At 43.7% G+C, this 144,179-nt stretch overlaps 2 protein-coding genes across 19 annotated transcripts; one reads left to right on the top strand and one right to left on the bottom strand.

Moving 5' to 3' along the window:
- Nucleotides 1-23,487: 23,487 nt before the first annotated feature.
- DCAF5 (DDB1 and CUL4 associated factor 5) lies at nucleotides 23,488-100,214 on the bottom strand. Of its 3 annotated transcripts, none has more exons than XM_087746479.1 (9): nucleotides 99,949-100,214; nucleotides 88,408-88,551; nucleotides 84,123-84,159; nucleotides 81,530-81,669; nucleotides 77,012-77,141; nucleotides 57,922-58,135; nucleotides 43,332-43,398; nucleotides 31,985-32,112; nucleotides 23,488-25,397 (listed from the first exon to the last, which is right to left on the bottom strand). In XM_087746479.1, the coding sequence occupies exons 1-9, from the start codon at nucleotides 100,160-100,162 to the stop codon at nucleotides 23,589-23,591; spliced, it is 2,883 nt and encodes a 960-aa protein (XP_087602605.1). In that variant the 5' UTR covers nucleotides 100,163-100,214; the 3' UTR covers nucleotides 23,488-23,588. The 3 variants fall into 3 exon arrangements, with proteins under 3 accessions (XP_087602605.1, XP_087602607.1, XP_087602606.1); XM_087746481.1 differs by lacking the exon at nucleotides 99,949-100,214 and adding an exon at nucleotides 99,759-99,854; XM_087746480.1 differs by lacking the exon at nucleotides 99,949-100,214 and adding an exon at nucleotides 96,852-96,875.
- Nucleotides 99,938-129,934, top strand: EXD2 (exonuclease 3'-5' domain containing 2). Of its 16 annotated transcripts, none has more exons than XR_015701996.1 (15): nucleotides 100,784-101,037; nucleotides 101,124-101,260; nucleotides 108,588-108,703; nucleotides 108,856-109,037; nucleotides 112,045-112,186; nucleotides 113,118-113,374; nucleotides 114,427-114,553; nucleotides 115,351-115,676; nucleotides 117,998-118,104; nucleotides 118,321-118,456; nucleotides 119,244-119,600; nucleotides 120,761-121,028; nucleotides 125,233-125,294; nucleotides 127,369-127,447; nucleotides 128,193-129,934. XR_015701996.1 is itself a non-coding variant. In XM_087746482.1 (12 exons), the coding sequence occupies exons 3-12, from the start codon at nucleotides 108,590-108,592 to the stop codon at nucleotides 120,975-120,977; spliced, it is 1,965 nt and encodes a 654-aa protein (XP_087602608.1). In that variant the 5' UTR covers nucleotides 100,785-101,037; nucleotides 101,124-101,260; nucleotides 108,588-108,589; the 3' UTR covers nucleotides 120,978-122,085. The 16 variants fall into 16 exon arrangements, 1 of the variants encoding a protein (XP_087602608.1); XR_015701995.1 differs by lacking the exon at nucleotides 127,369-127,447 and adding an exon at nucleotides 122,851-122,964; XR_015701993.1 differs by lacking the exons at nucleotides 100,784-101,037; nucleotides 127,369-127,447 and adding an exon at nucleotides 99,938-100,073.
- The last annotated feature ends 14,245 nt before the right edge of the window (nucleotides 129,935-144,179 follow it).

Raw genomic sequence — 144,179 nt, 5'->3', positions numbered from 1 at the left:
TGAGAATGAGCCACAAGGTCAGCGTGCTGAGCTCTTTCTCCTAATCACTCATCTCTAGCTTTTAAGAAAAAAATGACCTCATCTCATGGGGTATTTTTACTGCAGTAATTCCTGTGATAACTGAGCTTGCGGGTATTTGGAAACAAAGTTATAGTTGGGGCCAGCAGAAAGTCTCTCATGGTCGATGGCAGTGCACAGACCCAGGAGCAGCGCGGATTTTTCTTTTGCAGTAATCGTTGCGCAGGTTATGTACGTTGTACCCGAATGGTTACGGCCGGAGAAGCTGAGCTAACGAAGCACAAGCCTCAGAAAGGTTCCTTGTACTGTTGTGGTAAAGAGCCACAGGCACTCTCTACCCTCCCTCATAAAGTTGAGCTAAAAAGAGCATCTTTCAGGTACCGCATCAGCCAGGATTTTGAAAAGTAGTGATGAAAATAGAAGCCTGGGAAGAAAAAGAAAGTGAGCTGGTCTTACTGTAAGACTCAGCAGCTCTGGGGCCGAGTTTGTGGCACTATCGTGTTCTTCTGAACGCCCCTCTGACACCCTGTGTGTCTGAGACACACTGTTCACAGTGCTGCAGTCTGCCAGAGGGGAACTGGAAATGCCAAGATACTGAGATTTTGTAAAGTATCCTGATTTTTTCTTATGAGGTCCCATTCCAGGTCCTCCACTGTCATAGATGAACTTAGATGGTTCTCGAGACATCCCATGGGTCACAGCTCTGGATTATAATCTCTCTTTCTCTATAGCAACACCCACATAAAAGAAAAACCCTTGTGGCATAGACTGCCTGTCTGTTTATAAAGGCAGTTTGTTCCTTATTGAACAGTAAGTAGTTTCTGAAGGGGAAAATGTGAAAAAATTAAGAGGGCTGCCAATTGTGTAAAATGAATTGACAATATTTGTTTGCGAAATACAGCAAAATATATTATTTTCTACTGCAAATCATTACGACTACTAATATGCACAGTTCTGTGTTTCCTAATGCTCATGGCCATCTCATGTCCAGAGCCAGAAATATGGTCTCAGAGAAACAATTCTAGTTCTCTGCTGATAGACTTCCACCCACAGCCGATGAAGCCTATTTTAACCCCTCTCTCTGTTTCTTTCAGATCCAAGTGTACCTAAGTGCACCTGAAATACCTCAAGTACCTGGTACTCTAAAGAATAATGGAAATCAAAACCAAAAAAGTGTGAATATTTGACTAAGAACATAAGGGAACTTACATGCAAATTATTCATTTGCAAACTGCTGCCAGGGCAGTGCCAAATTCCGCCCCAGCACTACACAAATACAAACTTGGTTGATGAAGGGGTTTTGCTGGGAAGTTCTGGTTAAGTTCTGTTCTGACAGCACCTCGTTGGGGTGCCCTGTGATTCTTGGCAGACAAAACTGGGAAACAATTTCCATCATAGGTCTCTGCATGGACTCTGTTTCACATACTCATAATTTCTGAAACATACATCTTTGGGATTAATCATGTTTCCAGGCTCTTTATTCAAGGATGGTTTTCTGCTAAGGCAAAAAAGTAACCAAATACCCCTCTCCATCCCCCTGGATTCCTAAGTCGCCATTCTTTGAATGACAGGCAATGCAAAAAGTACACAATTGCCATAGTAGACAATAAATATAAATACTTCTCTATCACTTGACTCAAGCAAGGCTCCATTTTGGATTTTGAAAGGTACCCAGGTCTCCCTTGTGCTGAGTTCAGTTTAGCACCATTGCTTGACTTGAGTGAGAGGAAAGCGGAGAATACATGAGCTTAAGGTTATTGGAATATCGCTTTATAACATGCTCAAATAGTGTCTGCAATAGTAGAGCTGAGTGCAGCTCCCGGCGTGGTGGCATCTACATGCACATCCCCTCCGCTCAGGGGCTTAGGCTGGGGCTGTAGAGCTGCTGGAACAGGCTGTGTGGGTCTTGCTGAAACACATAAATAACCTCACTCCTCTCTGATTCTGTTTTCTTAAACCAGCAAATTAGCCACAAGTTACATTGCTTTAGCTAAAAATAAAATGTAAATGTCATGGGGCTGTCTGCAGACGTCTGGTCTCTTTGTGCATGACACCTGAGATCCCTAGAAGTGAAAAACAAAGCGGAGGGCACAAGGCTCCCCATTTTCTCCATGCTTTTGTGGTTTGTTGTCTCTGGACATTTGTCAGCACCGTGCAATTGCTGAGTTTCCTCTCCAGGGCCAGTTTCCTTGTTTGCCCAGACCGTTCAAATAGCTCCGGGGAGAGAAAGCCCAGCCCCTCCTGTACGACCACCACAGAGGAGAGGTGAGACCCAGCCCAACTATGCCGGTTCTGCTGGGGCATCACCAAGGCTGACGACGCTTGCACTTCTTTGGCAGTGCAGCGGTGGCACAACATCTTCACCGATGCTGGCTGGTCTGAAACGAGTCTCCTGACCCTTCTCATTTTGCAGTACAATCCATCTCAGCGCAGTTGCACCCCAGCCCTTGGGCAGTCTCTGGGAGCGACTCCCATTTGCATCATAGCCTTTGCGTTCAAGTAATGAAAACTTTCACAAGGGAAAAAAAAATACACACAACAATAGTGGTAATTATGGAAAGAGCAATTAAAAAAAGAGAGACGGAGAAAGAGGGTCTGGGCCTAGTCCAAACTGTGCGTGCCCAATAGCAAAACTACCATTACCTTGAACAGGACTGAGTGCTGGCATCTTCCTGATTCCCAAATAAAGGTACAGAAGAGGCACACCTTGGATTTACAGTAGCGTTTTCTCTGGTACCTGCTTATCTTCTTTGTTCATTTATCTGTGACTTAGCATTTATATTTACAAAATGCAGCCCATCCAACAGGTTTCTGGGAGCATAGTCACAGTGTATTGCATACATCTAGAACACCCTGAGAGAAGAAACCAGCTCCAAGAGCTTCTTAAACATCAAGAGACTTCATCTCTGCCAGAGCGTTGGTGGGAGAAAATTAGAGATGGGTGCGAACGGCTGAAAAATTCCCGCCACTGTTCCCCAGCCTGGTTCAGGAGAAGTACCAGCCTCCTTGCAGCAAACTCGTCCCTCCTGACAGCAGGTCTGTTCCCCTCCGTGCTCTGCCCACACAATCAGCCCAGAGATCCCCAGCTCTCCATGGCCACCGTTGATGCGGATGTTTCACAGCAAGGACCACTGTATCCCCTGAGCGCAGCCCCATGCTGCATGTGCTAGCACATTTGCACCATCCCCTTTTATTAGGCACAAGATGACATCCAGACCAGCTTGGAACCAGCGTGGGTCTCTATTTTCAGATAAGCCTGGGATGGATGCCCTGAAGAAGGAACAGGGCCAGTCTCTGCCTTCCACCTCCCCTGGAAGAGCAGAAGCAGCATTTGCTCAACACTCAGCCCTGCTGAGAAAAATTCAGGTTTCGCATTTTACTTGCTAGCTACAGACATGTCTCTTGCTCCTTCCAGCTCCCACGGGGAGGCTTGGAAAGAGCTGCCGCTGCAGGGTGTTGCCCTCAGGGAGGACATGCACATGCATGGGCTGCCGGGTGGGAGGAACTGGCTGAGCCGCAGGGCCGGGGGCGTTGGCTGCTGGGGAGCTCCGCACCAGGGGAGGCCCTGGGTTTGGTTGTTCCACATGGTTTGCTTAAAAACAAAACCAGAAAAATCACATCGAGTCCCAGGTTTATCATGTAAAAAGGCATTAGGAGCTTGAATCTCATTCTGTTTTAATGTCTGTGGAAGTTCAGGACAGATTTTTCTGTAGGCCAGAAGAAGTCTGTCATTCTTGAGTAGCATCGGATAATTCAGCTTGGAAAGGACCCCCGGAGGACATCTGGTCTAACTGCCGGCTCAGAGCAGGGCCAGTTTTGATCAGGTTACTCAGGCCAAAAAAGCATGATTCCGCTAACACTTTCTTATTCATCCTATCTGCTAGCTTGAGAGACTGGATTGTGTTCTTACCACATTTTAGTCACCCTAGCAATGCAGAAACCACTGCAGCTCTGCCCAGCTAAGGAGTCAGGTTCTGTTTTATTTTTTCCCCTTGTTTATATAAAAATGGCCATTGGTAAGAGCCCAAACTGTCCTCAGCTCCACCAGAACAATGGCCATTTTTCTGAAAAAAAGCAAGTCACGCCGAGTCCCATTATGCTACTTCTAGTGGCCACATTGTCCTTGATAAAAATAACATAGGGCTATTCTTTAAAAAACATGCTCTGAGCTCCTCATGAAGGACAAGGTCTTTTGATAAAAAAACATGTCTGAAAGACAGTATCTGCCGTAGCATGGCCTCGTAGCACCACAACTGAAATAACACTGGTGACTTCTTCTTGTGGTACCTGGGTTTTGCCTTGGAGATCTCCTGGCCAGAGAGTGCGCTGGGTTTGCGCTGCCCGGAGAGCAGGTGAGCTTGTGGTCCTTCCCTCGCAGCCCTCTGGTTTTACCAGGAGTCCTGTGCCTTGTAACCGCTTTTGCTGGAGTCCATGGACCGGGCAAGGGAAGATGTGTCGGGCTCTCCATCATGCAGTGCTGCATGGGGTAAGCAGCGTTTCAGCCAAGCACTGAGACCAGGTGAAAGGAGACATGTGGAGAAGGAGAGGGTGTAAAGAGCCAGAGAAAGGGAAGGAGGAAGGACATATTGGGGCCATCAGGTCATGTGCTCCCCATGGCAAACTTAGCAGTGTTTGGGTCTGTCTGGTATTAGGAATCAAGTCCTGCCTCCTCCATGGAAACTTATGACTGTGTGGAAAACCTCTGCTCTCTTCAAAAGGAAGTTTCTTGCCCTCAGTGTCATAAGTAGGACCTGTGTCTCGCCCCTGAATGCCCAACAGGTGGACAACATCTCCCACCAGACTGGTGGCGGACTGGGCAGGGCAAGGGGCTGGCGGCAGCTGGGGCTGCCCACTGGCCTTGCCTCACACCACAGTAGAGAGGTAAACCAGGAAATATGCAGAAGCAGTGGCACGAGGGATGGAAGCAGGAGGGTTTTGATGGGAGGATTAACCAGGGAGCACACAGAGAGACACTGTCTAAAGTGACGAGTTGAGAGAAGCTGAGGACCACACAGGCTTCTTGTAACTGCATAAGAAGTTTCTAGCCAGGCTTTGAAAAGGGTACGGAGGCAATAGCTGGAATTTAACACTTGACATGCCTGTGTTTTATACCAAGAGGTATAATTATCCTTTTTGTTTATAAAGGAAACAAGACATCTTAAAACAAAGGTTTAAATGATTGAAAAAAATCTCTTCTGGGCTAACTTTGTGGGTGTCTGCTAAGAGGCAAATGAATCGTTTTGATATCACAGCATCTTCCCCCGCTGTATTTTAAGAGGCACAGAGGCTGCTACTTTCAGGAAAAATTGCCTGAAGGAAATGACAAATAACTGATAGATTGAAAGGCTTATGTCAAAATCCTCCCTCACTTTCTCCCAATTCAATGTCAAAGAGAGGTCAAAACTAGGGCTGGCACAATTTGAGGGTCCCTATAGACTTTGGATTTTGTCACTTTGCCCTACAGTCAGCAGATTCAAGCTTCCAGTCAAGTGTTTCTAAAATTGATGTTGTATTGATGTCAATACAATCCTCCAAAGCACAAAATAGGACACACTCAAGCAAGCAGGCAGATTTCCAAACCGTCTGGCCCCTTTACGTGATTTCCTCCTTATAACTCATCCTGCGTGTCATACCTCTGACTTGCACATCTCCAGCTTCCTTAAGATAAGGGAGAAATTCTTCTTGTGCCATGTGAACTTCTTCAGTTTTATCGCCACTCTCTGAGATAAGGGGCTCACGTGAAGCAGTCCTTGCCGTGCTCGCATTCCAGTCTTCTAACGGCAGAACATGGAGCTTTTCCACCTTATAAGGACGAGTTTCACTGCTCATTCGAAAGGTGCTGCAACTGCTTTAAAAGATTTCTCAGCCCGGGTATTGAAGAAGGAAATGAACCTGGTACCCGCCCCTCTGGATTAGCAACCTGGCACTCCTGGGATGCTGCTTTGTGCGCCTGAGCAAAAAACGTTTGGGAGGTTATATCATATACTTTTACTTTTTGTAAATAGATTTTTGTCCCTCTCCCCGCCTAAGCCAGTGCTGGATGCAGTTAATGCAGTGAGTCAGAAAATTTCTGCAGCGAATCAGAAATTTGTTTCATAGGTGGGAATTCACTTTTCCCAAAGTCAGCTCTCCTCGCTGATGGTTGAACTCCAGGCTCTTGGCGCATGTCTGCTACTGCTGCCTGGAAAACAACCAAGCTAATGTGCTTGTATCTAGAAGAACCCTAAAGCGTTCCTTTTTTGCTACGTGTAAGGAAAACTGGAATGTAAATTTATTAACAAAATAAGCATTGGCGTTTAAAATGAAGCAGAGAAACCAGATGCTCTGTCTCCTTCTTTATGCAAAGCAAGAAGTAAGTGTCCCAAGAAACACTGAATAGTCCCTGTTGTATGGAGACCAGGCTGCCTGTTCAGACTTTTATGCAATAAAATGGACACTTTAAAAGATACCAAATATGCAGTTCCGCCTTTTAATTTCTTTCTTTTTTGTTTTGTTTCCAGTTTTCAGCCTAGAAGTCCTTACTCCACTTGTAGAAAAAAATATCTGTTTTGGAAACCAAGGACTGGAGAGGATGGGAAAGGCTCCCTTCTGGCAGCTTATGTGAACATCCGGGCTGCAGTGATGAGTGATGCGCTGTGGACTGTTTCATCACAGGCCATGCTGTTCTCACGAGGCTTCCTATTTCTCACAAGCCTTCCCGCTCACGGCAAGGAAAACTCAAGAGCAGAGCCGCAGAGGGCGTCAGGCTCCTCTTCCAGTGCTGGATGGACGTCGGGCTGCGCGGTGCTGTCCTGCGAGAGCTCAGCTCGTTCCTCCTTTCCTCCTCTCTGCGTTTTCCTTCCAGACCCGCCTGCCTGAGGTTTCTCCATAGGACAGGTCAGGAACGGCCAAGGACAGACCTGAGGCGTTACACCGAGCGGTGGAGAGGCAGAAGGGTTGTCTCTGGGTGGGAGCGAGGGCGGATCGGAGAGGCTAGCGTCCAACTCCAACTGCTTCAGCCAAGACGGACGCCAGGAGAAGAGTAGGTTATTTTTAATTAAACCAACAACAGAGAAGGACCCATGATATTGTTCTTGAATGAGAACTATTTAAAGGAATAAATCATCGCCATGGAAACAGAGAGCTTTGCCAGAGCGAGGCAGGAAATGAAGTTCGATGAGATACCCGAGGAATTTTCAGCCATGATAACAGCAGTAACTGCTCCTGTCGGGGTTGGGCCTTTGGGCCAGGGGACCCCAAGTTGCCTTCCTGAGCCCATGGAGCACAGTGGAGCTGATGGACCCAGGCACTTGTGGTGGGATGCAGCGCCTCTGCAAGGTTACCTACCAGCACCGCGTACGCCTGAGGTGGGACACGAGTAAGAACAGAGCCTGTGACAGAGCCTGCAAAAGGGCTTTGGGAAGTAAAATCAACTATGCAGGGATTAGACCAAAATGAATCCAGAGGGCTTGAAAGCCTTGAAACGTGTTATCAGCCTGGCTGCTTCTCTAAGTCCTGATTAGATCCAAAGGCCTGCTCTTTATCCTGAAGCCCTAAGAGGCAAGGACAAGAGCTTAGCTGAAAGGCAACAATCCCTTCACCCCATTTAGCAGTTCCTTACGTCCCCCACGCTCATCCTACCGCTCTAGGGAAGTTATGGACTCTGATGCTTATCCTAATATTTCATTTTGTGACAAGAAACTCCACCACTCCTGCATGAGAGCCAGTCTGCGGCCAGGGCGCTGGTGACCTCAGAAGTGATCTCTCAGTAAGTAGCAGTCATCTGCCTGCAAGTCAGCCTGGAGGCTTGCTGTCATCAAAGTGTGTCTGTAGGCACTTTGAAATCCATCAGGAGCCGCAGCTCTTGGGTGTGATGGAAAATGTTCTCTGTGGTCAACACTTTCATGGGATCTAATGCCAGTCGCAGATCCCAGGATTAGTCCTCAGTAGATCAGTCCTCCAGGTAGATTGAAGAGGAGCTGGGGAACCTGCTGCGTCTGAGAAGCAGCCCGTTTGTTAGGTGCCTCGATGCAGGGGGCGAGGTCCTCGACTTCAGCGATCTCACGGTGCGTCTCCTCTCCTTTTGTGGGAGCGGCGGCCCCACAGGCACCCTGGAGACACACCGCTCCGCAGCGCCCGCGCCGGCCCTCGGGGCAGCTGGGCCGCAGTCGCCAGACCCAAGCCAAGAAGGCAGCAGACCAGACGGAGGCTAATATTACTCTTCCCAGAGGTTCAGTAGGTCACTGCTTCATCCTGTGAGCAACTCCAAATTTCAGGGCAGTGAGAGAATTGTTTATATTGGCTACTTGTATGAATGCTGAAAAAAAAGGGTATTATGGGACTTCTGTTCTTTAATTCCAAAAAGAAATCAAACATGTCTAGACTGTTGCACGCATGTGGCTTTCTTCCAGGCTTCTCCCACCTGGAGCAATAAGCAGGCTGGAAATTCTCCACAAAAGAGTTTTCAACACCCGTTTAAAAATGCTCTCACCCCATACACACTAGCCAGTATCAACCAGCCAAATCCTATTAGGAGGCGATGTCAGATAGGGAAAGAGCTTTCAGGCGCAGGTCGCAGAAAGCCTCTGTGGTTTCCTCGCTGCCTTTCCACAGAGGGAGACTGAGGAGCTGGCTGGCAGCTCGCCCAGGGCCGGGCACAGGCAGCGCAGGGGGACGCGGCCGCCTGCCCTCCTGCAGGGAGGCTGTGGGAGTCGCGGCCACGCACCCGCCCCGCGGGGCGCAGGCTGCCCTCCTCCAGCCGCAGGTCCCTCCCCAGGGACTCGCCCCTGCATCAGGCCGCATGAAAGAGGGCTGCAGTGCAGGCGTGGGTTTCGTTTTTGTTGTTATCTGGTGAACGTGAAATTGCTGCTGACAAGAGATGTCAGAGCTGGTTGCGGGGAAAGACGTTTTCCCTTTAGCTAGGCCCGAGCTCAGACTTCATTCACGTCAGCTCACCAAGGAGCCGTGACGGCGGAGGTGGGGGAGGACCAGCGGCCAGGGAATGGGTGCTCTGCCCTCGCAGCCTGTCCAGCCTGTCCTCTTTGATAAGGCTGACAGCAGCCGGGGAGGTAGCAGGGTTGTGGGAAACAATTAGCGGAAGGGACAAGGGAATTGCCATGCTGACTGAAGCCTGAGGTCTACCTCGCCTGGCACCAGCCCCAGCGAGGCAGTTCAGAGGGAAGTGGAGAACCGTGTGGTCAGGCAGATGTGAGACTGTCGCGTACCTTAAGTCAGTCTTGGCCTTTTGTGAGGTTTCCTGAATCTCATAAACACTGAAGCTCGAGCTACCGTGGCCTATGTTGTGTTCAATCTTCTTCCAAGGTTACCAGTCCCAGACTTTTCATTCTTTCCCCCCGTAAAGAAAGGAAGATCCTTCTTAACCCACCACTATAGACATTTGTCCAGCAGAGGCTGAGGTGAGACACCAAAGTACCTGCAAAACCAGTTAGAGATGGGAACAACCATAGGAGCTGGCTCCTGAAAGTCCCAGAGCCCCATTCCCTCCCTTTTCTTAGCAGATCTACGGAGCTACCTCTAACTGGTTTCCCTGCTGCATGTCCTCACTCACAAACCCTCAACACTTTGCCATCGCTACCATCACCAAACCTTTCCAGAGCTGCCAGTGACATGGGTAGAGGGTTTAGCCCCATGTGGAGAAGAGGGCCAGGGAGACGGGCAGTGGCCTTCACACTTCTCTAGTACAAAAAAGTCCAGATTATGTAATTTTCTGGACACGATGCAAAAGACAAATATTTGAGAGAGGTTTTGAGAGATCTGCTCCCAAAACGGTGAAGAGCTTCTAAACTCAGACAGCAAGTTTGGTCCTTGTTTGAAATATTGCTTAGCGCTGGTGGAATTTTACTACACAGCAGTGGGGTGTAAGTAGGTCGAGATCATCAGATAGGAATCTTCCTAAAGCCATAAAACTTGAAATAAACAGAGAGCTGGGGTCAGAGTGGGTCAGTTCCCTGGGGCTGAGGACTACGAAAGAAGAGCCCCCTGCTCGGGAAGGGGGTGCTGAGCCCGTCTGCTGGCGGTGTGCCCTGCCTGATCCCACGTGGAGCTGGGGTCGGTCTGCATGGCGGAGGGCACTGGCCCCGCAGGTAGATCGGGCAGCCCTAGTCCTGCATGTACACTTTACGGACCTGCTAGCAGCTTTTCAGAAGGAATGAAGGTAGAGGAGATGTCTATTTGCTGGTTTTTGGAACTCTATTCTTGACTGCATCCTCTGCAGGCAGGTGAGGAGAGGGGCTTGGACTGTGCCTATATTCTGTGCCCAGGGTCCACCTCCATGAGACGAGGGCTGCCCCTGCCTTGCTTCACCACAAACTCACTTTTAAAGTCCCCAGGCTCAACCTTTGGCCAGCGATGTTTTATTTCCCGAGAGAGTCTGTGTGCTCTGACCTGAGCACAGAGCCCTCCACCCCTCAGTTGGCTGCGGCGGATGGTGCCCTGGGACGCAGGCTGCAAAGTGCCTGGGGTGAAAGGGGCTGCCTACGCACGGGGCAACACCTGCCCCAATGCCGACGCAGTTGTCGGGGGAGAAGAGCCCCCATCCACTGCCCGCCTGCCCAAGGGAAGGAGAGGACCGACACCGTTCACCCAGCATTGCACATGGGCTGGCGTGGCACGCGCTGGCTCTACACACCCTGCCACCGATCTGCCACTCTGGTGGTCCACATCTCCCCCCCTATAACTACCGGTGCTGCATAAAAGCGCAAGCAGCAGCCTCTCAGCAGGCCCCAGCCAGGCCCCTGTGATGGAGAGAGCCAGGAGGCATCCTCCTCAGCTACCTGTGACCGCAGTGGCCCAAGACCCACCATGCCGCAGCTGCCTGCCGCTCTGGGGGTGCCGCCTGCCCCCAGGGCCAGCATGTTACTAAACACTGGGGGAGGCTGGCCAGGGAAGTGACGGGAGCCCTTTCTCGCCCGTGGGACGCTCATACCTGAGCTTTTCCTCCTCCTATAGCAGGGTCAGCTCCTGGCACGGAGGCCACACCAGTTTGGCGGTAACTGGGATCTCTGACATAGGAGGAAGACACAGACCGCAGATGGGCTGTGCGGGAGCAGACATATCCCATCTGCTGGAGCCGACAGCTCTTAGGCGGATGGATAACACTGTGATTACACAGATACCCTATGTCCAATCAGCTATTCATATATAATTCAAGATGTATGTGATGACATGCTTTAAGCCCTATAGAAGAACCCGAGGTACGTATGAGATTCCCAAGTACTTCCTTTGACGGGTTATCCCAGCCCACTGCCTCAGTGGCATCCTTGTGCTCAGCACCAGCCATGTCTCCCCGTCCAGCATCGCTCCTCTGCCACTGTGATTTTCCATGGCTAGGAGCAACCTGGACAGAACAAGGCAAGGAGCGAGTAATTATCATCATCATCTGAAAATGATTTCTTTGGGAAGCTGAGTAATTTGATCAGATACTTCCACCTTCTTCTACCAACAGCCCAGGGCCAAGCACACTGCTTTCTTCACCAGTAGGACATTGTCTTGTTAATATTACATGAGTTATAAAAGGACGAATAAGTGATACCTATAATTTGATTCCATTTCCTGCATGGAAAAAAAAATAATTAGATTTATTTAAGAAAAGAAGAACAACTGAGTTATTATTCATCACGGAGCGCTCCACTGGGAAATGTTAGAGAGCCAGGCCCCAGAGTCAGCTCGTTGAGTTTAAAGTAATAAAATTTCTCCAGGAACATTCATAGATCTCTCACTAACACTAATTCAGCCTCTTCCTCTGTTTATGCAATGATGAATTCTCTGACTGATTAAATCAGCTCCCCCATCATACTTTTCATGAGAAGGGAACTTAAATCAGCTTAGTTTGTTGAAGGTAGTCAAGTACGACCTTAAACAAAATCCAAGTTTTTGGAGAAAGATCCTCAAGCTGCTACTTTTTAGAGACTAACCGATAACAAAATGTATAATAAACTTCGCAAACACCACCAGGACTGTTCAGTGAATTAGTTTACTATGTCTCGGAGTTTGAATACTACTGTGCAAGTATAACACAGATGAGATTCTATAGTCAAGATATCTGCATGTGCCGTCTTTCCTCCATCTGTCCCCATATAGAACCAGGCACCCCATGGGTTATTCTCCAGAGAGCTGTCCACGTTCATAGATTTGAAAACATCAGAGACTGGAGTAACAAGAAAGGGCATGGCCTGAGTGCAGTGCTACGAGGGGCCCCCCAGAGATGATAGGTTTCAATGATGTTATGATCAAATTTGCACTATTATCTGTCTCTTTCCCATCTCCTCATCTGGTCGTCATTTAGCACCGGTGAAACTCCTGTTGCATCTGGCAGGGTGCTGCCGGCATGGCTGGCTCCAGCTGCCCGCTTGGCACAGCACCGGCTGAGCAGCACAAGGGGTGGGGGGACAGTGGAAAGAAACTGCAAAAGAGAAGAATCACAACCTGCCTTAGTAAGAAAATGGGCTGAAAGGGGCTTTTGTCTTTGTACACAAGACAAACGTGGCTTTTACATTCACCGAAAAAGCAGCCGACTGGACCAGCCAGCTGCAGTACCTTAGGAATGGCTCACATGGGCTGAACGTAGCTTCTGATGGATGCACACAGCTCCCTTACCTGAAATGACATTTGAAATGCTTTTTCAGAAGTTCCTCCCTCTGCTTGCCTCTCCAGTCCATCAGGCAGGTGAAGGTTCACTTCTGCACAGCATTATGCATCGCACCATTAACTTCCAGCAGGAAACTGGGCTGTTTAATACAAGATTTACAGGGACTCGTATCTGTACTGCTAACATCTCCGTGGTACAGCTGCAGAAGATGCAGGAGAGTCAGCATCTCGCAGCCACCCAGCCACAGCGCTGCATGCAAACTTTTCTCTTTGTCAGAAACCCCTGGGTTTGACTTGCACTGCAACAGCCAAGGCGATCAACAGCATGGCAATTAAACGCATGAATCATTGAAACTGCTTGCAGTCTGGTTTCATTTAATTTTCCTAAAAGATGTTAGGAAAAGGTAACATTGAGTTGCCTGTTTTATACCCCTCCTCCATACAAATTCCTGCTTTTCTGGCTCTGTCCCTCCCATACCCAAGCCCCCCAGGTCTGTTTCCCTTTCCCATACTTATTCCAGCCACGACACAAGATCCATGTCTTATGTCTCCTCTTACTCGCCGGCTTCCCGCACCAGCTCATCCCCAGCCCTGCACCGCTTTGCTAAGGGGAGGGACACCCGTGGCCTGTCCGCCGGTGAGGCGGGTGCACCTTTCCCCCCCAGAGTCAGAAGACGGGGTGAAGTGAGGCATAGCGTTCCCATAACCAGCTCCCAGAAGCCGGGGCTGTCTCAAGACTTACACCTTTCCTCTTGCAGAAGCCTGTTAAGAAGCCGGCGCAAGCCATAGGCGAGTGCAAAGAGAAAAGGCCTTGTGTTTTATCTTTTGTCTAACAGCTATTCTTTTTCTTGAGAAATAGGCCCAGGTTTGGCCTAAATGAGCACTTACTTGGTCCCTGGTGACAAGCAACACCCAGGTTCTTCAGCATCAAAGATGCTTTCCTTTGCTGGCATCAGCCCTATTTTCCCTTCGTTGGTCCTGCCTGACCCACCACGAGGCTGCTCCGAATGAAGCTGCCTCGAGTCTCACTGCTCTGTTTTACAAACCAGCTATTTAATCTTTGACAGGCCAACCCTTCCAAATAATGGATCCTTTTATTGCGTCTAGGATATAAAAGATAGGGGTTCCTGCACCCCGCAAGATAGTCTGCAAGCGCAGTAGTAAAGCTTTTCCATGCGCTTTGGTTCAGCGCGTGAGGACGGCTCTGCTCTCGTCCCTGTAAGCAGGCAGCGGCTTCGGGGTTTAACCGATGCTGCCACAGCAACCCTGTTTAAACAGTGGTACGTGCGTGTGTAAACGTATAGCTATACGTTTTCATAGAATATAAACATATGCAGGCAAATGAAAACAACCCGAATCAGCTGAATACGTAAAACGTTTTTTCCACTTTTGCCTCCTCTCTGGAGGGCTGACGGCTGTGCTGCGTTCAGTTCCCTCACAGTAGGCACGGTCCCGGGGGGCCTCGGCAAGGACCGCAACCCCCGGCGCAACGCCTCAAGCGCAGTCAGTCCTTCCACTCTGCTCTTGGCCTCCAGCCCCACGCCCCGGCAGTGACCTGAAACCCAGCCTGGCCGGGAGGGCAATGGCTGGAGGAGCCACCCGGGCAGCCTCGTGAGATACCATGAGATCTACGTGCAGTGGTGGCCATCACTTGCGGGTCAGGAATAATGAGACCAGACCTTTGCAAGGCTGAGCCTGCCTGATGATGGCACCTCTGGGCGTTCAGCACTGGTTCACCACCCCAGTGCTGTTTTCTCAGGTGATGATGTTGGGTCATTAAACATCCGTGTCTAAGCGCCACATAGAAATGCCCAAGTCTTTTGCTCAGTTCTCATATGGACCCACGGGTGCCGAGATGGTCCGGGGTGCCTGACCCAGGGCAGGCTGCTGAGCATGACAGGCTGAAGAGCCCTGCCTTTCTCACCGCATACCTTTCCTCCTTGTAACACAGGCTGCAAAGGACATAGTTACATTTGTGTGTGTTGCCCAATTATTAAAAAATATATTAATAAAGATATTGGTAATAAAGATATCAGAACCCATTTCAGGCCCTGCTGTCAACTAGAAGTGTCTCTAATGATTCCTTGCTCGGGGTTAACGTTAGCAACCTACCACTGAGCCAACGCCGAACACACTGAACATATGTTGTTCCAGTTTAACAGACAACGCTTGGTCCTTTCAGCACTAAAAACACCTCTCCAGGAGCCCAAGCATTATTGCAACTTCTACATTTATCAGCTGAACCTGAAGGCTCGCGAAATATACTTAGCACAGGCCATTTTCTATGCCATTCCCTATCAGTTTGCACTATTAATTAGCCACGATGATATTTTCTTGCGTCTTTTTTAGCTCTTGTCCCATATCAAGCTTTCCATCATTCTGCTGGCGTTGCAAGGAAGCCAATGGGACTGGAATTAGGTCATCCCGTTTCCACGGCTGCTTCCCAGTCCCCCAGAGCTCCAAGGCTTATTAATAACCCCCCAGCTGTATTAGCAGTTCAGAGACCTTTCCGCATGGTTAGTGGAAAACTCCTGAGTGCAAATTATCTGCTCCTGGTGATCTGAAGATACCCCGCGAGAGCAGCAGCTGCTGAGCTGCTCTCCTGCGGCGGGGGCATCGCAGCCAGGGATCCTGCCCACCCGCTGCGCGCTGCTGCCCACCCTGTGCTCCTGCAGGCAAGCTGCACTTTCAGCTAATCCTGGGCAAACAACAGGCTCCTTCTGATCCGGATTTAATTTAACACTCCTTCTTGCCCTTTATTCCTTTTTTTTTTTTTTTCTCCTTAGGACCTTTGTTTCTCTCATTACTTGCCCACATTTCCTCATTTCTAATTCATATTTATTGCAGTGAACTTCCCCTTTTCACTGTTTGCTAATTACAAATACATATTTTATTACTGCAATTACTGTCCCTGAACCCAAGCTCATTTGCAAACCGCCAGTACCCAGCTCTCTCGGCGCGACTCTCTAGGAAAACGTCCTAAAACCGTTTTAAGTCAGGGCTGGAAGGAAATGAAAACGCATCCTGAAACAAAACCCAAGAGTGTCCTATCGAGTGGTACCAGTGAGGGAGGGAAATGGAGTCCTAGTGACTCCCCTCCTCTCCCTGCCCAGTAAATCCCTTCTCAACAGAGCAACACCCCAGTTCCCACTGGTGACGGGAGGCAGAGCACCCCTCTTCCAGCCTGGCTCCCACCAAACGCTCCTGCTGCTCCTTCTGGGCTTTTCCTTGAGGGTGAACAAACACGCTAACGCAGGAGAAACCTATCAGCTTTCCACCAGCTTCGGAGGTTGAAGCGGTTCCCACGGGAAGGCCAAGAGTGCAGGACTGCGTGGCTCCAGCCCGGGGAAGAGGATTCCCTTCTGCAGCAGTTTCATCCTAACAGACCTCAGCTGCTCATGAAACCATCAGTCTCCTCCTCACTCAGAGTTTGCAGTTCAAACATTGGGTTTTTTTTTTTTCCCCCCAGCTGTACACAGATTAAATCCTTTCTTTTAGGCAGTATAATTGTTGTATAGTATGATCAGCTAAGGAGTTCATTTGGTTTAAACTTCATAAATGTAATCAGCTAAGCAATACACTCACTTTAAGTTCTGTAATAATTTTCATCTGGCAAGAGTTAAGACTAAAGTAGACGCCCTTGGGCTAGAAACAAACACTGACTTTGGAAACTACAGGATAAAATTGTAGAAACAGCAAAGGTATTTCAGGCCCGGCAGCAGGAGACCTCAAGACGTGTCACTCAGACTGAAACCTTCCGACGTTTGTGCAGATTCTCAACTTAAGAGCATAGCAAAGTGATTAATGAGCCATTACTCCTGCTGGCTGCTGCAATTTGTGCGTCTCTAGCAAGGTGATCCACTGTCCCAACATGTTCATTAACTGCTGGGAAGTTGGGCCACAAAAAATCTGTATCTTTTTGCATCTATATCATTAGTGGAGGGAATGAGAAAATACGCCCTTCCTGGCCACATACATGGGAGATGAAAGGTGAAGAGCCCTCGTGGTGAGTGACAAACTGCAAAAGTTTTGACTTTGGAAGTATGCGTAAGTAAATAAAAATCTCCATCTAAGGCTGTACATTGCTTCCACTGTTGCTCAGACAGATTATCCTAGTCGGTCAGCCGTTCAGGAATTCAAAATATTGCTACAGACTTTCCCAGCTTAAAAATAAGTCTTCCACATCATCAGAAACATGTATGAGCTAAAAAAAGCTTCTTTATGGAAAGCCTAGAGATCTGCCCCATAGGACGTGCAGAATCAAATCCCAGTTCTCATGCTGCATTAAAAGGAGATACAGGAGTGCTGCGGCTGTCCTCCCTGCATGCAGGTAAGGGCATCGACGGCAGAGCCGGCCTGTGGGGAAGGCAAACCTTGGGAATACAGTTGAGAGAGGGCTTGTGAACAGCTCGAAGCACGTACCTCCTTTCACTCCCAAGCCTGTGAAAACCTAGATCATCTTTCCTTTCTCTCCCTCCAAAGCTTAGATAGGTGGGAAGCAGACTTTTCTCGTGCTTTGGAGAAAATTGTATTTGAGGATATAATCCAAGCCAGGAAATGCCAGATCTGGCCGTAATATACTGGAAATGTCATTGAAGCGAAGAGCATTGTGACATCCTGAACTGGGGACAGTTTCATTTTTCCTTTCTAGGCACCCAACCCTGCAAGTCTCTCTAGATCCTAGAGAGAAGAAAAATGGACGGGGCTTCTCGAGGAGACTTAGAAATCTTGGGAAGGGGAAGAGCAAGTTAGAGGAGGCTCCTGCCTTGGGCTTCCCTGTTCCTCCTGCAAGGGGGCATTCGTTTTCTTTCCTTATTTTAATAGGCTGCATAAAGATCACCCTGAAACGTAGCCCCAAAACTTCCCTCCAAGGTCCAAAGGCAAGCGAACTAACACCAAAGTGCTTTCCTTGAGGGATCTTCCCTCAGCACGTCCCAGGCACCATGAAGCTAAACCAGAGCGCTGCACAGAAGAGACAGACGCAGCCCGTCCGAGTCCGGGGCAGCCTTGCTGCTACAACCCTTCGTGTCCTTCCCCGCAGGCTGCGGGCGGCGGGCGCGATCCCTGCTGGGTCACACACCCGCCGTCGGCCCCTTGCTGGCGTGCTGCGAGGCACCGCCGTGGCCTCTCGGCTTCTACACATCAGCGATCTTCGGCTGCCCCAGCTCCAGCGTGAGAAGTTGCTTCTGTTAACACACTGCTTAGGCTTTTTAGGAGCCAGATTTAGAAACAGGTGATGAACTTTTATTCAGAACCTAATTAGTATTTAGGGTGTGGAGGGTTTTTTTGTTTGCTTGTTTTTAAATACATTTCAACTCCTTTCCCCTTCCCTGACAGAATTCAGTTCTGAAGCTCGTGCTGTTTCTCTTCCTGCTGTACATCCACATTTTAAAGAGTTCAAAATGTATCTCATGAGTATCCAACCTTAAATGCTGAGCTAAAGTCAAAGCACTTTAAAAAGATGCATCAGGATTTCCTTGAAGCAAGTTTTGTTTCAGAAAAGCAGAACTTGACCGTTTTAGTCTTTGTTCTAGAAGCAGGACACCTAGCCACAAGACTTTCCCAAAGAGAATATGGTTTGACCATTTCAAAGTGACCAGAATGACCTGTAAGTACGTAGGAGCTGGTGGTTTCAGCTGTTCATGCTGCTATAAGCAGCTGTGGTTTGTGAAGCAAAATGCTGCAGGCCACTGGCTCATAGTAATGTGGTCCCAGGGGCAGATTCTACCTAGAAACAAGCAGCTCCCATAGCATCTGACCACGCAAGTGCTAGATGTATAGCCGGAGGCATCGTCTGGCCGTGAAGGACCTCATCCCCCATCAAAAGTTCAAATTCAGGCAGTTTTTGCCTATTTATAGGAACATACAGAATGTTTTTACTCATTTGCAGCACCTACTTCCAAACAGCCAGTGGGCAGCTTCAGCAAAGGGGCAACTCCGGTTGGCTCTGAAAGCAGCAGTGCCAACCTACAGCGGTGCAGCAGCTCCTGCGCTGCGTAGGTGTTGGCCGACGCTCGAATATTTTTCTGTTCATTTCCAGTCTCATGAGACAGAAAAGCTGAGCCTGCCAGCCCTGTCCCAGAACAAACAGCTCACTGGCTTGGGCACTGCTTTAGGAGGTTGGTGTTACATGTCTACAGGAAAATAATAAAAAAAAATAATCATACACACTGCCCAATTTGAAAAGGACAGTTCTCCCATGCTCAAGACAAATGGGATGCATACAAGGCTGGGTCAGCATCTCCCTCTTGCTCTCTGGACCAAAGATCACACGAGGTGGAGAAGGGAGAAAGAATCCTCTAGCATTTTCTCAGCAAACTGTAAATGGACAGAGCTGGGCTCAAGGCCCTGCTCCAGTATTTGCGGAACCATTTCCATTTCCTTTCCCCTTTGCATTTCAGACAAAAGAAGAACAGAGCCCACTCCTGAATAATGCAGTAGGCTGATGCTTAGGATGCTTGGGACACTCAAGTGAAAGGCAGGAGACCCAAGTTCAAGTCCTTGACTTGAATCAGGCAGAGTACAAACATCAAATTCAGATTCCTTCTTTCCTAACACAACACACCGACATGTCTTTTGAGATTTCACTGCTTTGACCTGCACGACCACTGAAGAAAACTTTTGCAAACCTAGCACCTGTCCTAACCAGTGGGGTTTTTGGTATTTCCCCCCCCCCCCCGAATTGCCATTTTCTCAGTAGGTGTTTGAAACAGAGTTCTTGTTCATACTGGTATAGCATTAGCTGGGCTAATTGGTGCACCCCGACACAGCTGCATCAGCGCACTGATGTGTTTTATAAATTATGTATGTGCCAGAATTAGCGTATTAAAGAATTCCTGAACAACTATGTGCAATTCAGTTGTTCAGCTGTTGCAGCTATTTGCATTACTCCTTGGTACTCTGCTGACCCTGCGGCAGAGCACTGAGCTCCCCAGGTCCGGCAAAGACATCCGGAGAATCCGAGTGCATGAAAATGAGAGAAAGCATCAGGTGTAAAGGGTACCTCTCTCAATAGTGCTATCTGTAAAAAGAGATGAAAACTCACTAACGTGGAGCATTTTGACTCAATGAAGTAATAACAACAATCCCGTCTTGCTTTTGTCCACGAACAGCAAAACAAATTAAAACTGCAAATGAAAGCATCCCCAGACCTTATCAAGCCACATCAAGCTTCTGATGGCCCCAGTGAGCAAGAGACCTCTAGGTCTAGGTTCACTAGGATGAACCTAGGTTCGCTAGGATGTGACAATGCAGGAAGGTACAAGACTTCAGAAGCAGACCAAACTGCATTTATCTTCTTTAAATATTTGAGGAAGAGTGCTTTTCTAGCTACCAAGTGACAAGGCTTGTGAACAGAGATTAGGACTGGGTTTCAATCACTTATTCTATTATGAAACTTAGGAGAAAAAAAACCCACTGCAATTTTTGGAGAAGAAAAGGTTCTGAAATAAGCTGTCCTTCCCAATTATTACTCCAGCTGAGACAGGCTGGATTTCAGAACATACTGCAATCAACAGGTATGCCCGTGGTTCGGACCCTGCGCTCCTCCCTTCTCAAGGCAGCTGTATCTTTCTGTACGTGCTTTGTCTGCGAGAGCGAGCTGCTCCTCAACAGCAAAGCGTCCTCTCCATTGAGCCGCTCACCTTGGAGAAGACTCGCCAGCTTTGGAAAGAGGATCACTTGAGAGCTGGAAAAACCCCAGCAGAACTTTGGTTGATAGATCTCTCATCCTTCTGCACCTTTGAAAGCGGTTAATGCCCCAGCCCAGAAGAGCCTCATGCTTGCCTGCTTCAGAGAAGAGTCAGCTTTGACTCTCTCACAAACAGGCTGGTTTCACATGAATGCTCTGAACAGAGAAAGCTGAAATAAGCAAATACATAGCTTGTGAGCTTGCAGGAATATCAAAAAGGATTTCTTTAAAGATCAATCTTTCTCTGTCCAAAGTGTTGCGAAGAGACCTAAGGTAGAGTTTTTCTTTCCCACTGGTAAGGTTTTCTGGAGATGAACTGTACGACCCGGCCTAGCAAATTTCCTGCCATAACACATCGCATGATAAGTAAATAGTGGCTAACCGACAAAGTAGTTCAATATTTACACAACCTTTTCGTTTTTAATTACATGGCACGGATTATTAGAAAAGGTGAAATCTCTTCAGATAAACTTGTAGGATTTTCCACTGAACAGCTTACTCTCCCCAGAAACGGGGAACGACAATCCCAGGCACACAGCAACACTCCGATCCGGCAGCCCGGGAAACCGCCGGCACATAGCACGGTTAGCAACCCAGCGTAGCGGGGAGAGCAGATCCAGGGGATCAACGAGAAAGCAAAGCGACCTGCCAAGAGCAGCTCTTTTCGTTGCTGGCTACCTGCAGCAGACATGCTGCTGCTTGCTCGCTTGGTTTTGGTCTTTTCCAGATAATGAAGCTGCCTAGTGCTGATAACATTTATTTATGTGAGAAGGTGAACCCACTGATTCGGAAGCTACAGTTCTTGTGCGCACTGAAATTTCCTGTGAACAAAAGGTTAAGATCGCAGCCTACCTTCCTCCTCCTGCTTGACAGAAACTAGAAATAAAAAGCATGCAGACAGCATGGGAGGCCGTCTTTGGGGAAACCACAGCAAACCTTTATGCCCAGAGCCTGTAGAGGAACATTAACACCACACCTGGGAGCTTTTATTCTGCTTTTGAAAACAAACAAAAGAACCAGAAAGTGAGACCACAAGGCATTTGAGAAAACACTGAGAAAAGATGACCATGTCAAAGGAGAGCGGAGATGCTCATTCACCAGCAATCTGGGCATTCTTCAGAGGAGGGCAGAAGAAGTGACAGCTGAGAAAAATTTTCCAATGTAAAGAACTTTTAAAAAATAAAATAATAACAAACAAGTTTTGACTCAGTGACCTCAAGATTTAGGCTAAAAATCAGCATTTACAGTAAGGTGTTTATACAACCAAGGAGAACACTCCTATATGGATCTTGATTGCAGTGATCTAAAATACAATCAGTACAGGGCCATTTTTTCTATAAGGTAACAATGTATCAGCGTGTTCTTATTGCCACTTTCACTCGTGTTTGAAAACATCCCTTTCCCTTTCAGCCGTATTACGTGCTTCTTAAATACTACATCATATGCTTATTCCAAGTTCTCACTTAGCAAAGCTGACCGAGCGTGGGCAAACAGCCTATGGCACACAGTAGCTGTAAAAGTTTTTCAGCTCCTGTTTTTCACTCTCCCTCCCATACCTTTCCCTGCTAGCATCCCTTCTGAAGCACTCCTTTACTTTCACCATGTTTTAACAGAGCGTCTTCCCTCTTTCCCAGCTACCAGGTAGCTGTGCATATGAAATAATTGTTCTGAGACCAGTGCTCTACAGCAGCGTACTGCTAGAGTTGTTTGAAAGCAAAAATCTCCTCTTCCTTAAAATAACGTAGCCCTTCCTCAGCACTGGGCTTGAAAGCCTGTGACAATCACTGGGGTCAACAGAAGCCTCTTTTTCTGTTGTCAGCACTGCAAGGCACAAACACATAGTTTTCGTGTCCTTTGTAGGTGGTTTCTTTTCCCTTCACACACTGACCCCTCTTACCTTGTGGCTGGGGAAGCAAGTGCAATTCCGCCCATTCCAGCATGCCGGAACTGAGAGGACTCACCAGATACTCCATTAAAAACAGAGCCTAGGCAAGGAAGGACTCCGTCCGCCTGAACAGTACGCCAGTTCGTGGCAGCCGGCAGCCAGAGCTACGCTCTTGCTCAAGTTCTGATTGCCAGACTTGGAGTGCCAGCAGCCTCACACACGGGGACGTTTCTCTGAAGCTCTCCCATACGCACACGACTCTGTTGAATCCATCTACCCATCTGCAGTTTTAAATATTTGCAGCACAGAGGTGGAAAACCAAGCCTGATCTCCAATGCCAACCAATTGTGAGCTTTGGGCTAAGAAAACTGCTAAAAAAGCAGTTTTCAGACTTTATCAAGTGTTGCTGTTAACATGCATCAGTTACACTATTCGTCCTTCTGCTATTTTCTCTTTGGCCTACTGCTTCCCAAAAGCAAGCACATGGGGGAAGGGGGGCCACAGTCAAGATACATCCCAACACTCAGAGCCATATTCTTAATAAATAATAATAATGATGATAATAATGAATCTCTATGTGTTAAGCTCACAGAAAGGTATGTTTCAATGCCTGACTTTTAAGAGCCCTTAGTTAGAGTGAGGCCTACAGCACAATACCTTCCTCTTGCCAAACAACCACATTTTAGTATAGTGATGACACTGTGTTATTCAGTTCTTTTCTTTAAAAAACCCCACAAAATTCAACGTCACCATGGGAACACTCTAAAGTTGATTTTGGAAAGAGACTCATTTTCTATAGCTTTTCTGTTGGCATAAAAATAATGTCACTGAACTGTATCAGAAGCAAGTGCTTTATGACGTATCATCTCTAAAGATACCATTCAGTTCTGAAAATATCCTCCCTAATGGTTGCATTTCTTTAGTTTCCGAAGCAGAATAAAGGGCCCTGAAAGGTTTCTTCCCTGTTTTTCTCAACAAGAAACACATCCCAAGCTACCATCAGCATGATCTAATTCAATCATTCTTCAGCCTGTAATGTGCAGTAAGTGTCAGTATGGAAAAATTCCTTCTTAGAAGAACAATTAAAACTTAAAGGAGTCATCCTGGTTGGCTGGCTGAACAAATGACACATGTTCACACAAGAATAATTCAGTCAACCGTCTTAATAAGGATTTACTTTAAACAGAACCTTGTATGGGTACACTAGACTCAGTCTCATTAAGGAGTAAGTTGGACTTTTATACAGCGTGAACCATTGGTAATCTAAAACAGACCCACTGAAGAATGGAATGGAGAATCAAACGCAACGTTTCAGACCCAAGCTCTATGTGCCTTTAATACTTTCTTTTTTCTTTTCTTTTTTTTTTTTTTTTTTGAGAGAGTGCACGCTACGACAGACATTTGCATTTATCATGTTTTTAACTTCTTTTCTAAGGATGAACTCTCTGAATCTGCATCTTCCAACTCCGCTCTGTGTCTTTTCAGTCCTCCAAGAGATTGAGTACTCTCACTGCCCGCAGGATGCAAGTCAGCAGTATCCTCTCTCGTGCTCACATTGTAGCTGTTGGAGTCCATTTCAGACAGGCAGCAGTCTTTGTGCAAGGTCACACCCATCTGTCCAAGGTTGCCGTTATCAGCATTTGAGTGCACCTGTAGTCCTTGTGTCACAGCCTCCTGCTCTCCAAAACTCTGTCCATTGTTGAAGCACGAGGGACGAAGATGCAAGTGGCCGTTATTGTGGTTAACGCAGGAGATGTCGAGGCTCCTCTCCTCACTGTCATCAGTCTGGTTTCTGGAGCAGTGACCCGACATGCTACAGATGGCAACAGTGGAGAACGGAGGGACCAGTGAGTGATGGCTTGATGCTGGTTGACAGTTCTGACTATTTTTCTGTTCCACAAGTCCTGCAGTCTGAACGCATGGTTCTTCAGTACAACTATTTAGCCCTTTGCAGTTAGCTTTTCCATTGAGCTTTTTAGTCTCAAAAGAATGCTCTATACCTCCACTGCTAGTGTCTTCAGGTGTGTTTTCTTGACCCTCCATCCGCCGCTGATTGTCACGTTCATGAGCTTGACCATTACTAGAATTTTCTATCAAGCCACATTCTTTTAAAGTTTCTTTGTTGTAGCTTTCAGTAGGAAGAGCTGGGGAACCTTGAGGAACTACTGAACTCAAGTTCCTAGCATCTTCCTTATTTAGCGAGTGTGCTGTACTGTGCCTTCCACTAGTTCCTGGTTTCCCTTCATCATTCTCCCCATCTCCTCTGGAGGACTCACCATCTTTACTAGCTGAATATGATATGTAAGAATAATGAAGCCATTTGTAAGCTTTGTAAATCTTTCTCTCCACTGATTCACTGTCTGAACAAGGAGAGGTCCTTTCTTTGAGAACTTCTTTGTTGGCTGAACTCCTTTCTGGTGAAGAAGCTGGAGAAGACGACAGATCATCTACTTTGATCTGGGGGTAATCATAGATATCCTCACCTATGTAGGGGGTCACATTCTCCGTGTTCGTACTAGTCCTTTCGTCCTTTTGCACCTTCTGTCGGCGCCTCAGTGCATTGCGTTGCCTCATAGATGTGCGTCGTTCATTCAGTTCTTCTTCATCTTCTGTACTGCTGCTGCTGCTGGAACTGCTGGATTCGTTCTCCTCAGGACTCGGGGACCGTGGCCTTGGGAAAAGGTCTGTATCTAGTTCTGCCTCACAGGTGTTGTCATCAGAATCAGACTCATTGGAAAGGGCCAAGAGACGTTTATCCTGATACTTTCTCAGTGCAGAGAGCCTCTGCTGACGGGAAGCCACGTCTTCTCTGGCTGAGGGGGATTCAGTTGATCTTAAGGCCCTTAAGTTATAGGCAGTTTCATCAGACTCTTCAGCCACATGTGGTGGGGAGTGATGCAAAGAGGCGGAGGACTCCGACTCACTGTAAGCGGAGCGTTCACTTACTCCCGCATGGAGCTGCAGGATCGTGCTCTCGCTGAGGTCGCTGTCCGAGTCAGAACTCCAGCCCTCGATCTCCCGGCGCACCAGGGAGTCAAAGAACGCCATCATCCGTGGATCCTCCTGGACTGACTGGTTGGCATAATCATGGGACAAACCACTACCACTGTTCAACACAAGACTGATGTACTCTTCATGAGTGTAGAGGCAACGCGAATCATCCTCAATTCTACCATCCAGATCCCCTGTGCAGTCAGGCTGTTTGTAAGGACTCCAGATCTGTAACAGAAAACAAACAAAAAAATACATATATCTTTGGATTCATAAACTGTTACAAGCATTTGAAATAGAACAGTAGCGCAAATACCCAGAACAATTGCAAGTTGCAGATTGTTTTCACCCCTCAGACCCATATTCACAAGTATTCCAGAGATGTGGGTTTTTTTCCTCTCCCTTTAAAAATGTGTTTTTCCTGCATCTACTTCACCCATCCAGAACTTAAAAGCTCTCACACTGCAGATTATCCATCATTTCAATATTTCAGTGTGTAATAATTTCTCCCAAATTGCAGGGCTCTATTTTTATGTTATAGGGGATGCTTACTCACTAACGGTAAGAATAGTTTGTTGCCTACAATACAGTCTTAGCACTAATGAAGGCACTTGTTTCCCAGGAAACTAGAGTTGCTTGTGCCAGTGATGTAGAGTGACATTTCATCCAGCTGCACAGTCAGTCACACCTGATCAGCAGGCAAGGAGGTGAAAAGCAGGCCTGCACTACTCCCTTTGGGGAACAGTTGTGAAGGAAAGAAAGCATCCAACACCCTCTCAAGACACAGCAGCAATTTTAGTTAGCGGGGAAAGGTGAAGGAGAAGAGTTTTACTGAAAGCTACTTTTGAAGTGGAGAGCGGTAGTTAACATGGCAAAGCGTAATGATTTAACCAACAGCAACAGCCTTGACTGTGCTGTCCATCTAGCCTTCCCTCAGTTTTCCTGGGAGGTGGGGGGAAGGTCTGAAGAAGATCCACCAATATCCCTAAGAAACTGGTAATCCATAGCAAACATAATAGTTGGATCTCCACACCTTTCTCAGTTTTACTCACAGGTTCGGGGGCAATATGACTAAGGCACTCATTGGACAGCCACTATCACTTTATTCTAGATCGATGGTTAACGTGATGCACAACACTTACTGTAAGCAGAGCTAGTATGCAGCCTATCCACAACACTGCCTTAATGTTCTGCTTATAAAATACCTGATTTCAGTCATGCTTTGGTTTTACCACGCTAACAAGCTCAGGGGAAAAAATTCTATGCCAGCTGTCTATACCAGGTTGGCCTTTTGGGATAGACTTTGGCAAAAACATCTGACTCTTTTCCCAATAGAAATTAGTCGAGTTTTGTTCCAAGCAGATAAAACCGCTAACAAAAAGAGTGTTTTGCCTGTGTAAATGGGATAATCGGCACTCATCCCACAGATGCATAGTAACACATGCAACATGATCTGATACTACCATGACAAGCGCTATTAAAAAGCCCACGAGAATGCCAGTAATTCTGTATTCACAGAGATTTTCAACAGTGTACAGTAAGACCTTACACCTTTAATACTGGAAGTAAAAGAAAATAAATTATTATTGGAAGTAAAACAAAATAAATTAATTACTATTACTTGTTCCGCACAGCCGAATTTAAGATGTACAGGTAACCTTTACTCTGGAATTCTCCCAAACTTGAATGCCTTTACTTTGCATCCTCTGGAATTCATGGTTAACAGAGCTTCCACATATGATCTGGCTATGTAGATAAAAGAGACACTATTCCAAAATTAAAGTGGGCTGCAGATATACCTTTTTCTGTATGGCAATCATCCAGCTGCCTTTCAGAGCAAAGGCAAAGGAATTTTACATTGCATTACATTAGCCTGTCCCTAGGAACATGTCTCAATATCAAGGTGTATTCGCTATTTGTACCTAGTTGCTGTTTTTATTATTTGCAGTACTTAAGCAAATTCTCCTCCAGTACAGTTCATTAATATAATACTTGAAACAAGAATGAAGACAGTCTCCATTGCTTGGTTCAAGCACTGCACTTACTAGATATATAGCTCAAGGGACAAGCATCAGGTTTGGATAAAGATAGCAAAACCCAACCTAAGCCCACTATGTATAGACTTCAATCAACCATTCTTAACCTTTCGAATTATTGAAGAGAACAGAAAGAATCTCTCTTCATCCTCTAATTATTTCCCATGCTCCACTTCCTAAAGACAAGGTAGGAAAGAGTCTTCTCTCAGTGGATGCGTGAGAGAGATTGTTGATTTGGGGATACACCAAGTTTTTGAATAGAAAAATAAAACGCTACTTGCTCAAAGGACTGTTCTGAGTTGCTGCCTTCTTAATGATTTAACTAGCACATGCTCAGTACGTTCTCTCACAATTCATCAGATCTTTTCCCCTCTGTTCCACTACTGAGCATTTCAGCAAGTAGATCAGATCTTTTTGTATTTAAGAAGCATATACCTTCTTGTAAATGCTTCATACTGTATCACTGGACAAAGCAGGCTGCCATGTCCCTTCCTCAGAGAGTCTCAGCAGTGTTAAATTGATCACTAGGTTTTATAAAACTTTTTTTTAAGCAAGAGAATTAGAAAACTCTTAGATCCCGTATGAACCAATATAAATGAAGGAGAGGTAGTCTGCTCTGAAGTCCCTCTGGGAAAGGTCTGTTTTATAATGAAAAATCATCTAAAAAGGTACAAGTGTGCACAGAGAGATTCCACATCCTTGTTAGTGCTACCAGATCTTTCTGCTCACTCTGCAACCATCAGAGAAAATATAGCAGTGTTAAATATTGAAAAGATAGCTACAAAGAGTCCAAAGTGAGGCTTTTCCCTTCTGAGACAGATTTGTTCACAGAGAAGGAGTAAATAATAAAGAGAAGCCAAGGAAATTCAGGATGAATACCTGTTTGTGCAGGATCAGGTGTCTCTGGAGATTGATATCCCTACATTTTAGACATTTTGCCATGAGGGAGTGCCTGCCAGAGTCCCAGAAAGAAATCAGACTAAGAATCTAACCTTGGCAGAACCAGGAAGTCTTTAAACTGGCAGCAACTGGTCCAGTGCTCTCTGTGGAATCTGAAATGGGCTGCTTTGTAAATGGAATGCCTTTGCCTTTTTCTCATCCTCTGACTGATGCCATGTCGAGGAAGAATGTGAGCAAATTGGAGAAAATAAGTTGGCAAATCATCCCACTGAAGCAACAATCTATCAAGAAGTTCTTTCTCTGTCAGAGGATTAAGGAGCTGAATATTACTCACTGGTGCCCCGAGTACAGATATAAAAATAGGAACAATAACAGAAAAGGGGAGTACAAAACCGGTTCTCTACTTCAGCAGAGATGCTTCAGAGAGCATCTTTGAATTGCTTGTATTCCATGGTGGCAAACCCCCATATTTTAAAACAAAAAAGTAGTTATGCCCATAGCGTGAGAATAATTAAAACCAGCTACATTAGATTATCTGATTAGGCAGAGGCAGCTAGCCACAATGACATTAATCTGTCACCATAGCAACATGGGCAAATAGACTTTGCTATCTTTGATATACTGATGATTTTTAAACAAACGGGCCCTACAACAGTTGTGCTCAGAACTACAGTTACAGAGTATTCCATTTCCAATACAAAACGGTATTTCTTTCTGAAAATCCTTACACAGTTTATCTATTTTGCCTTTTCTGGAACTGTCTTCTAACTGCATAATTCTCCGTGGCCCTCCTCGAAGCCCCACACATCAGAGGGAATGTCTCATTTATTTCTCCTGCAATGCAACTCGTTTTCCTGCCAGCACATCCCAGTGTCTCACACACTTAACTGGGGAGAAACTGGTATTTTTCTGTTTTCTATTGCTTTAGCCCTTGTGGCGAATGCTTTCTGCAAATGATAGTTTTGGTTCACAGCTGTGCTTTTCCATACAATTTTACCGAGGTTCAGATTTCTGAAATGGAGGGCAACGAGCAATTCATCTGGGTTGACGTGTCCAGCACACACTGTCTGGAGCCAAAACTTCTAGTATCCTTTATTAATGAGATTGTTGAGTCTTATTTTAGGTTTCTGAAACCTCCTCACTTGAATATTCACACACCACACCCCCCCCCATCTTACCCACTGCATTCTCAGTTCTAGCAGAAATCAAACCCTGAGTAACCACTGAGTTACTGAATTATATTCTTGCAGGTGCTTTACAACAAAATAAAACTAAAGCAAAAAAACCCATAACCACAAAGGTCAAAATCATTCTCGTGAAGACTATTCATTTCAGCAGGGCTAGGCCTGACAGGAATTTGTATCTTATTTGCAATCAGCATTAAAATAGCAAGTGTGTTGGCAGAAGCACGTGGAATTACTGAATGGCTTGTCTGTATCACGCCTTGATGCTGGTGCTATCAGTTCCTCACTTCCAGAACTACTAAATTTAGGCCAGCTAGTCTAAAAATTAAGGGCTCAGACAAACAACTACTTGCATCCACGTTTTTAATTCATCACAGAGTTTCTGCAATTGAGGGAATGGAATACCAGCCAACCACAGTGAAGTTATCTTCTGTGACTTAATTCCAGAAAGATTTTTAGAAGACACTTGAATGACAGTAAAAGGAAGGATGCCTCTTAAGGAACTGATTAAAACCAAACAAAACCCAACAAAACAAGAAAACAAAAAACCTAACTACAATTTTTATTTATGGTTCTTCCTCTTGTCATCTCAACTTCTCTGAGCTAGCACATCAAGCATTTATATGGGGGAAAAGATAGCCATGCAAGGGAAGGACTTGTGTTCCCAGCTCTTTTTCATGCAGTAAATAGCCCCTCAGAACTGCTGGTATTGCTTTTCCTATCTTGTCCTTCTGCTAGTGGCAGCTACTAGCCTCCAGTCTATCTGCAGAAGTAGCTGGAACGAAGAAGAAACCACCATTGTACGGTCACCCGCAAACCACTGTTCACTAAGACAGTACCTTTAAAGAGTGAAGTCATGCAGATCAGACAAGATATGAGCCTTAAAACAACCTGATCCCCAAACAAGGCACATTACAATCTGAGATAAAATGACATACAACAAAAGGGTAAGAAGTTCTGCCTCGCTAATAAACTTAATACATTAAACACCTTTCCCTTAATTTGTTTCTAGTTTGCAATGTTTGGGGAATTCAGTTCCTTCAAAGCAGCTACACAAGTTTCATGGCACATACTGCGACACAACAGGCGTTCTCTTCTAAGGAAGCATTCAAGCAGAGGTGTCTTTGAAAGAATTACACAACCTGTGTCTGGGGCCTTAATCAAACTAACCTTTTAATCACTAGGCAAAACCCCCCCCCGCCAAAACCCTACCAGAAGTACACAAAAGCAACACAGGGGTTGTTTATACCCATGCTAATCCAACAGTCTAAGCACACTCATGCAGGAAGGATTCACAGGGTGAAGGGTCAGCAGATCTAAAATCCAAAAGGGAGAATTCAGGCTGCATGAATCAAGTTCCCAAAGCAAAAAAAATGCCTCTGGCAAAACTGTTGTTAAACAGTAGCAGTTTGACTGCTTGGAAATTGAAAAATTGGTGAGAAGCTAAGGCTGTTCAATGCACTTTTGTTCAAAGCCTGTATTTGACAGATTTGTGATCAAACCCGTCAGAGGGACACAGATGAAGAAAAAAGCAGAAAAGCAAACTAAAGTAGCAGTGGAAGATAGAAGAGAAGGAAAGCTGAACTACAATCAGAACCCAAATGCTGATAGCAGCTGTAATGCAAATGATGCAGCTGGGCATTCGGCCACAGTCCCAAGGATTTGGGCCAGTTCTGGTCTGTAAGTTGCAGACCACTAAAACATTCCTTTGCAGGACAAGTTCATTCAGTTAACTTGTAGCTGACTAAAGCATTTACTAATACTCAAACGACCTCATAGCCACATGCAGGTAAGACTTTTACGAAGCCATTCAACAAATAGTTAGAAGCAGCATCAGTTCTCATTATCCTACTTAAAAATTAAATTGTTCTGGTTTCTTTCATCTTGTTGATAGACCTAAATTATATATAATTTATATATATATAAATTATGGCAAAATTTCTACGGCAGCAGAATGCAAAGTGCATTAGTGTAGCATAACCTCCGCCTCCCCACCCTCAACCTCTGCTATTAGAAAGGACAAAAAAGTTTCTGCCTTGGTCCCACAATATTGGCTGTCTTGCCTTAAAGAAAGAAAGTTTCAGAACCTAACAAAGTTTGTTTAGAATCTCTTTACATTCCACATAAAAAGGCACAAAATACTGTACATTGTTAGAGGATTCACAAAAGACATATTGTGGAAGGTATTAAGAGTCCTGTTTCCTCTGGAAGCCACAGAAAGGTATGTTGAACTGATTCAATGCAGAAGCGCGTACAAAAATTACAGAAGGGCTCCTGAGGCAGTATTTGGGCCAAATTCAGCTAGGTCACGCTAGGCTAAGGCTCAACGATACTCTTTGGAGAGATTTTTATTAAATTTTAGCCCAAAGTATCAGAAGTCTTAGGAGATCACATGTTACAGCTGTGACCAAACTCTCCTGAGAAAGACTGTTTGCATGATACTTCAGTTATGTATGGAATGATACTGGAAAAACATTCCTTTTTCAAGGTACAAATCCAGGAAATTCTGATCTTATCCCTTACTTCTAAAACCTTTAAAACTGAACTGGAGTTGAAAGTTGATATGCCCAATTAAAAATTTGCATCAGTTTAGCCAGCAAATGAGACATACCACTTGGAAAAGAACAATGTTGAGCAAACAAAGCATTTCTTCCTGAAATACTGAAAAAACACATTTCCTGATAATTAATCTTACCTTTATAATCTTTTCAACGCCAGAAGAACAGATCATGTAAGTGTGAGGATTAAACCGGACTTGGTTTACAATTGACCGATGACCTTTCAATACCATAAAAGCACCATTGACGACCCTGCCAATGCCACCTAGGGGAAAAACAAGCACATGCTGAAATGAATATTTAAATCTTCATATTGCTTTCGTTCACAATCATTTAAAGTTGTATTATATTTGACAATGTGCTTCAGCTTTATTTTGCAATATTTTAAGGCCTGTGTTCGCTGCAGAATTCCAATTTTATGAGGAGTGCCCCTATGAAAAACTTGCATCAAACTATGCAAGTTTGATGAAAAGCATCCTTCCTGCAAATTAGGACTTGGAAGCTAGCTTTAGTTCGACTATCTAAACAAACAATGAAGGTTTTTGACCTAATATGACAAGTATGTGAATAAGAACAACATACATACTTAATGAAATCACCAGTGAAACCACAGTGCCTAAGGCATGACACTACCCACAGTTTGTAAATTTGAAGCAGAGACTAATAAAGAGGTTGACTTTTTTAATAGCTATACGCTGACTCTAGTTTGATGGGTAGGAAACTAAAGGAGGCAATCTTCAAGGCTACTAACCTGAGTTACTACATTACAGCTGGACTTAGTATAGCCTTCCCTAGGCCGGGATCTGTAACAACTCGTATTTCTGTGAATCAAGCTTAAAGGGGGACCTGAAATAACACATCTGACCAGTGGGTTATATCATCCTTTGTCACAAGGCAGGGAATTAGCTGAAGTGGAATGCTTTTGTGCTAATGGTAAAATTCAAAACAGGTGCCAAACAACTTTTCTGCTTGGTCATCGACGCTTACTAGGTCTATACGCCAAAGCAAGAAACTGTCACACAGTAATTTTTTATATTTATAGATTAACACAATTAAAACCATAAATTTGTTAGAAAGCACACCTGTGTATCTGAATAAACAAGTGTCAATCAACATGCTAAGATTAACATCTTCAGTGAAACAAACCGAAACTTTTAAAAGAGGGGAAGTAAAACCTGACCACCACTTCAGAGGAAAGCAATCTTGCTATTTACAACTTCAAAGGTCATAAGCACACCTTACAGAAAGTTCAAATAATTTCATTAGCTTCTGTGCTACTTATAGTTGTCTTAACAATAAACAAGTAAACTTTATGTTCTTCTTGCTGAAGATGTTTGCTATCCTCCTTTGTCCTCATCAGGAGCTCTTTCAGCTGAAGTAGCTGCTGGTTTAAGCCCTAAGCCCAATGTTGAACAACTTGTCTTCTAAAACAGAGTCAGAGTTCTCCTGAAATACACATTTCCTAAAGAAAAACTTGCATTAACACTGAAGAGTAGCAAGATAGAAGGGTCCAAAAAAAAAAGAAGAAGAAGAAAAAAAGGCATTCCTGTACCACCTTCCATTTGTTAGGTTACATAAATGATAAAGAACTGCAGCTAGTGAGCTAGTTCAGCCCATCTCCTCTTAGTACTCTATCCCTTCCACTCATTGTAACTACACTCTGAAGATCAGACTGATGTGTACATGTTGTACAAACCAGGATAAGGATTCAGAGATGAGGAGTCATCCAACCCTAAAAATCTGCAGACAGATCTTTTTACTGCTTCTGCAAAGTGTTCTGTTTGCACAAATCAATTTTTGCAGACCAAACTGCAGTCTCATGGCACTTTGGGATAGAAAGATAACATACCTGAAGAAGGGAAAAGAGATGACAAGTAACCACAAGGACCAAAAGGCATGGCCATTTTAAAGACTTTGTATATAAAATAGAGGCTCATTTAAAATTAAAATAAAAAAACCAACAACTTGAAAGAGACACTATCACTCCAGTTAACTTCCACATATATTCACTGAAACTGCACTGAGACTGAGCTACCTGGAACAGGTCCTTTATTTGGGAACACTTATATTTTCTGTACAGCTTCGGAGAGAAGTTCTGCCTTCAGCCACTGCAGCAAGATTTCACCAGCATAAGCAAAGTTGACTGAGAAGCAATTGATTGGAGCACAAGTTCATTAAATGCCAAATTGGGCTCTTTTGATTTTCTTTTCTATTTTATGAGATTCCTCACGTCCTTTCATTCTGCTCACCCTGCTAGACATTCATGACCACATTTATGGCTGATGGCAAGTTGCCCTACTCCCACAGCATTCCTTCCAGCCAAATCACAGCTGTCAATCCAATTGCATCTATCAAGCCAACAGTAGATGGTTACATCAAGTCCAGTTCTCAACGCATTTATCTTGACCTAGCAGACAAATGTTCCAGGAAAGAGGGCCTTGGGAATGAAGAGACAATTTGCTTAGGAAATGTTTCCAAGTCTGTAAGTAATGCCTATTACAAGTTTTAACTATCCATGGACTCTAAGCTGCCTGGATTTAGTACAAAACAAGAAATATGCCCTACGAACCACTTACAAAAGAGTCAGAAGTTAGATAAGACAATGAGGAAAGAAAGAATTATAATGGAGATGAAATACAAATTTAGGGCACCAGTATCTTGGGCTGCATTTCCAAGTCAGTCATTGGCTTCTTGTGGGACTGTCAACAGTGTGAATTAACCCATGATTATTTTCCTAGTAAAAGAGTGATAACAGTTATTTAATGCCAGAACTGTCTTCTGGCATTAAACTTAAAATGTGTATCAATACGCTAAGAGTGCTGGCTGACAAGCACACAGCATGCCATGTCTAGAACACAGCTCTCCCTAGCCTGTAGTCAAATTCAGACAGTGTCTGAAGCCCAGAAAGCCAACCGTATCCTGGGCTGCATAAAAAGCAGCATGGCCAGCAGGTTGAGGGAGATGATTCTCCCTCTCTGCTCTGCTCTCAGGAGGCCCCACCAGGAGTACTGGGTCCACCTCTGGGGTCTCCAGCACAAGAAGGACGTGGACCTGTTGGAGCGGTTCCAGAGGAGGGCCACAAAAATGATCAGAGGGATGGAGCACCTCTGCTATGAGGAAAGGCTGAGAGAGCTGGGGCTGTTCAGCCTGGAGAAGAGAAGGCTCCTGGGAGACCTTATTGCAGCCTTTCAGTACTTAAAGGGGGCTTATAAGAAAGACAGAGAGAGAATTTTTACCAAGGCCTGTAGTGACAGGAGAAGGGACAACAGTTTTAAGCTGAAAGAACATAGATTTAGACTGGATATAAGGAAGACATTTTTTACAATGAGGGTGGCGAGACACAGAAACAGGTTACCCAAAGAAGTTGTGGATGCCCCCCCCCCCCCGAAGTGTTCAAGGCCAGGTTGGATGGGGCTTTGAGTAACCTGATCTAGTGAAAGGTGTCCCTGCCCTTGGCGGGGGGGTGGAACTAGATGATCTTTAAAGGTCCTTTCCAACCCAAACCACTTCTATGATTCTATGAAGGAACTCCAAAGCTTTCTGCTTTAATATTGAAGTTCCTTGAAATCCTTTTAAGCTATTAATAGTAAAATCAGAGGAAGCAGAGTACTAGAACATACTTCACTTCTCTTAGAGTGAAGGTGAACTTCCCTACAAAGCCCCTTAAAACAACTAACTGCCCAATTACAGGAGAAGTCTTCTAGGAGCAGATTACCACAATCACAAAGCTTAGCAGTCAGCTTTTTCCCGTAGTATGAGAGGTTTTAATCATTTAACCCAAAAAGTATTGACTCCAGCAATACTCTGATAATCTTTGTGTCAAATATAATAGACTGCCCCAGAACATCATTTTTGGACAACCCCTTGCCTGGTGCAATTCTAGTCTACCACCTCCTATGCACTTAAGCGATGTCTGTAATTAAGTGCTTAATGCAGAGCCGCCTTCTCCATCCTTATCCTGACAGTGGTTCCTTCACTTTATAGTAGCCCAGCAAAGTTGGTATTGTGTTACATGAGTATCCATGTGGCAGACATTTGCTCGTGTCCAGACTTGTCTGGAATCCCCCTGGTCTCTCAGCAGAGGCTTAGCTGCAGCCATACAGCTTCTAGCCATCTCACAGTGTGAGTTACGTTTGCTCACGTCTGCTGGCAAAAAAAAAAGTGCATCTGTACATTAAGTGGAGGTTGGCCATAAACTGCTCAAATTCCTGAGGCCACCTTCCTTTTTTGCATGTAATAATTTCTATTTCTTTTTGCTGTCTTCACTTGAACTGGTATTTTTATTTGTATTGTTTCACCAGAATTGACCTCTGCTAACCCAACAAAATCAAATTTTGCTTTTGAGGTCTGGGGTTTTTTTTAGGGGATGGGGGTGTTGTTAGCTTGCTTTTGAATTTAGTGGCACGCACAGGTCCTGCAACTGGTTTAGCATGGCAGCTTTTATATTCTTAGACAGTTACCACGTGCATAAGCAGTGTTTATACAGAAGCCATTATCTTACATATATGTTATTAATAATAATAATAAAAAAAAAGGTCTTAAAATCTTCGGAGGTTGATTATGCCAATTTTAGAAGGTTTCTAACTTTCTAACCTCTAAGGACTAGAGGGAGGGGATGGAGATATACTAGCTGGTTTTGCAATACTTCCCCAAAATTGCTATGCTTAAAGACAGTTCTGAGTAGTGGTTTAGTGTTCTGGCTCTGCTGGTTGATGTTTTTTTGGTCTGCTTTTATTTGATACACAAAGCAAAATGTCAAGAAAATCCCTTTTCCTCTACACCCTGCAAATAAGTGCAATGCAAAGTCTTAAAAAATTCTTTAAATAATATCCTACTATGATATCTGACCAGCTGGAAGAAATAACTTATAAAAGGCTAAATCTGAAGTGTACATTTTAAAACAGATTTCCTCTACACACGTTTGACAAGAATACCATGGCAACATAGGCTCTGATACAGACAGAAGGAATAATACAATGCTTTGAAGTAGTAGATGTCTACTAAGTTGCCAAAGTGATTACTTCTCGGTTTGCTTTATTATCATATGTTTTAAATATTATGCTAATGAAATCCTTGTTAATTATGCAGTTTCATAAATATTTATGCAAATGAGTTGACATTTCACATATTGAGAACATGCTGGATGGTACACACCAACACATTTTAAAAACCGCTAGTAAATCATAATGAAGGAGAGTGAGGTATTTGGACAGCAATCTGACTTCCCATGCATAAATTTCACAATGCGTAGCAGAGTTTAAAAAAACCCAAACCAAACCAACAGAAGAATGAATTATTTGCAGGATAAGGAAAAAAGGGAAGTGATAGATTATCAGGAAAAGTGCCCTAGCACAGAAATCCTGTAAGAATGTAGAACAGTCTCTAAACTAATGGAAGCTGTGTTGTTCCAAACATTTAGAAAACTGTCAAAGCACTGGAGAACTTGCTGGGATAAGGAACAATCTTCCACTGGCTCTGTAACAGAGGAATTAAATGACCTCATTAAGAAGTCCTTTCTATCTAGGACACTGAAAAAGAAGGCCCACTGGTTGTTCATATAAGGTAGAAAGACGTTCCACAGACCAAAGCATAACTTCATACAAGCCTTGTGAATTATTCAAAGTGCTGAAAACTCCTGAGAAGAACCAGATATTTGCAGCTGCTGCCAGTGTGCCATAGCATACCATTCCACTGTAGTACTTGGCACTACAGTAGAAAGCTCATTTAAAATTAATTTAGTTTTCATTAATAATAATCCGGGACACATTTAGATCGTAGGCCACTGCCCTGCATTTGAATCCTATGAGGTCATGATGTGCTAACGGAAGAGAGATACCATAGTTTGGAAAGCAAATGCACAGCACAATGCAAGCAAATATGCATAGCATACAGGGCCTCTGCCTTCAGTGCAGCAGATCATGCTTAGACTCCTTAAAAAATCCCTCTCTGGTCACTCACACACCTGTATTTGTTTCGTACAATGCATGCCAGCAGACGGCTTTGCTCCTCAGAGATCTGTCTGTAGAGAAGCTAGATTTAAACACAAGCACTCTTGCCCTGAGAGCACAGGGCCCTGCAGCATCCCTTCTAGTGGGATCAGGAACCCGATTCCAGCTCTGGCAGCAGCCAGAGCAACTTCAAGGTTTCTCAGCAGCACAGGCAAAATTGACTTTGGTCACATCAAAGATGGGGTGAGAACAGCAAGGGCTGGCCAAGATCCTTTCTTCTCCCAGCATGGTAAGAGGAGATAATTTGGAGGAGGCACCAGGGAACTCTGTCTTAGTACTTCTGCTACTACAAGAGAAAGCAAAAGGAAGTGTCTCCCCATAAGAAAGCAGCTCCAACTCCATCTGCAGACTGCTTCCTTTGTCACCTTTGAACCCACCCTCCATCTCCCAGGCCAGGTGAAAGGATCAGCGTGGCCTTGCAGAGCTTTAGTGTAAGCACAGGGAGCAGTAGACTGGCATCAGCACCTGCCTCAGGCAACCTGCTCCTCCAGGCAACCACCCACTCTGCCCAGCCCATGCCTAGAACCAGCCCCACGGTGGTCTTATACCTCTGCAGAGGTTCCAAAAGCCAAAGAAAAAATCCATATTTAAACATCTAATGAATATGCAGAAAGCTGTAGTGGTAGTGGCTATTTTTGGATGTATATTTTCTCCCTTCTTTTGTTGCTGCTACATATCTGCCATATCTATCTACGCCTTATCTATACCAACCCTCCCACCGTTGTTATCACCAGTAGAGCTGAACAACAATATGAAAGCTAAGACAAAATTACTATAGAAATAAACTTTGGCACACCCTTTCCACTCTGTCCCCTCTCCTGGTCTGAGAGAGATTGCTCTTTGGTGTGTTTAACTGCATAGGTTGCAATGGTTTTTACAATGTTATTGGAACCATACAAATTAGCACCAACAACTATACTTTCTGAACATAATGGGATTAAAATAAGTGAAATTATCACACAACCGATATCTGGGTTTTTTTGAAAATGGAGGTGTGAAAACTGCTTGCCTGTGTATTTATTTTGTACTGGTAGCTGCAAACACATTCAATACAATAAAGAGAAAGGAGCTTTGGTACAATCAGATGGCTAGTTGCTGGGGATTAAGGCTTCTCCAGCCTCTCCCAGTGCTCAGTGTTATCTTCAGCTTTCTAGTGCTAAATTAGATATTAAACATGCTAAGGCCGGTGAGAGAAAACACTCATGGATGCTGAATCTTCCTCTGCTTGGCTACAGCACTACAAAGCACCCAGCACTGCCTTGTTTTCTGACAGATGCCATCTAGCCAGGACTACGCTTCCATAGGTTTCTGGTATTACCATCCACGTGACATGGCAACCAGTCTAAATTCCACTGAATACAAGAACCTCTTCTACTCTGCCCCACCACTTACTTGCTGTGATAATCAAACAACTGTTCCATAGTACACTATGGTCAACACTGACCTGAAGGAAGAGACAAACTACAGTCCTAAAAATAAAACAGTTTAGATCCCAAGACCATGCCTCAGAAAAATCAATTTTTTAAAAAATACAAACCTTCCAGAGCATGCTCCCCATTGGGCCAGATGGCACCCCAACCCAGCTGGTATGTATATGTGCATGTGTGCACATATATAAAAATCTCAAAAATAGCTAAAGACATTAAGAAACACTTAATCATCTCTTATTCATCTTCACTTATCAGCCTGGAACTTCGAGAACTTAAACCACAAGCTGTCTCCAATGAGATAACCCTGTTCAAATGTTGTGAAAAGATCTGTTGCTGAATTTTTCAAGCCTGAAGAGGTGTCTGCATTTACAATGACCAACGAGGAGAAAAAAAGGGAAGAAAAATTGCATCAGTTCTGCTGAAGATTGGTGCAATTACTTTAGTAACTGGACCACAATGACAGGCCCTTTCTTGCTAGCAGTTACAGTCAAAGGCAGAATTTAAAAGAGGTTTTGAAACACAGTTTGCTGTTCTGATTTAGTGAAGTTTTTCAGAAGTTTGGTGACAGCCTGCTCACGTAAACTGAAGGATCCCCAACCGTCTTCTCAATTGCAAATAAATATCATATCCCTCACAGAGCATCTTTGAGCAATATTTCAAAAGCAAGAGACAAGCTCTGAGTTGCAAAGATGATTCAGAGTAGTGGGTGAGGAATGTAAATTCCATTTTGCAAAACATTTCGTCTACTAAGCCCTCTATTACTCCACAAGACATGTCAGGTTCTGTCTTGAACAAGGATTCTTTACCAGCTAAGAGACCACGTTTATAGGAGTTAGGTTTAAATACTGCCTGAAGTGCTTATACATTAACAGTCTTGCTGGGCAGGTCATGTAGGGCTGATGTCTCTTCTCACTTCTAGCTTGCCTTGGAGTCAAGTAAAAGCTGTGGAAACTCAGGAGTGCTTTTCTTCTGCCAGACTAACGTATTAATTTTGCTAGAAACTCTGCCTCTGAAGAAAACTGGGATATATACTTTAAAGAGGAAACTGGCTAACAAAATTCACCAAACAATTGGCAATTACTTCTGAAGCACAGTGGAAACCTGGGTAGCACTTGGATGGAGAAGAAAGTGGAAAAATAAGCAAACTATTCCATCTTCAAGAAAGGACAAAAGGTGGTAAAAAAGCAATCAACCTTCTGGCATAGGAAATCCTGGCCTATTCAGAATAATCTAAGATTGTGGAAGGAGACAGCCAACAAAACTCATCAACAGAATAGCTTCCTAAGCAGTTTAGGAAATACCTTTTTTCACAGACCTCCCACCCCGAAATAAATCCTGTCTAATAACTGGACCAGACAAAACCGCTGGCAGAGTTTCCAGCTGAGGAGGAATGACTCAATGCAACCTACTGGGAGGACACCTCAAAATTATGATTATTTCCAAAAAAACAGCAGAATTTGTTCCATTTTCCTGGCAAAATACCAACACAGGTAACTGCATTCCTCCAACTTGAAATAAGTTTGCAATTGTCTGACTGGTGTGTTCCTTCCCACTTTTCTTCACCTTTTGTCTAGTAATGTTTCTAACCATTAGATAGCTTGTACTTGCTGCGCCTGTACTTAAGCAAAATAATCTATGTCAGAGTTGTTGTTAAGAATGCAGCTCTGTAAAAAGATTTACACTTGCAAAAAAGTTGCTATTTACAAATAGCTGATACAATTTAAGGGAGTTGTACCATAAATATTTATAGCAACACAATATCTGAATTCACCCGGAAGGCAGAAACCAGTTAGAGAGGTATTTGTATTTAAAATACCAACCAACAGTACAGGACATTACATCATCCTGTCTAGTTTGTACAATATTTTAAATGAAAGACCACATTCCACCCCCTCAGATCACAGACCCAAAGACACTCCTATTTTAAGCTAGAACATGAGAACAAGGAGTTTTCCGTTGAAGCAGAAGCTTTCCAAGGTCTCCACATCCCTACAGCAAGACTCTTTCTCCAAGAAGGAAGCACAGCAACCTCGCTAGCTGAACAATTATTCTGAACCACAGGATGAGATTTAAGAAAGGATGTTTCATCACATTCAAAACAGGCACAACCCTTCAAGAAGAGTTGAATGAAGAAACGAAAAGCTTCAATAAGCCTATCACAGGCGATTTGAATGGCCAATGAGTTATTTGCCACAGAAGCCAAATCTCCAGGTCTAACAAAACAAAGCTCATGAGGTTCGCTAAAATGTTTCAATAACAGAACTGCTCAAGTTACAAGAGACGAAAGACATACACGTTCCTACTACAGGATCTTCTGATCCCATTAAGCAACCACTGACGGCAATTGACATTAAGTAATTAATTTTGTAACTGAAATGTTGCAAGTTTACTGACACCCTTCCTCAAGTTACAAGAACCAGAAACAAGAAAGCTGACCAAAACACATATGACATTGTTTGTGGTAATTCTAGCTATCACTCTTTGTGCAAAGGTCCCAGATGAAAAGTGCCATCTGCAGCTGCCTGGGGAAAAAAAAAAAGTTTTCAAGAGCATCACAGCCAGATAAACACAAAACCCCAAATCGAGAATTTACAAATGCAGTCAGGACAAGTATAGTAACATGCATAAATTCTAGAGTTCACACATAAAAACTTACAGATAAATAACTAATTTAAATGTATGTAACCTTCGTTTTAACTAAGAGGAAATTCCGTAAGTAGTAGTAAAACAGTGTCCAATGTAAAAGGAAATCACACAAATTAAAAGAAAAGCAGGGAGAAGTCTCTATAAACCCTACACAAAGATAGAAGGCCAAGGTACTGGTGTATTTAGCCAGACCATCTTCAGGACCTCTGGACTGCAACATCAAATGTTGGTTAAATAAGCAATCCAAAATTAGAATGGCATTTTCCTCAAAACCCTGCCATTAACCAAACCTCTTAGAGGCTAGTCATCCTCTCAGCTGTGGATTACAGTTGTGATTAACAGCCTTTGAAAATGAAACAAAATATTTTCATTTTACCTCTAACAGAGTTTGTAATTTGCTCTCACTATTGCTAAAGCACCTGAGACCACAGGACAGCACTCAGTTGTGCTTAATACCACCAAAATGTACAGTTTAAACTGCCAGAGCCATTAAAAATAGAAACAGTAGTACATTTTCTAAAGTCTTGGGTCTTTCAATCAAGATTCAACACCCTTCTAAAAGAGCACAGTGATTCGTTTCAACAGAAGAGATATGCTGATGCCGTATGGCTTAGAGTGTCGTATTGCCAAACCCTGCACAATACTAGACGATATCAAATTAGGCACTGACCAACTGTGGTGCCTACAACACTACTGTTACATCCCCCACACATTACTGCTTTTCTTTACTCTAATGCCCCTCTCCTATACTTTCACACAGAGTTGAGCTAGTGCTATTTGCTTAGCATGTCTGCCCCAGCATGGGAAAGGGTCAGAAATGAGTCAAAAGCGGTCATTTCCACCAGCTGATAGTGCTCCTCCACCCAGAAAGTAAAAGAGCATAACTGCTCTGGATTAGGAATCAGTAGGAGGGGTTTGGCGTAAGAGGAAAGAAAGAGGGGAAGAGAGGCCAATACACTGGAGGTGTAAGGAGCAGCCTGTGAACCCAGCACCATTTTATGCTGCAAGCTTCATCATGGGATGAAATTTCTTAGTAACAGATCCTAAGTTCTTCAGTGAACTCAGATCAGCTTAGAAGCAGCAGGGCTGGTAAACAAGAGGGAGGAAAGACACACCCTGCCCCAGCCACAGCTCTCTCTCTTCATCAGCTCATCTAGAAAATTTAAATGATCATTATATGAGAAGTGAAACAAAAAGAAAATCAGTACGATAAAAGATTCAAATGGCACTGCCCATTGTTATCCAGAGACTGGATTAGGCATTTGTAAATTCTCCCCATCCAGCTTTCATCAGAATTACTCTAGATTCAGAGGCGGAGAACAGCAATTTTTCAAAAAACCAAACTAGTATTCCTCAGACACCTGCCCCCCTCCCCCAAATTCCAAAACAACAAAACTTACCTGCTTCTGGATCTGGAGGAATCCTCCACATATACAAATTGAAGTCATCAGAGCCCGAAAGAATGTACTGTTAGGAATAAAAATAAAAGTAGTTTACCACAAAGTATCACCTGAATGATGTTATTTTATTGTTGATCTAGTTTCTCCAAACCAAAAATGAGGAAAAAAAAAGATAATTTATATCATTTTTGCACCTTGCTGATCAGCTTACCCTTAAATGGGGGTGAGGTACCAGCACAAAAATGTTGTATGCGTAAAAGTGGACCAAAATTCAAAATCATGCTTCATGTATCTAATGCCTACTGCCCAAAGTTTTCTTTGCTAAATAAGGCTATGGATTTTGGTTGGCTTTAATACAAACATGTCTAGATCAAACTCTCACACCTTGCAGCCTGCAACTCTGGTCCTTTTTAATGTCAAGGTCTTTCATCCTTTTTGCTCATCTCCTGAGCTACCTAGGAAAAACTCCATCAAACACTTACCTAAGAAGAGAGCTAGCATGTCCATTACACACAAGAACAACATGTCTGGCTCATCATAGTCTACTGAAGACCATCAAAAGTCAGCCACTGAGGATAATCTTGAACACTGAACAAAACCAAAGCTAAACATTCACTGTCAGCAAGCCTCAAGCGGTTTAAAAAAAACCACATTTATCATACCGTTCATTTTTTTCCTGGTTATAGTTACTCTGAAGAGATGGAAGGCTGCCCTTTTTCAAAAGTGCATGAATGACAAGCAATCTCTTTATTGTACAGAAGTTTAGGCAATATGCAATTTGAAGTAGCTTAATATACTACAAATATGCACTGGAATGACAGGTGACATTTGACATGGTAAAAAGCTTACGCCTCTCAGTTACGAGAGGCCACAAGCTGTGCCTTGCCTCCAAATAAACCGTAATCCATGTCATTTATTTCTCTCCTGAATTAGAGATGAGATGACATGTAGTGGAACCAAGGGCAGATTCCAGTTCCAGTTAGACTGGTATAGACAGGGTAAATCTCTAGCCCTCAACTGACTTAAGGCTTCTGCTTAATCAATATAGTCAAGAAGTTGGGTTTTTCATTTTATAATTAGGGTACAGGGAAGGGAGAAAAAGAAAGACATGGAGCAAGTTTGTCCCTTTTCTAACCTTTGATAGGAGACAAATTCTGTTTTGTTTGGCTCAAATATAACTGGTTTCTGTCTTTCATTCTCCACGGATACATAAACTCATCAGACAAAGTAACATCAAGCAGTGAGGAGACAAGTCCTAGAATAACACAGGACTGAGAAGCAAAAGCAAATAAACAAAAAAAACACACTAACATAGAGAAAACTGCTATAAATTTGCATATATTCTGTTTGCAATGCTAATTACATTCATGCAGTGTCTGGATGCTTCCAGCCACAAAAATGCAATAACCAACCACTAAAAATCCCTTCTCTGGTTTCCTACTATCACAATACAACCATTCTTTTTTCTCCTATTTTTAAGGATGTAGGATGTGAGTAAGCACTTATGAATGCAATTCTGCTCATTTTCTGACAGATAAGAAACACTGATCAAACAAAAGTTCCCTTAAAAACTTGTGCACACTAGTTCTGCATCACCCATCCTTTCCAAGCCAGAGTTATTTCTACAAGCCAACATGTTCAAGCACTTAGGCAGCTTACCTCTGCCAAACTGACCTGACAGTGCCAGGAATATGTGCTTCCCTTTCATTTGACTGCTCATAAATGTTAGCCCACAGCAGGCTGAGCCACTGTGCCAAAACTACACAGATTATGGCTCATATAAGCAACCTCCCAGCAATCAGAAAGAAAGCACCTCTAATATGTTTTGTTACACAAGAAATGCTTCATGGGAAAAAAAAGTCTTGTTTAAAGTTATAAAGATGTTAGTATTTATTACCAAATTGTGTGGTTGAAGCAGCAACTGGTTTGCCTAGGACATGTGGGGAAAAAATGGAGACTTCTAAAACAGCTAGAAAGTTCAGTATCTTGAATTTATGACCATTACATTTTTTTTTTTAACCAAACAAGTTCTAACAACTCCTCAATATGAGAGTCATTCAGCACTTTATGTCATAAATCAAACAAACCTACCAACGACAGGCCCCAAAGTGACAGATTTCAGGTATCCCGCACCAAGCACACAACACAGAAAAAACACGTTACGTATGTGCAAGGAACGAAGTGTCTGTGAGACTCTTCAAATCAGCTTCCAAACTGATTTTCAGAGGAGCACACTGTGTGTCCTGTAAGACTCAATGGCCAATTGTCTAGGAAATCTGGCGTATCATTGCCCACTGAACAAGAACATACTACCTGCAAAGACCGCTGATCCAAGTATACTCTGTCTTGCTCTGGAGATAGCAACATTTAGAGCGCCCTTGCAGTGATGTGGACTAACAGCAATTTGACTGCACTATCAAAAGCATAACCAGGAGGTCAACACAAGTGATTATTCCCCTCACCTGGCACTTTTGAGGCCACACCTGGAGTGTTGTGTCCAGTTTGGATCCCCTGATACAAGAGCAACACTAATGAATCAGACAGAGTGGAGGAGGGCCTCTGGGGCTGAAGGCACACGACCTGTGAGGAAAGGCTAAGGGAATTGGCCTTATTTAGCCAGAAGAAGAGAAACTGAAGGGACAGAGTGGGCCTCAACAGTCTCCTACTGTCTGAAGGAATACAGAGCAGCTGAGGACAGACTCTTCTCAGAGGCATGCAGTGGACTCTCAGGAAGCAACAGTCACAAGTCACAGCAAGGGAAATTCCAGCTGAGCACAAAGGAACAGCACGTTCAGGAGGAGTGTAACAAACACTGCAACTCGGCCCCAGAAAGGCGCTGGAATCTCTGCCCTTGCAAATCTGAAATTTACCTGGACAATTCCCTGAGCAACCTGATCTGACTTTGAACATGCTCTGCTCTGATAAGCAACTTAAGTCAGATGACCTCCGGAGCTCTCTTCTGATTCAATTTTTTCAAAGATTACCAAAGTAAAAAGGGAAATAATTGTCTTGGTGCACTGGGGTTGATTTTGGGTTGGGGGGCAGGAAGGAGGGAGAGAAGGGAGAGGTGGGTAGTGTCAGGAATAATGCCCACCTGAAACCTTTACACTCCATCACACATAGCTTCATGAAAACTCCAATGGGGAGACAAACTTAGGCATAAGCTGCAGTTCAGCACATGGACTTGCATAAATTCAGGTGGTCACAATTTGGGGAATTTAAAGAAAGAAATTGGCAAAGTTATCTTAAAGTAGTTCACAGAATCATAGAATGGCTGAGGCTGGAAGGGATCCCAGAGGTTATCTGGTCCAACCACCCTGCGCAAGCAGGGTCACCTAGAGCCGACGGCCCAGGACAACGTCCAGATGGCTTTTTAATATCTCCAATGATTAAAATAGTCAATCCAACTATTTCCAATTGAGATAGTTTCTACCTACTTAAAAGCACCATGAAGTCCTTTGCTTCGTTTCCATTTTCTAGCCTGATGACATTTGCACCAGTCAAATACACTTGGCCAAAGTATTCTGGAGTGAATTAAGAGAAAATAAGTAGGAATGAATAAAGCATCTGCATTGCAATTTATGTCTAGTCACAGAACAAAGCTCAGCTCAAGACCTGAGCTGTTCTGAAGAAGTGCTTACGGGTTTAATCTTGCAATTGAGACAGCCATCAGTAAGTGCCAAAAGCATTAATTGATAAAGTCATCTATAAAAGTCTGATGTTGTAAGCAATGGGCTGCGAGTTGTGAACTTTCTATATAAATTTAAATTTTATTTTGATAGTTAACTCTGCCAATAATTATCAGAAATAGATCATATTCCACAAAATATCCAACTATTTGGTATCTCTGCCATTCCGCCTCTGCCATGGTAGCAGCCAGCATTGTCTTCCACTCTCTTTCCCTGTTAGGATACCTCTGGGGTACATGTTTTCCTGCTGTTCTCACAATATAGAATTGAATCCCCAAATGCATTCCTTTTGTCCTTTTCTTTAAGACCAGGTGATAGAGGTCTGAGAAGTAGAACGCAGCTTTTCAGACAGACCAAGAGACTGCCAGAAGCACAACTTCATGACTGCAGCTATTGCAAGAAAGATGTGCCAGCTGAAGCTTCAAGAGCAGACACCCAAGTTGCTAAAGCCAGAAACACACCTCTTCCATGACATTTTAAAAAGAAACTCCATTCCAGTTAGCAGTCTCTGCACAAGACAATGGGAACCCAAGGCCTCTGGAGAGCACAGCTGGACTGACGTTACTAGGACATTTACACGATCATCTGTGAAAAATTTTCTTTGATGTATTCATTATTGGTATAACAACAAGCCAATAGTTTTCCACACTAGTTGAAAGTTGGAGAATAAGGATTGAGAAAACGCAAAAGTCAGTCCATATTACTAGAAAATTCAAATAAATAATTGCTATGAAGCCCTAGTTAATAAGGCTGAAATCCTGAGGGAATGGAGTAGACTTTTTAAAAGGAAGGAACAGAAAAAGGAAGGGGTTGGGGTGGGGTAGATGAAAGAGCATCATGCTGCATATGCTTAGACTCAATTTTAATTGTGGCCAACAACTTTTGGTCCTGAGGGGATGTGCAAAACCTAATTCCTAGCAGAGCACCTTCTACTCACTCACTTTAAGAACAAAAGCCCAGATAATCAAATCACAGAGACTAGCCAGTGAGAGGCAAAAACACGCACGTGCACAGGGACAAGTAAATGGCTAAGACAGTGTGCACTTCCCCCCACAAAAGACAAACAGAACATAACCCCAAGAACCAGTGCAGTGCTGAATTCTGAATCAGACCAGACACTGTGCGAGGAGCTCAGATGCTCAGATGTCTGGGAGGAGAAACCAATATTAAAACCACCTGTTTCATTGTCTGCATTTTTGCTGCTGTATGTGACCAGGACTTCGGAAATCAACATTCACAATATTCACATGAACAGGAGATTAGACAGAAAAACAGTTGCTAATAATTAATATTGGAGTTTTTTTAGAAGGGAAGAATCAGCTTCTACGTCTAGCTGTTAGCAACAATGACAGGAAAAGGCTTCCAGATGACTACAAGCTGCTGATTCAGAAGTTTGCCTTAGAAGGAAGAAAACTCTCAGGCGTGGTTAGAGTCTGCTGCTGAAGAAAACACAAATTCAGTCTGAGCTTCAAGTACGCATAAAATGCTTATAACAAACTACCATCAGAAATCTGGCAGAATTACTTCGGACTAGTGCTCCCCACTCATTCCACTGTAACTCTTCTCATTTTCTCTCTCCCCAAGGAAATTACAGCAGTTGATATAAATAAATGGAGATCTAATCTGCTGCTGCTATAGTCTCGTAACAGTAGCATTAGCATTGCATTTTGCAGAGTACTACCACTCTGGGGAATTTATTTTTGTTCTTACCACTGCCAGTTTGAAAGCTTTCAAAATCCCACAAGCTACATTTCCTCAGGTGCTACTGAATATGGAGTACGTCAATAAAATTGTATCTAAATCAAACCTTATTTTACAGTTTCCAACATCCACATTTCCTGTTTCCCTAAAATTTCCTCTTACTTATGACCTGTATCAGAGACATTTGTAAGCTTTTGGCTCTAGACAAGGGACAAGCAGACATGGATTGTTTTTCCGAAAGTATCGGCAAGTCTTTTGAATGGCCCTACTAATGTAGGGGAGAACAAGAAGAATGTAGGAGAATTTGTCTTAAAAGCACGAACCAAAAAGCACCACCACCATCATATAATTATAAATTCATGAATGAGACCACGGGTAACAGTACAGAGATGATAACCATTTGAAAAGTGATTGCTACTAAGTCACTTACAGAAAAATGCTTGTTAGAGAGACTCAAATTCCATGCTGCTGCTTACAGCTTTACTAACATGTCAGCTCTGAAAGAGACTAAACTTCTTAAATCTCAGTTCCCACTCACTTGAGCGTGCCTATCCTTTCCTCAGAGGGGCCAACGAAACTTGGGGCAGAAAAGATCAGAGTAGACAAAATTTTTCTTGGGCTTTTAGCAAGCTGTCCCTTAGCCTCTTGAAGTAATGCAAAATCCACATGCTGCAGAAGAAGCACAGAAGCATCCGCATTTGAAACAGTTCTGCTGGTGCTTTGCACAGCTCCTTTAAGAGGCGGGATGTACAGTCCCTCCATATATTGCCTGTAAAATAATATAACTCATGGGTGGGGTGTAGGCTTTTGATTTTTCTTCCTATGGCAACAGATAAAGAATCTGGATTGGTGGCAGTCTGCTAGGCTGAAGTCTTAACTCCTCTTGAGCATATGAGAAGAGCTGCCTTGCACATCTTCTCTGCAGTAGGGTATGCACTGAGGAAACCACAGTTTGACATGAAGCATCACTGAAGTTTGAAAAAACATGGATTATTTGTCCAAAAGAGATTGAAATCAGCACTTTGAGAAGGAATCCATTTACAGGAAGAACATAAAAACTGTGTATTTTAACAAGGAGGAAAGGTTTCCTAAGGAAACAGGGCTCATGCTATTTTGTTCTTTGTGGCATCTCTCAGTCTCCAAGAACTCTTAAGCCTAATGGCCCATTTCAAATTTGATAGAGGACCTAAGGGTTTCAGAATTATGGACTGTCTAGAAATATTCTTTTACAAACGGCAGTCACACAGAGGACAGAGAGAGATCCTGTAAGTAGCCACTGAAAGCAAAGCAGTACCATAATTACACCCCCCCTACTAAACATCAGGAAACCCAAATGGGAACTCATCCTTGAGCCTAACAAAATCCCAATGATATCACTGTGATCTGCTTCTCATGGAACTATTTGAAAGGGGATAAGAAAGCAAGCTATAAATAAATAAAAGCAAAAAGTAAGAAAGGTCACCTTATAGATACACATATATATTTGCGTGTGTGCTTGTATGTATGTATATATAAAATATCGCAACCATGAACATAGGTCTTGCTATACATTGCATATTTTGCATGAAAAATGTTTGACAGAACACAATCAAATTTTTTTTTTAATAGCTGCTTCTGGGCCTTTTGTGATGCCAAGACTGCTTTACACATCTTCCTTATAAATGAGACTTCCCCTGCTATTTTCTCCATTTTTAAAAAATGACTGATACTTAATTTACCATTTGATCAGAATTTAGTGTTAAGTCTGCATTTCCTGCAGGTAGAAAAGCCACAGATTTGTTTTCAAATCATCTCTCTGTTGTTAGAGTACCCGCTGACCAGAGGGGAAACAAGTTAAGGACACATCTATGGAAGAAGAAAAGACTCTTTCCTATTCAAAAAGCAACAAGAAGCAAACAAACAAGGAATGAGCAAGATAATACAGCTTGTTTGAGATGGGCAACACCAAAGGAATAAAAGAAAAAATGCCAGGATCTCCCACAGAGCAAAGCACTCCTTTCCTTTCCATAAACAATTAAGAAATAAACAACAGCCAATTGGTCAAGTATTTCCATCTCTCTGCGATTCCTGATCTTTCTGTTGGGCTGTGACCTTTACACTGATGAATCTAGGCTTTTGGTATAGAGTTCCCACTGAGCACAGCTTGAAAGGCTGCTCTAATGATTATCTGCTGACCTCCTCCATAGGTATGTTCCCACCTACATCCCTTGTGCCAGCATCAGCCCTTGTGACACAGCAGTGGTCTGGTTCAGTAGCTAGAACAGTAAAATCCCATACAAATTGCAATCAGCCATTCAATGTATTTCTTTTCATTTATGTATTTCAACCAGCTTCTATAGGGGTCAGGTGGGTGCCAGTACAGCCCAAGTAAAGTACAGGACCTCCCCTCTCAATGGCATACTGCCTTGTTTGCACGCTCAGACTGCAACCCCAGCGGAGTGGCTGCCTCTTCTCGTTTTAGAAGCTCTCACTGTTACCAACTAAGAAGTTCCTCTCCCCAAGGCAGTTAACCAGGGTGTAGGGTTGGGAAGACATAAAGGGCAGTCACCTGCGCAGGCTATTAACCTCTTGTTGCTGCCTCTCAATGACAAAACCTAAAGTAAAAAGAGACATAACTGGGAAAGCTATTTCTGAAATGTGTTTTGGAAAATTTATGGTTAAGAAAATAATTTACCAACACAAAAGGATACCTATACATTCTTTCATCTTCTGCTTTGTAATAAACTCGGGGGCACAAATCATATCTTTTGTGCAACATTTAACAAATTTAAAGAGTAATCTACAACTAGGCCTCAGAGCATTGTGGTATTAAGGAACACGTCTGCTTGGAAAACAGCTGTCTTTCTTCATACTAGCCAGGACAGCAGCTTGTAACCTGTACTGTTTGAGACTGGCTGAAACTGGCACAAAAAAAGAGCTTAAATGTTTTCCATCTGGGTCTGAGAGTCAAGCAGGTATGTCCAAAGGCTTTTTACAACAGAAACTTTGTTCCTCAGTAAGAAGCATGCCTATCTCATGAACTGGAAAAAGAAAAGCTGTGATACAGCAGACTGGAGAAACACAAATTGCTTCTAGTACATAAAATTCAAAGCCAAAAATTTGTATTCCCACTCCCTAAATCCCTAATCTTATAAGCAGCCAACTCTGTGTGGGGCAGTTTTAAATGCTTACAGAAGCATCATCGGGAACAATCCATCAACATTTTTACAGCTGCCTTTTTGTCATGCGGAAGGGTCATAACAGTAATTTTATTTGTGAACAAAAGCAACTTAGAAACCCTTATTGTGGATTTCTATGGCAGGGAAAATATTCCTTTTGCGTTCCAAAGAAAGCAACAACAAGTTTATCTGAGCGTATGAAGGGGACTCTTCTGTACGTGGCTGAAACTGAATATACCCACCCCAATTGCTCTCTTTTGTCTTCTTCAGCCATCTGTTACTTTACTTTTTCAAATACACATTAAATCAAATATTCTGTTAGTCAAAATCCTCCAGAATTCATAGTCGCTTTTTCAGTATCTAGACAAGGCCTAGTTTTAACAGCTCAACAAGAAACACTGTCAGTGCAGCACCCATTGTGCGTCATTTTTAGCAGTGCATTCCTGTTCACTCTCCCTTCCCTCCCCTCTCCCCAGTCGTGCAAGGGATGCTACTAAAGTGCAGATCTCCTGCGATGCACTATGAGGAACATGAAGCCTGCAAACCTCAACGTCTCCCGAGTTGGGGTTCCGCTCCAGCAGAATTTAGCTTCAGTACAGGTCCCTTTGGGCTAATGCATTACTGTCCAGTGGTCTAAAAACCTCCCCCAAGGGCTTAGGGGAATGCAGACGAGAAGGGAGACAGGAACTGGGGCTGGCAGGGTGCCTCAGGGAACCGAGGAAGAGGTGATCCGAATAAGAAGGGTTAAAGAAAACTCCCTGCCCCTTCTGTCAAGACCCTGACTCTGAAAAGACATTTTCAGTATGATCCTCCCATCTCAACTACCAGAAGTGACGGGGAAGAAATAAATAATTTCATAGCCAGATAAATTACTCATGTATATATTTTATAGGTATGTAATGTTATGCATATAGCTGGGATTTAAACTGCCATTTAGATAAAGTAAAAAACAAAATACAACCTCATTGGTAATTCTTGGAAGAAGCCAATTTAAGACAGAGCGAGACATTGATCTTCTTTTTATCCAAGCACAGCAACATATTTGCACATTGAGTGCTTTCCATATATTAAGAAATGCTGACTGCAATAAGCTACTATTCTTTAAGAAGTCTTCTGTGCACAGGAAACTCCCAATACATTCTTTAGAAGAATAATTCCCTTTCTTCTTTTTAGTTTTTAAAGCTAGACATTGATAAGTACTACTTCCTGAGAGAAATTGCCTTTAAGTTAGATGACACAAAGAAGAAGAGTTCTATTTCTTTACAAAGGCAATGCACAACCATGTAAGACCCCTGGCACCTATACAGCTAATCCTGTTCTTGGAAGGGCTACATTCATGTAATAATTCTGTCCTGCTAAAAAGTGGGTTGTCCCAAACCCGGGCTGTTTAGCACGCAGACTTCAACATAATGAAGGCTGTAACTTTATAGGGAGTTGGAGCAGCCTGCAGTACCGTGAGCGGTGCATTCCTGAAACTCTCCTATACCAGTGTAATGTCAACAGAAAAGGCTGAGTGGTGATGTAATGTCTGAGGGCATGCCAGAGTCAAGACACTTTTTGTTTGATTCACAGGGTACAAGTTATTTCTCCCCACCCCCACCTTTTTTAAAGTGGGCAATAGGCAGTTGATTTTACAGCTACAAGCGTTATAGAGCCTCGCATTATCTGCACAGTGAAAAAAAGGAATGAGCTGATAGCATTCATCATTGTGACACATGCAACAATTCTTGAGCAAGAAAAGCTTTTGGTCTATTTTAGTTTGGGGGGGGGTTGTGTTTTGTGGGTTTTTTTTGTGGGTCTTTTTTTGCTGCTGCCCATCACCATGGCCTCTGAGGCTCCTACACTTAAAAATGCATTTGGGTACCTGAAGCCCTTCAATACTTCTTGTATCCTCAGATCCAAGAAAATACTTTCCATACCAGTCTAGCAACTAAAAATCGTTAGTATTTAAACAACATTTCCCAAATTCTAAAGCTGACAAGAATGGAAACTCCCCCAGTACCCTGACACAACTTGAGATTCTCACACATTTTACGATTTGTATGTAAACAAACACTTGTGCACACTAGGGTAAAGTCAGTGGGTGTTAGGTGCATAAATAAACTGCCTTTAAAATTCTGGGCCTGAATGCCTGTACCAGAAGGATAGATAAATTATGCTCTCACATAAATCTCTATAGCCAACAGAGGGAGTGGGCAGCTGAGAGTCATGCTTGATCCATCTAGCCTATCTTATCCTTCCTCCCTTCCACAGCTGCATGACTCCAGTGAGCTCCTGGATAACGCAAATGGCATACAATTTTGAACGCGTTTATCTACCAACATCAGAGCTCTCCTACAAAGAAAAGAAAAATCAGTGCCATGTGAATGAGGTCATTACACGCCATGACATGGATAAAAGAGAGTTCTGAGAGGAGCAAATGAAGGCAATTATAAATGGGTGCAAATAAAACACCAGCTAAACATTGCCTCTCAAACTTTGGTAGTTGTAAGAAACAAGAAAAGTCAGACTGTGGCACTTCTAGGAAAAATGCTTGCATATACTGTTTGCTGATTTTAAAATCAGGTTCACAAGGACTAGGGCAATAATGCTTTTGGAGGGAAACAACAGTTTGCAAGGACACAAAAAGAAGCAAAGCTGTTCATCCTCCAAGATCCCTGTCACTTAGCTTGTGCTACAACCCACACACCCAAAATACCTGCAACAACTCAAAACCATCTAAGCATTTCAAAATGTGTTCTTTTAAACTTAAAAAAAAACTAACAAAAAAACTCATTGGGGTTAACAGGTGAATCTTTCTGAGTTTTGTTCCTTAAAGCATTAATGATATTTCATACTTTGTTAAGAGGTTTCAATCTACTTGCATCACAGATGCTCCAATAAAACAAGCTGGCATGCAGATCCCTGCACACCTGCTGGTAGCAGGCTCCTCTCTAGAGTGACAAGTCAGGAGTTCTGGATCCAGGTCCTGTTGAGTACCTGTCACAATCTGTAGGCACTAAAAAGACAATACTGAGAAGAGATTAGTGTACAGAGCCTAGCTGCCATCAACAGACAAATCAATCAAACTGTTCCCCAACTAGTAGTCTGTGTTTTATTTGTGCAAAGAAATTGTATTAATTTAACACACATACCTTGTCAAAGTAAGAATAACACATCTGGTCATTATCGGAACTCAAGTATTTAACTTCTTAAAATATAAAGGTGATCTCTAAGAGAACTCCTAAGTTGTGTGCTTGCAGCTCAGAATCTGTTCATTTTTGCCATACTAGAATCCAACAGCTCTGTATGGAACATGGTGTTATATTTACCTTCTCTGTAGATTTGCACCGTTGTGTTACAGCAAGCTTCCAAAGGCAAGTATTAAGATACTAACAGGTGTGGGTTTTTTAAACCCCGATGGTCATGATTTACAGGAAAACTTCCTGTGAGTAGACTATTTTCCATGTACAAACTTCATACATTAGCAAAGGCTGCAGTTCTGCAAGGAGCCGAGTCTCACAGCACTGAAAGGCCATCTCTCCCCCGCCCTCTGATCCCTTCCCTATATCGCATTCAAATGCTTGCCAGAACCCTCTGAGTGTCAATGTAAGTCATTAATCCAGAAAAAGAAGTAAATGCTTCTCCCAGGTTAGGAAGTTGAATCAGTCTGGCATCACCTCGGCTGGATAAGAAAGCCCCCCCGCTTTCAGCAGTTCACTTTTTTCGAATGCAACTGCATTCTAAGCACTGATGAGTTAAGGATATCCCTTTCTTGTTAGGGTTAAAATATAGAATGTAAATGCAACTTTAACAGATGAACTAACTGTGCAGACAACACATAATAGTTTTTGAACACAGGAGAGGCACAATTTTAAATTACTAGGCTCTTACTTCATACTTACTATGAAGTATTAAAACCTAACTATTTAAGACAGCTTAAAAGAGGAAAAAAAGATTGAGTCATCAGTTTAACAAAGATGAAAAAAAAAAAAAATCGAAGACAGAGAAAATCAGAGGTGCAATGAGAGAAAACGTCTGAAGAAGGCTTTCTACCACAAGTGCCACTCATAATTTGAACACAACTTTCTTATCCTTAGATCCCTTCAAATGAGCCTTAGCCCACACAAAGTTTTGATCCTACAAGGAAATACAAGCAAGGAATTCTATGAAGCTCACTTTGCACGGATCTCGAATGAAAGACACTCTTTATTAAGGCAAAGGACAGCAATATTAAATGGGAGAGGGGGCTGGAACCAGATTAAATTGGAAACAGATTTATTTCTTTTTTTGGTGAATTCTCATTTGCGGGGGGGAGTCTTGTATACATTATTTCATACTCACAAAACTCACCAAAAAGCAAAAGCATATTAGTTGTATAGAATGGCAAAACTCAAAAAACATTGTAAATTTTTTTTATTCACCTCGTGTATCTTACAGTAGGTTCCAACTCTAACCTTCTTTTCTAGATACACCTGGAATTGGAATTGGGTTCTTTGTAAAAGGCAGTCCCTAAGGACTATCCATAGTGTTGACAATGGTAGCCAGCTGAATTTGAGCATTACTGGACAGTTTCAGACATATACAGTTGGACCACATGTTGGCATTTTCTGTGACTTCATTTTTTTTTTCCTTCCAGTTAGAGGATGGGTACGAGCAGGTATCTAAATGTCAAATTCCACATCTCTCTAATATTCCATATTAAACTTCATCTTGCCTATAAGCTTCTTACAGCATTTATATGGGAACATAAATGTCTTTTGCTCTGATTTCCAACTGGTTAGTAGCATTATGTGCTGCTGCTTATCTGGACAGGAAGTCCATCAAGCCAAAAGAATATCAAGTTTTTAAAAAATGCAGGCTTCTGAAGTACCACATCAACCTGATAAAGAACAGCCATATTCTTCCCATTAAAATAACACCATACCCATAAGAAAATGGCTTTTTTTATCTAGATCTTCAGTAGCAGAAGGGAAGCTAACTATATGTCAGAGTGTACACAGCTCTACTCTGACTTCCAGAGGAGAAAAAAGTGTCATCTTAGGCTGACTAAATAATGGATCAAAATCATTGGCAGTTTTCTTCTTAAACAATATATGTGTTTTCCCATTCTCTATAGTAAACCACTCTATTTTTTTAAGATGGTTTCATTACTGCATTTTCACACTCCTTCTGCCGAAAACTATGCAAAACTCAGAAACATTGCTCAGGTTCAGTGACGTAAATATATTTCCTACCTGCAGTCTGAAAGAAGCTCAACTCTGCCTCCTGCAGCATCAGCAATAGAATTAATGATCAAATTCTGACTGCAGGAATTTTACTGATGACAGCAAATAAATTTTCAGATCTTAGTTCTATACTATCGTGGCTTGAAAATACATTTTTTGTCCTAAAACAGTGTTAGTGGTTATTAAATACAGCTGTCCAAAGAAAATATCCAGCTCCAGAATCATACAAACTGCTGTTAGCCACTTTATATGCGACCTATTTCTTTGTGATTAGTAGTAGGGACAGAGTCCTGCCTCAGTGAAGTAACAAACTATTCCTTCCTAACTACCCACCATCACCACGTACAGAACACTGAACCATAAAGACCTATGATCTGATCCAGTAGTATAATATTAAAGGAGAAACATTATAAATTGAAATAAGAATCAATAACTCCATCCGCAATATTTATGTTTTGTGGTGTTGCCTCTACTGCACTCAGTAGCAATATTGAAATGAAAGGAAGACGCTTCCTTAACCTATGTAGATAATATTGTCTGCTCATGGTTCTAAAATCATATTCATTAGGCCTAAAAAGTCTCTGCAAATATTTTTCTTGTGAATATCACCTTCCAAGTAAGTATTAGATCACATCAAACAAGAGGTAAAATCTATCATGTGCTTTGGTATAGGTTTTTCTTCTTTCAGAGCCTACGCTGCAAACCAGTTCTCGGGTAAGCCTACACGTGTTCTCTCTCTTGTTTTATCTCCTGAATCAGAAAAAAACCTTACAGAGGTGTTTTCAAACACTCATGGCAACTCTGGAGACTCGGGACAGCATTACTTGCTTATTACCTGATCACGATCACCTGCAAAACAGCAGCTCTTCATAGTACATGAGTTGAAGTACCCTTGGTTGTCAAACTGGAAGACAGGCAGCCGGCAGTGGATGTCGTAGAGGACCGGGGGAAGGCGCCGACGCAGTGCCAGCAGCTGGGTTCCATTGCTGTTGAACCGGACACTCATGGCACTCTGAAGGGAGAGGTTTCCACCATAGCGGAGCAGCGAACTAGGAAAAGACAGAGGAAACAAGTGAGGTGGGCCGTGCGTATGAACTGAACTACTTAAAGACAGAACTCTCTCTTTAACCTTACTGAGCCATTTCAAATAAACAAGCCCAGTAAACTATAATCTTACATAGTTTCTGCTTTAAAGCATCAATTCCTGAACAAACTTGATTCAAAACCTGAATGACAAACTATCAAAATGCTAAGACTATAAAGTCTTCAGCAGAGTAAAGTTAAAGACTGTGAGTAGTTTTGTTAATAACAAATACATTTTCTGCATAGGAGCAAAGTCTCACCGAGTAGCCTTAGCCTTAAATAGGCTGTTATTATACATCTGGGATGTCTGCATTTGAGACCATACCAGCACTCAGCTCTTTTTGTTCAGCTGGTACCTGAATCCAGCCAGCCCAAACTTTTTTTTCCCCTCTGCTCTGGCACCGGATGGCATTTTCTCCAATTGTAGATACTCTGACCATTATCTCACTTCTGCTTCTATTTACATTTCTACAGGGCATTGGAGGATGTTTGAACTCTACAATCAGTTTCAGCTGTCTTAAATAGAAGGCCACCTTACTAACAAGTTATTGCAAGAAATGCTAAAATAAGTCACTTGGCTAATCTCAAACTTGCTTCATCTAAAAATATTGCCAAGTAGGCAAGGCAATTATGCTACCACATGACACTATTACCTAAAACTCTCACATGGTTGAATTAGCTAGTTTCCTCGTCCCATATAAGGCTGTATGATCAGAGATGGAGTATTTGTATCAGTTCTTATTGACATATACAAGACAAAAACAAAGGGTCACAGGTTTCCAGACTCTCTCTTTACAACAATAACAGAATGTGAAATTTGTTCCATCCAGGAACCTAAAGATAATCAAAGCATATCTGAAATTCAGCTTGCATTGTACGGGCTTTCTGTTTTTTTCAAAGACTTAATTCAATCCCTGTACTTGAAATGATTGTGTGTATGAAAAGGGAGACAAAGAAGGAAGACGTTTTATCCCTTTTTTGTTCAGTGATCACTGAAACCTCCTTAAGCAGTACCAGAGCTCAACCTTTTGTTAACAGGTTTTGAGCAATCCCCATCAAATCTTGTTAAGAGCTGTGACTTCTATGCACCTTCTGGACCAAACAAGGCATGCCAGCACAGAATGTGCAGATTCTAGAGAGAAGTTTATTCATAGATTTTAATGCATTGTACTTTCTGATGTAGCGCTCTGCCCCAGCATTTGTGAAAAATGAGTCACTCCACATGGATGGGAAGCCACATTCCATGCAGGCTGAAGCATGCATCATTATATGCTTACTGTTAAGTTGAAAAACTGTTGTTCCTAAGCCAGAGTCAAACAAAACCAAAAACAAAGTAGAAGACTCCGCATAATGAATGCACTAGAAATACACTGCTCTCGCACACAGGCACTTCGTGAACTGAACAGTCAAAGCCAGGGTGCCACAAAGGAACCAGAAGTCACATTTTCAAAGCCAACTAGTAAGAGCTTCAAGCTGGGCACCAAAATTTCTGAATGCCTGTATCAGCATGAAGAGTCCTCCTGCTCTCTCACATGTCTGTGCGTTCATCTCCTCCTATGCAAAGTTGCTGAGCTTCTCTTAATAGGGTTTATGGTTTTTAATAAAAACATGAGAAAATTTAATACTAGAAATTGTAACCTTAGAGACAAGGATTTAAGATCCCCCTCATCAGCCTTAGTTTCTGTTCATCAAGATCAATAAAGTACTCAGCCAGCTCAAAATACTCAGTCAGGCATTAAAAAACAAAACGCCAAAAAAACCCCCAAACACACGACTCACCCCCGTGATAGGTTTGTGTAAGCCAAAAGTTTTTTCTATGGAAGTTTCCACTTCCTTAAAAAAAACCCAACCAAACAAAAAAAAACCCAACAAACAAACACACACCACAAAAATTAAACAACAACAACCACCACCCAACCAAAATCTCAATCCAAAAAACACGCAGAAGAAATAAACCCAGATGGTTTTGGCTAAGAAAAGTCAATTTTTCTACAAAAATCTACGAGTTCTCCACCATAGATAACAACACCTTAACATATACGCACCAACCAGACTTAATGTTAAAGTGCAGCCACCTCTGCACCAAGACTAAGCCCCTCTCCTCACTCCCTGTTCTCCTCCTCAGTCTAAACCGCAACCTAGAATTCTCTCCTGCCCACAAGTGAGCGAGCCTACCAGATGCCCCATCCTTTCAAATCTTCAAGTAAAGTTTCCATGGTTACTATTATTATGCCCTGCCTGAAATATTTTGAGATTATATTTTATAGTAATAGTAGTGTAATATTAAACTAGCTTCCATTCTGCTTACAGATGTTTTCCTCAAGCTCCTATAGCAGTCAAAGCTATCAAAGAAAACACCTCTTGGAGTTGAATTCTGAATTGTGTTTCAGTAACTTCAGTATAACAAAGCCCTAAAAGGATATTTTACTTCAGAAATTAAATGAAGTAAGAAAGGCTAGAACTTCAGAAATTATGATCATATACACACATATGAAGTCTAGAATTAAAGAGCTGCGTAGTTAAGACTCCTCAAAAGATCCACAGCTTTGCCTATCTCATACCCTCATTCCACACAATTCAGTGTAATGGAAATACAGTTTGTCCTGCAGTTCCTTGAACATTTGGCTCAAAGGAAAAAGAAAACAAAAACAAAACCCCAAAATCAAAACCACCTCCAAAACCCCAAACTCCACACTAATAAAACAGGCAGCAGGCTAAGTTTGGCTGATAGAGAAAGAAATGCTAAAATAGCCATTTGCCATTCATATATGAGAGCAACATGTCAATGACTTTCCCCACTTGCCTCAATTCTGCCCCCAAAAATCAGACTCTATAGCTCTAAGTGCAGCATTTTGCTGCACTAACCACAAGACAATGGTTTTCTGTTTTCCCCACCCTGCTGTGTCCTGCTTGCTTCCTCTCTGCCTCTTTGAAAGGGTCTGTTAAATGAACTGCACAGTGTGTTCCCTTAACAAGCTATGAAAAGAGGCAGCAGGTAGGTAGGTGGGGATGAAGAGAGACAGACTGACACCAAACCCCCCGAAACATCCATTTCCTCACCCAAATAGAGGAGAAATATTTGCTCGCTCTCTCCTCCTATGGAAGAACGCCTGAGAGATATGTTCAGAAACACTGGGGGGGGGTGACAGGACGGGACGGGAAAGCAGTATGGAGGGAGTGCGGCTCATGGCTCCATCTTGGTGAAAAAGCTAGGAACCTAGCTCACAAATAGAGGACAAAGGATTTGAGAAGCCTCTCTTCCTCTGCCTCCTAATGCAGGCAGTGCACATCGTAGCAGTATTTAGAACTGAGGAACCCCAAGACTTCAGTATCTTTCATTATAAAATTTAGCTGATTATAGAACAACCACACTGGCTTTAGGGAAAAAATAATAATTGCCCAACATGTCTTCTAGACTATTCCACCTCCATCAAAATTCCAGGAAAAAAAAAAAAGGCAGTCAGCCATCTCCAAGAAAGAAGCTGGGGGAAGTTATCTTATTTTTTACAGTATGAAAGCAATACTAATACTCATTAGTACTAAGAAGGATACCTGAATCGGGAAGCTCTAAAGATCTTCAAACTAATCAGAATGAGAGCTTTTGCTCTTTTTCTTCTTTTGGGGTGGGGAGGGAAGAGGAAGGGGAGAGCTGTGTTTGAGCACGTTCAGTGTTCAAATGCCTGTCTCTGCTTCCCTGGTTGCATCATGGTGCTGCTCTGTACCTTTAGTCAGTGCCACTTCTGGATTTTTTCACACAGGATTACGTGGGGCAGTATAGACATGCTTGGATACGTTGCTCATGTTAGAACTGCCACTTCTGCCTGCTCCTTATTGCATGCTCCAGCAAAGGAATTTCAGAGGCAACACCTTCTTGCAGTTACTAAAAAGTTTACTGATGCATCAGACTAAAAGCAATACTCTCCTCTCGAAGATACAGACCATGACAGCTAATGAGAAATCTGAAGACAATCCTAAAAGGGCACCCCTGAACAAGATGAGCGCCCTTCCTGCCAGAGGCATTATCTTTATGAATCTAGACCCAGACTACTCTGGGATTTAGTCTGCTTCCAAATTTGGCTCAGCCAGCCAGCCGTGGAATGCTGATGTTGCCTACCAGCTCTGGAAGCAATATAAAGACACATGCACTTCTGAGTTTTTAAGAAAGTCATCTTGTATGATTAAGAGAAATATTTAGTCCACAGATGGAACATTACAATCCAAACACACATGCTGGAGCTGGAGGGAGGCTGAGGAGGGAGAGAACGGACAGTTATGTGCAATATGGTCATTTCTGCAGTTGGATATGCTGAACACAGGCAGCACTCAAGTGTTAACTAAATACCAGCTCAGCCAAACAATGGAAGGCTTTCAATCCAAGAGTAGCACCACTAATGTAAATAAATCCATTTCTACTGGCAGCTAGCGGGGTGAGGGAAGAAGTAGTCTCGCTGCACTCAGAATTTGCAGGAAAAGTCTATACCTGAAACAAGCGTTCCCCTCTCCTCCTCTCTCCCCTTTTCTAAACAAAGAAGTTGTTTCATCCTTTTTTGAAAAGGCAACTGCCTGAGTGGTAACATAAACTTAACCCAGGCTATTCAAAAGTTAGCTTGGCAACAGACAGTGGCCATTAAAACTGAGAGAAGATCAGTGTCTTGGTAGAAATAAAACAAAAGCAGCATGCATGACAGCATTAAATAGAACCATTAAACAAAACCATTGAATAGCTTCTCTTGATAAGTTACAAATCTGACAATGAACTGCAGTACAGACACTGTCCTAGGGAAATTAGCGTCATTTAAGAGGGAGAAGGAAGGAAGGAAGGGAGAAAGTGTTGATATCATGAACAGCAGTGTGTGAAACTAACTTAATGAAAGAATGACCTTAAAAGGAAAAAATGAATGCTTGTAACTAATACACACCATTGCATACAACTGTGTTTGTCAGCATTTCTGTAACCACAAAAAATTGAGGAACTTCTAACTGTGCAAAAAGAACTGGAATGAAACCTGGCAAACAGAATCTTGGCCTGGAAAACTGCAGAAAGGTTTGGGTTTTTATTTGGAAGTAAGTTATTCTGTGTGTGTAAAAACACACACAATTCTTATTTAGTCTGAAGTAAACACTTATAAAGAGCCAAATTAATCGATAATAGAAAAGCAAGCACAAGATCAATTAACATGCATACTTTTTATTTTAAAGTAGATTACAAGTCTCACAGAAATCTCAAGATAGTTTCTTTGAAAGGCAGGTAAGTTGTGTCGAAGTATATGGAGTTTCTCTGTATGTATTCAGAAGTGTTAAGAAATGTGGAGGAAGTCCATCAGTGTCTTAAGATTAAAAAGGTACACAAGCCATACTCAGGATTGTACTATTTCTCAGGAACATGCTCAGTTCTCTAAATTCTGTCATCACTATTTCCGATTATCTCATTACCTTTACAAGAAGTCTCTTCAAGAACTACATCCCCCAGAATCCTTAACAGGAAGTAAGGGGTATTTGCTTGGACTTTAAAGAATAACCAAATAAAATAAAGGCTGTGTATTGTTAGCAAAAATAAACACCTTTGCTTTCCTTCAAAAATAACACACAAGTAAAATCAACTGCATCCACCAAGACTGGAAAAGTAGGGAATTTAGGGTGAAGATTCTGCATGTTCAAGAACGTGTCATTCCTTCTGCTCCTTACTGTTAGGGTCAGGAACATGTAAATTAGTATAAAAAGAAATTCCCCGTCATTAATAAACTTTCATGCATGGCAAGCTCTAAGGTGAGCAGAAGTTTCATCCTTCCTTCCAAACTGGGAGGGCAATTTTTTTTTTTTTTTTTTTTAATAAGAGAGATTCTTATCCTGATAACTGACTTCAGAATCTGGAACTTTATGAATGTCAGTCGTCACCAGATTTACGTACCCAGAGCAGCCAGACCTCGTAACAGCAAAGGCTTGCATGGTTTGGCCCTTATGATCTAACTGAGTCACCGAATGCTAATGTTGTTTCACCAGTGATCTCGGGCAGTTCTCCAGAAAGCATTATGGTTTCCTTTCTACTGCCTTCATTCACACGAAAAAAAACCTATAGAATTTCAGTATTTTGAGGAAAATGACAAGAGCAGAGGCTTAAAGTATACTAAACTCTCCCCCTCATCTGTATTACTTTTATCCTTTTAGGACTTTAGGCTTACCTCTGCAATTACAACAATTAAACAGTAGCAAATGACAACAACAAACAAAAAAACCCCATTTGTCTGAGTGTTTCACATTCTCCTCCAGCTCTATCCAAGGTTTGTTTTGGTCTTGACCTGTTCCCAAACATTCTCACTGTCCTAGGCTTGCCCTCACTACAGATCTGAGAGTCAGCAGGCACAACAGTGTCCTATTCTCACTCTCTGCTTGAATCACCTAGGTGTTACTGTACTATGAGTAATAAATGAGACCTAGTAGACAGTAAAATAGTTTTGCAGTAAAAGAAAAAAAAACATTTAGCCAGATTAAAAAAGAAAAGAAAGTAGAGAATACAAAGTAAAGAGCAACTGTCCAACAACCACAAGGAAATGCTAAATCACCTGATCATTTTCCTCCTTTTCTAATCCCTAAATTCTACAGTCGGAGTCCATTATTCAGCCTGTTCAGAAATAGCACCTTGTAGGATGGAGTACAGACTGTGAGAGAGAACACTGCTCAGCTGAATCCAGCAAAACACAAAGGAGTAGGTTCCATCAGATAACCAGACAGAGAAGATGCAAATACAGCCAGGCATGGCATGGGAAGATGACCTTTAGGCCAAATGAAGGAACAGGAGCTGCGTCCAAAGCAAAGCACACACCAAAGTCAGTATAACACAAACAACACAGATACCAGAGAATGTTACCTCAGAAAAATAATCTGAGTGTAAAAGTCGGTAATTCCTCCTGAAGAGTAAATCCATTTTCACACCTTCATGTCTATGCAAAAGCAGTCACGTATCAATACTGCAGTTCTACGAAGCATGTTTTCCTATACACGTTTCTGTGCTGCGATTCTTGTATTGCTTTAGGAAAGCTGCGTAACATCAGCCACAGATTTGTTCTCTCATCCAATAATATATATACACTTACCCCCCTTCTTTTCTCTAGCAAAGCTGCATGAATTTTTAATTTACCAAAGCTACAAAAGCTGAATTAAAGAAAAGAGCAGCAACAAGAAAGCAGGCCTTTCTTTTGACAGGAAAAGTGGCAAGTTCCAAGATGCTCCTGCAGAAGCACAGTCCAGTATTGAATCAGTAAAGCTTCTGCCTCTAATAGGTACAAGATGAATAGAAATTATCATGTAAAGCTAACTGAATGCAACTGCACACACAACTTTGGTCTCATCAAGTTGGTTCCACCACAGTTTCCCATGGACTAATGTTTCAAAGACTAATTCCCTTGTCTTACAATAGCGTTGAACTAGCACTTCAGATGTTCTCCCAGTAAATGCACTAAGAGGATCTCTCCCTCTTATTGTCACCTTTTTTTAAACTTTATTTTCTTTTTTAAACAAAAAATAGTATCTCTTCCAATTCCTTTCCTCATTTTAATTCCCTCCTCATTGAAATGAGGCATAAAGGTGATTAGGGCAAGGCTTATATGATCACAGACCTATTTCCTTAAGAAAGCAGGCTACAAAAACCCATTAAATCAGAGCTTCTTTTGAACAACAGATTACTATTCTATACTTTTTGAATTTGCATTGCATGGACAACACTTTGCACTTTAAATTCTTGCTTTAGAAAGACCTGCGCATCAGAGAATTTCAAAGCTAACAAAAAGATTAAGCATCATGAGGCTTTTGAAGTGGGCAGTATTCCCATTCCTTGATACAGGAAAAACTGAGGGCAAGAAAGGTCAATCAACAGACCTACCCAACACTGTGAAACAAAACCACATTTCCTGACTTCTTGTTTACTGCATGAAGCTACTTATATTCTTGAAAATTATAAACCTGAATACCACCGCTGCTTCTGGGAGCAAGCTGGATTCCACAGAGCAAAGGGACAGTACCTAGCTTAAAGTGCCTGGCCAGAACTAAACCAGGACTAGTATGGGGATGCTGGTAGGCGTGAAGAAGTTTAATCTTTAAATCAGAAAATCCCCATGCATGTGATGGAGGGCTAACTATCTGCAATGGATATTGTGATTTTAACTAATGAAGGTTTGAGGAAACTACTAAACCAAGACATGAAAAGCTGAACAGAAGAAGAGTCACCATAGCCCTATCTGAGAACAACAAAGAATTAAAAGCTGAACTACTAACAATACACATTTTTATTATACAATTTGAACCTCAGTACTCCAAAACTCAGTTGTGTGTCTGATCAACAAACCTGGGGATGCTAGAGAAAAGTCAAAAATCTTTCATTCTGTCATTAAAAAAAAACTTCAAAGATCTTCAGTTTGCACATCAGTGGACTAACCTGAATACACTCCACTACAGGAAGGATACCAGCCTAAACATAGAAAAAGCTAAGCTAAACTCTCTATCCCAAGAGGGGCTGACAATGTCAGGCATAAAGCAGGACTGCAGATGAGATAAGGAATGTGTACATCTAAAACAGAAGCTAAGTGAGAGGGCCCTTCCTATGGTACCGTCCTAGTTAATTCCACAAAAAGGACAAGACATAAACGTGGGGAAAAAGAGACTACAGCACCTGCTTCACACACTCAAATACCAGGCAGCATTCAGCAGACTTGCACACTTACTTAAGTATTTCTAGGCTATCTATTAGTTGGTGCTCACACCAGCAACAGAAAAGATCACTTACTTCAGAGTAAAAAATATCTAGCAATAAATTCACTGATTCACATCTTTTGCAACTTTAGCATGTCAATGCAGCACGTCTGTCTTTAAAACGGAAAAAGAAAAGAAAGAAAAAAGAAGAAAAAAAAAAAAGCATCAACTGGCTGAAAGTGGCAACCACAAAAAAGGAGTCCACATGCAGGAAAGTGCTCTTCCCAGCAGAAATACCACTTAAGCCATCACCATGACTAAAGCCTTAATGATTGTCACCAGCTCTCTTTGCCCAAAGTCAAAACGGCTTCTTTGCAAGTACTCCCTTTTTTCTTCAGTGGCCCCCTACTAGAAAGGCAGAGGAGACTACCCTAAATGTTTCTAACACTAAAGTAATTTGATTTTGGCTAAACCTGTGGCAAACAGTTTGGAGATTTATTTATGGTTACAATTAGGAAAACAAAGCTAAAAACCATCCCAAAAATACTGCTCCCCCTAGATGCCGTTACCATTCAAAAGTTCCTTCAACACATTCCAAAGATTTCCAGAAAAGAGTAATTCAATCCCTATGAACTTAAGCAACAATCAGCTCACTTTCTATAACATTAAAGGGAACTTTTAAGAAATAACGGAAAACAAATAGGGGAAAAAATACCTAAGTTTAAGTTCGGTGTTATTTGGGGCAAATAGGCCAAGCTGGACCTAGTCAAGAGAGCTTCAAATTCTAGGTTGAGACACAGATCAGCTGAGCTGCCTCAGTAGCACAGAAGCAAAACAGATGAGGATGGTACATGTGTGGGATGAGTTGTATTTCCTGAACAGCGAGAGAAGACAAATAGTTATTTGAACTATTTGAGGTGGTGTGTTTGACCCATACTGGTGAGTGTCCAAATAGCACTTAAAATTTGTTATAGGGTAACCTAGTTAAATGAATTACTTTAAGCAGCATAAAGTTAGTCAAAATTCACAACAAATGGTTCAACTGGGAAGGGAAAAAAATTAACTGATAAGCTTGACGATGAAAAAGCAGTTGCCAAGATACACGCTTTTTTCCTGCGCTCATTAATACAGCGCTCTCAGAGCAGGACTGACAAAGGTCTCCAAACAGAAACATGCAGCACGCTTCTATTGCACTGAAATAATTTAAACAGGTAGTTGCTGATTCAATGATGTAGAGGGCTCCTCCATCTGCAGGAGCTTTGGCAATGCCAAAGCACACGCATTAGAAGTGATTAGAATCACAAGCTTCTTTCCTCTACATGCAATGTCAAAACGCAACACAGTCGAAGAAAAACCTTAAATCTCCACATAATATTCCTGCCATCCCCTCCTGTAGCCATCATGTAACATCTTACTAAAACCTGTAAGGAAAAAACAATTACAACCAAAGATGCTACTTTGAGAAAATTCCAAATCCACCAGTTCTAGCCTCTAAAGAGCCCTGAACCTCACTAAGCTCATTGTCAGAAGCAAACCCTGTGGTTACCTCCCGGATTAACATCCCCTGCAACACAATCATCAACAATACTGGGTCCCACACTTACTTACACTTCCAGAAGCTCAGCATTTCAGCCAACATATCAGACATCTTGGTAACACACAGATAAAACTAGGCAACAGCTACTTTTTAGAGTGAGCTCAGGAAGGTAAGCTAGAAAGGGTAAAACTCAGCATGTGCATGAGCATTTATCAGAAAATAACTTCTGTCTCTGTTCTTCTGGTATGATCTTTAAGGATCAAACACCTTGAAGGTATGAGCCTAGAAACTAAAATTGGCAGCCGCTGCAGACCTAAATCTATGGACTTGGACTCAGTTACGATGCTGGTTTTATGACCTAGAATACCTTCTGCATCACCACACAGGTTTTCTAAAGTCCTCTCTATGCAACAGGCTACAAATATCACCTGTGGTACAGACAGAGCTGCAAATACTCATCTCCCTTTCCTCCCTTTCCCTTGCACTCCCACACATCAACAAAAAAAAACCCCAACAAAATAAACCCTGCCTCTGTCCAGAGGTAATATTTAGCCCTCTCTTGCAAAGATGGTCTATTTGACACACATCTAACTAAACTCTGAAGAACTGTTCTCAAATTGCCTGTAGTTCTGGCAGCTACCACTTCTATTTCAAAACCGACAAGGACTTGTGAAGCTGAAACCTAGCTTTTCCAACTACACGTCAGCATGTCAATCTAACAGAAACCACCTGCAAGACTTCTACTTCCTTAGATTGTCATGAGTACAGAAATATTCCATACCCCTCCACAGAAAGAAGTCATGTAGTACATACAGTGTTTTCCTCTTGCCATCAGAAACAATTACAGTGATCCAGAAACAAGAAGGTAATACTCATCAGGTCTTTAAAAGGCTGTGAACTAAATGAAACAAGTGAAACTACAAGGCAAAGCAACCAGGAACCAAGAACTAGATTTTCAGAAGTTCTGATCACCTGTGACTTCCAATAGATTTTGACCAGAAGTTATGCATTCAGTACCTTGTTTTAAGAGTTGGATTGTGCTTTCTTGCAGCACAATGACTACGCTGAACACCTACTAATTAGCACTTGGCAGAAAACACTCTGTTCAAGACAAAGACTTTAGAGAACACACTGTCAGTTGGAGACCAGCAGCACAGTACAGCCACATCCTTCAAAGTCCTCCACATGTTGGCAAGATCAACATACCCCAACATGCATAAACATGCTAAGAAGAGTCCCCCTGAATCTAATTAGTCCAGTACAGGGAAGAAATTTCCATGTCTATATTTTGCTTACTATTTAATGAGCTAACCACTAGGTGATTCAGTGATATCTAATGACAGGTATTCCTCATCCACAGCTTGAGAGTTTGCTTCCTCTGAATTCTCAGTGCAGGAGGCAAATTTGACATTAGTTAGAAGTCCATTAAGACAGCCTTCTTGACTAGTGTTTTTTTGCAACACAAATATTCATTTAATGTGAGCTAAAAAAGTTTGCTTAAAAAGGCTCTGAACGGCAGTTGCTCCTCAGCCAAGACAAAGAAAGAAATCAAAGTTGAATTAATGTTCCTGTTTGGCTTTGTCTGTAAAGCGCTGATGGAAAACACCGAAATTGACACTCCTTTAACTTGGGCTTATTATGACTTGTACAATCAAGTTAGCTTTTAAAATATGCCATAAGGTTTACAGTCACCAAGGGATACCAGGTTTGCCCTGGTGGATTTTAACTCATCATTGGGCTTTTTGAGTACATTGACTTGTAATACACAGACAGCACTGGCCTCCTGAACTTTCAGAAGAATCTTAAAAAGGTCTATTGCATGTAAGCATTTCTACCTCACTCAGAGCTTGAATCCAGTACTTGAGTTCTGGGGACAAAAGTGTTCCCAGAACTTGACACTCAAGACCGGTGTCCTGGAACACTATGTTGTATTGCAGGAATGTAAAAAGTCAAGTGTCAAGCAGAAACACTCTCTGCTTATAGTTTATTCTTATGAAACAGGCAGCCTTGGAAGGTAAATCGCCCCCAACTTTGGTTATGTTTCACCTCTTCTGCTTTGTAAAAAGCCACCAGCAATGCTTGTAAGGAACATGCTGACGAGACAAAAAAGGGGAAGGTTAGTTTTCTAACTTCTGAGCATGATGAGTTGGCCCAGACAACAGGTCAGCCACAGAATTAGTGCAATGGACGTAGCAGAAATGAGGGCCTGGGAGCTTTTAGATAAGCCCTCCCAGGCTCATAAAAATGCCCTGAGATATGTATTTCTGATACTGACCCAGGACTTAGCATTTTAACCCTTGAACTAGACACAAAAATAGATCCCACTGTGTAAAAACACAGGCTCAACACTCCATCACAAGCAGAAAACACTTCTGTGAAGAGCCTTTTTGTAGTATGAAAACCAGTTTAAAAGTATGTGATGGTCATTAATAGGGCAGGCCAATAATCATTTTGATCTCAAAAACTTCCAGATTAGTTGATGTAAGGCAGGGGGAAACACAGGAAAAGAAAGAATTAAGGGGGTAATTACTATATTTTCTTAGGGAAAAAAGCAGCCTTTTGATTCCAGTAAAAAGAAGGAGATGGGCATGGGGCTGGATCGAAAAGAGGAAGGGAGAACATGAGGACCTAAAAATAGCTAGAGTGACATAGTCGTTGCTTGACATATATATGTAAACTGACTTGCTGAGATGCCCCCAGCAATTCTGTAACAATACATATTTGCAATACATATTTTATTGTAAACAGTTTAAGATGCACAGACTTGCCTTTTCTGATTTTCTTAAAAAAGGCACAGCTTCCAGACCCCATCTAGTGGTGTGAGTGCCCTACAACAGCCTCATTAATCAAGAGCACATTTAAGCTTTTCAATGCACTGTTTTTAAAAAAGAAACAATACAGTTGGTTTCAGTTTAATGTCCACCTGAAAGAATGGCAATACTCACACATTCTAAAAATAGGAAAATAAGATTTCCAGAATCACTAGTCAACTTGTAATCATGCTGGACTTATATTAGTTCTATTTTAACAGTGCTTCACATGCTATTTTTGAGGAGCCAGCCCACCACATTCAGATCTTATTAGTATACTGGGGGAGAAGGAGGGAATCTCAATTGCTGCACTAAATCTGAGACAGAAGAGATATCAAGCTGTGAATGAACTTTGGGAAAAAACAAAATGAATCCGCCTCTGTATCCTGACTCAGTCAGCAAGACTAATCAAATTATGACTATTTGAAGCGAGCTAAACTTTTCACAATTCAGAGCTGTGCAACTGTCTCTAAATTTCCCTGTGCATGCCAAGAAATGCTGGCTTTTCAATTACCTTCTTCACTGTAGTAGCCAAGCATAAAAGCACTCTCAGCTTCCCATCAGAAAGTTAACCAATTTCACAGTATATGAATAAAACCTACTCATAATCAGGACTTTTTTTCTAACCCTAAAAATATTTTATTTTTAATTTGTAGAGGTGTTTAGTGTTGCCTGTCTAAAGAAGCAGATAAAACCAACTCTCCTAGCTGGAGGCATGTAACAGCAAGCTAGAAGACAAACTCTCCTGTAACCCAACTGGAGAAGAGCCGTGTATTCTGGACAAAAATACTCCGGTGTAAAAATCCTCAGATTTTCTGGATAAATAAGTAGATGCAGCTCGTTTGTTTCTGACAAGCAGTGGAATCTATATCTGAATTCTCTAACCTACTAGGATATCACGACTCCATTCAAGATTTTGAAAATTTAGAGTATTAGTTTAAAACTGTACAATTAGCCATATTCCACTGACTGACATACAAGTTTAGAAGTTAACAGCAAATCACCCCTTTTCTGAAAGTGCATCATCAAGCTGAACGAAGTTGAAGGAAAACTATACCTCACCTGAGGAGCCTCTGCTGATTAAAACCAGAAATTCAGCAGTAAGCCTGATCCCCTTCAACTGAGTGAAGGCCAGCTGAATCCTGTGGGCTTATCAAACCTCACCTGTATCTGTAAAGAGTATTACCGCACCAGTGCTGCTAGCTACAGTACTGCTATTGGCCACAAATGGCTAGTCTTCAGAATTCCAAGCTTTTGATTTGCCTTCTGGATTTTGCAGGGGAGCAGCAGCAGGATTCCCCAGAACAGTCTCCAGTTATGAAGCAAACCAAGTAGTGGCTGAGTCGGTTTAACTCTGCTTCCATCTGAGAACTGACCGAGAACAGGACAGTAGTTGGGGTAAATGAAGTGTTATACTAGCAGCAGATTATTAACTACATATAACCATTTCACCTTTCCCGTACCGGAGGAGTGCTGCAGCCCTGCTTAACCCGCTGCAAGTTGCTATTTTGGCAATCCACAGCAAACATCTGAAAGTATCTACACTTCTTCCCTTCTTTCTACCCATTCGACCCCTAATCAAAACCCCACTACCACACGTTGTGACAAAACAGCTAAAGTTTACCTGATCTAGTCATTTCTGCTGGCACCACAGGTGGAACGATAGGACTGAAAAACTCCCATGATGGCCACAGTATTATGAAGGATTACATCAATACTGAAGGAAAGGAAGACTTTCCCTTGACAGCTTACAGCATAAAGTCCCTCACAAGTGAACTTCATGCACAGCAATGGAAATAAAAAGGTAGGCTAGGGAAGGAATAGACAGATCTAGCAATTTTGTACTGTAATTTCATATTATGCTATTCAGCAATCCCAGCAAGTTAATATTTCCACATTGTGTCCCCCCACAAAAGCCTCTATTCCCTCATCCTTCCTATACCTCAGGCAGTGTTACATTTTCTTGGATACTGATGACAGTATAAAAGAGAGCTACAAATCCGGAGAGAAGCAAGAATTTCCACCATTAGCAGAATTTTTTGACAATGAGAAAAGCAGCAGATGCAGTAGCCCTTCTTTGCTCTGCTAGTGTTCTGGCACGCAAGTTACACAGGCAGCTTCCTGTTTATCCCTAGATTATGGACAACTTCAGGGCTGTTTAACCCATTCTGCGTATAAAATTCATCAGCCAAAATGCTTTTGGCACACATCTTGCCTGAAACTACACTTTGTGTCCTTTGTTATTAATAAGAATACGGAAAATATACACAAACTCCCTCACGTAACAATTTCAGTTCTATGTAAAGTCTATCACAAGTACTTACAGCATTATGTGGATTACTTCATCCTTAACAAAAAACTTTTTTTTTTTCCTAATAATTAAGTTCACAGTGTATTTTCCCCAGAAGAGACTGTAACAAACTAAAACCACAGATGAAAATCTAAATTCTGGCTTCCACCTCCTCACTGGAGTGAGTGTTATATCTTAACTAATCTACAAATCAATAAAATTGTTTCCTCATAAGACAAAGTGAATTGGCCCCAAATACGTTAAAAATCAAGTTCCATATTTCTAGATTAGCAAACTAGATCTGCAGAGACCAGTGGGAGTTTTGGCAAATGCTCTGTTACTTTAATAAAGACTAAAAATCCAGTCTAATTTATTTAAATATGAGAGACTCTGGCTTTGGCAGCCCACTAGCAGGACACAGCTCACTCTGAAGAGTCCTCTTCTCCGAGAGTTTCCTGGGAAAAAACTGCAGTGGCAGAAGAGTGCTTTAGGCCATTTTCTTTCCCTCCAAGCATACCCTTCTCACCATGTTTTGGGTGCATCTCTGATCAAGCAGAGGAGGAAAGCTGATGACCGTCCCAGAAAAATGGCAGCTGAAAGCAGACTTATCACCTGCATTCATTTAAGTTACAGCTTGCTCAGCCCAAGTCTGAGGCTCTAAATACCAGTCAACAGCATTTACGCTGTGAGGAGCAGCCTGTCTCTTACCTTCCCCTTTCAGAGTCCTCTGGGAGGAGCGGGCTGCAGGCAGGAAGCATGTGCCTATTTTACAAAATGCACCACACCTAGTAGGTGCAAATGCTTTAAATTCAGTGCTTAAGGGAACAACTGCATGGTATACGTGGTGTATGTCCAGCTGTACAATAAGGGTGTTGCACACGTTCCCCTATGCATGGAAAAAGTGGTCTGACCTATTGATCTGAGAATTTCAGCACTGTAGTTGCAAGATATGATGTTTAACCATCACCATTCAGCTTTTTAATTGGAAAGATTTACTTTAATCAGATTAGGACCAGAAAAAGGTAGCTCTTGTCCATCAGATGTAAGCGTACAAGCTTCCACCAATTCATGTGAGGCCTTCAAGACGACCCAGAGGTTATACCATAAGGCACCCTTTCCCCTCCCCTTTCATCATTCAAAAAAAGACTGTAGAATTCTGATTTGTCAAAGGTTATTAAGTCTTTCACACTGGTGCTACACCTGGAGAAATACAAATTACTTGCCAAGAAGCATTACCAATTAAATTCTGCTATAGCTATTTCATATTTGGCATTAGAAAGAACAATGCCGCAACACAGCTAAAAATGTGTGTCCTTAAATGTGTGAACTACAGACTATTATCCCATACACACACAGTAGCCCCCAACAAGCTCACAGCAAGCACTTTGCCTTGTGGTTAAGAGTTAGGAAGAAGGCAGGATAGCATCTAGACTGGAGATCACCTGAGTTTCCATGACCTGATAGCTGCTACCACCCCAAGCAATAGCTCATCAACACTTTTATACATAAGCTGAGAAAATTCGGAGATCAAAGTCTTAATGAGAATAGCTAAAAATAAGAAAAAGGCACTATTTCTGCTATTAGAAAGCAGCTGTTAAAATTTATAAGAGGAAAATTCCTTACTCAAGTCATGTGCTCCTGCATTTATCAGGGTCAATGCTTGTATCCTTAGTGATATTTACTTCCTCTCTCTACTCCTGTCAGCCTTGTACAACCTTTCCAGGCATGATCCTATTTCACTTTTCTACCCAAGTGAAAGACTTCACCTAAATTGTGCATCCATATAGAATTTTTATTGATACAAGCTATACCACTCTACCAACATCATTCCTTTTATATTCACACTCTGAGAATAAATGTCTGTAGAGAGAAATGTTTTGATGTAACTCCCTTTCGAAAACAAGACCAACTCAACCTGCAGAAGTTCTTAAACCACAAAATTGAGGTAGAAGCTGAAAGACAAAGAATCCTGCAAAACCAGTATGAGGACAGCTGCTTGGCGAGGGAAGCCAACTTTGTCCATATTAGTTCACAATGAAAAAAAAAGGCATGAACTGAAGTTAAAATGACAGAAATTTTATGGCAAAAAAAAAACAAGAAACATGTTTTGTAAGAGCAAAATAACTGTTAATGTCTTGTATTTCTTTTCCTCTATCCAGTAAATGCTGAAGTTAGTAAGTAACTTTCTAGCATCAAACTAAGACCTAGACATAAAGAGTTTGACAAGGATAAGAGAAGATAGTTTAGGCAACTTCCTAACTCCCTTCCAGTTAAAGTTTATCAAACCTAAATTTAATAGCAGACTGTACAACAGCTGCCAACAAGGGCTCTGGCAAACTTTACAAATGTGAGCGAGCTCTAGAGCCACCAGCATCAGCATGCAAATTCTGATTCAAGCTTAAAAATAAAAATCAATTCAAACCATTAATGTTTACAATTTAAGAATAATAAACCCCCCTGAAACCATACTTTGGTTACTATTGTAATGGATGTCTAAACATTTTAGAATTTTTTTAAGCCAGTTATAATTAGCTGCAAATGAGATTGCTTTTTCTCTCTACAGTACAAACCCGAGGAGAATTTTTAGTGATATGCACTTCAAGATATTCCAAGAAATTCACCAGTAAGGGAAGAGTCAAGTGTATTTTAAATAGCTGAGGCTACTGCACTGTAAAACAAGTACCACCTGTTTTCCCTTCTTTTCACTTTTTTTGAAATTATCCTTTCTACGCTTACACTTTTAACTGGAAACACGTAAACATAAAAGTGGGAGGGGGAAGGGAGAAACATTTACTTGAGGTGCTCAAATTTTTTTTTCTGATTATTATGATAAAAAAGAAAATTACTTTCAAAATCTGAAAGATTGAAAAAGACTTCAACAGAAGCTTAATCTCTCATGCATGTGAAACTCTGGTATCAGACAGTGAGAATGTCCACTTTAGAACCCAGTCTAACCACATGTCATACTGCAAACTTATTCTCTTCTTTTCATTTGTTTAAAATCCTGTGCAAATCTGGAAGCACATTATGCAGCCAAACTGATTATCCAGGTGTCTAAGAAGTCATATAAAACTCTTAAGCATTGAGAAAAAAAGCTGCCTTGACCACAATCTCTAGTCAGCCACTGAAAACTGAGATGGGTAGAAAAAACCAAACTGTAAACCAGGCAGTGCCCACCATGGCTTCTTCCAGTATTAGCAAGCCAGTGCTAAATATAATGATGTGAACTTGACACAACAATCCGAGTTAATCTGTAGTGGTGAGGCCAGGCAGGCTTCCAAAAAATCACTTACCTTAACACTGAAGATTTAGCCCCTTTTTAAATCACATTAGATTGTACGTATGAAGAAGAATGTTAATTATGCAAAATAATTTAATTCAGCTTTACTAACATTGCTGTTAACTTTGTTCTGCATCTTTTCTTACCATCGTATGTTCTGACTATTAAAAAAAAGAGTGGCATGCCATCACCTCTCAAGGGAAAGAAATAGCACAACATAAGACAAGGACAGCCCGATCTTACCTCTGAGGTTTACGAATATCCCAGAGTCCCACACCTTCCTTAGAGTTGGCAGTAGCCAGTAATCTGGGTTCTACTGGATTAAACATCACACTGTGAAAGGCTGATGGGTAGTGTGCCAAGCAGAAGGGCTCTGTTGAAAAAGTTGACATTTCAGACATAAGAACAAACAATGCATACAACTGTTCAATGCAATGAGTTTGGCAGCTTAATATGGAAACAGCATAACAAGATCTGAAGATATGGAGACATGTTCAAACCATTTCTCAAGCTGACACATCCAAAGCAATATAAAAATTGAGGTTTTAAAGTCCACCCACGTGTACATTAACTTTGTCTAAATATGGAAAAGGACGCATACTGGATTTCAAGACACCATTTTGCTTATGGAAGGTTATCAGAGTTTAAAACTAGCCACTTAAAGATCAATTATTTGAATCTTCTTAAGGTTCATAACCAGACAGTCATCTAATAAGGACTACTCATGGAGGGACTTCTGAAAGTTGCCTAGCAATATATACCTGGAAGCTTCCACAGCCACTGATGATCACCCAAACTGTAAATGTAGCAGCAATTGCTTATATGGAAGAATAATATTATTACAAAACGTGAAATAAGTTTGTATGGAACTCAGCTCAAAGCAAGCTGCCAACCCTGGGGAAAAGAGGCCTGCTACCTCTTAAGTGCTGTACAAGCAGACAAGAAGGGTGTTCCTCTTGCATAAAAGTGTTAACAGTTGGCTTTTGCTGTTCACACACAGAGTTAAAAACATGCTCATCCAGACTCTCTCCCTCTCATCTTGATTAGTGTAACAAGACTGTGTTTGGCCTGCTACTCTGCCCTATTCATTCTGTCAAAATGCTGCCTCCATGAAGAATGGGAAAAAGCCTTGCCTCTGTCATCCTTCTCTGTATCTTTCCGCTAGCTTTATGGCTTTAGGCACAGTCTAATTCTCTTTGTTGTGTGTATCTTTTGTGGCATGCTGCCACTCTTTCACTCAACTAAGAAACAAGAATCAATGCCTGTTTTGAGCCAGGGATTATGCCAGACTTTTCCATTCACTGTTTCCTTTGATGCAACCACTGTGTTGCTCACATGCTTGGGAGACTCTCTTACTGCCCTTATTTGAGCCACTGTGGGCAGGCACATTTAGCCCCACAAGCACCTCCAAAGGTACTTAATTTTCTTTCCTCGTATCCCTCATTAAGACATATAAAACTGAGTTAAACAGATAACCCTCCCAAATTCCCAATACCTTCTGAAACTACTGCCCATCAAGCAACTGAGACAGAATTAATGTTTACTTATCCTGCCCCATCTGTATCCTCCTCTTACGCTCTATTCCAAGCTTTTTGACACAGGGACTTTCCTTTTTAGTGTTCATTTAGCAATGATCAAAACAAAAGTCTCTGACCATAGCTGAAGCTCCCTGGTGCTATTAATTGTCACAGGAGGGAGAAGTAAAGGGAAGAACAGGAGCAAACTTTTGTTCTGTCAGTCTGCCCCAAGCCTTTAGAGATTGCTGTTGGTCTGCTGGCAGCTCCAAATAAGGTTTAACACCAAAACTGACCTTCTACATTTCCATCATCAAATCAGATCCCTGCTGGGACATAAAAGACTGTGTTATTAAAATGGCAGCCCCCACTGAGAAGCAATGGCCTGCATTAGCTGAGTAGAGAGACAAACAACATCAGATTGCCAAATAAAGGAATTGTTTTTTAAAATAAACTTTTAATTTGTGTACATCTGTTTAGTCAAATCATTGTCACTAATTACTGGTGTTTTCCTCCACACCTTTATTATGAACAGCCTGGCCTGGTACCACGGTTTTCTTCTAAGATATCAAAAGTTGCCTTTCAGCCTGTCAAATTAAAGAGAGATTACAGGAGCTAAACTAATGAGGCACTAAGTCACTTTAATGAAAAGTAGGGGGGTTACTTTTTTCTTGTTCTTTATGCTCATTCACCATTGTAGCTCTTATACACTGGAGTATGAAAATGTTTCTCAAGGGAGAAGCTCAACACCACCTCTAACAAAAATTAAAAGCGGGTTTATAAAAATTACTGCATAAATCACTCAGCAGTGAAAGACAGGGAGAAACAGAAAGATAATGAAACTCCTTTTCCAGCTTCTTTTAATGCACTATTTTAAACTAGGAGGTTATTTGCAAGATTTTAATGAGCTGGCCACTCAGGGTAACTAACTATACTTAGCGCTGGCAGGCATAGCGCCTATTCCCACGACAATACCATGCAGACAAGGGGATTACCCCAGTGACAAGCATTATATTGTAGTAAACATTGGCAGGGCTCACATATAAATGCTGACTCAGGACTCCTATATAAGCATGCAAAAGCCTTTTATTTAAAATTCAGAGAACCTAAGACACTACTCCAAAAAAGGCCCAAATGTACCACAGCCAACACTTCTAACCTCCATTTTCACTGGTGCAGCCTTCTCATTCAAAGTCTCAGCAACAGTAAAAGCAGTAGCAAGGTTTAACTACAACAAAGAAGGACAAACCTCATTTCATACAATTTCAGAAACTCCCATCAGATTGGACATTAGCTTACGATACTGAGCAGCTTCATAAAGATGCATTTAAGCATCCATTCCCACCGACTGTTGACATCCACTGTCAGCAACAGGTAGTTCTCCTAACAGAGACAGATCTTTACGGTGTAGAGTTCAGGAGAAGGCAATAAAGGAGCATTTCGCCATTTCTAATTTGGAAGCCATATTCAGTGTCTGCTCTCATCACTTGGATATTATGAAAACAGAAAAATAGGAATGAAGCGACACTTGGATTTACCAAAGGTAAATAAGTCACATCAGACTAATTTGATCTCTCTCTTTGATAAAGTAATGGACCTTTTATATAGGGGAAAAGTGGTAGATCTAATGAGGACTAAATTCACATGTGGTATAGTATCAAGTTAGCTACAGGCAGTTGGGATTAGCAACGGGAGTTGCATGGAGTAAGAAACGGCCTGAAGGGAAGACAACAGTTCACTGTGCTAGTAAGGGACTTCTGAGCAAGAGGGAGGTTATTAATGAGCTCCTCAGAGATGGGACATTATAGATATTTTTATTAAAGTCTATGATATACATATACTGAGTGTGTGCACCATTTTTCAGAATGTTTTAATAAAATTACCAGATGGAAAAGAGATAAGAGGTATCACGACTGCACAAGAGAATCAGAATTCACAGTAAGAATCAGACTACTGAAAATTGAATGCAGTGCTAGTATATTTAATTTTTATTTATACAAAGGCAATATGCCTGGGGTAGGGAGGGCATCAATAAGCAATTTACTCTGAGTATTCTTGTGGGGCTTATCAAGACAGACCTAATTCTGGTTACTCACATTCAATAAAGCCCTCATGATACTAGTGGCTCTGAAAGACTCCTATGAGACTATAGAGTATGTCTTGCTTCAGCTTTCATTTCCTAGTCAAAAAGGGACAGAATCGCAGTCTAGAAAGTTATCAAATTCACTAGGTATGGAAAAAGCTAATTCAGTTAAACAGCAACTTTGACTCAACAACATACATGTACAAATTGCCACAAAATACATAAGCCGGATTTCAGTGCCATAAACAACTTTCCTGTAAGACCAGCAGAAACTATGAGTTGAGGCAATTGCATTTAATCGGCTTACAAAAAAAGATGAAAGTTTGTCTTAACTATGAAGAAAGGGAAGAAGATTGTGTACTCCTGCAGATTGCTCAGTTTTAAATTCTCGGCGTTGTGTTCTTTAGAATGGGGTAAACTCACAACTTCATTTACTGAAGTATTACTTAAGTATTCATATACTGAAATTCAATTACTGAAGTATTCCTCTCCAAATTTATGTAACTACAGTTCTAAACTGAGATTCTTCAGCCTTAAAACTGCAGCTGTAAAAACACAGATTGCAGTGTTTTGAGAAACTGCAGGTTTGTTACATAAATCAACAGTATTCAGTTCTGTTTTAGAAAACAAAGATTGAAGTAATAATTCAACTTCCCTGTTATCACATAAGGGCTCTAAGTTTCCATACAACCAGAAAACATTATGCATAAGAACAATTCTCAGTGTCACAGGGAAGTACATAAATAGCTTTGGAAAATTATTCAGATCAAAATAACAGCTTTCTAAACCTCCAAAAATTTTTTATCCCAGGCTATGGACAAAACAAAAAAAAAATCCACATTCCTAATTGATTTCAAGTTTAGCAAGACATTTTTATTGAAGAAACATGTCCTCCACTGCTTCTTTACTCAAGTTAAAACCTATTCATACCAAGTTCTATGCCAGCCTGCACTATATGCTCGTACTTTATGAAGTCACTTAAGACAGCAACACTGAACTGTAAAGACCAGGGCTTGCCTACCACTGGCCACGAGAATTATGCCTCGCTTTCACCCTTCTCCAATACTCCCTGTCTCGATTGTCCCAGATAAACATAACTTATGCCCTCCCTGCCTTGCCCAAATTCTTCCTAAATCAATGATCTTTTCCATCTAGAGATCTCACCTCCATGGGAAGACTCTCGGATGTCCCAAATAAGAACCCGGCCATCATCTGATGAACTGGCAAAGATGTTGTCATTTACTGGGCTCACTGAAAGGCCGTACACTGCATCTTCATGGGCAAACACATCCAAGGTCTCAGTGCTGGAAAAAAGACACACAATATTATCATTCTTCCTTCTTTTGCTGGTGTTTTAAAAAGCAAAATAATTACAGCTTTATCTCCCTAGTAATACTTAGTGACAAGGTTTATTTAACTTCATAATAAGACTCTTGTGTTTAATGAGAGTACAAAACAAACAAAAAGCCCATGTAAAGTGACCAAGATGTCATGCTATGAGGAAAAAAAAAAAAAAAACTCAGACCAAAACCCACACATTAAAAACTTCAGAAGCTGCAAGATGCTATGGAAACCATGTTGTATTAGATTAAGCCTGGGAGAAGGTAATGGAAAAGTAAAAGAGGTCTTGGGACCTCTGGACTAAATTTTTACTACCTAATGTAAAAAGAAAAACAAGACAGAAGTTTATTCTTGAATACAGGCTTCTGTATCATCCAAAAGTTCAGTTGAAGCTCACAAAAGAGCAACTTTCCAGCTGGCTTTTTTAATAAGTTGTCTTGGTTCTCTACGATAGACCAGACCTATATTTTTTCCACGTAGAAAAAGCAGCAAAAAAGAACAAAAAAATAAGTCCCCCGAAAGTACCTAGATTTCAGCCATTCTGCAGCTATAAAAAAGAAAAAGCCCATTCTCCATTCTTTTCCCAACTTTTTAGATTATTTAACAAGGAGGAAACAGCAGCACGGAGAGGCTAAAAGCTAAAATACTACAACAGAAGATTCTGGGGTTGTTTTATTTCTTTGGCAAAACCCCTTTATTTCTTTAGGGAATACACTTTGTATACAATCCCCATACCTCATGGGAACTCCACCAAAGAGATGCCACGTAAAATCAGTGTTTTGCTCACATGGCAATTCATGTTCTTAGTGACAGATCTACTAATTCTGGCTCATGGACCATTAACAGAAAGGCCAAAAAAGCAGTAACAGAAAAAGCCATTTAAAAGTTATGAAAAAGCAGTTGATAGACCAAGTGTTATCATTCAAGAATACAGAGTAACTTTCTGTAGAAATCAACCAGAATTCAGTGTGTCAGACTAGTAAGGTTTCTTTCAGAAGATCACACAAATAGTCTTAGAGGAATGAATTCTATATGCATTACAACTTGACTTAGCATACCTAAAAAAAAACCCTGATAACAAAAGCACATTAAAAATACACACATATCAAAAAGACTTATTAAAACATCTAAGCAAGACACAGCAGGAAAAAAATGTGTTACATAGAAAATTGTCAGGGACAAAGATCTTGTAGAAGCTTGAAAAGTCGGAACATAATAAACACCAGCATCTAAAATATTGACATTTCCACGTTTAATTAAAAAAAAACCAAACACGACAACAAAAACAAAACACCAAACAAAAAACCCTCCCAAAACCAAACACCCCCAAACCAAACAAAAAATGCACAAAAAACCTCACACACACACACCCCAAAAACCCCAAAACCCCCAAAAGTCAAACCAAAACAAAACAAACAAAAAAACCCCCAACAAACCACCAAACAACATAATATTCCTCAGAAAGCATTAGAAGAGCAAGACAAAGTTAAGTTTGCCCAGCTCTCATGTAAGATTTATACAAGTAGATATATAAGATATATGGAAGGCAGATGTACACTGAGCAGTTCAACGCAAAAGGCTTTGGACAAACCTAGCAAGAAATATGTCCAAATTATGTTAATCAGGAATCAGGCAACTCAGAAACACTTAAGGTTTTATATTTCTCTGTTCTTACATATATCTCTCCCTGCTTTTTCTTTACAGTTGATTTCCTTGAGTTCATGTTATTTAAGCGGTCATTGCTTATATCTGTAGAAGTTATTAGTACAGACTGAAATTTTAACTTTGTAGTTTTTCTACTTCGAAAACAGTAAGCTCAAAAGACATGAATCTACAGAACTCCAGTTGACCACCACTGTATTAATTATACTTTGACTAACAGCCTAATCTTGATGTAGCACAACAAAGCCTAATTCCCAACTGCTTTACAGTTTTGGTAAAAAGCAAGTATCAAAATAAATATGCTGCACATAAGTGTGGAGAATCAGGCAGCTGCAGCCAAAGTTTTAAAAGGTAGTTAGGTAGGCCAAGCGCTAGCTATCTTAAATACAAGTCATGTGAGTGTTTTGAAAAACAAAACAAAAAGCCCGTATGTGCCACAATACTTGTATATGTACCAGAATAATCTGGCTCTGAAGCTAGTCAGAACCTACTATAGTGCTTGCAGGAGGGCATATCTGTTTAACAACCATTCTCCTTCCCAAGGTCAAAATGATGCAGAACCCAAGTGCTGAAAAAAAATGGGGTGATAGGGAATACTTCATTCCAGGTATGAATTTAGATAAATGAAAAGCATGTTCCAGGATTAAAACACTGTGCTCTTCTCCCAGACCATTAATTTAAAACAAAAAGTGCCTCCAGTGAGTTGACAGTAAGCGAGCTCTTGAAGCAGTGTAAACACAAACTGTGTATTTACCTTTCAACATCATGGAGTATAACTTGCTCATCATTGCCTATAAAGAGAAATACAAACACTTAACATCATGTTCCAGTGGTTGAAAAGCATTATAGTGAAAAAAAAAAAACCCAAACAATAAATGTTTATTTTTTTATTTTCTATTTCAAAAACAAAACCAAAGCAGAGAGAAGACCAGTTCAGTTGCCAAGTGGTCAGCCCTCTGCTCAGTTATGTCAAAGGCTCCATGTGACATTTCCAGTCATGATTGAATACACCAATCCATTCCATCTGCTACTGCTCAACAAATAATTCTACTTAACTGTGTTACTGATCATTGTTCAGTTTGAGCTTGAGTTTTGGGACATTTGCAGTAAGGAGAAGAATATTATATGAAGCAGCAGAACACCTTTAACTCTCATGTGAGTACACCTTTCTTCCTTCTCAGAGGATGCTCCATAAAAAGATAAGGGAAGGTGAAAAGATGCTCCCAGCTCAAATGCCACCAGTTCACGCTGTCAGCATTCACGGTTTTGCAACCATTGAGAAGGCACAAACATGACAGCCAGTGTAATTTCTTTTGTATTAACAAAAACCAAACCAAGTAACCAGACAATCATATCACTTTTCTTTGATCACATCCATTGAATACAATGGAAACTAACCACGTGCATGCAGACTAAGAGGGTCACAGCTACAAAGTAATTGCACTGTCTCATGCAGTGTTTTTCAAGCTATAGCAACAGAATATTTTTTAGTCTCTGCACTGAATATTAATTTATCTAATTTGGCACCTCCTCTTTAGAAATATTTAAGACGACACACATTTATATTTAATTCAGAAGAAAAAAAACAGAAATCCCACAAAGCCATATTTTTATGCTCAGTATGTCTTTCTAGTTGCGATATCAAGTTGTGAAGCTTTCCTAATGTACACCAAAGCCAGAGGTTCGGAAAGAGCAAAATTTCATGTTATGATTCTTAAGTGTCCAGCTGACTCAGTTTTCATTTATCCCATACACATTTCAATTTGTATTCTGTCCCAACAGAAGAAATATGAGAAAGTTTCTCTTTGACTAATGAGGTGTGAGATTTTTCTACATCCACTTGCTCTTTGCACAGGCTCCTAGTTAAATCGTGCCAGCCTCAGATTACTGCAGTAGCTCATCTTTTCCATGGTACAATAAACAAGTCACTTATGTGTAAGTGTCCTTTGATCGTTAATTGCAATGGAAACTGCCCATTATACATTACAGGCAAGGTTTATACCTAGTAAAACTACTCTAGTGCCTATGTATTTCACCAGTGAAAAATGTAGCCTAGTTTCTCCAGTGACAAAATTTCTTCCAGCAGACACTCCTGCTCCTCGCTCTCCATACAGTATGAACACGAGAATCATTCTAGATGCCTGGCTTCAGGCCTCTAGTCATCATGGGATCAGCCTTCCTTTCCATCACAAGCTCCAAAATGGGAAAGAAAGCACAAAAGGGGGGGGTGCGTGGAATAACCACTGCTTCTCTCTGTTTTGTGTGTGGCAGAAGAAGGTGGTGACAAAAATCTAACCAAAACCTGCTTGGTTGCTTCTGGTAAAGATCCATCTCTCCAGAAAATGTCGCTGCTGTTCAGCCCAGTAGGGTTTCCACTTAACGTGTTTTACTTTAACCCAGGAGAGTTCATTCTTCATTGAGAATAACTGGGTTGTAATTGTATACGCAACTCTCCCATTTATAATCTCTCGTTTTGATAACTGCAGTTACAACGGTCAGAAAGACAAGAAGTATCTGCCATTCCCTTCAATTATACCTGTGAGGATGAAATACTGCAGAGCACATACAGAGGAGCACAGTTAAGGTGACTTAAACCCCATATCTGTCACATCAGGCCTCTACAGAAACAAATTCAGTTCCCTGTAGGTTTATTTCAGCTTTTCATATACCTAACATTAAAGGCAAAAAAAAAAAAAGTAAGTCCATGCAGTTTACTAAGAGGGGATCTTTCATTTCAAATGCTGCTCTACTCTCTGTGTGCATGGACACAGAAGGTCAACAGTGTTCTTCAGGGATGGGAACTTCTTTGGTGTCTTGAGACAGTTTTTTCTCCAGAGATTACACGCAAAACACTGTCCACTCAGTTCCTGCCTTCCATTTTTGTAATGGCTACATGTGGTGCATGTTACACATGCGCTCCTTCAAAGCAAAGAGCTCTGAAATTCCTTGGATGCAATTCAATTTGTACTGAAGTGGAAAATGCTTTCTCCTCTGCTATCAAGAGCTGCTTTAGGGAAAGGTCGTCAGATCCTAAGTCATTAGTCTTTGGCAGCTTTATTTACAGAATGAATTGAGTTCTGTGCACCCTGTGCTAGCTTCCATACTGTAATTTTTAGGGTTTTTTTTCAAGTATTCCGATTTCCATGATTTGAATACAACTCCAACTTCAGTATCGGGGAAGGGGGATGATAACCAATAGGACTTAGGACCCACAATTCTTTCAGACCTTTTAAGAATCTCCCATAACATTGTTGAGTGAATAAATATAGTTAGCCCCATTTTGCTGACAGAGATAAAACAGATGGTACATCTAGGCCATGCAGCAAAATGACTCTTTACAAGGGATCCAAGAGTCAGCCTCACAGCCCTTGCAGATGAGCTCTGTGAATCTTGGTGGAGCAGCTGAAAGAGTTCCTGACTCCTCCAATGGAAATAATTTCTGGCAGAGGCACAGTGTGTTTATGCAAACTGGAGGAGGAAAAAGAGATGAGAACGGCCAGTTTGTCTGTGCATCAGCTGTCACAGCTCATCTAACCTGGCATCTTAGTAAAAATCCACCACAATCAATGATGTAAATCTTTAACCGCAGGTGTTAACTGCAGTGGCAAGGTACAGTCAAACCACTCTGCTGCCCTTCCTGTGAAAACAGTAGCCTCTGCTAGCAGGGCCCAATGGACAGAGGGTTGAGTTGGAAATGAGAAAATACCATTACAGCTGCTCCAGCAAGACTTGGCACGGTTCATTTCTTGAATATTCATGTAAGGTTCCATTTGTCTGAATTCAAACTAAAGTAAAACAGACTCCAGCCCAAAATTTCATTGGGATCACTCATGCAGATACATTCATTTGAAGACAGTGTGGACTGCTGTCTTTCTCATAAAACAAGCAGAAGTCCCCAGAATCAGAAGTTAGGCATCAGTCAGTATTCGACATTTTTGGGGTTTTCTCCACATGAGAAGTATAGCTGAATCATTTAATCCTTAAAATTTGACACCATCTTAAGCTTTGCCATGCCTTTTTTTCTAAGGGTTGTTATAGTTTTAACGCAGCGTTGAAGGATAGGAAGCTTTCACCACTCACATGCGCTCAGAATCAATTTATAGCATTGATTTGCAGTTCACAAATCTTAGTTCAAAAAGGTAATGAAGAGTTCTGACCAAGTAGTCTCATAATTTCCTAAAATAAGTCTAGCTCTATGTTAATGGACATCCTGATGAAACATACAAATTCCTGTCCACTCTATTATCATGTCAGATAGAGGAAATGAAGTACAGCAGAAAATGACACTGCATTTTGACAATCTTGTGCCTTTTTCTTCTGAATTCCATTTTCCTCCCTGCCTCAACACTTCAAAAATCAAGTGGTGAAATGCACCTAAATTCTAGGGATTATTAACCCAGAACAAGTACATGTCCACTTTCCTTATATTAGTTTTAAGACTGAATTAAACTTTCTGTTAAAACGGGGATTTATATTAAAAAAGTTGAAGAATATCAAGGCCAATTAGAGCCCAATGTTCCAACAGTTCTAAAAGGCAGACATTTATCTCGTGAGGACTGAAATGAGGTCTGAGAAGAAGTGATCCACCAATAGATGGCAATAGCCCTTCATTAGCCATCTAAGGGTACATTAAAATCAGCTAATAGCAGCAGAGATTTTAAAGCACCAGCCTTGAGTGCCAGAGAGGATGCAGGGTCTGCTCTCAGTACAGCTAAGAGGGAATAACGAAGACCACATTCCACAGTCTCTAGCACAAGTAGGGGCAGACTGGACTCAGGATTCTCATGATAGCTCAAGACACGATGTGCTTACACTAGGGTCTGGGAAAAGGAGAAGCATGACAAAACTGAAAATGTTGTGCTAGCTAAAGAACTCTCTGTTCCCAAAGAACCTTCAGCTGCTGATTAAGGACACCTTTCAGATCCTTAGGGGACTACAGAAAAGACCCTTCATGTGGGGCAGGATCTCGCTTATGACTTCTACTCTAAGGCATTCACAATGCAAACTCCTGTGAAATCAGGGTGCTCTTCCTTCCTTACCTCCAGAGAACACTTTCGTATTGCCACTGTTGAAAGCTAGGCAGAAGATATTAGAGTGATGCTCCCCTTTCAGCTGAACTGGTTTAACTCTTGAGTGGATGGCTTCTTCCATATGCCAAAGTAAGACCCGGCGGTCATCCCCTCCTAGAAGAAAGGAAATGTGCATTACTGCCCAAGCCATATGTAAACTGATGACAGACAAGTTATTTAACTCTGCAGTTATTCATAAAAGGCTTTGCTGAAACCGCAATTAGCATAAAAAAATTTTATACCTCTCAAGGGTTTGGATATATAGACATGCATTTACATTAAGATGCCATGCAGTCAGGTATTCAATTAATATTAATGAAAACAGAGGAATCAGCAGGAAAAGTTTGGATTAAACAGCTGCCGTTCTGCCAACACATAGTGACAACCTATAGCAACCTGGAGACTCAGAATTTTACTGGTATGTAAAATTCTGTAGCAAGCTGCAGACGAATTACATGCCAAATTAACATATGCATGTTGGCAAAATGCTTCTACACCAACTCCTTGTTGCCAGCATCGCTTATGTTATTCGTGAAAAAGGAACTTTTTTCCCCTTTCACTGACAACTCTATCTCCTCTAGCAGTCTTTGCAAAGCCTTCATAGCATAGGTTGGCTACAGGGCTGACATGTGGCCATAAAAAGATTTTACTGAAGCATTCAGAAGTCTTCAGCATGCACAGTTATGTCATGCTTCTAGATCTGTAAAGGTTAAGACAGACATTTCTGAGATGAAATCCTGACAAAGAGAATAACTGGGGAAAAGAAGTTCAACTCTCCCTTGCTTTACAGCTTGCTGTACTTCTAATTGCTTGCCTAGGTGCAGTTCTCAGTTCAGAGCTCTATGCACACATACAAGGGCCTCTCTCTCTGTCTGGTAAACAGTCAGATATAAAATAAATATTAGACACTGTTCACGCTTTAATTGCATTTAACTATTGTTTATTAGGAAGAGAAAAAAATTCAAGATACTATTGTATTGGGCAGCACTCTCAACATCAATTCTGGATGCCTGTAGAAATCTGAATAAAGCTTCTTCAAGTCAGACTCAAAATATTTTTGTACCTGTCTTCAATAACAAATGAAAGAGAATGGCATCACAAGTCAAAAGTGCCACTAGAAACATGCTGATTTCAGTTAAAACATTTTACTGCTTCTTTGCACAATCAAAAGCATAAACTCGGCGCCTTCTGAGCTGCTATCCAGAAGGAAAAAGGCATGAAACAGAGACAAAAGGAAACTGAAATTAATTGGTCTGCAGTTTACTTCAAGAAGAGGTAAATGCATAAATGGAATTAATGGCTAGTGTTAATCAGATTTCTTAAAACTTTTCACATCATATGATGCTATTAAGAAGTTTTCCCATGGAACTGAGTTATGTCAAACATCCTTTAAGTTAACAGTCTAAGCCTTTAAGTCTCCTAACAGATTTTATGACAATCACTTTGATAGACAGTACTGCTGCATTTTAAGCTTACCCATGCTCCATGAAATTTATTGTGTATTCCTCCTCCTGATTTTGTACTTTACAGAGCAAACAAGTACTACACAATAAAAAGATTTGTGATGCATTTGATAACTACTGGGAATAAGAGTCAAATGTGATGGGTCCAGAAAAACTCACAGTAATTTGTGGTCAACTGAAGTGATGGGAGCTTAGATTCCTTTCTGTCTAGAAATAGGAGAGAAAGTTGTATTTGCACCCTAGTGATTGCAGATGAGCTAGTAATAAGGAGACACAGAAATACATGACTGCTGAAACATATGACCACACTAGTCACGCTAAAATCAAGAAGTGATGGTCACACTTGAAGTGGTTACTTTCCAAAGCTGCCAACAGCCAGGTCTTAATGTTATCACTACCTGGCAAACAATATAAGCAACATTTAAGGCTGGCGAACACCAACATTGCTTCTATCAGGCTACATTTATTGTCTTTCAAGACTTCTGTAAAAGATGTTTCAGGGCAAAACATAATAACATACTGTTGTTAATTGTTACCATAGCAAGCCAATTTGCAAAACCACTGCAGTACGTCTACACATCCTCCTACCTGATAGCACAGCCATCTAGGTGTCTCACTTTAACAGCAAACTCCTATTCATTTCCACTACCCACCTAGTCCAGATACGAACAAAAATAATGAAGATATCCAAAGACAACAAGCATTACTGTGGTTTCCAGCACACATACAGTATGGTAAGGGACAAATTGCAACCTTTGCAGAAAAATCTTTGACAGTGTTAAAAGTTGCCACTACCGTCTTTTTCGTAAGTTCCTAGACCTTAGTGCCTGTTTCCTCTGCCTCCAGCTTAGAAACAACTCTTCCTACTGAATCCAAATGTCTCTCTCTTCCCAGACACCTAGATCTCCATGAGACTTTGGTACAAAGGGCCCCACTTTTGAGTATCCAACACTACAGCGGTCTGAGAACTGCTTGCCTTGGTGGTGGCACATGTTCCACAGTTTAGGAGTTTTTAAATGCTCCCCACACTCATGCAATTCTGTCCTTTCTCCATCTGTGTATTGTCTTGCACATACTTGTCTTTGAGAACTTCTACACCCCTGTTTCATGCCTCAGTTTTATTCCTCTCATACCCAGCTGAGACAGAAAAGTTTAATAAAATGATAATGTTAACTGGGTTGGAAGTGTGTTCCCTTCTAACTCCAATTCAGCTATTCCAGAAATATTTCTGACTTCAGGCCAGTTCCACCAGAAAGAAAAAGCCTTACCAATGTGTCCAGTCACAGATGAGGATTTGTGGCAGTAAGGCATTTTACTAGTCTCCACATCCTCATACAAGAGGACAAGAAGTGTTAAGTCACAGGCAAATATACCCAAGAAAAGGCAAGTCTTCTGTGACTGAAACCAGGAGAGGTGCAAACCAGCAAACGCAATCTCCACTACCAAAACCTGACTCTTAGAATAAGAGGGAAGAAAGGAAGGAGGCACACGTGTAGAGACAGGTATACAGGGAGACAGCAAAGAAAATGTGAATATATAGAGATTTTTATGCTCTGTGAAAAGGAACCATGATTCATCAGACATAAACTGTATGCACATTATGCAACATAAGTTACAAGTCTGAGAACTATAGGAAACTCCAGGCCTACAGCATTTGTTCTGTACAGTTGATCAGTGAATGCAGATTAATTAAGATGCTTTCAATTTACAGTGGATTTATTGTGCACATACACCAATTCTACAACATGTGAAGCAGGAGCCACTCAACACTTTTCTAAAAGCACTGGACCTATTGCACAAACTTGTGATAACTCCGCAATGCTCCCCAAAAGAGAGTAACTGTGCATGGCAAGGGCATGTTCTTGACATGATACAGAGCATAAACCAACAGCAACAGGTTTACTACACACCTGGGAAACCTGGATAATGTGGCCTCATATGAAAATACCTTAGCCACCAGGGCTCCACATGTGGATTTTCTAGGAATTGAAGCCCCACATAAAGTCTTGAATTTGTAATTTTTCAGTTCATAGTGTCAGAAGTAGTAAGTTTGACATCTACAAAGTGGAAATAGCTTCACTTCCATCTTAGTTTGCTGATTCTGTTTAGGACTGCATGACTGACAACTAGAAAAGTAAGGGACCCAGCTAAGAATCATACAATGCCATTCTACAGTTACTTTTCAGAAAGGAACCACATTTTAAAAGATGTAATTAGTCAAGTACTTCAGTGTTCATTATGGGTCAAACCTGCTTCCACATTCAAAACCAAAGTCAGACAGGAAGCAATGTCAGACCAAAGAAGTATTTGTGGTCAGAGAGGCTGGAAATTTTATCACCTTCCCATATTACTCTTGATGTAGAGAAGAACAGTATTCCAATTTCTTTTACAAGCACACATGAATGAAAAATACATAAACACACATGTTTCTTCTCCTGCCCCAAGTCACTGGAACATTTTGTTAATGCTTTGGGCCCTCGGACTAACGTTGATGAGAGACATAGGCAGGATTAAGGAATTCTACCCAGAAGATACGTAACAGAACATACCTAAAAAAAGAAAGCTTGCATTTCAAATCTTGGGATAGTTATTCTGAAATAGATTCTTAAGTAGACAAACACTTTGTGTTCATCCTTGACAATCTTCTAGTTGCTGTTGACCCAAAGTGGACCACCCAGAAGAATTAAAAGTGCCTTCTCTTCTTCACGGTTTGCCTGCTTCAGAATGGTTTGTGCATGCTGCACACCCCAAGATTCATGGGGGAGGGGGGGGAAGGGCTCCCCCCAAAAGTTCTTTCTTTTGTTTTGGCTTTTTTTTTTTTAAAGTAGCACAGACAAATGCTATAGGTAGAATATGCCTATTCTAGATAACTGAACAGGTCCCAAATGACTCAGCATGGCATTATTTCAGCACGAACACTGCTTCCACAGTTCCTAAACCAAAGCATTCTAGTTTTGCCCTGCTTTTGGACTAGTTCTTTCCCAAAAAGTTTCCTGATCTCGTTAGCTTCTAAATAGGTAATCACTAAATTTATAAAGAATTAAATTCGGAAGAGTCTACCTCACAACCTGTAGTCCAGGACTGTTATTAGTCCTAAAATGTTTCGAAGGGGGCCAGAACATACCCTTGCCAAAAGCAAATCTAGTCTAAATCTAAATCAGTTTCTGCATAGCTCATGAAACACACTTGAGCTCTTGTATGCTAACAGAAGCACTTCAAAATCACACCAGTCAGGACTTAAAAACTGCAGTTTTAAAGTGCATTAACCTTGCTGATTGTGGACAAAGCTTAAGACCACTACTCCTCTGTCTCCCATATACCAGGTCCAGTCACTGAAGAAGCTACATGGCAAGTGGGCAACACTTCTAAATCATAGCATAAAAGATTACTCTTATTGCTTGTATCTTACTCAAGAAGTTGCACGAATCACAGAAAGTGGGATTGGACAGTATTTCAAGAAGTTGATCACTTAGTTGACTCCGGCCATGGGCAAAAGGCCAGACTGTGTCAGAATTATTCCCAATAGATGTGTGTCTAGTTTGTTCTTAAAAAACCACCACTGAGGCAGATTTCACACCCTCCTTAGGCAGCCTATTTGAGTGCTTCATTATGCTTGCCATTAGGCAGATTATCCCAATATCTAGCCTGCAGGTGCAGTCTGACGTTACATATAATCCCAGTCCCCCTTGCCATGTGCTCTTGCTATTTTCCCTCCCATTGAATTCAGTGGTGATGCAGCCAGAGGGTGAGTAGGTTAAAGAAGTTGACCTGACAGTAAAATCAACTGTCAGACAAACAACCTCTCCCTCCCTAGTCCTTCCCCCGTTCAGATGTTTCCATCATACCATCTTATGACTTTAAGCTATAAAAGTGCCATATTACAAACAATGGAGAGAAAAAAAATAAGTGAACGAACTACAGGATGAAGGGGAAGTGTAAGATCAAACAGAATCCTAAAATCTTTCTTCCTATAATTTAAGGCCATTTCTTTGTCCTATTGCCAGTGGACAAAGAAGAGTTTACAACTTTAAGTAATAATAATTAAAAACACTTTTATGCAGCTTAAGACTTGCATCTCTACTCAGCTTTTCTTTCTGTAGACTAAATGGACCTCTTCCTTTCAGGCTTTCATTTTTCTAGACCTTTGATCATTCTTCATACCCTCTTCTGAACTTTCTCTAGTTTGGCCACATCTTTCTCAAAGTACAGTGCCCAAAACTGAGCACGGCGCTCCATCTGAGGCCCCAACAGCACCAAATAAAGCAGGATTACTTCACATGCTTTACCATGTCTGACGATATTTATGTTGTGATCTACTGTCACATTTGGATCCTCTTCTACATGACTATGGTCTAGTCTCCGTAGTGTATTTGTAGAGCTGATCATTTTTAGTCACGTTCTGTAGCTTGCAGTTATCCCTATCAAACCACATGCCTTTTTTTTTTTTTCTAAGTAATGTCTCTTAATTAAACTTTGAATTCAACTCCTAGCCTCTGAAATTATTGCTGCCTTTCCCAGTATCACCTTTAAATTTTATAATTTCTCAGACCTAAGATCCCTCCTCCCACAGAATTCTGCTCGATACAAAGAGACTAAGATCAAGACTGTCCCTCTTTAAAACATACTTGATACACAATCCCCTTAATTCAGAAATAATATTCTATTACTTTTGCTAAAGCCACCTCATTCATAGAATCATAGAATGTCCTGAAGGGACCCACAAGGATCATCGAGTCCAACTCCTGTCCCTGCATAGGACAACCCCAAAATTCACACCATGTCTGAGGGCGTTGTCCAAATGCTTCTTATATGTTGTCAGGCTTGGCGCTGTGACTGCCTCCCGGGGGAGCCTGTTCCAGTGCTCCACCACCCTCTAGGTGAAGAACCTTTTCCTAATGTCCAACCTAAACCTCCCTTGGCATATCTTCCTGCCGTTCCCTTGGGTTCTATCGTTGGTCGCCAGGGAGAAGAGATCAGCGCCTGCCCCTCCTCCTTCTCTTGTGAGGAAGCTGTAGACCTCAATGAGGTCTCCCCTCAGTCTCCTCTTCTCCAGGCTGAACAGACCAAGTGACTTCAGCTGCTCCTCATACAGCCTCCCCTCTAAACCCTTCACCATCTTCATGGCTCCCCTCTGAGCACTCTCTAGTAGCTTCGTATCCTTTTTGTACTGTGGGGCCCAGAACTGCACACAGCACTCAAGACGAGGCCTCACCAGTGCAGAGCAGAGCGGGACAATCCCCTCCCTCGACCGGCTACCCGTGCAGTGCTTGATGCACCCCAGGGCACGGTTGGCCCTCCTGGCTGCCAGGGCACGCTGTTGGCTTGTGTTCAACTTGCTGTCGACCAGAACCCCAGATCCCTCTCCACAGGGCTGCTCTCCAGCCTCTTGTTCCCCAGTCTGTACGTACATCCAGGGTTGCCCTGTCCTAGGTGCAAAATCCGGCAAATTCCCCTGTTCCAGGCTCCTGTTCCTTTAGATTTAGATGGCAACCAAATGACACATGAATTTCCAGTACTTTCTCGCACCCCTACAAATTTACAACCATAGAAGAGCTATTATTTTTTGCATTATCTGGTGCAGGGAAGGAGAAGCCGAGAGAAAAAGAACATATGCATGGATTAAGTAAGCCCCAGATTACAGTACTTCCCAGAACTTATCTTGAAAGTGCAGTCTGAAGTAGGGAAAAAAAAGTGGGAGGTTCTGAAAAAGATACTCATGCTTGTAAGAGATAGCAGGCATGAAAAATGACAGTCAGATAAACAAATAGGAAAACACATTCACCAAACTTGAGGATGGGAGAAAGAAAGCCTATTACACAGATTAAGTAAAGATGATTTTTAAGAAGTTAAATTGCAGAAGGAGATGCTTGGCATATGTGAGGGAAGAAGTCAGCTGCGTATCACTGCATGGTGAATTTAATTTCCGTGCACGGACAGTCATGTGTTTCTCAAACTGTTAACAGAAAAATACCACCACCTAGTATAGAAAGTGTTGTAAAGACACATTTGGTCCAATGAAATCTTTCAACTCCATCCAGCAGCTAGTTTCAACCAATTTCAGCCCACTTGCACATTTCTTACATGTTAAGCTTTCCTCTTCCCTTGTGTCATTCTACAGATAGGTCTTTTCTACTTGTCACACTGCATCTTCTCCTGAGTATCCACCTCCTCCTTTCATTCCTCTCAATTTTCTTTAATTCTTGTCCTTATGCCTGTCCCTTCTTCTAGCACTCCTGCCCCAAAACATTAGATAAGGCATGAAAGAGAGAGAGAGACACTAAAGCGACATTGTTGAGTTCCACACAGGCATAGCAAAAACTTACAGACTGACCCCTAACCCAACTTTTTTACTTGAAAATACGGTTAGGAACAAAATTAGTTAGTATTAAATGTGTAATCTCCAATACAAGATTTAAAGAAGTTACGATATCAAAAAGTTTCAAACATGCTTTCAAAAGGCCTGCTGAGGCTTGCCTACACTGAAGTTCTCTCCAAAATCCTAACAGGAAAACTATCTGGAACTGTAATGTAAACCCTGTTTAAGCAGTTTGAAATGTTTACTGAAACAGTAATCATTAGCCTTACAGAGTTGCTTCTGGGAGATACATCCAAAAAAAAAAAAAAAAGTGGGACAACATACCCAAAAAAAGCTTTCCAGCAATACTGATGAGAACAGCACTAATTTGGATGCAGGCTAGCATTTAAATGGCATCAGTGTAGCCATCACGAATGCACTGTATCAGCTGTACTTAAAACAGCTCTAACAAGGTCTAAGTTGTTAACAAGTCAATTAGCTGAAGCAGACTTCTCTAGGTTAAGAATATACATATTACTTAAAACTGAACGACTGAAAAGACTGCTTGTACTCTCCCTTTCACACACTCCAATATCCCCGTTAACTCTCTTAGCTGCTATAAGCGCAGATGGAAGCATCTAACATCTCATCCTTACCTCAGCACACTGACTATTTTGAGGGAGGAGAGACCCACATGCCATCTATTCTAAGGCTTTATCTGCATTTGGGAGTCTTCTGAAGCAACTCTTCTAGAAAACTTCAGATTAGAGGCAGCTTATATCCTTCCTTTATCTTTCATCTGAGCTCTCCTTCTTACTGTTTTTTCCTGCTTTTGCTGTTTCTCAGAGTTTCAAGATTAAGTATGACCTTAAAAAAGGAGTGTTTTGAGTGTAATTTTAATGAAGCCTGGGCTTACAATGGCAAGAAATTTAACAGAGCATCCATAAATGTTTTGCCTTTTAGCTTCTTATTCTTGAAGAAAGAACAAAGCACCTGCCAGCTGTTGCTACGTCACATAAAGCATTCTAGATCTTGTGGTCACAGAGAACGTAAAACTTTGTTAAAAACAGTTACTGTAATTAGAGCTCTTGGTTTTCTCAGGGCATCAATACAAGGTCAGACTTAAGGTAGTCTGTTCTTAATTATCCCAAATTTGTGCACTGCTAACACATGCAACTTAAGTATCCTCTTCCCAACCCTGCCTTTTTTTTTTTTTTTAAAAACTTTCTTCCTAGTCATTTTGTGAAATTTAGGATGGTAGAACTCTAGTACCATTTATCTCTTACATACTGAGGAAAAGCTTAACCCCTGTAATCATTCTGTAGCTTTAAGAGAAGTTAGGGAATTGAAAACGGGACATAGTTTGAAAGCCTTTCTTTTACCTACACTTCTTTAGACATCCACATGATGGGAAATCTGCCTCCATTCTCTCACAGCACCTACCTTGACTCAGGCAGTTTGGACAAAATTAATTCTTAAAGTCTCTTCCAGCTCTCAACTTTTTATGCTTCTGCATAAAGAATGGATGCCAACATAGGAAAGTGCATCAATGATGTGACAAGACCTCAAGTGCCTCCTGAGGCTTTCTTGAGCAAGAAGAACAGAAAATACTGATGGTGCTTCCATCACTTAGTATGGAAAATAAAAAAGCAACAACAGATGCACTTGAGCTCTCTGTAGCATTTTATAAGTAGAAATACATAGCTCTACTTACTACTGGAGAAGGACCAGTACAAACCAGCATGCCAACTCTAGCACATCTAGGAACTTTGGATGAATCAGCATTCCCTTCCAAGACACACACGTGTACATACATATACGTGCGTGTATAAATACATATGTGTATATTCACAAGACAAGTGGATGCATATCTCAAAAGTTGCATGTGCATATAGATAGAAGAATCCCCGACAGTAACACCAAAATCCTTCATGGACGCTTATTCCAGAAATCACTGGACTTGTAAGTTTCCTCAGGTAAGAAAGTGAAACTTAGGAAGGTCTCAGTGTATGTTTAGAAGATGTTTTTATTCTACCCTTGCTCAAAGGTAACCAAACAGCCATAACAACTTTTTATTGAATCCCCATGTTATTTCTGGAGTTATTACTGCCACCTTTGTGTGATAGAGCCTGCCTCTGCCCAGACACCACTGCAAGGCAATCAGCAGCCCGCTCAGCCATGCCCCCATCACCTTCCTCAGTAGCCCCTGTCCCTACTTACAGCCCACCAGAGGGTGGCCAGGCCGGACCGAGACCCTCTCGCCCCGCCTCCACCCCCTGGCTGCTAACCAGGCCGTTACCCTCTTCCAAGCGGAGAGACCACTCTCCACAAAGCTGCTACGGCCTTATGCCAAGGAGCCCCGCAATTCCCCCGAGGCCGTTGCAGCCGGCAAGCCCCAGCCCGCGGGAGGGCAGGGGAAGGGGGGCCGCTCCCTGCAGCCCGCTTCCCCCGCGGGCCTGGGGCGGCCGGGACACGACGCCCCCCGCCTGCGGCCTGCGATGGACACGGCGCTCAGCGGCCAGGCCGTCCCCGGGGCGGCGGCAGGGGCAGCCCCCTCCCCGCCGCCCCGAAGGGCTCTGCCCCCTCGCAGCGGGGCGCAGGGTCCCCCGGCTCGGCGGGAGAGGAGCGCCGCGGCCCCTCAAGGCCCGAGCTCTCGGGGCGCCGCGCCGTGCCCCGCCGCGGGCGGGATAGGCCCTCGATTCCCCGGCCTGTCGCTAAGAGCCGCCCGAGGAGAGCGCGGCCTGCAGCGCCCGGCCAGGCCCCGGCCTGAAGTTGCCTCCTTCCCCCGCCGCCCCTCCGAGCCCGGAGGCGGGGAAGGAGGAAGAAGCACCTGCGCCAAGCGCTGCCGGGGTGGGGGCAGGCGGGCAGCCGGCCGCCGAGCCCCGCAGCCCCTCCCCGGCGGGGGGAAGGGGGTGCAGAGCCTTTCCCCGTCCTCGGTGTCGCAGCTGATGTCAAGCCCTCGCCTCCCTCCTACCTGACAGCATCCCCTCACCCCCACGGCTCCCTCAGCCCCGGGCAGGCAACGGGGGGGACCTGAACCCAAAAAACATCACCACGAAAATCATCCCCCCCTCCCCGAAGGCGCCCTGCAAGGGGAGGAAGGAGGCACAAAACAAAACCCTTCTCCCCTCCCCCAGAAGACGATGGGGGAGGGGGGGGTGGTCCCAAAGTCACCAGTCCCTAAATTAAACCGATCCGGTTCCCCGCCCGACGCCGAGCTGGACCGCAGCCCCCCCCGCCCCCGGCCAAACTCCGGCCCGCGGCCGGCAGCGACCGCCGACCCCCGCCCGCCCCTGGCGAGGCGAGGCGAGGCGGCCCGGGGCACGGCGCTGACAAATGTCACCCGGCGCCCACAATGCACGCCGCCGGCTCGCCTCCCCTCCCCTCCCTCGTCGTTCCCCCCAAAATAATGAAACCCCCTTTTAAGGGGCGAAACACGCGAGCCAGCAGAGAAAGGGGCACCCCCGGCTCCCACCCCCCGCGCCCTGGAAACACTCTCGTAAAAACTTTGTCCAGGGCTCCCCCCCCCCCCCCAATAATAGTAGAATTTAAAACCTGTCAACCATTTTAGATCTCTACTTGGGAAACATTATTCCCGGGCACCGGTGGGCTTGAGAAATGACTCTGAGCGCCGCCGCGGCTCCCCTCCCCCCGGGCCGCGGGGGAGGCGGCCGAGGAGGAGGAGGAGGAGGAAGATGCTTTCTGGGGAGGGGGTGGCGGGAGGGGGCGAGGGACGGGGAGCGTTCGCTTTACCTGAGACCAGCCACTGGCCTCCATTGTTGGAGAATTCAATGGCATTGACACAGCCGAAGTGGCCCAGGAGGTCCTTCTTGTAGAGGTTCCTGCAGCCCCGCAGGCGTCTCCGCTGGAAGTCCTGGGTGAGCAGGGGGTCCCCCTCCAAGCCCCGCTGGGACAGGAACCCCACCACCGACCGCATGCTGCCCCCCCGGCCGCCTCTCCTCTTCATGCTGCCGCCTGCGCCGCTCCCCGCCGCTCCTTCCCCCGCCGCCCCTTCCCCCGCCGCCGCCTCCCCTCCCCCGCTTCCCCCCTTGTTATGGTTATGATGATTTTTCTTTAGCCAGCCATGGCAGAGAGGTGTTAGACACTCCGCCGCTTCCTGATCCCGCTGGCTCCTCCCCGCTCCCCTCAGCAGCTGATCCTCAGCTGCAGCCCGCGCCTCCCCGCCGCTGCCGGCCCGGCTCTAACGTCGCGCCGCCGCCGCCGCTTTTTAACTCGCTCCTGTAACGGCGCGGGGGGGGACGGAGAAATTCGCAACTCCGGGGACCCGCGGCAGGACGCTTCCCGCCGCCGCTGCTGCCCGCGGCCGCCGTGCGCTGCCTGAGGGGCGGCCCGGCCCGGCCCGGCCCGCCGGAGGGGCGCGCCGCCGCCAACGGCCCCGCGGCCGGCGGGCAGGTGCTGCCGCGAGCGGGCGTCGCCCCCGGCGGGGGCGAAGGGAAGGGACCCGCTCGGAGCCGCGGCCGGCCCGCCGCGGGGTGCCCGCCGGAGGGAGGATGAGGGGGAAAACCGCCCCAGGGGCGCACTGTTTGCAGTGGGCTTTGCCCGCTGTATGGGGTGAGCGATTTCGGTGGGATTTCCAAATACCGTGTCCTTAGAATTTTGTTCTTTTTTTTTTCTTTAAGACGTTTTTATGGGGCTCTCTGAAGTTTTATTGCTTGCTCTTTCTTGCTCCTACCCGAGCAACACTGAAAATGGGAGGGTTGCCCCTCCTGAAGTGAGTAAGTAGACCTCTCTGCAGCCCCAGAAGACTGTCGGAAGCACAGATCCATTTTCTTCTCTTACCCTTCACTATCGGCAAAACCCCAAAGGCAGCCAGCTACACAGGTGGAACTGATCTGCCTTGTTCTTCACCGTTTTATGACACCCTAACCTGTGTGTTGGTGGCAAAAAGTATTTTTTGTCTTTCACAGGACCCTGCCCCTCACGCGTACCGCCTGCTGCTGTGTAAGACACAGGGGTGTCATCTGAAGAGTAGTGGCCGAGAGGCGCAGCGTGGAGCCCCCAGTCCCACCTCGCAGGGCCTGACCACGTGCTCCCTGCGCACAAGGTGAGTGGTACCGGACCTGTGGCTTGAAACTTTCAGGTCTGTCTTTCCCCACAGGTGCAGGTGAACTCGTACCTAGGGAAGATACAGTTTTCAGGAGGCGAGGAATTAGCCTGACAGCCCTGGCCTTCTCTGTGTGGAATTGCATCTGCTGGGAATTAGGAGTCTCCAAACTTCAAAACAAGCAAACAAAAAAAAAAATCCTTCCTGACATAAACTGTGGCATGGTAACATTACTGCGTACCGTTAGACTGCTGCCATGTTCCAGTGACAGCTTCTCAGTAGAAATTGAAATTATTTCATTACAGAAAGTCAGTTAAGTGCTTTTGGGATTCTTCTTGGCTAGGATTATAGAAAGAACATGAAATTCTATAAACCGTGTTTTTTACTTGGCAACACTATAGCCTTACTTTTAACATATAACAAAATAACAAACTTTTCACTTCTAATCAGAATAAAAAGAATGTAAGAAAATGTAAAAAAAAATGTAAGAACAGTTCTTACATTTCAGCTTTGTACAGAACTTTTTTCCATTTGTGTTATCAATAGGTATAAATATCAGAACTTAATTAAAGGTATAATAATAACTTGAGAGGAATATCCAGACACAATCTGTTAACTGTTTTCTGTTAGAATGATAATTAACAATGTTAATATTGAAGTGAAAGCCAAGAACACTTAATCTCTTCTGCATCTGAGCTATATGAAGATTTTTTTCTAGTTACAGTTGTTGATGGCCAACTATTGCTATGTAACATGTCTAGCAAGCCTCAGTATAGAGAGGCAAAGACCCTGTCCATCATGATTTGTGTTTATTACCTTAGCTTCAGACACAGATAAACTGCACTGGCATAAATCACATTTTATAGCTCTTTTGCTTGCATGCCATGAAATTCTGTGCCATTATCATTATATCAGAAACTGTTGCTCACTTCTGAATTCCCAGTATAGGTAAGTGGCATTACACTTTTCTATCTATAAACTCTAAACTGACTCCATTGGTTTGTATTCTGTTCTCTCCTCTATAATTTTCGTACAGCTTGCATCACATCACCATATGATCTGAGAGCCTTCCAGAAATACATTACGGAATCATAGAATCACAGAATCGTAGAATGGTTTGGGTTGGAAGGGACCTTAAAGATCATCTAGTTTCAACCGCCCTGCCATGGGCAGGGACACCTCAGGTTGCTCAAAGCCTCATCCAACCTGGCCTTGAACACTGCAGCTGTCACTTTTGTCACATGTGGTTCATTTTCTCCTCTTTCCTAAAGTATTGTTCAGGTTGGATATCTTTGGTTTCTGTATTGAAATAAATAGGTGTAGGAGCCATTTGAAATGCAACACAATAAAATCTTCGGTGCTTTTTCTCCATGTTCTGGATCCAGTCTTTAGGAAACCCGTGTACTTACATGGACAAATAGAAATAAAATTATTTACTAAACCCCCAGTGCCAGGATTTTCAGGGAAGATTTAACGGGGGGGGTTTTTTAATCTCATTTGTAAGCAGTCAGAAAGAAGATACCATGTAGTCAGAATTTGAAAGAAAAATAGTAGAAGACTGCCAACCTTTTCTGCTAAATGCAATATTCTCTCGTGTGACCATATAGGTTAAAAGAAAAAGTGTTGGTAAGCATTCTTTTCACTCTCTGATTCCTTTGTTTGAATTAATTTTGAAAATATATAACACCTAAGGAAATTATCATGACCTATACTGGTAACATTTTCCTTTGAAAATAATGTGTTGCTGCGTTAATAATGCCAGCGTGCTGTAATCTTTTCAAAACACATACACTATTAGCCTGAGTTGTGCTGAAGTAGCGTCGATGAAGCATCTTTTTCTACTTTAATAGGAACCTTCTGCAGCTTGGTATGGAATTGAGGTATGGACAGTACTTAGTCAAACAGATTGAACTTCATCAAGTTACTGTCCTTTTGGCCATGTTAGCGTAGCATGCAGGGTGCTGTACTGAGACCGAATGTCACAGACCGAAGCGGATTGAGCCTGGCCAGACTCAGTGGGCAGAGTAAGTCGGGGTCTGCTTGTATGCACTGCTTGAGCAGCTTAATTCTGTAGGATGTTTGTAGTCTCCTCCATGCCTCAAAAGCAGCATGAAATAAAGCACAAAAAAATTTTTGATTGGAATTTCAACAAGTGGGCAATAGAGAGGAGGAGTCAACTGGAAAGGAAATGGGAGATATTGAACAGGGTGGTGACTTTCTGTAGATGCTCTTGGAAATGAAGATGAGTAAATAACGTTTGATGCAATACAGAAGAGGGAACTAGCGGAATGCTTCAAACAGAGAAGCGATGTGGTCAGAGTAATGATCTATGCAAACAATCTTGGGCTGTGTTTTCAGAGTTGCTAATTCCAGGACTGTGTACAGCCCAGTCTCCCAGCAGTACTAAATTGATCGGGATCAGGTATGGCCACGGTGTCACATTGCTCTTGCATTAGCTTCTGCCCATGCTACAGAGTTTTTGTTAAGCCTCTGGAAGGACTGACAATACCTGATCTGGTTTTAATGTCTGCTGGTACAAAATTATCCCTTCAGCATTTTTTCTGAACAAATTTGAATTGGCAGAATGAGTTAAACTGCATTAGTGGTTTCCATTTGATAGCTGTGGCGTATTTGATCATTAATAGGAGGCTTACAGCCAGCTTTACTGTATTGTCAGATCATGGCATTTATAGCAGTTAATGGCTGTTGTGTTACAAGCTGCGTTGGTTAATGCTGGAGGGAGAGGGTATTGGGGAAGTCTAGGTATGGAAGCAAGAGACCTAAACAAGGGTCTTATTTGCATGGATGGATCAAAAGACTTTGTCTTAGCTGCTGTATAGAAGAAGTCTAAAATTTAGATGTACACTGGGTGCTAGGATCTACAAAGATGTTTCAGTGAGAGCTGAAAGTTGACATACAAGCTTGAGTCGCGGATGGACTAGTGATGTTATCCACAGATATGCACAAAGAAGATAATAAGAGGCCTTTCAGGGAAGAGAAAGAACCATGTTCTAGCTCTGCTGAGCTTTAACTTCCTGCTAGTCATCCATAGATGAGAGAAAAAAGGCTATGATTTGAGTTTGGATAGAGGGAGATAGCTCTGGAGAAAGGAGTCGATCTGTAAATCATCTGCAGAGAGATGTTAGTTGTATTTGTATTTCAGACGAGATAACTCGGCGATAACGTGGGAGAATAAAAGGAGAAGACCAAGGATACAGCTCCATGGGAGTCTGTCAAAGAACACTTAGAAGGAAGGCTTAAATAGGTAAAAGGAAAAGATTTGAAGTGAAGCATGGTTGATTGTGTCAGGTCAGAGAGGATGAGGTTTAAATACTTTTTTTTGAGCTCTGTTGAATCTTTGAATGGCTTTGGTTAATCCAGAGAGGAAGCGGCGAAGTTTGGACACTGATAGTTAGATGTCTATGGAGTGAGTCTAGAAGTGAAATAGAGAGAGTGAGCGCAGTTATTAGAGGGGAAAGTGGGGCTGAGTCAAGGCTTTTATTCATTTGTTTATTTATACTTATTTATTTATTTATTTTTGAGGGGAAATGGAAACAAAAGGTGGGTAAACCAAGAAGACTATGTCATATTTTAGCCATATCATTTTTTAAAAATAATTTTGCTTGTGGAATTTATTCCCTCTAGTGGAAAGTAGATGGCTTCTGGGCTTTTCTCTTTTTGCGTACTAATTTCACAGACCAGAAAGGTGGGAAGAAGACGCATTGTTCTCTGAAACGTCTCCCACTGGGGCTGTTCAGCTAAAGATGTAGCTTTAACATGCCGCTGAGCTGATCTAATGACTTGTGGCCACTGAAAGGTGGCTTGCTTTCTTGTGGCTATGTGTTCTGTCCCTTTCTTTGTGCTGATGCTGCTACTCATTGGGCCTGCTTGTCTGCAGTTTTACTGAGTTCATTTGGCTCGCGGAAGCATCCCAATGAGTGCCAAAATCAGCACAGGCTCGTCAGGAGTGCCCAGCTGAGAGTGGAGTTTTGGGAGATGGGGGATGTCACCTTCTCAGCAGCCACGAGCTGTGAGGCCAACTTAGTGTGCCTTCTGGAACTGAACCACTGGGGCAAGTTAAGCAGCTCTTCGAGGAACGGAATTGTGAAATTCCTCTCTATACCTGCATAAGCAATGAAAGAGTTGGCAATTAATGAAGAAATATGTTGATGATGATGCACATTAATACAACTCATCCTCATGGGATCAATCTGGCAGCTCACACCTCTGAGAGCAGTTTTTTTCAGATTCTTTGCAAAACCTGCAAACTCTGGCAGATCCCTGCAGTGAGCTACCGCTGATTCATCTGTTGGCTTAGGATGCAGTTTCACTGAGATCTGGCTCTATGGTGAGCTAGTTCAAGGAGTTAAACCAGAAGAAAACTCTTATTTTTCGCTGTGCTAGCTTTCTGCTCGCTTAATTCCTTGAATCAAACTGGCACCAGTGTTCGCAGAAGTGAGGCAGTAGAATCAGGGTAATTCTGGGCAGTCTACCTAGACTTTAGTAAAGCCTTTGACACCGTTTCCCACAGCATTCTCCTGGAGAAGCTGGCTGCTCATGGCTTGGATGGGCGTACTCTTCGCTGGGTAACAAACTGGCTGGATGGCTGGGCCCAAAGAGTTGTGGTAAATGGAGTTAAATCCAGTTGGGGGCCAGTCACAACTGGTGTTTTCCAGGGCTCAGTACTGGGGCCAGTTCTGTTCAGTATCTTTATCCCTGATCTGGACGAGGGGATTGAGTGCACCCTCAGTAAGTTTGCAGATGACACCAAGTTGGGTGGAGTGTTGATCTGCTGGAGGGTAGGAAGGCTTCACAGAGGGATCTGGAAGGGCTGGATCAATGGGCTGAGGCCAACTGTGTGAGGTTCAACAAGGCCAAGTGCCCGGTCCTGCCCTTGGGTCACAACAACCCCATGCAACGCTACAGGCTTGGGGAGGAGTGGCTGGAGAGCTGCCCAGCGGAAAAAGACCTGGGGGTGTCGGTCGACAGACAGCTGAACATGAGCCAGCAGTGTGCTCAGGTGGCCAAGAAGGCCAACAGCATCCTGGCTTGTATCAGGAATAGTGTGGCCAGCAGGACTAGGGAAGTGATCGTCCCCCTGTACTTGGCACTGGTGAGGCCACACCTTGAATGCTGTGTTCAGTGTTGGGCCCCTCACTACAAGAAGGACATCGAGGTGCTGGAGCGTGTCCAGAGAAGAGCAACAAAGCTAGTGAAGGGTCTAGAGCACAAGTCTTATGAGGAGCGGCTGAGGGAGCTGGGGTTGTTCAGTCTGGAGAAGAGGAGGCTGAGGGGAGACCTTATCACTCTCTACAACTCCCTGAAAGGAGGCTGTAGCGAGGTGGGGGTCAGTCTCTTCTCCCTAGTAACAAGTGATAGGATGAGAGGAAATGGCCTCAAGCTGCGCCAGGGGAGGTTTAGGTTGGCTGTTAGGAAAAAGTTCTTCACTGAAAGGTTTATCAAGCACTGGAACAGGCTGCCCCGGGCAGTGTTTGAGTCCCCATCCCTGGAGGTATTGAAAAGATGGGTAGATGTGGTGGTTAGGGACATGGTTTAGTGGTGGACTTGGCAGTGCTAGGTTTATGGTTGGACTTGATGATTAGGTCTTTTCCAACCTAAATGATTCTAAGAATGCCTACAGGTAGAAGGGGGAAGCGGAATTGCCTTTTCAACAGGAGCTGAACCTTCTATTCACCTTTAGGATGTGGCTTCACAGTTGAGTGATCTCATTCTGACTTTTTGATGAAAGAAGCGGTCCTACTGCCTCCCTGGTATCAGCCCTGTTTAAACAAACCTTGCTCAAAATTACTTGTTCGAATATGTAGTCATGGGGTTACTAGCATCGACACGAGGAAGATAAATCACATTAGGAGTTGAAATGTGAGTTTGGCTTTCTTCTGTAGCTTACGATGGGGCCCCAGATAGAGTGTTGTTAATGAGCTAGTGGGGACTACATGCAGCTCTCTGCTCATTGTCTGCTAACAGCAATTTAAGTCTTGACTGGAGCCTCTTTCCTTTGATATTCCATGATCATTGATTTTCCTTTGAACACTGAGTCATTTACCCTAGTCTTCTCCCTGTTAAAGGATGAGCTAATGTGATTATAAAAATAATTTTTTTTTCTGTGATCAGCAAAACAAGTGAAGCCTGGTTTCCTGTGGACTTGTCCTGATGTGGCACTGCTGTGTGGATTCTCTTATGTATATTAAGCAGTGTGTGCACACGCTTGCCATTTTATCAGTGCCGGCTTTATTAGGGTCCGTTTCATCGATTTGGCTTTGCATTTGACAGAAGTTACCTCTGTACAAATTTAGATGGAATTGGGCAATGGCTTAAACATGTTTTTTTGGCAAGGAGAGGGGGGAAGAGAGAGGACCCACAGGCAGAAACACCAACAGACAGTGTAATTGCATAAGCCTTCTTTCCTTAGGAAATCAGGCTAAAAATGAGTCTTCTGACAGAGACCTCTGCAGAGATCTCTGATCAGGCTACAGAGGCAGAAGGAAAAAATAAGTCTTGCTGTTTACCATGTAAAGGCTTCCAGGTACCTGCTGCAACAGATTTCTCCTAAGTAAGGCTATGCCAGCAGTTGGTGTTTATTCACTCGGTTACCTTCTCATCTTCAGCAATGTCCCCATCAGGCTTTGGGAACTTGTTTTTTTGCCAGAGTGCACTCATGCATCAGTTGCTTTCATTTATTTTTAATTTAACCTTTATACTTGAATAAATGGCTATGTAGGTAGTAAGACAAGCTGTTAAAAGAGACTAGTGGTTTACAGGACTCTGTTTATATCAGTGATGCCATGAAAAATAAAGGCTTTAAATGCAGCCAAGGATACAATCCTGCTATTGTAGAAAAGCTAAACTTGGGGGTTCCATTATATAGCATCTTCTCTGTAAGACTTTCACTGTGTGAAAAATGCTGAGGTATTTTATTGGTTTTTTCTCTCTTTTGTAACTTTACACTAAACTCCTATTACCTTAGAAACTAAAATAAACAATTGGTAAAAGGAAAAACTGGCCTATTTCAGATTTCTGGGCAGATGCCAGTTTATTACAGATGAGTCCAGCTACGAACAAACTTTGCAGATTTGTTCAGATTTGGTGGTTATTCTGAGCTCATCTTGAGCTCTGATAGAGTTCTCTTACAAATGCCTTGCCTACCCCGTAACAGGGTGGCTGGAGCCCAGCCACATCGGCTTCTTGGGTCTCCTTCCAGTCACCTGGGCCTTGGAATAAGTCTGTTGTGTCCCCAGATGTTAACTTTTTTCCTTGAACTAGTTTACAGCTGGATCAGTTCCCTGATTCTCTGACCCTGTCATTACAGAAATGCTGGTGCTGGAGCAAGGGAGCAGGGAGCGAGCAGTCCATCAGGTTGAACGGGAAATGCGGGACTCCCCTTCCAAGTGGCCATCCAGGTTTATGCTAGATTACAATGACCAGGTAAACCAAAGCGTTAGACGTTGGGGGTGTGAAGGGAGGAGGGAGGGAGAGAAGGAGGGAGAACATGTCCATCTGACTGTGGGAACTCAGTTATAGCCAGACCCCTCCAGCTTTTTCTCCTGAGTATACATCTGATTCACTTTTCTCCTGAGCACGAGTTGTGTGACAAGCTTCAGAGTAGGGTTGGCTCCTGCTTGGTGACCTCCATTTCAGCTGGTCAGCTGTGTCTGCTGCATCGGATCCTAGGGGATGGACGGAGAGGCTGTCGCCGGGTTGTGACTGTAAGGGAGATGCAGACCTTCCCTGCGGAGGAGAATGAACCAGAGCAAGACGTGTGAGTTACTGTGGTGTGTGACATTGCAGTGCTTTGTAACCCCCAGTGGATAAATATAAAAATGGATAAAAATTGCTTCACTGTGAGCAAGATCAAGGGTGTTTGCAGAAAGACTTATATGGAAGCTGTAACTCTCGGGTATAAAGCATCTGTATGTTCAAATTGCAGACACAAGTCAGTGGAAAACAAACTTTCCCGATGTGGCCCGACCACCAGTGAGACCTGACATGATCACACCATCCTGGGCTTAGGCCAGGTCCTTAGAACAAGCGGCTGTTGAAGCCTTCATGGCCTCGTCATCTTACTTCTGATAGGGAGAGGGCCTTATTTGCCCAGAGAAGCGTTCTTCTAGAAACCAGCTGTGTTCCTTGTTTGCTGTCAGTTGGTCCCTACCTCATTCCCGAGTTAAAAAAAAAAAAAGAAAGGGCGGGGGGGAAAAGTGAGTATTCACCTACAGACAGAAAAAAATACTGCTTCTATAGAGATTTTTTTCCCTGATGACAGCCATTAGCTGCTTTGTTGCAGCCCCTGGACAATCTGTCTGCTAAATGCCAGGTCTCTGCCAGGGAGAGCCTCCTACCCTGATGATTACATTACGAGTGGCAAAGTTAAAACAAAATGAAATTTGATGCCGACTGTCGAATTGCCAGAGCAATTTAAAGCAGTATTTCCTGTGGTTGCGGAGTCTCCTTCAAACAGATGCAACTAGCTGGGATTCTAACAGCGCCAAAATCGGGAAATATTGGGAATTGCAAAGGAATTGGAAGAAATTTGGTGCTCAGATCCCTTTCAGTTGCAATGGAATTTGGGCTGGAAATTTGTTTGCTGTTTGACAGTCTCGGCCTCAAGACTTGGCAGTGATAACCCCGAAGCCGGCAGCTGGCTGTACGGTCATCGGCTGCGCGTGGTGGCGTCACAGTTCTGACGTTCACGCTCGTTCCCCGGACGCGAGCTTTGCCATAATTATTCCTCTGTTAAAGTCTTAACCCTTCCCACCTGATCTGTCCCTCTCTGCTCTCTCCCAGTTTGCCACTGTGCAGCTGGCTACGATTTGCGTTTTATTTTTCCCGTCTGCCTCTGTTCTTTGCGTTCCCTTCCCTCTGCCGCCTCTTCCCCGGCTCCCGCTTCGCCTCCCCGGCGCCCAGGGCTGCGGCTGCCCCGCGGGGGTCCCGCTCCGGCCCGGGGGGCCGGCTGCCCCGCCGCACTCCGTTGTGCCCGTCGACCGGGTCCTGCCGCCGCGGGGGCGGCGAGGCAACCACACAGGCGCTCCGCGGGTACGACCGGCGGACCGAAGTGACCGAGGCGGCAGCACCCGCCTTCTGCGGAGGGCCCGGGCACCGCGGGCCGGGCCGTTACCGGCAGCCGCGCGGCCAGCAGCTGCCGTACAACATGGCGGCGCCCGCCGCCCGCTCGCACTGCCGGGAAAAAGGAAGCGTCCGACACTTTAAGCCTCCCGGTGTGCGCGGCGACTGCCCCGCGGGGGGTTCCTGCTGCCGGAGACAACCGTTCCGCGGAGACGCAGGTAGCGGGCGGGCAGGCGGGCGCCCCGCCGGGGCGGCCGTGGGCCGGGCGGCGGCGCGGCAGGGGCCGGGAGCGGGGGGAGAGGCTGCTGCGCGCATCCCGGCGGCGGGCCGCGGCGGCCCCGGCTGCGCAGGCCGGCGGGCCCGCGGCCTCCCCGGCCGGGCCCTCGGCGCCTCCCGCCTGCTCGCTCCCCGCTGGGGCGGCACCGGGGCCTCTTCCCGGTAAAGCCCCGACCACGCCTAAAACGGGCAGCGCCTTCGCCCTGGCGCTCAGGGGAGCTGCGGCCCAAGGGAGCGCTCCCCGCTCTCTCCGGGGGGGCCTGGGCCTCCTCGGCCCGGCGGGCAGCCCCGCGCACCGCCCTGGGGCCGAGCGGGGCCGGCTGGTCCCGCCGCGGCTTCGCCTGCCGGGGCGGGATGGGGTGGGGGATCCGCGCAAGCGGGCTGCCCCCGCATCCCCCGGCTCCCCGAGAGGCAGCAGCGCTCGGGCCGGGGGGGGGAGGCCGCGGGTGCGGGCGGCCCCCGCTGCTTCCAGTCTTCTGGCTGGGTTTGGGGCGTGAGAGCAGCCCGCCGCAGCGGCTGCCGGGGTCGAGAGCGCCTCAGGCCTTCGGAAACGAGGCGGCGGGGTGGGGGGTGGGGGGGCAGGGGCAGGGGCAGGATCGATTTCGGTTTGCTGGAGGGGAGCTAAGCTTTCGTGTGATGGAGGGAAAGCTACGTTATAAATAGACGCTGCGTCTTCAGGGCCTTTCAGTGTCCGAAAAGCCATTTGACCTTAGCGTGGATGTGACTGTAATGGACAATGCCCGTTTTCTAATGCATGAATGGACATGCTTATTCTGCAGTAATTTCGTCTTGTCCTTGTTTAGGTTGATCTGGTTCCAAACTGAGCTAAAAGATGTTGATAATAGCCCTGATTGGTTTATTTTTGGTGTATCAGAGTTCGTGGAAGCGTCCGGTTGCACCAGTATAAATCAATGGATTCCCTTTAAGGGTTGTGGTGGTGTGAGCAACAGCAGCATTCAGTCTCCTGTTGCTGCCCGATCCACCACCGCAGCAGTCTGTCCCCTGACCCCAGGCTATCAAAGTGGGACCCGGTCCTTTTTCCGTCAGGATCGCGAGTTGTGGCTAGAACCTTGTTATGATACCAGTGGGTGTATTTTATACCTCTAAACACATTTCACTAAGTTGTCTTTAATTTCTGCTTCTCTCATTTTTCTTTGCAGGCCATGATAAAATCCTACAATGCTGTTTTGAGTGGGTGAAGTGAAGGGGGGAAAAGGGGGATAAAAAAAAATGCCCAAGCAAACAGCAGTGACGATTACTTTGGCGACCCTGCTGGGTGTTGCAGTGGGGGGCCTGGTTTTGTGGAAAGCAACCCAGCGTCGGAAAGGAAAAGCATGCTGTAGTAGTCAGCGAGAGGAAGCAGTTATAAACTTGGGAGACGAGACGCTGGTTAAGTCAGAGGATAAGGAGGTGCTTTCCTTCTTCAGATCTCCCAACTTTTCCTGGGTAGAGAGGACCCTTGGTGCAGACATAGTGATAGTTTCAGAGCAGGAGGAGTGGGATCGTGTTGAACCTTTGCTGAAGAAGGAGCTGGAGAAGTGGCCAGTGCTTGGAATTGATTGTGAGTGGGTGAGTGATCAAGAAGGCCTCTCCTTTAGATTGCAAATTGCAACGGGAAATCGTTGAGGGTGGAGCGATTCCTTTGCTTAAATGGATACAACAGGACTGACTGTTGAAACTGCCTGTGTGATTATCTGTCGTGACAGCAGTGAAGTAGCTGCTAATTTTTGTGATTGTTCTCACGTTTAAGTGTGCTGACTGTAAGTTTTTAATTTACTAGTTGTATTCGTTTACTGAACTCCTGTGATAAATCGACTCTACTAAACATAGTGATAATTGTATGGCTAAATATAGCATTATGTGTTTTGTGTGATATCTTTTTAAAGGTGATTTACTAGAAGTAGCTTGAGTTTACACTATTTTAAATCCAGCTACATAGTTAAGAAACAATTTCTTAAGAATAATAAATCCAAAAAGAAGGATAATACAGATATGTAGATATAACTCACTGGGACTACCAGAAAGCAAAGTTCCTCTTCTGTTTGTACGTTTGCCTGTGTGAACTCTCAAAACAGGCTTTGAGTCATTTATAAAGCCTGGCTTTGCCGTTATTTTGCCTGGAAATTTATTCACCCCACAGTCATTAGTATAAGCCGCCGTCAAACAATGTGTTTGCCATAAACATTTATGTAGTGGGTGGCTTTGTGCTGATGTGGATTAAGAAATGTGTCTGATTTCTTCTACCAGCTCAGCTATGAGGGGGAAGGGTGAAAGGGGGAAAGTTTCTCTTGTTGGAGTGTGGCAAGAAGTAGCTTGGAGACAGTAATACTGTGAAACAGATCACATAACTTGCAGTAAAATTTTAGAGACATGTAACAGTACTTGACTGTGTAAACTGATAGGTATTTTCCATCTTCAGTGGCCTCTTTTGCAATTTGTTCCAGCTCCAGTGTTGCTAATAATACTGTAACCCAGACTCTGATTTTTGTCTTTATTTCAGGTATCTGTGGAGGGAAAAGCAAATCCTGTATCCCTCCTACAGATGGCTTCTTCCAGTGGCCTCTGCATCCTTGTTCGGTTGCCCAGGCTTGTTGCCAGTGGACGGACTATCCCAAAGACCCTGTTGGACATCATGGCAGATAATGCTGTGTTGAAAGTTGGGGTAGGATGCTGGGAAGATGCTTGCAAGTTACTTCATGATTATGGTCTTCCAGTCAAAGGGAGTGTGGATCTCCGGTATTTAGCCATGAGACAGCGGTGAGTGTCTGAAGACAGAGGCAGCTCTGTTTGAGGCATTATTTGAGTTGGAAATATTTTAAAAGTAATTTGCATATGCTGAATGATACCAGGCAGGTTGGTCTGGAGTTCTCAGAGTGGTTTTAGAGCATGAGCATTGACAGCTGCAGCCCAACGACATGTCATGCTTCTGATCCATAGTCTTAACGGAAATGAAATCTTCATGAAGATTTCATATGCTAATTGTGTCTGTTAGTCTTCTCATGCAATACCCATATGGACTTCTTTGAGTATCGTGCTTCCGCTTGCAAGAAGTCCAGGCATGGTGATGTAACGCAGTGAGAATGATCACTGTGTAAAGAGATGTTTGAATGCGCTGTCTAGAAGTATGGGGTAAATGTGCCAGGGGCATGTAAGTGGAACTGTTGAATTACAGGATTTTGAAAAATGACTAAAATACACCATCTCTAATTTTCTCTTCTAATAAAAATGCTTCCATTAAAAGGTTACAATTATGATGCCATTTTCTCATCCTTCATTCTTCCTAAAATAAAATGTTTTACTTGGGAATATTCTTCACATACAGTATATGTATGCCTGGGTGTGTTGTTAGTGATCTGGGGCATGGATTTGCTGACCTCATGGTGCCTTTTTGTCAGTGAGGATGGACTGATTGTCTCTAAGGGCCAGGATTCCTCTGAGTCATTCCTGGCTCTCATCCTCCTCATGAATCCCTGTGGCAGGCAGTCCATCACTCCATGATAGACCTCTTTAGTTCAGAAGTGGGTAGTTCAGAGCCAAACACTTCAGCCTTAAATGTTACCAACTCCCAGCCTTGCCCGTTTTCTGTATTGCAGGCAGTAGATAATTACTAAACCTAGAAAGGACATTTTAGCAGAGGGGAGGGAGACGGCCTGTAAAGCTGACAGGCAGCTGTGTGCTGTTTGAGTGGGAGTCGTGCATCATGTGCATTGTGTTCTGGCAGATTCAGTGTGTGTGAGACCATCCGAGTTTGCATGGATGTATGGTTCTGTTTTTAATATGTTTGTTTCACTTTCTTTATTAAACTGAAGGAAGGATCTACTCCACAACTGCCTTAGCCTTAAGTCATTAGCTGAAAAAGTCCTGAACTGCCCGCTTGACAAGTCTCCTCATGTGCGTTGCAGCAACTGGGAGGCAGAAGAACTGACAGAAGATCAGGTGTGTCTTCGACTTCAACTTAGTGTTTTGGGAGGAAAAGCAATGTTCTTAGTAGAGAAGAGATGTGACAATAGGGAGATCTGAGCTTTCTTCGAGTCTTGCCTCAAAACCTTGTGTGTGACTGTGGTCTGAAGTTAATTTCAGACTCTCTGTCTGTGTTTTGGTCCTTTTCCATTACGAAAATTTTCTATTACTCTCCCTGGATTCTTGACCCTTGTTTTCCTTTAAACCCGAAAGGTCTACAAGACAAGATCCTTTGAAGAAGTGTTTGTGCACCCAAAACCTCACCTTTTTATTATTTTCTTTCCTCCAATCTATAGCAGTCAGCGCAGTATAAGACAGAGACCCTGGAAACCTTTTTCACCCTCTTTAGACCATTATGATTTCCCTGCTCGCTTTCTTTACGGTCACGCTACAGATGTCTACAAAAGCGGTGACCAGTAGAGGGAGTGACAGGATAAATAACCACACTGAATATTCGTAGACAGTGTATCAAAAGGGAGCTTTTTTTTTTTAGTTAGGGAGGGCTTGGTGGGGCAGGAGGGTGTTGCTGACCTGAATTTTTTCAGTCCCTTGCAGTTCCTGGGGGGGACCCGTAAGTATTTCAAGTCTGACTGATCCTAAAAATGTGGAGTGTGGTGATGTCACGAAAGTGCCGCTCAAATGCCAGAACTTTGCATGATCTCCAGAAGGAAATAAATCCACCTTCTGGCTTTACTGTACCAAGTGTTAAAGACTGATCATGTTTGGGAGTGTTTGCTGTTTGTCAGCATCTCTATGTCTACGCTTTTCTGCAGGTTCTCTATGCTGCTAGGGATGCCCAAGTCTCAGTGGCTCTGTTCCTCCATTTGCTGGGATTTGCCAGCCTCCCTGCTACATCTGAAGGTGAAAACTCTGTCGCTGCTTGGGAAAAAGCACTGGGTAAATGCCGGGGCTTGGTGGATATCCCATTTAGAGGAAGAAGGAGTGGCAGCACAGGAGAGGAGAAGAGTGGAGAGGGACGCTCCCCTCAGAAAACAAAGAATCGGAAGTCTTCGGTGAATGGCCAGTCCTCTGGCAGTCAGCAAGTGAGAGATCCTCGGAGGCAGAAGCGAAAGCCTCTGGGTGTGGGATATTCTGCAAGGTAAGTCTGTGAGAGCGTTTCACTCCATGCGCCACAGGTGGAAAACTTTGAATGATGCCTCATGCTCTACTCATTAAACAAAGTGGATTTTATAAGCTAGGAAAGGAAACACAGGACCTAACAGTCATGGGAGCCAGATCCTCTTTCTGTTTTCCCCATTTCCCTCTAGTGGTATTGAAAGTGGGGGCAGCACTTGGGTCTGTACTAGGTCATGAGCAGCTTGAGGGGTTGTCTTCAGCTTTTGCCCTTCCCTCTCTTACGGAGGCATTAGCTGGAGAGCAGAGTCCCAGCAGGAGGTGGTTGGCTATCCCGGTGGCATGTACTGCCCAAACAGCTGTGCCCTGTCTCCTCCAGGGAAAAGGTGGCAACTGCATAGAGCTTGTCCTGTGAGCAGGATCTGTCTTGTGGACTGCTGTTTGTCCTGTGGCCACAGAGATGTCGGGGTACTGAGCACAGCTGAAAGCTAAGGTTAGGAGGGATGAGAGAGGTTATGTGAGGTGCCAGCGGGCACAGGAAGGAACAGTCTGTGGCGGCATCGAAGCACTGCGCTTCTGTGTTGGCCAGGGAGAGAGAGGAGGGAACGGTACTACTTTGGTCTTGCAGGGGCAGCTGTTGCTGGTTCGGGATCCGTGTCCTGCAGGCGATTTTTGTGGAGCAAATCCTAAATTCTTATGGCCTTTTGCTAATGCAAGTTCAGTTGTTTTTAAATTCAAACAAGTTGTAGAAGTCTCTTTAAGCTCAGTGCAGTGGAAGACGTGGAGGGCTGGTATGTTTGGTTTTGTTCAGATACAATCTAATAAAATTAATCACATGGATGTAGGAACTAAAATTGTCTGCAATTACCATTTGGAAAGAAAACCAGTCATTTTAGTATTTGTTTTCTCCTTTTCAAGTTTATTGGATTGGCAACGAAGACATTTTAATGCAGTCAATAATATTGATTTCATTAGCAGTCATTAATGGTATTGTGCTGTACACAGCAAGTCCCTTCAGATTTATTTTTTTCCAGTTGGAGCCTGTGTCTTACAAAACAGAAGGACTGCACCTCATGGGAGAATTAAAATTTAAACAAAATTGCATTCCAAGCTAAATTGAGATCTCCCCATGTTTGTTTGTTTATTTATTTATTGTTTTTAACTGCGCTTGACTTCATGAGAGATCTGTAGTCTCACTGTTTCTTACAGTATCTCCAGCAGTCTGGCTCTGGTCTGTAATAAGACTGGATGTGATTTCAAAAGTCCTTTTCCACTCTTCCCTTCTCTAAGCCTGTTCAGTTTTAATGGTTATTCATTTAGAGTTGGGAAGTACTCAAATTATCATGGTGATTGAGCTGAACTGCTGATGCTCAGTGGAAGGAGACCTCCTGCATCATTATTGTTTTGTTGTTTTGTTTTTTTTTTTTCCCCCATGGACCTCAGAAGAAATCCTTTTGTCAGATTACATAGTCTGTAAATCAGCCTTTTTAGCTGGTAGAGCTCTGCTGAGTACTTATTTATATGGTCTTGCTGGAAAGAAAGGAAACTTTTCCACAGTGTATTGTGACATGTCTGTATCCCTGGCCAGCTCCTCCCAGGTGCCCCCCAAGCCCAGCCTGCTCTGCTCTTCAGTTTTGTTTGGAGGAGGTTGGCAGAGTAAGGAAATGTTGTCTGCAAAACAGAGCCCTTCCATATACTGCCACAAACCACCAAAGACCGCTCAAGCAGGACTTTTCGCCACTGACTGAGGTTAGGTGCTTGTGTTTCAGAGAGCCTCAGCTCAGCTTCATTGTTCCCGTGGACTCATGTGTTTGGGTTCCCAGTGCGTCAAGAGCTTTTTTGTAGTATTTCTCTTGGATGAATGAAGTAATTGCTGTTCACGCTAAGTTTTAGAAAAGTCACCTTAATAAAACATTAAAATACGGGCTTAGGGAGATGATCCTTGAAATTGCCTTGCCTGTAAGTTGACACTCTCTTTTAGCTTACTCTTAGCTCATTGTCCTTCTTGACTTCAATTCTCTTTTGTTTTCCAATGTAATTTTTTTTAAAATGCTGTCATCATTGATGGCATCTCTTGAAAACTGGGATTCAGAGTTACAATTCTATTGGCAGCAGGAGAGCAAAGATACCTTACAGTCAGTTGGTGAACCCCAGGTAAGTTTTTAGATGTTTTCCTTCCCTTAGCAGCAGACTGTGCAGTGCTCAGCAGCCTTAAGTGTGTGTTTAGGGGCGCTCCTGTGATTTGGAGGAGGCTGCATGAATTGCAGTGTGGAACGCATGGCTATAGAGAGCTCTGTTTTTTTGGCATGCTATTATAGTTGCTGTAATGCTGCCCTTGTTTCACAGAAAATCTCCGCTGTATGACAACTGCTTCCTGCATGCACCAGATGGACAGCCCCTGTGCACTTGTGATCGCAAGAAGGCTCAGTGGTATCTGGACAAGGGGATTGGAGGTGAGCATACCAATTTTCCTGTTGGTATTTGAAATACAGTGCTTTTTGGGTTTTTTGGCTTGTTTCTTAGATAACTGGGCATGAATTTTTTATATCCTTTCTATTGGAAATACTGTTGGGGATTCACTAAGATGACTCCTATGCTTTAGCATTGTCATTTTAGCTTTCAAATACGAATTTGTCTTGAATAGTCTCTATTTGCCTTTACCCTTTCAGAGCTAGTTAGCACAGACCCGTTTGTTGTGAAGCTGCGGTTTGAGCCTTCAGGACGTCCCGAGTCTCAGGTTGATTATTATCTGACAGTCAAAGAGAACCTGTGTGTTGTATGTGGCAAGCGAGAGTCCTATATCCGGTGAGTTTAGTGGGACAGGAGAAAAATGCATCTTTTAAAACAGGACTGAGGTCTGCATCTAGTTAAGCATCTAGAAGCTTGGCTGGTGGCCTGAAACATCATGCTTGTTCACATCCTGGATGGGCTATTGCTATTTGAATGCTCTGTAGTCGTACATGTCTGGGTAAGTTTGACACTGAACAGGCCAACCTTCCCCCCTCTTCCAGGGGCAGGCGGTGTTGGTCCTTGTAGAGAACAAAAGCATGGAACATATATGTGCTGCCGTTTGAATGACAGGGGGCAGCAGTATGCCAACCCAGACTGTTTTGCTGGCATCCCCTTCTGAAAATAGCTGTACTATTCCTTCCACTACTTAATCCTTATATTTTTGAAAGGTTGAGGTGAGCCTGAAGCCCATGAGGTCACAAAGGGTGGGATTTTTGTCTTTGCAGCTGCTGCTGTTTAGCTGAGAGGTATGCTTCTCATAGTGCATTGCATTGTTTTTGTTTTTGTTTTTGTTTTTGTTTTTTTTTACAGTATGAATCACTTTTTTTTTTTTTTCTTTAATTGAAAGCAACTAATTTTTGGAAGAGGGGGGAAAAAAAGAGAAATGCAGAAAACCTGTGGAGAGAAGTACAATTAAAAAGAAGTTGCAGAACCTGTTGCTGCACTGAGGGTCCTGACCCTGGGCATCATTGTTTTCCTGGACTTTTAGTATTAGTTGACCCTTTGTGGGCCAGGAAGAGGAGGAACCGGGGAGTAGCAGCTCCAGGCAAATGTAATGAGCTGTCTGGTTTGTCTTCCCTAGGAAGAACATTGTTCCTCACGAATACCGAAGACACTTCCCCATCCAGATGAAGGACCACAACTCCCATGATGTGCTCCTACTCTGCACGTCCTGCCATGCTGTCTCCAACTACTATGACAACCATCTCAAGCAGCAGCTGGCTGAGGAGTTTGGTGCCCCCATCGGCTCTGAGGAAGGCGTGCGTCTGCTGGAGGACCCTCTACGCAGGCAAGTGCGCTCAGGGGCCCGAGCCTTGCTGAATGCAGACAGCCTGCCTGACCCCCGAAAGGCAGAACTTCTGCAAAGCATCAAGGACTACTTTAACACAGAGGCAGTCACCCCAGAGATGCTCCAGGAAGCAGCTGGTCTGGAAACCAGGTATAACAAGGTGTAGATGTAGCATTTTAGTCATTTATGTTGACACATAAGTTCAAAAATAAAGTTGTCTACACACAGAGCCTTGGGTAAATATTACTGCAGCAAAATAAAAGAACATCCAGCAGGATTTGCAGAGCTGAGGATCACTCATGCTGACTCCCCCCTCTACCCCAGCTTTTTGATGAAAATAAGGCAAAACCCATTGCTAGTCTCCTTGGGTTATTGATGTATCTTCCCTAAAATAATGGTGTCGAGTTGAGGAGCGTCTGAATTTGTGAATACTAGGAGCTGATCTGCACAGGAAAAAAGAGCCTCTAAAAGCATAACATTATCATTTGTATAAGCCTGCAGAGTCTGGATTTATAGTAGTTTGATACATTTAACTAGAAAGCAAGGATAGGAAGAAGATAACTGTCTGCTGTAGCCTAAGGCTCTAAGCAGACAAGCACGCTCTGCATTTCTTACTGTGCTTTTGGCTTTGTTTACCCCCTTCTCCCCTCAACCCAGCAGTGGTCTGTGAAATGCAGCTCTTGTTTCTTCCCCTCTTTCTCTTCAATCAGTCTCCTTCTGTTCTTGCTCTCCATCTTCCCCTCCACTATTTTATACTTCTTTTGAAGGACAGATCAGGGAGGGAGACTGAAAGGCAATCGTATCAGAAGTCTCCTCTCTTCCTCTTTCTCAAAGCCTCCCCAAATATCTTTTCTTAACTAGTATCTGGTCTCTGCATGAAGTCAGTATTTTCTCCTTGTTATGCTTACTGCTGTTTGCAATGTGCCAATGTTGTAACTCAGAACCTATCCAGGCAGGGAATTCAGTGGCAGGATCAGGGCTCTGGAGTGTCACGTGGTTCTTGCCTTGAGAAATTTGCAGTCTATCTCCTGAGGAGCTTGTAATGGACTTTAAGAGCTTTGTTTACTATTGCTATAAAAGAAGAACACTTTCTCAGTTCAAAGAAACCAACTTCCCAGTGTAACCGTGTTCCAGAAAGCAGTCTGGTATTGAAGCAAAGCTTAAAACTCTCCCTCCTGGTTAGCTTACCATGTGTCTGTAATTAAACTCCGCAGCTGAAAGTATCTTCAGTGTCTTGCTGTTCATTGTAGACAGGTCTAGAGTCTGACAGTGGGCTTGTGTGAAACTAAACTCTGCTTGTGTCCTGGCAGGATCTGCAACGAGAGCTACATGCCACATGGGCTGAAGGTGGTGCAGTGTTTTGCTAAAGGAGGCCTGCGCTCCCTTATGCAGTTGGAGAGACGCTGGCGGCAGCATTTCTTGGACAGCATGCAGCCCAAGCACCTCCCAGAGCAATGGTCAGTGGACCATAACCACATGAAGCTGATCCGAAAGTATGGGGAGGATCTTCAGATCGAGCTGTCGTGAGACTAACTTCCTGGACTCTAGATACCGTCTAATGGACATATGTAACTGAAGGTGGAAGGACTGTTTTTATTTCTATGTCTCCACTAACATCTGGGTCTGGGTTTGCAAACTGGCAGCAGTGGATCTGCCAGATTTGGCATTTTATAGAGTTAAATCCATTGACTTGAATTTTCAGGTGGTTTGGAATTTTTAATCATAGTCTGTCACTGACTAGTTCAGTGCAAGAGTGATATGCTAAGGAAAAGTGACTATGGAGAGTTATTTTCTACCCCCTAGGATGGCTGATGCCTCCAGGCCATCTCTCTTAACACAGGGCACAATATATGAACATTTCCAGGTTTTCCAACAGATACATCTGCGCCCTTAGCTGCACCTTGAGAGTCTCCTGCTAAAAGTCTTTGCTTTCAGTGCAGTTGTACTCATATGAGTTCTTCTCAGAGAAGACTCCCCGCCAGAGAGAGATTCCTTGTTTGGAAGTGGCAAAGAAACCTTACCTTTTTTTGCGGATTGTGAGCTATATCAGCATTGCACATAGGCCTCAGTGAGTTTCCTGGTGGCAGGTGCCTGATGAGAAGTGATGCTCTTTCTTTGACTCTGGAAGCATCCACGTCAAGTCTTTTCTTAAACAGCTTCCAGCAACACACAGCAAACAACAAATGTTATTTCCTACTTCCACTTGTTTATCATGGATAGCTCTTGGTGGGTACCTTTTCATATCAGACTGAAATGGGATCAGGTGTCTTGAAAGGGATAAGAGGAAACAAATTTTATTTAAAGACCAGCATCTTTTAAGAGGTCAGACCATGTGTGGCAGAAAACTGGAAAATCTGGTGTTCTGTTCCTGGATTTGACGTGTGTGGTGGTGAGCAGGTCATACTCTCTCCATGCCTGTTTCCCTGTCTCTAAAATGGGACTAATAATACTTACCGATCTCACAAGGGTGTTGTGAGGCTTAATTAATTAATGTTTTTGTAAAATGCTTTGAAAATATAAGCTAGTGTGTGCTAATTATTACTGTTTTTTAAAATGTGCTGCTGTCTGACTTTCTTAAATATTCATGTTTTTTGCCTGGTGCTAGACCTTAGTTAAATATAACTTTTTAAAAATACATACCGCTTTCTGTGAAATCGCTTTTGGTGATTTTGATTGCATGAGATGAGTGTGCTTCTCCGGAATGATGAAGCTATGCTCAAGTTTTATAGGTCTCTGTAAAGCAGTTTCAGTAAAACCCCGAAATCATACTTCATACTACTGCGTATATCGCAGTTGACCCATATTTTATTATAACATTTGGGCAGAATCGTGGACCTGCTGTGATCGTGGCTGAAACACTCCCTTACCAGATAATTCAAGAAATTTCACAGGCCAGGGGTGAAAAACCCATTTGTAGCAGAGACTGTTTGAGATAAGTAGGAGCCATGGAGAAATGGTACATTAATGCCATCCCGGAGGAGGTGCAGTAGCAGCCCAAGCACAAGGAATCAAAGATTCATGATAAATACTACTTATCACAGAGCTGCAAATGAGACCATTTTCATTATAAGGGCAATTTTATTCCTTTCCTGTACCACTGACAGGTCTTAACAAAAACTGATCTAGCCAAATGTGTTCTGTCTCTGTGCTCATTCACACAGCTGATGGTAATCTCAGCAAGAACCTCCTGTTTACAGCAGCAGCTTGGGTATAACTATTTCTCTCTGAAGCATTTTGAGCATGTGTTCAGATAGTGCTGTCTCCTATCTTTAGTGCCATCTGATCAGGGTGGCGAGAGCTCTTTGCATGGCTCAGAAGCTCCTTTTCAACAATCAGGAGTACAAGGTGTGCATCTCACTTCTTCATTCTGCTTTGGTTTTCTCCCTTTGTTCTGATGCAGGAATTCCTGATAAAGCTGTCCTTGTTTAATGGAACCGATGGCTGACCCCAGGGCTGCTGTCTTTTCTGTTGGTTGAGAAAAGAAAATGATGTTGAGACAAGAATTGGACTACAGGTCCTCTAAATTTGAGGAGTCAGTGGTATCACTGAAGAGTTTTGTGGGTTGTTGGTTTTGGTTTTTTTTCAAATCACTTGTTCAGAAATAGAAATTTGCAAAGAGAACTTTCTTCATAAATATTTTCTTAACTAAGATTCTTTGCTGTTTGTAATATATCCTTAACTTGCATCATTTTAAGTCAACCTGAAAGAGGAGGGGAAGTGGTATATTTATTGTGCAGAAATAGGTTATTTTTATATAATTATGATTTTAAATTTTCTGACAGTCTACAGATAAAACTTTCGTGTATGTCTTCATCACTAATTGTTACATTCAGTAAAAATTTGCTCTTTTACCAGACTTACCACTATTGAAGCTCTTTTTCCTTTTTTCGCATGCCTGCTTTTTCTCTTCTTTCCCTGTTTCCGACCCTGTCCTCGTGAGTCCGTCATTCCTTATAGTAACACCTGGACCTCACCCTCTGAGTTTCCCTGTCTTCCCAGCCTTCCCTGGTCTGTCTGTCCAAGATCAGCCATGGAAGAGCCCATGCTGGCAGCAATACTGTACTTCTAAGCAGTGCGATAGCAAGTTTGCTCAGGTGTACTTGAATTGTTGTTCTGAGGCTCTCGGTGGATTCAGGTGCTGCCCTTGGCCTGGTTTTGCTGGTCAGTTGTGATGGCTACAGATCTACCATTTTTAAATAAAAACTTAGATTGTGCTCAACCTGAGCATTCATCTAGGTTGCCCCAAGTATCATACCTATACTAGGACCTTCCTGCACTAAACCACGCACATCCTTTTTTGTCTGCGGAGGGAGAGAATTGCCATGCCTCTCTGTGTGGGCTAGCTTTCACAACATGGGATTTTTCTTTCCATCGCTTGTCACTTTACGTTTGTAAGTTTGCCCAAGGTACGCTGCCAGAGATGGGGGACAGAAATTTTCCCTTTTACCTGGCACTTGATGTCACCTGCCTCAAACTGGTCCTTGCAGGTTAGTGGGGAGCACGCTCCAGCTGCTGAGGTCCGCAAACCTGTCTTGGTTTATGAATTCCCTGCAGAACTTGCCTTCATCCTTTTTGTTTCGGGTGTTTTGCCCTTTTGAAATGGATGTGCTTTTTCTGTATGACTGGGTACATGTTTCCAGAGACACTCTTCTGGAGCGGGAGTACCAGCAGTCCCTGTGGTAGGTTAGCTTGCCTTCCCCCATGGGCTGCAAACTGATTTCTGTCTTCCCAGCCACTACAGTTTGCCTTTCTCTTGCCTTTGCAGTAACTTGGACATTATTGCAAGGTGCAGGAATTACCAGTCGAGCAGCATTTTTGATAGTCTGGCAGTTAGAGGTGCATTAAGTGCTGCATTTCTGAGCAGACCATACATGACATGTTAATTATGCTGCTGACAGACTTGGCATTTGGAGTGCCTTGGTTTCCCTCCTTTGACAGTCTGTCACATCCACGACTGACAGGACCGAAGACAACATACCCCTGTGGGCTTCTTGCATTTTGCTCTGTTTGATATTCACTAATGGCGGGGATGGGAAGCTAGCTTCCTGTTGCATTTCTATTGCTCTGGCTCCCTAGGGAGTATCTGAACTCTGCACTATCTCTAACGTGGTTTTGGAGGGGTTTTTTTCAGTGAAGGCAATGTGGTTAACCTTGAAAAGTACGTCATTGCTCTGGCCCTGGGCCTAACTGCCTGTGAGGAGCTGGGCCTTTCTCACATGCAGAGGGAGCCTCTGTAGTAAGGAGTCACCAGGAGCCCTCGCCAGTGTGCAGTGTTCTGTGCTGATGTAGAGGCACCGCCAGTCTGAACCAGTAGGTCGGTTCCCATCGCTGCTCCTTGATCTCCTCCTTTCTTCAGGCCGCCACAGTAGTCTAGACCTATACTGCCTTCTTCATTCCCACAGTCTGACAGAAGCTGTCGTCCCCTTGATGTTCTTTGGGAATAAGGGCCATTTTAAAGCCCTTTCATTTCTACGTAGTGCTGTGTTATTGGTGTACGGGCTTTTCCCCACCCTTGGGGGTACATGTTCTGGAAAAAGGGAGAGGCAGTTGGAGGTAAGTGCAAAGAAGACATTGAGCTTTCTCTGTGAGTTCAGGGAGCCACAGTGTGCCCTCTTGTATTAGCCCTCGCATCAAGGGAGTTTTGTTAAATGCTTTTACGGGTAGAGAGGGTAATGCAAGAGAGCCAAGATGATTAAGCTTAGTAAGGGGGGGAAAACAAAACAAAACAAAACAAAAAGCCAAATAAACATGCATGGAACATAATTTTCCATATTCAAAACAGGTTACCACTGTGAGTTCCATCATGAACGGCAGACAGCTGCGTCGATGATTTTCTGCACCGAGGTTAGTGCTGCATCCTCTATTCCCACTTACCTATGACAGCGCTCATTTCTGTCTTGAATTAGCCAGTGTGATACTACCTGGGGTCTTAGTGGTGTTGGTCGCCAGGAAACAGAGCAAAACAATCTTTCTTTTATTGTTTTTTCTTTGCAAGCTATTGGATAAGTTCAGTTTCTGAGATGGGGGAGTAAAGAGAACTGAAAAAAAAAAGAGGATGGAGGCTTTTATTGTAAAATAGAGATGTCATCTTCAGATAACAAGAAACCATTTCCCTGTCCAGGAAAAACTCCAGCTTTGGCTATAGATGATATAAAATATGGCTTCTATCTTTCTTTGCTTAAAAAATTGAAAGATTGTGCAGTGGTTAAGGAGCAAAGAAGAGAAGACATTTATATATCTCAGCACAAGTGTGACAAGTCTGGGAAAACAGTACTAGGCAGCTGTCAGAAATGCAGGCTTAAGAGAAAAACTGCCTGTCCAAACTCCCTCCACAAAAACCTGCTGCTCTAAGAAGCTGTTTCACATTGTAGTGTGCTCCGTGGGGATCTGACATGTATCTGTTTCCCATTGATTAACAGCAAGTCCTTTCCAATTGATTGTCCTTTGAAAAATGCCAAACAGTGCTTCGCATCAGCTGAGGTCTGCCAATCGCTCCCCGCTTTTTCCTCTGTGCCTGACTCTGTCCAGGACTTTTAGCTGTAAAGAAAAGCAGAGAGACTGACTGCTGGTGGCAAGTTGTGAAAATCAGAGTGGGACATCCTTTCAATGCACTGCGAATAAAAAATTGGTATCCCTACTTCTCTAGCAAGGGCTATGGAGAGCCCAAATCTGAGCTATAAGTACGTGTATATAGATTTATGTCAGATTTTTGCTATTCGGATAATGCTTTCCATATGTTTTAAAAGCATTACACCCTTTTCTTTCCCCTTCTCCTGTGATAAATGGGTAGCGATACTAGATGTTGTTCAGCTGCACATCCCAAAGCGCTGTACTGATGTCTGAAAGAGCAGCTCCATTTTACAGATATTTTCCCCACACTAGAAAAAGAATCAGTCCAAGATGTAAGATTAGAACTTAAGCAATCCTTCCAGAGCCCTGGAAAATGACAGACTAGACTGCCTGTCTCTTGACAAATTGGTCACGGGGGAGAAAACTGCCTTCAAGAGCATGTTCTGTGCACGATAGCCATAGGGGACAACTGCTAGATGGTGCTGAGTATTAGACCCTCAGGATCACCCAAGTATCTTCTTTTTTTCCCTCTGCCTTGTAAATGGGCACTAGGACTCTTAATGCAGCTGGGCTCTGGCCCCATTAGCTCCATGCCCTCAGATCTGTTCTGCTGCTTTCAAGGTTTCCAGTGTGTAGTGAAATATTGGAGGGTGCTCTTGCTACCAGCAGGGTGGAAGCCCTGCTGCAACTTCGGACAAAGAAACCAGGAGGTGTAATAAGTACAGGTAGATAGATGTAAGAGCTAAAAAAGTGGATTATCTTTATTTCACTCCGTTGGAATAATCACCAGTTAAAACCAGAAAGGCTTCCTGCTAGCCGTCATCCTTCAGTTGGATATGTTTCACCACCAGCTGTGGCTAGTCAGCGGGTTCATAGTTTATTTCTCATGACGGGCTGCAGCAGGGGACAAGGAAGAGAAATTGCCGTAGCTAGCAGGCTTGCACTTGGGTAATAACCCCAACTGTCTCAGCCTGCCTTGCCCTAACCGTGGAGGGAAAGGAGCTGAGGGAAGCCCGGATGGGTCTTTGTCCTCCTCCCTGCCTCTTTTGCTCAGGACCTGCCACCCTGGAAGGCGAGTCCTGTGCTCTGCAGAGGACACCAGTGCGGAAATGTGGCTTATACAAGCAAAGCCCAGAAGAATTGAGTCTGCCTAGCTTAGGGGAAACAAAGAGCTGAGGGACAAGGAGATAAATAAGACAAATAATTGTGGTGCAGAGGAGGGGGATTTGCATGGTCTGCTTTCTAGTCTGGCTGGGACAGGAGGTTATGGACTTAAATCTCAATGAAGAAGATTTGGGCTAGTCACAAAGAAAAGCTTCCTTATGGTACGCATTGCTTCATGACACAGGTCACATCGCTTCCTTACAAGCACGCTGACTGGCTCCCCAGCTGCAAACCATCTGTGCTGCCCACTGACAAACCTGGAGGTGATAAAAACTGAAATATTTCAGCTAACTCTGTCCGTGGGCATTCTGCTCCCATACGTGCTACGTGCCCTTCAGTCACCCGCTGCCAAGACTGACACGCCGCGCTTCTCTCTGAACTGCTTTAATTAACGTGTGCCTGCTCTGGATTTTTATAGCTCTTAAAAAGTAGCTGTGAGTGGTATCTTGTATCAGAGGGAGGTTTTATATCACTGCTGTGAAGCTTGCCATTGCTACCGCTGAGGAGGTGACCTTGGCACGTGTTCCCTCCCCTTCGCTCCTCGCACTCTGTGTTATCACCACGCTTTGCTCTTCAAGTCAAATCCTTCAAAAAAAGGACACATGAGCCAAATGAGTTGTGTTGGTTTTGTTGTGTTTTTTGTTGTTTTTTTTTTTTAAATGCAACTTAGTAGCTTTCCAAAAATCCCTGCTCTCTTGAGGAGAAATACAAAAACAGACCTCCAGACCTAAACAAACTTTCCCTTGCCAAATAAGGGCTCGTTTTTTAAATCTCAGAACTTCACTTAGGGAAGATGATGAAGTCAGTAACCTCACCAGCCTTATTTTTCTATAACTACATGTGAGTTTTTTGGGGGGAGTTTTTGTTTGTTTCTTTTTTTTTTCCTTCTTTTTCCCCTCCTGGGAAGTTAAATGGAGCTGCTGGACAAGGAAACAAATTGTGCTGGAATCAAGATGGGAATTACATGCCAGTAAAACCAGCATGACTTTCTCACTTCTGTCTTTACAGGGCTCTACTTATATTCCAAACAAAGATGAAGGGGGAAGCCTGGAAAACACAAGCAACTTGGAGGGGATTCCAAAAGCCACGGGGTGCTGTGTTTTAGGCACACTGCAAAAAAAAATACCCCAAATGATCCACGAGGGCAAGGATGAGGATGTAGGAGTTGCTGTGCTGGACTGAAGCCAAAGTCTAGTTAGTTCGGGATAATTTCTCTGAACTTAGTGGTCAGTAATGAGAGTTTGGTTCTCCCTAGATAGCGTTTTTCTACTTCTTTTTTTTGAAGTGTTTTTGACGCTTCGTATTTTCAGGGTGAAAACTGATTGATATTTCTTGTGGTAGTTTGAGGAGAGCTAGGCAGAATTTTTCTAGCAAGTCTCCTATCACCAAGAGATGTGGCAGTGCCTGCCTTGCTGGGGATGAGCTGTACGGTCAGCAGGATTTAATTTCACCCTCCCCTCTCTGAACACCAGGCAGTGAGTAGACTCTCAATGATTTCGCTGTCTGAAAAACGTCAGCTAAAGTGGCTGCACAAGTTTCTACCAACAGGAATTCCCAAACTGCATTTAGGGTTTGAGGAGGGGGGAGAAAGACCCTGAGTGATACAATGCTGCTTCGGTTTGCTTGGCTGAAAGGCTCCTGCACAGAGGGATTGTAGGTTAGCTAACAGAGCGTTTTACAAGGAAGAACTTCAAAGTCTTCACACGGATTGATCTTTGAAGTACTCTATTCTCTAGCTGGCTCTTCGCTTCTTTTAAGGATGGGAGATACAGGGAGTAATGGTAAATGTAGTAAGGGCATCTGTGGAATGAAGTGCTGGTGTTCAGGCAGATCTTGTGGTAAGCTACACAAGCACATTTTAACCCCAAATATTTCAGCGCTCTAGGTGTGCTGGTTTGATAGGCAAAAAAAGGCTTCTCCACCCTTCTTCCTGTATTTGCCAGTGGATTGTGGCGATAGTGGTATAAAAAGATGTAGGGCAACAGTATCAGCGATACATAATCTGGTTTCCCAATTACAATGTGTGGCAGAGGAATAGAGACTCCCTCTACGCGTGTGCTAGCCTTGCTGCCCTGCAGATTTGACACAGAGGGGACAAAGAAGGAATTCAAGTTGCTTTTGTGGTCCTTATTGCCTCTGCTGAAACTGCTTGCCCATCTACAGCTGCACTGTGCAAACAAAACCCTTGTAAGGTAACTTGATGATGAGCGAGCTGGGGAGATGGAGCGTAGTGGCAAGGAGACATGAGCAGATACCATCTCTTCAGGCTTGAGGAACACCGCGGCTGTGTCTTCAGTGGTGAAGTACTTCAGCCTGACTAGCTATGCCTATTAATGCCCACCGCGATGCATCAAGTGACTCATTCTCTAAGCTGCTATAGACCACCTGAAGGGGATCCTCTGGCTGCATCTTTCTCTGCAATGATAGCCAGAAATTTAGACCTCGCTTACATGCCGTTAATTATTATTTCGACTGGGGGTGGATTTTTGGATAGTCTTTTTGTTTATCTAACAGAAATTTGATCTGATGCTGCCAAGGGGGGTGCAAAGGTGTGTTATGTGGTTACAGCTCATTCCCCTGGCAATGCAGTGCTATAAACACCTTGAATCCAGCAGCTGTGTCCATCCTGAGGGAGCTGCACTGGTTTAATGCTGTCAGTATATTACAGCAGTATTGCTTGTGCATCAACAAGCTCCTCTTTCTTTTAACAGTGAAAACATGTAGTGAATAAATGACATTTTTTCCATCAACAGAGAATAAAAGGCGTTAAATCTGTGTGTCCTTACCTCAGGCTCCTGGCTAGGTGCGCTTGTGCACTGCTGTCAGCCTCGACTCCTGCTGCGACCCAGCAGACTTGTACGAAGGAGCCTGCTGAGGAACAGGGCCCTGGAGTGCCGCTGAACCGAGGTGGGAGGTTGTCACAGCACCGGGGGCCAGCCTGCCTCAGGAGCAAAGGAGCACGAGGCAGTCCTGGGGAAGGAAGCTCCTCCGCTTCTCACCTCGGTCATTACGGACCTCACGGTTTCACCTTTTCCTCCTGTTCCCTGTTAATTTCACGTCAAGGAGACCCAAAACACAGACAACAAATGTAGGAAATGTGTCACTGCTCCTCCAGATGGCTCCCGTGGGGAAGTCTGTTCTTGTCATTTCTAAAATCTCAAATCCCTAGAAAGGGCCGATGGCGCCCCATAGCTGAGCTCATGTTCAGCAGGCGGGGTGGCGGCAGGGCATTGTACCTCAAGCACAGCTTAGCTGGAAATGGTGTAACAGTGCTGGAAAAAATGGTTCTCAAATGCAGCAAAATAGTTTTGGAGGAAAAAAAACCCACAAAAATAGAGTGAGACGGAGGCATTTTAAGGAGGCGAAGATGCTGAACAAGATTTTCAATGCTCCAGCCGATTGCTGTTCAGAGAGGGGAGGAAAGTGCTTTTCTTAAGGTGTGTCTGTCTGTCCCGCTTCTTCATTTCTGACCTCCCTGGCATGCATAAACTTCTGAATCTCACTGTTGAAGCTGTGAACTCCTGACTTCAATAAATCCACGGCAAACGTGACACGTGGGCTGAGGTCAAGAAATGGCAAAATCAGCAGAGGCACAAAATCAGAAGTACCTGCAAACCCTTCTAAATCTCAGTGGACCAGCTATAGCACATTTATTGACTTCTGCTCAGTCTAGGGGCAAAAAATGGGCACCTGGATCGATGTGCAGAGTCTGCCTTAGTTCAGTCCATGGAAGGGAGTGCCAGGTCACTGGTTCCAGTGTTTTATTAGTGAAAGAAATGCATCTGAGCCAAAAATGAACTGCAAGTTTTGTTATTTATACTGTAGTGGCTGGTGGCCTAACTATGCACGGAAATTTGGGTGAGCCCCAGTTCGTGATGAATGGGCAATGACCTAATGGTCTGATGCCATCACAAATCATTTCTGCTGCAGATGATTTAGAACAACTACATTTTTAGATGGATATTGTGCTAATGGCACCCCAGATAATAGCCAGACCTTCCGTCATCCTTATTCCTCTCCCACAGTACCCCAGATTCACCAGCCCTTCAGTTTTGTCCTGCCTCATCTGCAGTATGAGCAATCCACCTTCTGTTCTTCCTCTTCTTCCTTACCATACACCTAATTTCACTCTCTCCAGTAATTATGCTCTTTTCTTTTTCCAGCAGGCTTGTCCTGAAGCAGCCAGGGCAGTGCTGAGCACGCCCGTGAGAGGAACAGCCTCCTGGCTTTTCCTTGCAATGCATGGGATGCGCGGCCGAGGAATCCATAGAATCATAGAATTGTTAAGGTTGGAAAGGACCTCTGAGATCATCGAGTCCAACCTGTTAACCTAACAGCCTGGTCCACCTCTAAACCATGTCCCTGAGCGGCACATCCACATGTTTTTTCAATACTTCCAGGGACTGTGATTGTACCGCTTGCCTGGGCAGTCTGTTCCAATGCCTAACCACTCCCTCTGTGAAGAAATTTTTCCTAATATCCAACCTAAACTTCCCCTGGCACAACTTGAGGCCGTTTCCTCTTGTCCTATCACTTGTTACTTGGGAGAAGAGACCGACCCCCACCTCGCTACAGCTTCCTTTCAGGTAGTTGTAGAGAGCAATAAGTTCTCCCCTCAGCCTCCTCTTCCCCAAACTAAACCACCCCAGCTCCCTCAGCTGCTCCTCATAGGACTTGTGCTCCAGACCCTTCACCAGCTTCGTTGCCCTCCTCTGGACACGCTCCAGCACCTCGATGTCCTTCTTGTAGTGAGGGGCCCAAAACTGAACACAGTATTCAAGGTGCGGCCTCACCAGTGCCGAGTACAGGGGCACTATCACCTCCCTGGTCCTGCTGGCCACACTATTCCTGATACAAGCCACGATGCCATTGGCCCTCTTGGCCACCTGGGCACACTGCTGGCTCATGTTCAGCTGGCTGTCGACCAACACCCCCAGGTCCTTTTCCGCCAGGCAGCTCTCCAGCCACTCCTCCCCAAGCCTGTAGCGTTGCATGGGGTTGTTGTGACCGAAGTGCAGGACCCGGCACTTGGCCTTGTTGAACCTCATGCAGCTGGCCCCGGCCCAGCAATCCAGCCTGTCCAGACCCCTCTGTAGACATTCCTTAAAATTGCTCCTCTGGCGAGCGATCTTTCCTTGCGGCTCCCTCTGAGACTCTGAGAGGTTGGACTTTAACTTCCAGATCAGACATTTTTCATTGTGATTCCCATTTGTCATTCTCAGCTTTACTAGCTCAGACCTTTCATTTCCCACTTCCTCACATCACAGAAGGCTGTCGACCTGTGTTATTTAATGACAGGGCTAGTTTTCCACTAGCGAGCAGAAAACGCTTCTCTTCCTTCGCTGTTGATTACATTCTCACGTTGCTTATTCTTAGCTCTTTTTTTTTGATCCGGGTGCCACAAAGAACCTGAAGGAGGAGAAGGCAGGAGGAGGGAGATGGGAAGAAGTGGAGTGTTTGCTTCTTCTTGCCCATTAAGGATTGGGGTCTTTCCTTTCCTGAGTGTGGTTGTTGTCCTCCGTCTTGTTCTGCAAACCTCCATCCTTCTCCACCTGTTTGTTTTTAACTTGGTCCATCTTCCCTTGTCGTGTACCACTTCTTCCTCACTACTCTCTCATGTCTGGTGCACATACAACCTGCTGAAGAAAACCCACATGTTTCTGACAGCGTCTCAGCTCTGCTTTGCAGGAGACGCACAAGATGGATTTGTCCCATACAATTTTGTGCTTCATCACTGTGTGAGCTGGTCACAGATCAGTGAAGGCCACCTCCAGGTTCAGGTGAACGCTAAGGCTGCAAGGGCAGTGGTGAGATCGTGGCCACACAAATCTGTGCTCATGTCAGTCACGGGGCAGCCTTTAAGCTGGTTTCATTTGATGCTTTCAAATCAATTTTAAGACATAGCTCAAAGCAAGAGGCTTGAACTCGCTTAAATTATCCTTTAAGCTGCTGTGGGGAAAATGGCATTCAGCCCAGATCTGGAGTAACAAAGTCAGCCACACAGAAGCTGACATGGCCACGCTGGAGCAGGTCGCTGGCTGTGCATAAGGGGCGGCCGGCAGCTGTGACCAGCCTGCCCACGCCGTCCCTCCAGCTCCAGTTTTCCAGTTGGTAGGCTGTTTGCAGTGATGTGTCCTCAGAGACAGGCAGCTAAAGCCAGGGCAATTCTTGGTGCCCCGTGCAGGGTCCATCTTCTGAAGCACCACTGGAACAGACAAAAAACATTTTGGAATGCTCCTGGCAGAGCACCTGGCCGAGAGCTGCCGAGAAGGGACCCTCGCCCAGGCCAGGGCTGAGAACTGCTGCCCCTGTCCCTCAAAGCGATCCTCTGGCCCTTGCCGTGGGCTCCCCCTGCTCCACCCCGGGGACGCGGGCTCCCCCCGCCGGAGGGCAGAGCACCGGGTGATGGTGACGGAGCCCCTGGCTGCTCTCAGGGGCCTGCCTGTGTTAGTGAGATAGCTTTCACCTGTACACGGCTGGCAGCATCCTTTTAAATAAATCCTTTTTATTTATTTGTATGTTATTAAAGGGAACATTTGCCTATTTGAGGGTTGATCTCCCTCAGTGAAAAGAGAGACTGAGGAGACTGAGGCTGGGCAGGGACGAAACCTAGTATTTCAAGCTGGCTCTTGCATGTTGTATTGCAGTAATGCACAGTCCTTCTCCGATTCATCGTTGTACAAGCATTTTCCATCCCTTTGGACATGTAAAGAGCCAGGCCTGAGAGGATTCACAATAAACTTGTGTATGAGGTGTGATGAGTGGACTAAAATATAGGGATAGGTCTGCTTGTGGATGAAACACACAACCTGCCCTGGGTACTGCTGAATGAACTTCTCCTTTCCAGCGAGTTAAAGCCCACGGGAAAGGTGCAGGTGCCCACACCAGCGGGACTCATGGGTTCCAACACCTCAGGTTTGACCATCTCTCCACATCCCTCACATGGAGGAAAGCTTCGTCTCTTTGAAATCTCAGTTCTACCTTCACATCTGACCGCTGCCTCTGTACTGAGTGAAGCCATACCCTCTTCAGTCCCAAATCCAAACCCCCGCAATGCCCTGGTAAGTTTATACCTGGCAGGCCCAGCTTTAGTGTATTAGCTCCTCGGCAAGAAAAAGAAGAGCTGGCAAAGGAGGGGAGAACAGCTGGCTTTCTGATTTACAGATGCTTTTGTTGTAAAGACCTCAAAAATGACAATTTACAAGGGTAGTTTCTGAGAAACAGAACAAGCCCCTTTTCCCATCCACTGGAAATGTCCATGTTTCATTTTTTCTCCATCTCTTCCCATTTTTCCTTTTTGACAAACATTATTTATATGCTGTAAGAATAAGAAGCAGGATTTTCCTTCCAAATACCCGAAGGGCTTAATCTCAGGCCATACCTTGAAAATAATTAGTTGCAGCACACTCTGCCCCAGCTGAGAGGTACGAAATGTGGCTCTTCCTTGGCACCACTGCTCAGAGCAGAGTCTAATGACATTGGATCTTTGCTCTTGAACAACGAGCTATCTTAAATCTGGGTCTTGATCTCACTGCAAACACTGGAAGAGAAAAAAATGCCCTGGGAGATGCTGTAAAGCCTAGATGTGGGAACTGAGTTTTTAAGTTAGGCTTCAAAGCTGACTTTCAAGGGGGTGGTGAGAGTGGCTTCAGGTGGGCCAGAGCTTGGAAGGCGCAGCTGCCATCACTGAAGTCGGAGCAGCCACCCATCTTTGGACAGAGCAAATCCCAAACACAGTGAGGCTGCTTGTACAACAGCCTTCAGAGACGAATGAGGATGTGATGTTTGGAGAGCAGAAGAGATAAAATAAAATAAAAAATAAAATAGATAAAATCTATTTAAAATCTATTTTATCCTGGATTATCTTGGGAGGGTTGCAGAAGTCCCTGAGGGCTGGAAACCTGTCAGAGCAAACCCATCCTTCAGAGCTCGGCAGGGACTAAATGACCCTACGAGACACAGCTGTCCTCTCCTGCCACAGCTGTCCTCCCAGCGAGCTCCTCCCTGGACCTGAGGATAAAGGGAACCTGGTGCCTCCTTTCCTCCTTGCTCTGTGCCTGCTGCCCTCAGCTGCCCTGGGGGTGCCGGCTGGGGAAGATCTGCCTTCCTATACCTGGACATGTGGGTACAGGGGCTGCTGCTGCCACCCAGCTGGGGCAGGAATGTGGTGTGCGAGAGCCCAGTGTGCGTTTGAAGTGCTGTAATGGTAGAGCCTGAGCTTGGACAGAGCCTGCCTGGTTGAGATGGCTGCTTGGAGCAGGGAAGAGCCAGGCTATGGAGCATGAAAGGCCAGTATCATGCTGATGCATGGTAATGTAACCATCTACAGGCTGAGATTGCACCCAGCTTTAAAGCTTCGGCCTATTGATATGGTTATTTTTGTCTATATAGATTTTACTGTGCTAAAATAACCTGTAAGTGTTCTTCAGTATGCTATTAAGCAATATGATTGTAATTGTTGCACATAGGCTTTTTCATCCTCTCTCTGCGGAGAAAGGTATGTTGCAGCAGATGCATTTGTAGAGGAATTACATGTGCAAGTAGTTATATATTTGCTAGAGATAGCACATTTCTTTGATCTTACCGTGACCTTCAAACAGAAACGGTCAGGCTTGCGATGGCTCTTGGCTTCTGTGGGAGACACTTTCCCTGTCTTCAGCCAGTGTCAGAGAAAGTACTGCCTGCTGCAAACTTGAGTTAGACTTGAAACTAATCTAAGCACGTGTGCACACATGTATATGCATGCAGGGATGTATCTCTGCATATGAAAATGCTGCAGCAATGTGCATCTCTGCAGACATGCAAGCATTCAAATGAAAGAGTACCGCTTCTACTCACGGTGGCTTAAGCAGTTCCTCCCATTTCTCACTCCTTTTTCTGTCTGCTGTGCTCCCACAGTGACAGCTCTTCAACTGCCAAGGCTTGCATTCAGGTATTGGAGACAATTATGAGCAAAAGTGAGGGGTCATTTTTTAAACAGTGAAATTTCTTACTTTGTAATTCCCATCCCCTCTTCTATGCAAAAGTGGTGGAGGTCATTTTGTTCAGTGCTTCTAAGGCATTCATCTTTGGGGGGGGGGGGAAATGTTTGTCCTAAAATGCGAATGTGAAGAATATGAATCTGACCTTCCCTATTACAAATGTAATCTCTATTACATTTCTTTATTATACAGTGCGCTTCATAAAAATGGCTTCCTACTGATGAAGCACCTTGCCTTTCAAGGAAAGACAAAAAGTCTGGGACCCTTCCATTTGGGAAAGGGAAAGGCTGGCTGAGAGGACAAATTATGGAGGTAGTGGGTAGGGTGGATGGAGAACTGCCATGCACCCAGTTCCACTGCTCTAGGACCAGGGGGCACTTGGTGGACCATGTAGGAGATTATTTTTCAACTGGTAAAAGATAAAGCATTGTTGCACAGTCAGTAGCGAAGTATTGGACCTTGGTGTCACAGGAGGTGGTGGAAACAGATGCTGTTAACAGGCTAAGAAGGCAATTGTGTAAATTTATAGGCTCTGTTGCCATAAACAGATCCTATGGGGAATAGTGGGACTGTATGCTCCAGCATCCCATACAAGAGGGGCAGGTATCCCAAGGGAATATGAGACACGGACTGCAGGAAGGGGCCAGGTTTCTGAGCCTAGACAGCACCTCTTCTGACCACAGCCAGAGACAGGGGAATAGGGCAAAACTGACTTTACTCAGTAAAGCGTAACTTATGTTCTTGCTAACTATGTCCCAAAAGCTATGTTTTCTAGCAGTCCTTTGGGATGTTTTGTAATAGGTAGCCCCTGGCGTCAGGTATGTTCATGGTGAGGCTGTCAACTCGGCACCAGCACTGGGGAGCTTTGGAGGAAAACTCTGCCCTTGGGCTTACACCTCCAAATCTCCTTTCATTCTGTGAGACCTGATCAGCAAATTGGGGTGCCTCTGTGCCTGCTACAGGACTCAAGGCTGGAAAGGGCCTGCAAGTGCAAAGATACTGAACAGGGATGATGTGAACTCAGTTCCCTAAAGCAAATGCCCTCAAACCCTCATCATCTTCAGCCAGAGCCAAGTGTGCCCAGCACCTCACAGCATCAAAGTCAGGCCTGCTGCCAAGGAGGCTACATGTACCTGCACGGAGATCCCAGCTGCCTTCAGGGAGGTGCTTCCCACCAGTGCTTCTCTTGCCACCCCGACTGTCATTGTACTTTTTGTGCTTCATTAATTCTGGGTTGCAATATGGCGCAAGTCCCCCTGGCTTTCTCGTGCTCCCGTGCTGCCTCAGTGCTTAATCTCAACGTGGGAGAGAAACACTGAATGTTAATACTGTAACCTCAACCAAATGAATAAGGGCTGAGGGAGGAGGGGTGGGTATGTTGCACATGGCTGCTGACCTGTCCCACTGCCGGCAGAGGCTTTGGGGTTGGAGTTGTGCAGGGATTTAATTGCCAAGTCTTGCCAGGCAGAGCTGTCACTGCTGAGGGTTTCTCGTCCAAAACAGCTGGACCTGCATGGTCCCCGTGCAAGGGGTTCCCGTGCTGGATGACTTTATGAAGTCAGGAGAGGACAGCAGCTCCATTTCTGCAACAGCTTCAAAATAAGCTTGCAGCACATTTGTGGAAGCTTAGCAATACCTGGGTTGTTGTTTAAAGCGACCGCAATGGAAAGGGATGCTGCCAGGCTCAGACTGTGTACATTATTCTTAAATCAGAAATGGTGATATAACTGCTTGCTGGCCTGCTGCAGGTCAGCAGTTTTTATTGGTTGTAGTTCCACCAGAGCTATTTCAAGAAATATTCTTGCCATCCTTGAAGTCCCCTTCTCCCACCTCCCTGGGCGTAAAGATGTCCCACTATAATGCAGATGGAAAAGGTAGAAACTGATAAATCTTTAGCATCGTGTTGATCTGCCTGGGTCTTGCTCCTGACATTACAGGGATGCCTGAAGTCCTCTGGACTCCAACATCTTCCCTGGCTTTTTTATACTCTCCAGTTCCTGCCTGGAGACAGGTCTCAGTCCCAGCAGGCAGAGATTAGGGGATCAGCCTCGCTGCCGGGGCACTGCAGTGCCTCTGGAGTTGACAGATCCGTGGCTCCTATTTCTGGGCTCCCATCGGCCTGGAGTTTCTCACGCTTAGTGCCAGGGCTGGAATGTTTTGGAAAGTTTTCCATTAATTGTATAGGCTATTTTGAGTGATAGAGCTTAAAAAATAAATACATTGCTGTGACTCTTAGGAAGGTTAAGCATTTTTCATTGCATTCAACTCAAACCCAGTCTGCTGTGCAGGGTGCAAGCCCCTTTTACGGGACGTGTGAGAAACTGGGTAGGATATTTTTCACAGGTTATTTCCCAGATTGTTGTGTTTTCACATGGAATTCCTCTGTAGTGGAAGACAGGAGTTTCATCATTTTGCCAGATGAACATTTCAAGCTGCCTCTGCTTTGCAGCCAAGAGGACTGTTATGAGCGCTAACCTGGTAACTACATTGAGCTGTAAAAGCTTTGAGTTTCTATGAGGATTAAATTGCAGTTCAGGTCACAGTCGGCGCTATGATGGGCTGCCAATAAAGGAGAGCAAATTGTCGTCAGATCGTAATAAAAAAGATTTTATTGTTAATTAATTCTGAGCACCAGAGAAAGTGCTACGTGCTTTACCATAAAGGTGGGAAATAAATCCATGCCCTAGAAGAGACGCAGTAAGGAAGAGAAGCAAATGATTTGGGGTGAGCAAAGGAGATAAGAAAAGTGGTAGGAGGGAAAGTGAAAATTTATATCAGGCTCGTAAAGTGAATCAGCTTGATTATAAGTGGATCTTCTATTTAATAAGTTGTATTAATATGTAATTATTACTACTTAAATATTTATTCTGTTTCTACACTTTTGAAAGATTGCATGATGGCTGCATGAATTCTGAGCATTTTTTGGTGCTGTTGATAGCTCCTGCCTGATTCTGCCCTAACTCTACTCCTCACTGAAGCTGCACCTAGTCTTGTGGTGGCAGGCAGGTGGGTTACCTGGCTCGGAGAGGGTTAATGGGACCGTCTCCCGGCAGGAAGAGGGGGTGTCCTGAATCCTGGCTAACCATCTCTGAAGACTTTCCTGGCTCCTCCATGCTGTCAAAGGAGATTCATCTTGCTGCTGTTTGCCTTTCAGGAGATGTTTTTCTCTTTGTACTTGAAGAGCCTAAGTGCAATGTGGAACTGTTAATTACAGCTTATTGGGAATTCTTCTCTATGTTCTCATTTTCATTAAGAAACATGCTCATGAAAATAATGTTAAGGTTACAGTGACCTTAAATAGCACTTAAGACAATGTTTAACTGTACGATTTAAAGCAACTGAAATCCTAGTTCTCAGTTAACTATGTGCTATTTGCCTTAACTTGGCCCTGAGTCACTCCCCTCCACCACCTTACTGTTTGCACGCTGGCCAGAAACAATGAGCCGGAAGGTATTTCTGTCCTGATCAACATATATGCCACCCTAGGTAGCTTATCTTCTGCTAAATGCAGAAATAACTGGCATCCACTCCCTGTGCCTATTCCGATTGGGCATCAGGGTAAATTAAGGATGGAGCTGGTCCCAGGGGAGTGATTTGTCTGTCTGGGCTTTCTACAGTGCCTGTGGCGTTGGTGGTGAAGGGCTGGGGCCTGCCTGGGCAGTATCCAGCTCTAGGCAGGGCACGATCCAGACAAGCTGTTGGACTTCTGGCACACTTTGGAGTTTCCCAGTGGTGACTGAGGCCAAGGATGTGGTGGGTGATGTATGACCTGAGGCACAGCAACGTGGATTTTCAGAAACCCACGCACATACCCACACCCTCTGACCAGCATGAGAAAGCTTTTTCAGACAGGGAGAGTATTTCAGGCAGTTTAGGAATTTGGCCAATGTAGATGAGTAATGCAGATAACATTTTTCTTTTTGTTTTCAACAACCACGTGGTGAAGGACGGTGGCACACACTTGGCCACCTTGGCATTATGGTATGGGTAAACATGTCTGGGAGGTTTACAGGGGTATGACTTGGATCTGGATGAAGAGCATGGTGAGATGCTATGGTCATCAGAGGGGCCTTTCATCCATTATGGGGAAAGGACTTCAGTTCTTTCTGCCCATTGGGTCAAACGTTTCCCCTTCTCCCTCCTTTTCCTGGAGTTTTCCTGAATCGAAATCAGGGATGAGCTCCAAGTCCTTTCCCTTCAATAGGTAAATTGCTTTCACCCACTCCTACCCACTTATTCCTGAACTGGAAGCAGATCCTGCTTGGGAAAAGACCAGGAGCTTCATTAGGGAGGACAAGTGTCCAGCCCAGGGATGGGCCAGAGGAGGAGGAAGGAGTCCCTTGGTGGCAACAAGTTCAGAGAAAACCATCCTGAGATGTCTCACCTTCTCCCAGGTGCCCTGCTCTGGCTGTGCAGAAGGAGCTCTCTGAGGAGAGGTCTCTTGTGAAAAATCCCTGAACCGAGGCTGCTCTTCCCTTGCATAACTTAGCTAGGAGCCATGACTGAGGCTTAGCTAAGCAAAGTATCAGAGCTGTCTCAGTTATGTGTACAGATGGGATTTGGAGTGAGAATTAAAAGAAGGAACTCCTGCAGCCGGAGGGCTATAGGGAGCTAAGCCGTATTTATGTCCTTGCCCCTTGTGGCTTTAAAATACACGACTTTCTGGATCTTCAGTCCATAGCACATGCAACGAGCAGGCAGGAGCCAGCTGGGTGCACACTACTTTCATGCAAGGTGGAGCTCAGCTCCCAGCCAGCTGTGGGCAAGCAGAGCAGCCTCTCTCTGAGCAAGTCCTCTTGTCCCAGCAGGATAACATGCCACTCTTGTTTCTCCCAGTTGACTGCTCTCCTTGCTGCCACAGTGACTGCTGGGAAGCTCCCAGGCAGGGAAATGTCTCCTGCCAGCCTAAAAAAATGAAGCCTCTGTCTGGCAAGGGTACAGCTGTGCATCCCGTCATCCTGTGACCGGCTCTAGCCCCTGAACCCAAATACTAATTTTCTGTAAATGTTCTTAGCCAAAGTTTTCGGAGAATAGACAGACCTTATGTTCATGTTTCAGGTGGCACTTCCATGCCTAGAGGCCATAAATATAGCAGACCTGATTTCTCAGATCAGAGTAGTGCTAAGAAAAACCTGGTGTTCTCCAGATGTTTCACAGTTGAAAGCTCAGCTACATTTTATGTCAGATGACTGCAAAAACCTGCACTTTGTCTCACCATAATGATAAAGCAGCCACATTTCACTTTTTCTAAAGACAAATCGGGATGATGCTTGTCTCTTCTTCCCCTGCAACAAAGATCATCTCTTTTATTGGGGCAATGTGGGACACCAGGTCTGCTCTCCTAGATGTTGTTGCTCAGACACAAAACTGGTTTCTTGAGAGCACTTTTTCGGATTCGTGGACCTAGGAGATCTCTTTCCATTGAAGATGATGCTGATTAGGGCCCTGGTGATTATAAATAAAGGTCTTAATCTCCTACATAAATTTCCTCCATGTTGCTGGTCATATTCCTCTCTCTCCTTTCTGTATCTAGGTTACTCACCAAGTACTTCGCCTATGCTTATGTTAAAGAATCAGCCACCTGGATTGTCAAGGGGTCCCTTATATTATTCTACTGCACAAAGTTCGTCACAAAATAAGAAAAGACTTAACATTTCTAACATGGAAGTAACAGCTATAGAGGAAACTGAAAAAGAACAAATGTGGTGGTAAGACCCCATAATTTTGCCGTGAGGTTTGTATAATCTTGATTTGTTTAGTTTATTATATTATGTTTCTCAGGTCACTTTTCTTAGGGCATTATTGAATTAGCTGATGCTTTTGCAAAGATCAGCAGTGGAGTATTATCACTGTTAATATTCATTGTATGTCTACATTGCAGGCTGTGTTGAGTAGAGATCTCCGTGCCAGACTGTTTCTGGTATTCTTATCTCTGATGAAGCTGGCTCTAATATCTGTATGCAACATTGCAGCTCACAGTATAGTTATATTTGAACAATTTATATTGTCAGAGATCCCTGTAGATACATATGGCTAGAAATGTACTCTTTTAAAAGAAAGATGAGATTCTGGAGCAAAGCTCTGCAGTCAGAGGTGAAATCATTGCAAATTCTGGCTGTGGAACACAGGACCTTGGGTATGAATAGCTTGGATCTGGGAGCTAGTCATCCTGCAGTGAGGTATTTAGGCCCTGAAGATGAAACATTGCTGTGGAGACACTTTCAAAGTGTGTGGAAACCTGGTGCTGCAAAAGTACACGTCTCTTCTGCTGGAGCTGTGCCCAAGGCCCTGTCTCCCCCAGGTCAGCCAGCTCTAGTCCCTAACCCTTTCCGGCTCAAACAGGTCCCAAAGCTTAAGCAATGTAAATAACGGGTCTCTGCAAATCTGGCTTATCTGTGCTGAATTGGGTACCTGTGGGCAAGCGTGAGCTGCTCAGCCAACAGCTCTGAGGGTGGGGAACTCGGTGCTTTTGCTGGGGTCATGGGCTGGAGCAGAGCTTCGCTACCCCATGCTCTGGCTGCGTTTCTGCAGGAACAAGCTGTGCGCTTAGGGGCTGACTCCTGGAGGGAGAGAGGAGTAACAGTGACTTTCTCCTAGGAGAAAGATCCCTTGAACTTCAGCTTGTCTTTCCTATGTCAGAGCTGACTTGTGTTTGGGGCTCTGCTGAAGCTTGCCTACAGAGCTCTCTGCTTGTTTCTGACGCTTACCTACAGGCCATTCAGTGAAAGGGATTTTGGATCTTCAAATGAAAGGGTTAAATTATCTGGGTTGTGTTTTTCTTGTAATTAATGAATTGATTTAATGAAGGAAAGTAGTCATTCTGTACAGGAGGGTCCCTGTCACTCATGTAAGTTGTCAGTGTGTCACATTACCCAGGTAGTACAAGTAAACCCTGAGTTTTTGGTTTTTCTGTGCTGTTTTCTGAACTACCGGCAATGCTCTGGGAATAACAGGATGTGATGGGGGCAGAATAGCAAAGACGGCTCGGCAGCGTGCTTTGCAGGCATGGGAAAGTGCTGCTCAGAGCTCAAGAGCTCCAGGAGCACAAGCTCATTAGTGACTGGGAGCACCCACGGGCACGCAGGCAGCTTTCAAGGCTTGTGTGCAAGGTGCTTCCAGAGATGAGGGCCAGCTGGGTGCAGGCAGCTGCCTGCTTTTGAACCCTGCCGCGGGCAGTGCCGCCCTGCCCTGCACGGCTCCCTGCATGCATGCACAGAGGTTAAGTGCCAACACAGCTCGAGCTCTCTGCTGGCACATTCCCCTGGGCAGCGACTGCAGCTCTGAAACACAGAGGGACTGGATTACTCCGCTCCCTTGCTCACCTGGCAGTGCTTTGCACCTGCTTAGTACAGGGGTTGATGGCTGCTCCAGGCAGGGGGAGGCTTGAGGCCAGCCCTAAGAGTGTGAGTCTGTACTGTAGTATGGACGAGGTGCTGGGATTTATTAGCAGATGGCAAATGTTAGACTGTGCTTGCAAAAGTGAAGTGGTAATGCTGTGAAAAATATAGGAAGAGCCCTCTGGAATAAAGTGTGAGGCGTCTTTGCCCAGAAAGTAGTATCTGCTCTGGAAAGGGAAGAGCGCTCAAAATGATGTTGTCCCTGGAGAATCTGAAGAGTCAGGCAGCTGGATTTCTTCTGAGCAGAAAAGGGGAGATGCTGGGCTGACCTTGCAGGGGACTTCTCAACTGTTAGAGTCTTGGCTGAGGCTGAGATGTTTGTGGGGTGGGGATCACCATCAGGATGATTGAAAGTGGTGAAATGGGGTGTGGGGAGGCAACAGTGACCACACGGCGGCTATAGGGTGCACTAGCAGGGAGGGCAACGGAGGAAGAAAATGACTGGCCGCAGTGGAAGCGGGAAGCAGCGTGCTTGGAAAGGCAGGAGAAGGCAGTCTGTTTAGCTCAAGTGTTGGGGCAGAGGGTTTTCTCCTGTTTCACACGCATCTCTCCATCGCTGTTTGAGTGATTTGCTTTTCTGTAGTGAATCTCACAGGATGGTGAGAAAAGACTAAGAA

Source organism: Nipponia nippon, unplaced genomic scaffold (assembly GCF_047370975.1).
Source record: "Nipponia nippon isolate SJK-2023a ecotype South Korea unplaced genomic scaffold, ASM4737097v1 scaffold_10, whole genome shotgun sequence".
In the NCBI taxonomy this organism is placed as follows: Eukaryota; Metazoa; Chordata; class Aves; order Pelecaniformes; family Threskiornithidae; genus Nipponia; species Nipponia nippon.
Note: the sequence above shows the minus strand (reverse complement) of the source record. Positions and strands in the feature narration are given on the sequence as shown.

Bases quoted from the DNA above. Each gene is read 5' to 3' on its own strand.
- DCAF5 (XM_087746479.1), bottom strand. From the start codon at position 100,162: ATGAAGAGGAGAGGCGGCCGGGGGGGCAGCATGCGGTCGGTGGTGGGG. The intron at 88,552-99,948 runs GTAAAGCGAACG...CCTTTCTTCTAG, and splicing joins AGGCCAGTGGCTGGTCTCAG to GAGGGGATGACCGCCGGGTC. The intron at 58,136-77,011 runs GTAAGATCGGGC...GTCTTTTCCTAG, and splicing joins GATATTCGTAAACCTCAGAG to TTCGCTGCTCCGCTATGGTG.
- EXD2 (XM_087746482.1), top strand. From the start codon at position 108,590: ATGCTGGTGCTGGAGCAAGGGAGCAGGGAGCGAGCAGTCCATCAGGTT. The intron at 108,704-108,855 runs GTAAACCAAAGC...TTTTCTCCTGAG, and splicing joins TGCTAGATTACAATGACCAG to CACGAGTTGTGTGACAAGCT. The intron at 112,187-113,117 runs GTGAGTGATCAA...TCTTTATTTCAG, and splicing joins TTGGAATTGATTGTGAGTGG to GTATCTGTGGAGGGAAAAGC.